The sequence below is a fragment of the Anomalospiza imberbis genome, chromosome 22, assembly GCF_031753505.1.
Source record: "Anomalospiza imberbis isolate Cuckoo-Finch-1a 21T00152 chromosome 22, ASM3175350v1, whole genome shotgun sequence".
NCBI lineage: Eukaryota > Metazoa > Chordata > Aves > Passeriformes > Viduidae > Anomalospiza > Anomalospiza imberbis.
The window spans coordinates 6,458,751-6,589,804 of record NC_089702.1 but is presented as its reverse complement, the minus strand read 5'-3'; the positions used below and the strand labels follow the sequence as shown (position 1 = coordinate 6,589,804).

At 61.9% G+C, this 131,054-nt stretch overlaps 12 protein-coding genes across 29 annotated transcripts; 3 read left to right on the top strand and 9 right to left on the bottom strand.

Moving 5' to 3' along the window:
* Positions 1–40: 40 nt before the first annotated feature.
* PCBP2 (poly(rC) binding protein 2) lies at positions 41–14,326 on the bottom strand. Of its 15 annotated transcripts, none has more exons than XM_068212438.1 (16): positions 14,167–14,325; positions 12,025–12,142; positions 11,653–11,676; positions 11,500–11,532; positions 11,131–11,247; positions 9,800–9,931; positions 9,104–9,232; positions 8,632–8,706; positions 7,159–7,245; positions 6,919–6,984; positions 6,025–6,066; positions 4,973–5,045; positions 4,462–4,500; positions 3,521–3,573; positions 2,870–3,039; positions 41–610 (listed from the first exon to the last, which is right to left on the bottom strand). In XM_068212438.1, exons 2-16 carry the CDS (start codon positions 12,091–12,093, stop codon positions 574–576), a joined length of 1,146 nt encoding a protein of 381 aa, XP_068068539.1. In that variant the 5' UTR covers positions 12,094–12,142; positions 14,167–14,325; the 3' UTR covers positions 41–573. The 15 variants fall into 15 exon arrangements, with proteins under 15 accessions (XP_068068539.1, XP_068068540.1, XP_068068541.1 ...); XM_068212427.1 differs by having other exon boundaries at positions 588–2,047; positions 14,167–14,326; XM_068212439.1 differs by lacking the exon at positions 4,462–4,500 and having other exon boundaries at positions 14,167–14,324.
* A 2,412-nt stretch (positions 14,327–16,738) lies between these two features.
* AMHR2 (anti-Mullerian hormone receptor type 2) lies at positions 16,739–23,450 on the bottom strand. Its single transcript, XM_068212470.1, has 12 exons — positions 23,248–23,450; positions 23,007–23,156; positions 22,035–22,192; positions 21,709–21,808; positions 21,235–21,344; positions 20,468–20,692; positions 19,035–19,149; positions 18,773–18,933; positions 18,265–18,412; positions 18,049–18,185; positions 17,279–17,434; positions 16,739–16,821 (listed from the first exon to the last, which is right to left on the bottom strand). The coding sequence occupies exons 1-12, from the start codon at positions 23,258–23,260 to the stop codon at positions 16,747–16,749; spliced, it is 1,548 nt and encodes a 515-aa protein (XP_068068571.1). The 5' UTR covers positions 23,261–23,450; the 3' UTR covers positions 16,739–16,746.
* A 3,863-nt stretch (positions 23,451–27,313) lies between these two features.
* On the bottom strand, positions 27,314–40,189 carry SP1 (Sp1 transcription factor). The gene is given in 7 exon segments (XM_068212464.1): positions 27,314–27,621; positions 27,623–27,720; positions 28,028–28,227; positions 28,611–28,779; positions 36,101–37,595; positions 38,226–38,320; positions 39,319–40,189. Coding segments are annotated over 7 exon segments (3,132 nt in total). The 5' UTR covers positions 40,175–40,189; the 3' UTR covers positions 27,314–27,402.
* Positions 40,190–48,029: 7,840 nt separating this feature from the next.
* SP7 (Sp7 transcription factor) lies at positions 48,030–49,838 on the top strand. The gene has a single exon (XM_068212116.1). The coding sequence runs from the start codon at positions 48,264–48,266 to the stop codon at positions 49,251–49,253; it is 990 nt and encodes a 329-aa protein (XP_068068217.1). The 5' UTR covers positions 48,030–48,263; the 3' UTR covers positions 49,254–49,838.
* A 1,873-nt stretch (positions 49,839–51,711) lies between these two features.
* Positions 51,712–59,248, top strand: AAAS (aladin WD repeat nucleoporin). 3 transcript variants are annotated; one of them, XM_068212423.1, is made up of 17 exons: positions 51,712–51,832; positions 52,648–52,783; positions 53,684–53,811; positions 53,888–53,943; positions 54,063–54,154; positions 54,445–54,491; positions 54,892–54,990; positions 55,600–55,743; positions 55,864–55,984; positions 56,148–56,272; positions 56,450–56,510; positions 57,109–57,199; positions 57,579–57,672; positions 57,786–57,853; positions 57,953–58,034; positions 58,664–58,748; positions 58,996–59,248. In XM_068212423.1, exons 2-17 carry the CDS (start codon positions 52,661–52,663, stop codon positions 59,128–59,130), a joined length of 1,551 nt encoding a protein of 516 aa, XP_068068524.1. In that variant the 5' UTR covers positions 51,712–51,832; positions 52,648–52,660; the 3' UTR covers positions 59,131–59,248. The 3 variants fall into 3 exon arrangements, with proteins under 3 accessions (XP_068068524.1, XP_068068522.1, XP_068068523.1); XM_068212421.1 differs by lacking the exon at positions 51,712–51,832 and adding an exon at positions 51,949–52,000; XM_068212422.1 differs by lacking the exon at positions 51,712–51,832 and adding an exon at positions 52,337–52,358.
* On the bottom strand, positions 51,853–52,662 carry LOC137487101 (uncharacterized). Its single transcript, XM_068212740.1, has one exon. It carries the CDS (start codon positions 52,660–52,662, stop codon positions 51,853–51,855), a length of 810 nt encoding a protein of 269 aa, XP_068068841.1.
* A 1,296-nt stretch (positions 59,249–60,544) lies between the features above and the next one.
* Positions 60,545–63,293, bottom strand: MYG1 (MYG1 exonuclease). The gene is made up of 7 exons (XM_068212474.1): positions 63,090–63,293; positions 62,529–62,641; positions 62,301–62,460; positions 61,923–62,072; positions 61,433–61,555; positions 61,028–61,209; positions 60,545–60,949 (listed from the first exon to the last, which is right to left on the bottom strand). Exons 1-7 carry the CDS (start codon positions 63,285–63,287, stop codon positions 60,769–60,771), a joined length of 1,107 nt encoding a protein of 368 aa, XP_068068575.1. The 5' UTR covers positions 63,288–63,293; the 3' UTR covers positions 60,545–60,768.
* A 1,014-nt stretch (positions 63,294–64,307) lies between these two features.
* Positions 64,308–78,966, bottom strand: VDR (vitamin D receptor). The gene is made up of 9 exons (XM_068212081.1): positions 78,909–78,966; positions 74,007–74,157; positions 71,726–71,856; positions 68,674–68,858; positions 68,443–68,566; positions 67,618–67,780; positions 67,079–67,230; positions 66,479–66,595; positions 64,308–65,341 (listed from the first exon to the last, which is right to left on the bottom strand). The coding sequence occupies exons 2-9, from the start codon at positions 74,153–74,155 to the stop codon at positions 65,082–65,084; spliced, it is 1,281 nt and encodes a 426-aa protein (XP_068068182.1). The 5' UTR covers positions 74,156–74,157; positions 78,909–78,966; the 3' UTR covers positions 64,308–65,081.
* A 6,114-nt stretch (positions 78,967–85,080) lies between these two features.
* TMEM106C (transmembrane protein 106C) lies at positions 85,081–87,167 on the top strand. The gene is made up of 7 exons (XM_068212739.1): positions 85,081–85,280; positions 85,399–85,462; positions 85,826–85,985; positions 86,066–86,206; positions 86,351–86,400; positions 86,650–86,703; positions 87,044–87,167. The coding sequence occupies exons 1-7, from the start codon at positions 85,088–85,090 to the stop codon at positions 87,165–87,167; spliced, it is 786 nt and encodes a 261-aa protein (XP_068068840.1). The 5' UTR covers positions 85,081–85,087.
* A 2,499-nt stretch (positions 87,168–89,666) lies between these two features.
* COL2A1 (collagen type II alpha 1 chain) lies at positions 89,667–109,577 on the bottom strand. The gene is made up of 52 exons (XM_068212738.1): positions 109,557–109,577; positions 108,642–108,674; positions 108,489–108,521; positions 108,304–108,357; positions 107,941–108,042; positions 107,516–107,593; positions 107,181–107,225; positions 107,045–107,098; positions 106,891–106,944; positions 106,720–106,773; positions 106,583–106,636; positions 105,841–105,894; positions 105,650–105,694; positions 105,516–105,569; positions 105,365–105,409; positions 105,193–105,246; positions 105,014–105,112; positions 104,820–104,864; positions 104,356–104,454; positions 103,927–103,980; positions 102,728–102,835; positions 102,189–102,242; positions 102,000–102,098; positions 101,327–101,380; positions 100,480–100,578; positions 100,344–100,397; positions 100,142–100,195; positions 99,880–99,933; positions 99,720–99,773; positions 99,586–99,630; positions 99,188–99,286; positions 98,999–99,106; positions 98,857–98,910; positions 98,523–98,576; positions 98,005–98,058; positions 97,869–97,922; positions 97,691–97,798; positions 97,519–97,572; positions 97,377–97,430; positions 96,747–96,908; positions 96,560–96,667; positions 95,513–95,620; positions 95,280–95,333; positions 95,062–95,169; positions 94,702–94,755; positions 94,488–94,595; positions 93,966–94,019; positions 93,739–93,846; positions 92,895–93,183; positions 92,183–92,370; positions 91,352–91,594; positions 89,667–90,422 (listed from the first exon to the last, which is right to left on the bottom strand). Exons 1-52 carry the CDS (start codon positions 109,575–109,577, stop codon positions 90,276–90,278), a joined length of 4,176 nt encoding a protein of 1,391 aa, XP_068068839.1. The 3' UTR covers positions 89,667–90,275.
* LOC137487098 (collagen alpha-1(II) chain-like) lies at positions 109,553–111,884 on the bottom strand. The gene is made up of 2 exons (XM_068212737.1): positions 111,716–111,884; positions 109,553–109,849 (listed from the first exon to the last, which is right to left on the bottom strand). Exons 1-2 carry the CDS (start codon positions 111,882–111,884, stop codon positions 109,620–109,622), a joined length of 399 nt encoding a protein of 132 aa, XP_068068838.1. The 3' UTR covers positions 109,553–109,619.
* An 8,668-nt stretch (positions 111,885–120,552) lies between these two features.
* On the bottom strand, positions 120,553–130,639 carry SENP1 (SUMO specific peptidase 1). 2 transcript variants are annotated; one of them, XM_068212476.1, is made up of 16 exons: positions 130,371–130,639; positions 129,602–129,674; positions 129,395–129,491; positions 128,767–128,902; positions 128,431–128,534; positions 127,952–128,187; positions 127,579–127,633; positions 127,385–127,423; positions 127,188–127,272; positions 126,658–126,810; positions 125,444–125,575; positions 123,890–124,093; positions 123,051–123,130; positions 122,469–122,553; positions 122,078–122,170; positions 120,553–121,381 (listed from the first exon to the last, which is right to left on the bottom strand). In XM_068212476.1, the coding sequence occupies exons 1-16, from the start codon at positions 130,443–130,445 to the stop codon at positions 121,319–121,321; spliced, it is 1,710 nt and encodes a 569-aa protein (XP_068068577.1). In that variant the 5' UTR covers positions 130,446–130,639; the 3' UTR covers positions 120,553–121,318. The 2 variants fall into 2 exon arrangements, with proteins under 2 accessions (XP_068068577.1, XP_068068576.1); XM_068212475.1 differs by having other exon boundaries at positions 122,078–122,173; positions 130,371–130,621.
* Between the last annotated feature and the right edge of the window lie 415 nt (positions 130,640–131,054).

Genomic DNA, 131,054 nt, shown 5'->3' with positions numbered 1-131,054 from the left:
AGAGCCAGGGGGGTTTCAAATAAAGACTGAGACAGGCAGATCCATTAACCAAAATATCCTGCAGGTTCTATTCACAAGGAAAAGCTCCAGTCCATCTTTTTATTCAGTTTTTTTTTTTGAAAAATTTCCTGACGTTACAGAACTAAACTGAAATGTTTTTTTTTTGTTTTTTTTTGCTTTTTTTTCGTTTTTCTTCCACTCTTACATTTCATGACAAAAACAGAACTTCATGAGCCGAAAAAATGGGGAAAGGAGGGGAGAAGGTGCCGGGGGGGGCGGGGAGAGGAGAGAGAGAAGCTTTATAAAACTAAGATTTGGGGTCCAGCAATTTTAAGAGCTGAACGAAGGAATTAAAATGCTTTTTAATTTTAGAGGGAAAAAAAAAAAAAATATAACCCCGAAAAACAGAACAAAAACGAAAAACAAAAAAAAAAAAAAAAAAAATTGAAACAAACTGAACCTTGGTGAGTGGCGCGAGGCTGGAGGAACCGAAAATGTACAAACTAGTTTAAAACCTGGGTCGGTGCTAAGGGGCCGCAGATGGATGGCGAGGCGGGGGGGTCCGGGGCCCCCCTAACTGCTGCCCATGCCCCCGGTCTCCGAGGAGAGCCTGCAACGAGAAAAGGGCGTCAGAGGGACCCCCCAGCACCGAGAGGGGTGGGAGGGACGCCCTCGGTCGGGGAGGGCAGGGGAGCCCCTCCAGGGGGGCAGGAAGGGGACCCCCCCTCAGCAGGGGTTTGGGGGGTTTTGCACAAGCAGCCAGGGGAAGGGAGGTGCCATCCCCGCCCCGGAACAGCGCTGCGGGGGTCCTGGGGGGGTCCTGGGGGGTCTGGGCTGAGCGTGGCGGGCTCTGCTCCGAGAGTTTTGGGAGGGGGAGATCCACGGGACCCCCAGGTGGGGCGGGGAGGAGGCAGCGGAGGAGGGGGAGTGCAGGGAAAGGGGGGGGCACCTCCAGCAGGGACCCCCGGGGCGGCAGGGGACACACAGACACTGCACAGGGTCCCTGGGCCAGCAGGGACCCCCCCCAAGGGCAGCCCACCCCCCAGGCACGCCGGCCACGCCGCGGCGGCTCCGGGCTCGGCCCTCGCTGCGGTTTGGGGGTGTTGGGTGGGGGGATGGGGGGGTGGAGACCCCCCCCCAGGCAGAGGGGACCCCCGGGCCGGGCCCCGCTGCGGCACAGATCTACCAGAGCAGATTCTCACCGTGGCAACTTTATTACAGGTACAGACAGTTAAGAGAGGACAGGTGAGGCCCCCAGGGCACCGGGGATGCAGTTCCCCCTCCCCCAGAAAAAAAAAAAAAATAAAAATCACAAAGTCCCTTCCCTCCCCTCACCCCCCTATCCCACCCCAAACCCCAAAACTGCACCCAAACTACTCAAGAAAAAAAAAAAAAAAACAAAAAAGGGAAAAGGAGGAGAAGTGGAAAAATAAAAAATAAAAAAAGTAACGAGCAACAACTACAGGCAGGCAGAGAAGGAGTTGTGACCGCTCACAGGACAAAGGGACACAGTCTCTCGGCCGGCAAGAAAAGCTCTGCTGCTGCAGCGGCAGCGCGAGCTCGGTACGAAGGAAAAATTTCAAAGACCGAAAATGATAAAAAAAAAAAAGAGGAAAAAAATATAGAGGGAAAACCAAAAAAACCCAAAAAACAAAAACAACTGCTGTTCCAAGTCTCCTCTCCGGGGTCCTGGTGCTGCCACCCCCTGGAGCAGCCTCAGTACGGGGAAAACCTTTGCTTCTCCGCTTTGAGTTTGTTAGTGACACAGGGCACGGCGGGCGCCGCGGCGCCTTTGGCCGCAGACACGACATTTAGCGCCAGGAGAGGGACAGGTTTCATGCCAAGCAGACTGGAGACACAAGGGGCGGTCGGAAGAGGGTTGGGGAGGCTGGAGGGTGCGTCGGAGGCCCCCGCGGTGGCGAGCGAGGGGGTGGTGGTGGTGGAGGAGGAAGAAGAAGAAGGGGTGGAGGGTTGAGAGAGGTTGATGCTGAGGTGGTCAGGGATCGTGACGGAGGCTGCCTGGGAGGAGGGTTTAGCGCTTTCTAAACTGTAACAGAGGAGAAAAGGAAAACAACAAAAAAAAAAAAAAAAAAAAAAAAAAAAAAAAAAAGAAAAAAAAGAAAAAAAAGAAAAAAAAAAAGAAAAAAAATACACGGGTGTGGGTGGGAGGGAAGGAACAGCACAAAATGCGAAAAAAAAGCACAGGACAAACAGCGAAAACGGCGCAGGAGCCGAGCTGGGCGAGGAGGAGGAGGGAGGGAAGGAGGGAGGGAGGGAGGGAAGGGATGGTGCTGCCAGGCCTGGCCCGGCTGCACACGGGACCCCCACACCCCCCAGAGGAGCCCGGCCTGGCCCCAAGGGTCCCCCCGTGCGCCAGGAAGGAGCCGAAATCCAGAGAAAGCCACCAGCAGCTGCTGCTCGCGGCAGCAGGGACACAGCCCGGGGACCCCCCAGCCCCTCTCAGCCAGGAGAGGCCACTCCCAGCTCCAGGCAGGGAACGGGGGACACGGGGACACCAACGGGGGTGGCCCAGCCACGCCGGGCCCCCCACGGCCCCAGAGCAGAGGCAGGTGCTGCCAGCAGCACCAGCAGCTCTCTGGGATGGCAGCGTCCCACCGGGATGCTCGGGATCCCCGGGACAGGGCTGGGCAGCCCCTCCTGTCACCCCCGCAGCGGGGGCACAGCAGAGCCCCCCGGAGTGCCAGGCTCCCCCCCGCCCAAGCCCCATCCTGACCCTGGCAGCATTCCTGGAGGCAAAGGCAGCGGGGACAGGGACAGCAGGCACGGGAGGGGACAGGGAGAGAGGAGAGCCCTTCCCCTCATGCGGGGCACGGGGAGGGAGGGCGCGCGCCAGGCCAGCGGGACTCACCTGACATTGATTAGATACTGGGCCAGGCTGATGCTCGCTGCAGATCCAGTTATGGTCACCTGCCTGTCAGTAGAGCCTTCCACGGGGTTGGCAATCTTGATCTGAGCCCCGGACATCTGGCGGATCTCGTTGATCTTGGCGCCCTGACGCCCGATGATGCAGCCAATCAGCTGGGAAGGGAGAGGAAACGGGGTTAACTCGGCCTCATCCTGCCCTGCCGCCTCCTCCGGGGGGAAATTCCTGCAGGGAAAGGGCTGTCCCAGCCCCACAGGCTGCCCAGGGCATGAGGGGAGGACACCGTCCTTGGAGGTGTCCAAAATAAATGGTGAGGATGCGGCCCTTGGGGACACAGCTCAGTGGTGGGGGACAGCTGGACTCAGTGGCCTTAAAGGCCTCCTCCAGCCTTAACAGTCCCACGATTATGGGATCGCTGGGAGTGGGGTGTTCGTTGGAAAAGGGGGGGTTAAGGGATTGAAAAAGGGCTTTTTTGCCTTGAAGATCACTGGTACGGGGACAAGGGACGTGGTGGCAGCCAGAGTGGCCTGGTTTGGGATGCAGCCATGAGCCCACCACAACCTCAAAGGCAAGCACAGTCACCCCCCAGCCCCGGTGAGAGGGGCAGCCACCCCCCAGCCCCCCAGGGATACTCACATCGTTTGGAATGGTGAGTTCATGGGAGGTGGTTTGGGCAGAGGCATCCAAACCTGCTCGGAGACAGAGAGAGGGGGCCCAGGTGAGGACGGGGGCAGCCGGGGGGTGCAGCACCCCAAGTGCTGCCAGGTTCAGGCTGCCTGGGAGGGCTCCGAGCAGGCGGGGAGGGCACAGCAGGCTGGGAGGTTACACCAGAGCCCGCTGCTCCCCACCCCTGCCTCCCTGCTCCCCCTCTCCTCGCTCAGCCCTGCAGCTCTCCCCTCTGTGTCCCCTCCCGGCCTGGATGCTCCATCAAGGTGGGACAATCCCGGAGCAAGGGGCTGGCACTGGGGGGCTCCAGCCGGGCACTCGCCTCCACTCCCGCTCCGGCTTTCAAAGGCCACGGCTCCCCTCCTCCTCCTCCTCCTCCCTGCCGCCCCTGCGTGCTAGGCAGGCGCTGGGAGGCTGCTCACACCCCACACAGGGCCGAGCTCGTGTGCCTGGGGCGTTGTGAACACACTTTTCCACTTTTCCCCCCTTCCCCAGCTCGCTCCCTGCGACAGGGAAGCCTCGAGCCCTCGCAGCGGGGCTGCGGCAGGGGGACACGGCAGGGGACACTCGGTGCTGTCCCCCGACTCCCGGAGCAGCTCCAGCTCCTGACAGCTCCAGCACCTCCTCGGCCAGGGGCTGCTCCCCTCTGTGTGTTTTTTGGGGTGGGGGGTTAAAGCTCAGGGCCCACAGCTCGCTGGGACAGCTGAGCCTGCACCCAGTCCTGCTGCTCTCCGCTATCCAGCTGTGCTCCAGGGCCCAGCCAGCCAAGCCAGGCTGCACCTCCAGCCCTTCTGGGGCTCCCCTCAACCCCCTTTCCCTCCCATCCAGGCAGCATCTATCAGGGAGAATGAGACCCCGGGCAGCATCAATACACAACAGAGCAACTACAGATCGTGTGTTTGGATCATTACCCCAATAGCCTTTCACCTCTGGAGAGCTGGAGTCAACGCCTGTTAAGATACAAGTCACAATGAGTTTGGCTGTCTCAAGTTTAGAGCCCCAAATGGGCAATTTTGATTTTTTTTTCTTTTTTTTTTTTTTTTTGTTATTTTTAAGGTGGCTTAGTCTTTTCCCCAGCCATCTTAGCAAATCTACAGCGAATTTGGTACAACTCAGCAGTCTCCTGCCTTAGGCCTGGAGCAGCCGGAGGGGAGAGAGCGGGTGCTGCGGGCCGGGGGTCTCCCAGTGCGCTGGCAGAGCTGCGAGGACGGCGGGCACGAGGGAGGGAGGGAGGGAAGCAGCGTGGATGGGTGGGTGGAGGCCCTGTCCCTGCGGCCCCCAGACACGTCACAAGAGCAGCGGTTACCTGGCCGGGCCCGGGCAGAGTTTGGGGTTAGGTTTGGGGGAGCACGGCCCCCGCGAGCGGCCCGGGCTGGGCTCCGGCCGCGCACGAACGCACACAGAGAGAAGGAGTTTCCATACCACTGAATCCAGTGTTGCCATGAGACATTGGAAAGTGTGACTGTTGCATTGCCAACTGGTGCAGCTTGGTCAGCTAAAGGAGGGAGAAGGGAAGACAGGGAGAGGGAGAAAGAGAGAGAGAGAGAGAGAGAGGCTGGCGTTAGCCATTTCCCGAGGCCAGGGGCCAGAAGTCGCCGCGCGCACCCGCACGGACACGGCCCCGCCGCCCGCCCCCTCCGCGCTGCCCCGGCCCGGCCACTGCGGGCCGGGGGGCTGTGCCCACCCTCCCCTCGGTGCAGCAAGGGCTGGAGGAGCGCAGGAACAGAAGCAGAGAGGAGCGGGAGGAGGGAGCAGGTGCCCGTGGCACGGCGGGAAGCGGGCACGGAGCGCGCTCGGCTCTGCCGTGCCGGCCCGGCTTCCTCAGAGCCCCCGTCCCCCCGGCCTGGCGCGCCAGACCCCCCTCGCTGCCCTACAGGTGCCAGGAGCAGAGAGCAGCCCCTACGGGATGAGGATGGGTGCCAGAGGATGGAGGTGTCCGACAGCGCCGGCCGCTGCCGGGATGGTCCCTCCGCTCCCGGCCGGGCTGGGCCGGGTCCAACCCCCCTCCCCGACTGCCACCTGCGCCCGCTCGCTGGGCCAGCTGTCCCCTGCCCCGGGAGAGCCACCGTGACACAGCCACCGTGTGCTGGCTGGGGGGGGGCGGTTCTCGTGCCAAATTGAGGGGGGGGGGGCGGGGGGGCAAAGGAAAAGCCAGAGCTGGTGTGAAATGCCAAGCCAGGGAGAGGTGGGTTTGGAAAAAAAATATAATAAGGAGGAGGGGAGTGTCAGAGAGGAGGTGGGGAAGGCATCCAAGGAGAGATCTGAGGCCGGCTGAAGCTGGCTGCACGAGGGCCAGCTGAGGGGGGGGTGAGTGTTTTTTTGGGGGGGGGGAGGATCTGGGGAGCTCAGATCAGATCGAGCGTTCAGCACCAAGCTGAACCAGCTCGAGTGGAGAAAGCACGGAGAAAATTTTTGGAAGGTGGGGGAGGAAAAGGGTGGATTTTCAAGACAAGAAGTTGTAAATAAAAACTTACATCTGGCTGTGGAATGGCATACTGTCCTTGAATGGTATAGGCCTACAAAAGGAGGAAAACAGTCCTATTAACAACCATCGGACAGCCACCCAGGGACAGACAGATTTCAACTAGCCAGGAAGTCAGAGAGCCAAGGTGGAGAGTTCTCCGGGGCGAGGGAAGTGGGGCAGGAGAGGCGGGGACGGATAAATGCTGTCACAAGCAGTTTCTAGGCTGGCGGTTACTCGAATTGGCCTGACGTGGCGGGTACGGGGAGGGGGTGGGCAGAATCGGTGCCGTCCCCCCCCCAAAAAAAAGGTGGCAGACAAAAAAATAAGGAGGAAAAAAAAAAAAAAAAGGAAAAAAAGGAAAAAAAAAAAAAAAAACCAAAACCAACAAGAGAACGGCTGGGATCTTGATGAAGATGTTATGGTGTGGTGAGTCCGACAATGCTGCTATCCCTGCGCCCCCGCGCAGGCAGGGAGGATCCAACGCCCCCGCCGGCCCTGCTGCTGCTCCTGGCCCCTCTCTGCCCCGGCCCGGCAGCTCCCCCGCCTCCCCTCCCACCCCCAAAAAAAAAGTTTGCCCCGTTCCGAGTCCTCTCGTCACTCCACACGCCTAGGACAACGTCGCCGGGCAAGCTACAGGTCAGTGCTGGCGCTGGCTACCACTGCTCACACGGCCCAGTGCTCGGAGGGGAACGAGGCGAGGGCCTGACCTGCCACAACTCCGTGTCCCCGAGGTTACAAGGGACAGCCACAGACTTCAGATTCCTCCTGAAGCTACCCAGAAAGGGCGAGGCACTGGCTGGGGCCTGGCTGGCTAAGGTTTGGGGAGGTCTGGGGGGGCCGGGCAGGTGGGGGCGGGTGGGAGAGGAGGGGGAGAGGGGGGTACACAGCCTCACTTCCAGGTCACCGGAAGAACTGCAGCCCAGGCTGGAATTGGCCCAAGTTCGTTGCCATGCAGTGGCTGCCGGGTGGCCTGCGTGAGGAGAGGTTGGTGGGCTCAGAGTCCAGTTCCCAGTGGACAGGAGTCCACAGCACAAAAAGCCACCGTTGTCGGTTTTGGGGGACGGGGACAGGGATGCCACCCTTGTTGGCAGTCTCAGAGAGGCCAAGGATTGAACGGGCCGTGGAGACTGAACTCCCCTCTCACCTCCTGAGGTGGTCCCTCCAAGTCAGAGTTGAGGCACATGGATGGGGCGGTGTGGGGGTAGCTCGCACTGCCGCTGCTGTACCTGTCCTGTGGATAAATTAGAGGACTTCAGTCTCCAGGGCTGTCAATCCGAAACCTTTCGCTAACACCAAACTCAACATCCGCATTAGCTCAGTGCTGATCGAGGGCTCGCCCTGCTCTACGCGCGACTCTGAGCTGCGAAGACAGAGAGCGCAAGGCCCACCGGGAGCGGGGCCCGGGGGCTGCTGCGGGCCTGGGCCGGGGACGGGGGCGGAAAGAAGGAAGGGGGAGAAGAGGGGCAAGGGGAGGGAAGAGATGCGTGGCTGTGGGAAGCCTGCTCCTCACTGCTCTAATGGGGAAGGCGGCCGGCTCCCGCCCCGGGGGTCCGCACGCTGCGGCCCCGCCGCTGGCCGGGGCGCGGGGGCTTCCCCCGGGGTGCAGAGCGGCGGGAGAAGCTGTCGGGGAGGCGGGAGGGGGGGGCTGACCGGGTTCAGGTGGGGAGGAAGAGGCAAGGAGAGGGGCAGGGGTGGGGAGGAAGGGGACGGCGGCAGGTCCGTCCCCAAAACAAGCGTGGCGGGGCTGGGAGGGAGGAGAGCAGAGTCAGGCCCGGCTCTCGGGGAGGCCGGCGGCAGCTACAGCCCTTCCCTGACCCCTTCCCTGCCTACTGAGGCCCCCACTGACAAAGCCAGGCCCTGCCCACCCCGAGGGTGTCCCTGGCAGCAGGAAGGCAGCGGATGCGTTGTCGCCGTGGTTTCTCCGAGCGCCGGGGCAGCCCCGGGGGCGCAGGGTGGGAGCAGCTGACCCACACCCGGGCCCCGCCAGCCCGGCTGGGGTTCGGGCGTTACAGCGGACAGGACCCCAAGGGACACCTGTCCCCTGTAAGGTGGCTCAGGGCAGGGCTGGGCCACTCCCCAGCTCAGCGCAGGAGGGACTACAGCCCAGTCACCTGGCACTACTCCTCTCTGACGCCCTCCCCTCCTGAGAGACGAAGCCTTTGCTGCGCACCCCAGCCCTACCCACGGCACAGGCTGAGCCTTTGCACCCCGAGAACCGGTGGCAGAGAGCAGAGAACCCCCAACCTCCAGGCCAGTCACCCACAGGAGGTCACAGCGAGTCCTTGGAGCCAGCCCGAGGCAGGGGGCAGAGCCTGGGTTAGGCAGCTCGGCCCCATTCAAACCCCCACTGCCGCCACCACACTGGCAAACGGTTTTTGGTTTTTTTTTTGGCCGGGTAATTCCAGGAGCGTTTTCCAGCACCCTCTCCTCCCAAATCGGCCCTTTTCCCTGCTGCCCTCCCTCAACAAGGGGAGGGGGCCGAGGCCCAGCAGAGCCACCTGGGGCCGAGGGCACGGCGTGGGTGACGGGCACGCGGAGCGGCCGGGGCGCGCTGGCGGCTCGGTACGACCCCCGCCCCTCCCCACCCCGCACCCCAGGAGCAGAGGAGAGGCCTTACCTGGCCGCCTGCAAAGATGACGGGAGAGCTGGATGGCTTGGGTCGGTACGGGATGGTGACACCCTTCGGGGGAGACTGCGTGACGGGCAGAGAGGACAGGTCAGACACCGAGCGCCGCCGGCACCGACAGCCCCCTCCCCGCACGCCCAGGGCTCTGCTCTGCACTTCCAGCTGGCCCTTTGGCCACCCAGGGCACTGTGACTTTGTCCTCATCCTGGGCACAGGGCCGAGGGAGGACACCCAGGAGCACAGCAGGGCCGTGGGTGACACCATGAGCTGCTCCGAAGGCCCTGCTCGACCCCGGGTCTAAGCAGCTCCGAGCCTCACCTGGATGAGGCTGTAATCCCCAGCTATCCCTTTATCCCCCAGGAGCTGTTTTCTTCTCCCTCCTCAGCACTTCCACCCCTCCAAGGGCAGCGGGATGCCCCGCAGCACCAGCCTCCCCGGGGACAGGCCCGAGGAGGGGCCCTACCTCAAGCATGACGACGCAGATCTGTTTGACGCACTCGATGATGGACTGTGGGATCCCAGCGATGGTGATGGCTCGCTCAGTCGAGTTGGGCAGCATGTCCCCTGCCACCTGGACCTGTGCCCCCGTGCTCTGCCAAGTCGAGGGTTAAAAATAGCCTGTCAGACCCCGGGCAGGGCTGAGACCTCAGCGACCAACCCCGTGCATGGTTATACATAGCCAAAACTGCCCCCCCCAGCTCCTCCTTTCCCCCAAAATAAAGTCCTTTAATCCCAGCTGGATACAATTCGGTCAGCAGGAGCCTGAGGCAGCAGAGGGGGACCTGGCCTCAGCCTGTCCCTGTAACCCAAGCCAAGCCAGTCTCCACTCCAGCAGAGTTAACCCAACAGCACCCAGTGCTAAATGGCACGGCCAAGGGCAGTGCTGGCCTGGAGCCCATCTCCCTCTCCAAAATCTGGGGAAAGGCTGGGGAGAGGGCAATCAGGAGCCACGGGAAAGGGGCAGCAGGAAGCCAGGCTGTGAGAGACAGAACCGGGCAGACAAGGGTCTGCCCCGAGTCTCAGTTTGCCAAGCACTAAAATACAGGGAGCGCCAAAAAACCCCAGTGATGCCACATCCCTTGGGCAGGGACAGCACAGGGATTTGCCCTTGGGGACACTTGAACCCCCCGTAGGCCCCCCCGGGCCGGGCACCACGCACCTCTCGGATCTCCTTGATCTTGCAGCCTCCTTTGCCAATGAGGGACCCGCACTGGCTGGCGGGGACCACAAGCCGGAGGGTGACCGGGGGCCGGCTGGCAGCTGTGCTGTTGGTCATGGAGCTGCTGATGTCCTGCGAGGAAGAGGAGGTGTTGAGGGCTCAGCCCTGCTGGAACGGCACGCGCTGGGGACGTGCCCGGCACAGGGACAGGGAGGTGACGCTGGCACCAGCGGCCGAGGCCAAGGTGACCTCGGGGCTTTCCCAGGACTTCCTCAGCAGCCCAGAAAAAAAACACAGACGTATTTTGGGGAAGCAGCAGCCAAACTCTGCTGCCTCAATGGAAATGGGTTTAGGCACTGGCCCAGGCTGGGTCTCACCTCAGCCAAGCAGGAACCGGTGCTGGAGGGGGACAAGGGACTGGGGAGGGGCTCGGGGACTGCACAGCTCCAGGGTCAGCACGGAGCCTCCCGCTGCACCAGGGATCAAGGCAGCAGCTCCGGGAAAAACAATCCCGGCGCCGATTACAGCGGTCATGTGCTGGCAGGGGGAGGGGAGGCACAAGGCCAGGGCTCAACTGACCTACTAAAAGCAAAGCTTCAGCTCCAAGGCCGGTGCCCAGAGCGCTGCAGAGCCGTGCAGCCCGTGGAGGACTCTGGCTCCCTGCGTTCGGCACAAACAGCTCCAAGCCCTGCAGCCTTTAACGCTGCAGTGAGAGCAGGGGGGTTTGGGGACAGGGCTGCCAGCACGGCGTTGTTTCTGCCTGGGTAGTGTCCCAAATCTAAAGGGCAGTAGAATTTGTACCCCCACAGGCAAGGTGAGGGCCACAGAGCTCTGCCCCACACCAGGTGGAGAGCACTCCCAACTCCTGCTCCCTGCAACGTGGAAATCTCGACATCACAGCCCTGAGCAGGCTCTAACACCTGCAAGATCCAGGTTATCTGGCAGCAAAATCCCCCCTGGAAGTCAGTGATTTAACAGGACCAGGGACACGATGCAGCTCCTCCAGCCCCGCACAGCTGCAGCCCCAGCTGCTCCTTGGCAGGGCTGGGGAGAGAGCTCAGCCCTGGGGTGTGCTGGGGGGAAGTGGCAGCAGCACGAGCAGAGCCAGGGGGATTCCAAAGCTGTGGGCAGAAAGTCCCTGCGGGGCTCTGGCTCCAGCACTGCTGGACCTTGCCCCAGCGCGGCGCCGGACAAAGATCGGGGCCAGGCAGGGAAGCGCCGGCTGCCCGTGCGGAACGGCAGCCCTGGGCCCCCGGGGGCCCGGCCCGGGGCCAGCTCTTCCGGAGAGAGGGGAGAAACGGGGCGGTGACGGCAGGGGGCTGCAGACACACCTCTTCCAGTTTGTCAATGATCATCGCAAAAGCTTTGAAGATGGCGTTGGTGGGTCCCGCGAGGGTGATGATCCGCTCGGGGCAGTTCCCTTCCGAGATGTTGATGCGAGCTCCGCTCTGCGGGGAGGCAAACGCCACCTCAGTGCTCTGGGCCACACGCGCGGAGCGCCTCGGGATTCCTCCGGATCCCCCGATGGGCGCAGAGCCCTCCCTCCTCCTCCTCCTCCTCCCCTCCCTCGGCTCGGGCAGCCATCTTCTCCTCCTCGGCTTCCTGCCGCGCCTGCCCACACCTCCCGGCATTCCCCGCGCCGCCGCCGCCGCGCTGCCTGCGGAGCCCGGCCGGCCCGCCATCCCATCCCGAGCACTCACCTCCTCACGCATCTTCTTCACGGACTCCCCTTTCTGTGAGGGACGAGAGAAGGGAGAGAGGCGTCAGCGCGGCCGTGGGGAGGGAGGGAGGGGGACAGGGGGACAGGGGAGAAGGGCAAAGGGAGGGCTAGGAGAGTTTGTTCCTCTGCTTACCTTCCCAATGATGCTTCCCACCTCCTGGGATGGAAACAAAAGCACCATTAGTCAGCGTTTTAAAAACTCCTGGAGCCCCAAGCCTAAACTCGGCTCTTTTCACAGCCAAAACAAGCTCCTGAGCACTCGGGATCTGCCCCTCAGATAACTGGGGTTTAGCCCAGCTGTGCTGACCTTGTTCCCACCTCAGCTCCCATCGGGTCGTTCTGCCCACCCCCAAGAGTTATTTTCTTCGCTGGCTGCACCCCAGGATCTGCCCCGGCGCCCGCAGCACATTCCTGGCCCCACCGCAGCTCCAGGAGATCCCACGGAAGCAGCCAGCCCACCCCGTGCCAGGCCAGGGCTCCCCGCAGAGGGGCCGGAGACACGAACCTTTCCGTGCATCAGTAGCCGGATGGTGAGCGTGACATTGAGACCCCCTTCGATGACTCCGGTGTCCATGGTGGGCAGCACGGGGTCGGCTCAGGCTGCGGCAGCGCTTGGGCCTCGGCTGGGGGGAGAGGGGCTGGTTGAGTGAGGGGCTCTGCCAATCCCCCCCAGCCTGTCCAGGCCGGATTCCAGCCTCCCTGTGCTGCTTCTCCCCTCAAATCGCCCCCTGAAGTGTTGGGACGATCCATGGTGCTTTGGCTTCTCCTCCTATGAATTTCCAGAGCTGAACTGGCCCCATCCCACCTGGACCCAGCAACTCTTGGGGTCACGAGGGTCCTGCTGAGCCCCTGCCTCCTCCCAGCCCTGCCCCGTGCAGGGGCTCCTCTGAGGGACAACCGAATACTTCAGGGTGACCCCCGGTAGCACTGGGGACACAAACGGTTCCTGGACACAACCGGGGACGCCGAGGGGGCACGGAGGGCTAATCGTGGCCCCTACAGGTCTGGGGAAGCTGCTGCTCCCTGCGAGCCCCACACTTTTCCCAGCCCAAGTCTTCCTGCAGCTGCCCGACGGGAGCGGACACCCCAGTCCTGGGGGTTTGGCCCGCTGGGCAGCCGGGATTATGGAGACAAGGAGAAAAGAAACCCCACGGGCTTTCCCGAGCCCGCGCGGGGCCCCTCGGAGCAGGTTCCGAGGCGATTCCCTCAGACCCAGATAAGGCCACATGAGCGCACGATCAGGTTTCAAACCACCTGAGTCGGCAGCGGTTGCAAAACAGCCCGGCCGGCCCCAGCCGAGCGTTTCACGGGAATCCGCTAAATAAACTCCCATCTCGGCCTCCGCTTCTGCCCCATCAAAGTTTAACCGCGGCCGAGGCCGGCCCGGGGCCGCGCTGCCTCGCTGGCACCGGAGGGTTTTGCCGCGGCCTCCCCCCCGCATCCGGCCCGGTCCGGGGAGCAGAGCCCGGCATCCAGCCCCGGCAGCGGGGCGAGGGCAGAGCGGGCCCCGAGCCCGTCCCGGGGACAAAAGGGGCCGAGCGGCCCCGGGCCAGGCTCCCGGCGAGGCCTTTCCGCAGGGAAACTTCCCCGAGCAGCCCCGCGCCGGGACCTCCGTCCCAAAGCCGGGGACGCGGCGCCGAAGCGAGCCCGCCCCTGAGGCGGGGACGCGGCCCCGGAGCCAGCTCAGCCCTGCGCGGGGGGGGGAACCGGGCCGGGGGTCCCGGCTCCGAGCCGGACCGGGGGCAGCGGGAGTGGAGCGGCTGTCCCGGAGCGACCCCCGATGGGTCGGATGGGGCCCGAGCACAAGGCGGGCGAGGGGGATCCCGGGCCGGCGGCTCCGAACGGGATCCGGAGCCCGGCGGGGAAATGGGCCTCAACATCCCGGACCGGGCCGGGGCTCCGAACCCACTCAGGACCGGGGGTCGCCGTTCCGCTCCGAGCAGGCCCGGGGGGAAGATCCCGGGGCCCGCGGGGGGGGGCGGCGGCGCCGCGCGGGCCCGTCCGTGCGCCGCCTCCCCGCTCCGGCGGGGGGAAAACAACAGCGCGGGATGGCGGAAAAATCGGGCCCGGGCGGGAAAACGAGAACTCCCAAAAAAAAAAAAAAAAAAAAAAACAAAAAATAAAATCCAAAAAAAAAAAAAGCCCTAAAAAGAAAAAAAAAAAATCAAAAATTCAAACTCCAAGGAAACGGGAGCAGAAAAAAAAGAAAGGAAAAAAAAAAACCTCCCCACGCCCCTCGGGCCCCCCCCGCTCCCGGCCCGGGCGGGGGGCGGCGGCGCCATGTGACGCACGCGGCGCCCCGAACCCCCCCGGCCGGTTCCGGCGGGGGGGGGGAAAGGGGGGGGAGCCGAGGGGGGGGGCAGCGGCGGCCCGCGAGCCCCCCCGGGGCCGTTTGCGGGCCCGGCCGGCGGCGCGGGGCGCGCGGGCCGCGCAGGCCGCACAGGCCGCGCAGGCCGCGGGCGCCGTTGAGGGCGCGGCCGGCGGGGGGGGGGGGGGGGGGGCGGCGGGGGGGCCACGCGAGGGCCCGGCCCGGGGGGGATCGGACCCGGATGGCGGCCGGGGGGGGCGCGGGGGGGGGGGGTCGGGGGGCGGCGGAGGGGGGGGGGTGGGGGGGCGATGGGGGGGGTGGGGGGGTGGTCGGGCCTACCTGTGTCGGCGCCGGTAACGGCGTTGGGCGAAGGGCGCTCCGGGCGGAGCGGGAGGAGGAGGGCGGGAGGGAGGGGGGGGGGAGGCGGGGAGGGAGCGCGGCGGGCGGGCGCGCGGGATGGCGGCGGCGGCGGCGCGGGCGCGGCTGCTCCGGCTGCGGCGGGCCGCGGGTCTGGGAGGGGGCGGCGGCGCGGCCCGATTTACACCCGCCCCGACCCGGAAACGCACGGCGCGCGCGGGGCGGGACAGAGCGGCCGCCGCCGCGCACAGCGCCCCCCGGCGGACGGGAGGGCCGCGCGGGGACCGGGGGGGAATGGGGGAACGGGGGGGAACGGGGGGGAATGGGGGGAACGGGGGGGAATGGGGGAATGGGGGGAACGGGGGGGAATGGGGGGAACGGGGGGGAATGGGGGGAATGGGGGGAACGGGGGGAATGGGGGGGAATGGGGGGGAACGGGGGGGAATGGGGGGAACGGGGGGGAATGGGGGGAATGGGGGGGAACGGGGGGGAATGGGGGGAACGGGGGGGAATGGGGGATAATGGGGGGAATGGGGGGAATGGGGGGGAATGGGGGGAATGGGGGGAATGGGGGATAATGGGGGGAATGGGGGATAATGGGGGGAATGGGGGGAATGGGGGGAATGGGGGGGAATGGGGGGAATGGGGGATAATGGGGGGGAATGGGGGGAATGGGGGGGAATGGGGGGAATGGGGGAATGGGGGGAATGGGGGGAATGGGGGATAATGGGGGGAATGGGGGGAATGGGGGGGAATGGGGGGAATGGGGGGAATGGGGGGGAATGGGGGGAACGGGGGAATGGGGGGGAATGGGGGGGAACGGGGGGAATGGGGGGAATGGGGGGAAGGGGGGGCACTGGGGGGAATGGGGGGAATGGGGGGAATGGGGGGAATGGGGGGGAATGGGGGGAACGGGGGGAATGGGGGGAACGGGGGGGGAAATGGGGGGGGAAGGGGGGGAATGGGGAGAATGGGGGGAATGGGGGAATGGGGGGGAATGGGGGGAATGGGGGGAATGGGGGATAATGGGGGGAATGGGGGGCACTGGGGGGAATGGGGGGCACTGGGGGGGAATGGGGGGAATGGGGGGGATGGGGGGAATGGGGGGAACGGGGGGGAACGGGGGGGATGGGGGGAATGGGGGGGAATGGGGGATAATGGGGGGAATGGGGGGAATGGGGGGCACTGGGGGGAATGGGGGGAATGGGGGGAATGGGGGACACTGGGGGGCACTGGGGGGAATGGGGGAGCACTGGGGGGCATTGGGGGGCACTGGGGGGGGAATGGGGGGCACTGGGGGGGCACTGGGGGGCACTGGAGGTGGAATGGGGGGCACTGGGGGGCACTGGGGGGACACTGGGTGGCACTGGAGGTGGAATGGGGGTGGAATGGAGCGATACTGGGGGGCACTGGGGGAGAATGGGGGGCACTGGGGGAGCACTGGGGGGCACTGGGGGGGCACTGGTGGGCACTGGGGGGGAATGGGGGACAGTGGGGGGCACGGGGGAGCACTGGGGGCATTGGGGGGGCACTGGGGGGGCACTGGGGGGCACTGGGGGACACTGGGGGTGGAAATGGGGGGGCACTGGGGGGACACTGGGGGGACACAGGGGGACACTGGGGGGGCACTGGGGGGCACTGGGGGGCACTGGGTAACACTGGGTAGAGGGGAGCGATTAAAGGTGTGGTAGAATCGTGTACGGGGAGCTGTGGGGTAACTGGGGGGCACTGGGGGGCACTGGGCGGTCCCCCCTCCCCAGGAGCATTGGGGTTTGTGTCCCCCCCCCAAGGCCAGCCCCCATGGGTGCGAAGGAGACGCTGACACGCCGCGGGGTGTCCCAGAGGTTTATTGGGGGACAGCGGGGACACCCCGGGGGCCCGCCGGGAGCAGGGCATGGGGGGGCCGGGTGGGGGCCCGGCTCCTCCCAGGGGGTCCGGGGGGTGTCCCGGGTGGTCACAAGGGTCCCAAGAGGTCCCAGGTGGCTCCTGGTGGTCCCAGGTGATGCTGGGGGGTCCCGCGGGGTCCCAGGAGCCTCAGTCGGAGCTGCTGGAGGAGGAGGAGGAGGAGGACGAAGAGCGCTGGGGGGGACAGCAGAGCCGTGAGCCCCTGAGGGGGGCTGGGGTGGCCCCCTGAGCCCCCCCCCCCCCGGGGTCCCCCCCCACCTTGTGCCTCTTGTGAGCCTTCTTCATCCTCTTCTTCATCTTCTTCGCCGCCTTCTTGTCCAGCGTGGGGGGGAACGAGGGGAGCACCCCCGGGTGGGGGAGCACCCCAGGGTGGGGGAGCATCCCCGGGTGGGGGGGGGCTGCGGCGGGAGGGGGCCCAAGGGGGGGCCCGAGGGGGCCAGGGGGGGCCCCGCGGGGTACGGGGGCTGCCCTGGCCCCCCCAGCGGGTTGGGGGGCGCCGCGGGCGGGGGGTACACGGGGTTGGGGGGTGGGACCTGGGGGGGGTACGTGGGGGTTCGGGGGGTACACGGGGTTGTGGGGGGGCGCCTGTCCTGGGGGGGGGAAGAAAAGAGGAGATTGAGGGGGGGGGGTCTGGCCCCGGGGGGGGGGAGGGGGGGGTCAAGGCGGCCCCCCCAGTTTTGGGTGTCCCCCTGTACCTGCACCAGGGTTCCACATGGTGGGAGACTCCAGGACCTGGGGAGGGGCGCACGGGGGGTGAGCGGGGACCCCCCCAAACCCCCCGCTGCTGAGGGGACCCCGCCGGCACCCAGAGGAAACTGAGTCAGGGGGACTGGATCGCGCCCGGCGGCCGGGGGGCTGTGGGGGAGTCGGAGGGGTTTGGGGTGCAGGGGGGATTTGGGGTTTGGGGTCCTGGGACTTCGCTCCCACCTTCGCTCCGGCCGCGGCCCCTCCCGGCAGGAAGCGGGGGCGGGGCTTAGCTGGGGGCGGGGTCTGGGCCTGGCTCCTCCCACCCGGTTCCTGGTCCCTCCCTTGCCTGTCCCGGGCCTCAGTTTCCCCGCAAGTCCCCGGTGGGTCCCCGGTGGGTTCCCGGTGCGCCCCTGCCTGCTCCGTGCCTCAGTTTCCCCGCAAGTCCGCGGTGGGTTCCCGGTGCCCCCCTGCCTGCCCCGTGCCTCAGTTTCCCCGCACGCACCTGGCGGGGGGCGGCCCCCGGGCCGGGGTCCCCCGGGGCCGGTGCGGGCCCCGCGGCCAAGCGCTGGAGCCGCTGCAGCGCCCGCTCGGCCGAGAGCCGCGCCTCGGGGTCCGGGTCCCAGCAATCCTCCAGCAGCTCCGGCAGGGCCCCCCCGGGCTGCGGGACCCCCTCGGGCTCAGCGGGAACTTCCCCGGGCGGGGGAAACACCCGAGGATGTCAGCCCCGAACGGGGACAGCCCCCGGTGCCCTCAGCACAGCGGGGAGGGGACCCCCGGGCACCGACACCCCCAAACACCCAGGCAGAGACCCCCCCCTCCCCCCCGGGTGTCCTGAGTCACCCCGCACCCCCGGAGACCCTCTGGGGACCCCCGGGGTGACACCCCAAAACACGGGCAGGGGCACCCCGGGTACCCTCAGCATCCTTGGGCAGGTGGGTCGCCGTGGGTGCCCCAAACTCCCCTGGGTGCCCCAAACTCCCCTGGGCACCCCAGACACCCCTGGGCACCCCAAATACCCCTGGGCACCCCAAATACCCCTGGGCACCCCAGACACCCCTGGGCACCCCAAACTCCCCTGGGCACCCCAAATACCTCTGGGCACCCCAAATACCCCTGGGCACCCCAGACACCCCTGGGCACCCCAAATACCCCTGGGCACCCCAGACACCCCTGGGCACCCCAGACACCCCTGCGCACCCAGGCAGGGTCCCCCCCTCGGACCCCCTGCCTCCCCCAGGACCCCCGCGGGTCGCCCCTGCCCGGGGCTCTGACCTGGGGGGCGCAGTGCCAGGCCGGGGGGATCAGCGGCCGCCGCCTCTCGTCCGCGGCCAAGCGCCGGAGCTGATCCCCGGTGGGGCTGGAGCCCAGCTCGGCCTCGTACGCCAGCCGGAACGGCGGCACCGGGGCTCCTGCGGAGCGGCCGGGGCTCAGCGGGGCCGGGGCGCCGCGGGCAGCCCAGCCCAGGCAGGGGGGACCCCGGGGGCTCACCGGGGCTCAGGGCCTGGCAGCGGGACAGGATCTCCCAGAGCAGCAGCGCCAGCGCGTAGACGTCGGCCTGGCGCAGCGCCCGGCCCCAGGCCCGCAGGTCCAGGCTCTCGTCCAGGATCTCGGGTGCTAGGTACCGCTGGGTGCCCGCCTGCGCCCGACCGGGCCCTGAGCTGGGGGCTGTGGGGCCACCGGGGCCACCAGGAGCACCAGGGCAACCGGGGCCACCAGGGCAACCAGGACCACCAGGGCAACCGGGGCCACCGGGGCCACCAGGGCTATCAGGGCCACCGGGGCTATCACAGCCACTGGGACCACCGAGGCAACAAGGTCCACCGGGGCAACAAGGTCCACCGGGGCAACCGGGCCACCGGGGCCACCAGCCCCCCGTGCCAGGCTCGCGCCCCGGGCTCAGCTGGCAGCCACAGCCCACGCTGCCAGTGACATCCGGGGCGCCGTCCCCAACCCGGGGCCGTCCCCTCCCCTTGCCACCCCAGGGCACCCGTGTCACCTTGCGGATGGTCACGGCGTGCCGGCTGCCGGCGCTGTCCTGGGCGCGCGGCGGCAGCGCCAGCGCCAGCCCGAAGTCGCCGATGGCGCAGGTGCCATCCTCCCGCACCAGCACGTTCTGGCTGCTCAGGTCCCGGTGCACCACGCTGGGCTTGTACAGCCCTGCGGGCACCGCGGGGTCACGGCGGGCACCGGGCACGGCGAGCCCGGGGCAGAGCCCGGAGCGGGGGCACAGGGCAGGGGACACCGGGTGCCACCCTCACCGTCACGCCACAGCTCCTGGTGCAGGAAGGCCAGGCCGCGCGCCAGGGACAGCGCCAGGCGCACGCTGCCGGCCCACGTCCCCACGTGCTGCCCCAGGAAGTGGCGCAGGGAGCCCTGGCGACACGCGAGGGACGCGGCTGGGCACGTGCGGTGCCCCCCAGGCGTGTCCCACACGTCTCCCCCCACCAGGCCCCCATCCCCGCCTGTCCCACACACCCCTCGAGCCCCCTCAACCCCTTCCACACCCCCGAGCCCCCCAAAACCCCGTTACCCCAAAGCCCCCCGAGCCCCTGTTACTCCCGTACCCCCCGAGCCCCCCGAACCCCTGTTACACCCACCCTTGGTACCCTCTGAGCCCCCCGAACTCCTGTTACACCCACCCTTGGTACCCTCTGAGCCCCCCAAACTCCTGTCACACCACCCCTGGTACCCCCCGAGCCCCTCAGCCCCCCGAACCCCTGTTACACCCACCCTTGGTACCCTCTGAGCCCCCCGAACTCCTGTTACACCCACCCTTGGTACCCCCCGAGCCCCCAAACTCCTGTCACACCACCCCTGGTACCCCCCTGAGCCCCCCGAGCCCCCAAACTCCTGTTACACCCACCCCCGGTACCCTCTGAGCCCCCCAAACTACTGTTATACCACCCCTGGTACCCCCCATCCCCCCAAACTCCTGTCACACCACCCCTGGTACCCTCCAAGCCACCCAAACTCCTGTTACACCACCCCTGGTACCCCCCATCCCCCCAAACTCCTGTTACACCCACCCCTGGTACCCCCCGAGCCCCCCGAGCCCCCCAAACTCCTGTCACACCACCCCTGGTACCCCCCTGAGCCCCCCGAGCCCCCCGAACTCCTGTCACAGCACCCCTGGTACCCCCCATCCCCCCAAACTCCTGTCACACCACCCCTGGTACCCCCCGAGCCCCCCGAACTCCTGTCACAGCACCCCTGGTACCCCCCGAGACCCTCAGCCCCCAAACTCCTGTCACATCCACCCTTGGTACCCCCCCGAGCCCCTCAGCTCCCCAAACTCCTGTTACACCACCCCTGGTACCCTCCAAGCCACCCAAACTCCTGTTACACCCACCCCTGGTACCCTCTGAGCCCCCCGAACTCCTGTCACAGCACCCCTGGTACCCCCCGAGCCCCCCGAACTCCTGTTACACCACCCCTGGTACCCCCCGAGCCCCTCAGCCCCCCAAACTCCTGTCACACCCAGTCCCTGGTACCCCCTTGGTACCCCCCGAGCCCCCCAAACTCCTGTCACACCACCCCTGGTACCCCCCGAGCCCCTCAGCCCCCCAAACTCCTGTCACACCACCCCTGGTACCCCCCGAGCCCCTCAGCCCCCCAAACTCCTGTCACACCACCCCTGGTACCCCCCATCCCCCGAACTCCTGTCACAGCGAGCCCCCCCGAGGTGACCCACGGCCGGGTAGAGCTGCAGCACCAGGAGCCCCCCGCGGGCGCGGGGCGCGGCCGCCCTGGTGTCCAGCAGCCTGGCCACGTTCTCGTGCTCCATCAGCGGCAGCGCGTGCACGGCGCGTTCGGCCGCGAACCTCCGGCCGGCCCCGGCCGCGAACGCCTTGATGGCCACGGGCCGCTGGCGCAGCGTGCCCCGCCACACGGCCGAGAAGCGCCCCGACTGCAGCACCTGCCCCGCGGCGACACGGCGGGCGACAGGGGACGCAGCTGGCACCGAGCGTCCCCAGCCCCGCGGCACCCCAGCGCAGGGACACCCTCCTGTCCGGCCACCTCTGGGGGTCCCCGGGCACCCTCAGCGCTGTCGTGCCCGCCCGCCGCCCCGGACTGATGTCCCCTCTGCCGTGCGTGTCCCCACGTCCCCTCCCCATATGGGGGCACCCTCCCAGCATCGCCTCTTTCCCTGCACTCCTACTTGGATGCCCCCGTTGGGTGTCCCTCACCCCGTGGGTGTCCCTCACCCCGTGGGTGTCCCCCCGTGGGTGTCCCTTGTCCCATGGGTGTCCCTTGCCCCGCGGGTGTCCCCCCGTGGGTGTCCCTTGCCCCGTGGGTGTCCCTTGCCCCGTGGGTGTCCCTCGCCCCGCGGGTGTCCCTCACCCCATGGGGTCACCCCATGGGTGTCCCTCACCCCATGGGTGTCTCCCCGTGGGTGTCCCTCACCCCGTGGGTCTCTCTCACCCCGTGGGTGCCCCTCGCCCCGCGGGTGCCCCGCACCTGCAGGAAGTGCAGCGCAGGCAGGTCCGGGCTGGGGGGCTCCGGGGGGACCCCGATTCTCCGCCCCCCCCGCGGTGGCTGCCCTGTGCGGGCCCTTGTCCAGCGCAGTCCTGGATGGGGGACACCAGGGACACCCCCATCCGGGGACCCCCCCCCACAGGACCCCCCCAAATCAGGGACACGGGACCTGGGGACACCAGGGACCAACAGCCCCCCCTCGCCAGGCAGGGGAATGTGGCATCCCGGGATGCCCGGGACACTGGGGACACCCCACCCGGGACACCCCACCCCAGGGGGTCACAAGGACACCAGGGACCCCCCCGCCCCAGGGACAGGGTGACACAAAACTTGGGGACCCCCCCACCTCCACCCCGGGAGACCCTCACTCCGGGAGCACCAGAGCCGTGGCATTTGGGGACCCCCAGGGGACATCGGGTAGGGAGAGGCTGTGCGCGGGGGTCCCCCCGTCCCTACCGAGGACGCCCAGGCAGATGAGGAGGATGAGGAGGGGGCTGGCACCCAGCAGCCACAGGGTCCCCGCGGACCCCCCCCGGCCGGGCACTGGGGACAGAGACTGCGGTGACACGGAGCCCCCCTGGCCCCCCGGGTGTCCGGGGGGTGGTGGGGGACACTTTAGGGCATCCTATGGCTCCCCCAGTCCCCCGTGAGTCCCGGGTCCCCCCAGCCCCCCCACCCCGGGTCCCCCGAATGTCTCAGGATCCCCCGTGGGTCCCCTGTGTGTCCTCATGGCCGAGTGCCCCCCAAACGCGCCGGGCCCCGTACCTGGGCCCTGGCGGGGCCCCCCCGGCCGTGCCTGTCGCCGCCGCTGTCCCCGTGGCGTTGCCGTTGCAGAGGTGGCCGTGGCACAGGCACAGCAGCACGGAGCTGCCCGGGTGTCCCGCGGGGCTGGGGGCGCAGGTGGCCGAGGGACAGGCGTCGCCCCGGCCTCCCCAGCAGCCTGGGGACAGCGGCACGGTCACCCCGGGGTGCTGGGTGGCCGGGAGGGGACAAGTGGGACCCCCTGTGCGGGTCCCCCCCGCAGCTGCTCCTCCCCAGCGCCGCTGCAGCCGCTGCTCAAGGCCAAGGCCAAGCGCAGCCGCTGGGGAGGGACCAGAACCTCCCCAAAGGCTCCGGCTAGGATCAGCCCCCGCTCCCTGCCCCCCGGCCTGGATCAGACCCCTTTTGCCTCCCCAAGCCCCCCCAGGGCAGGACCAAAGCCCTCAATCCTGCCCCAGCTCCTTCTGTCCCGCCAAAATCCCCCCGGGGCAGGACCAAACCTCTCCATCCTACCCCAAAATCCTCCCGGGGCAATATCAACCCCTCAATCCTACCCCAAAATCATCCCAGGGCAGGACCAATCTCTCCATCCTACCCCAAAATCCCCCCGGGGCAGGACCAAACCCCTCCATCCTACCCCAAAATCCTCCCGGGGCAATATCAACCCCTCAATCCTACCCCAAAATCCCCCCGGGGCAGGACCAACCTCTCCATCCTACCCCAAAATCCTCCCGGGGCAATATCAACCCCTCAATCCTACCCCAAAATCATCCCAGGGCAGGACCAATCTCTCCATCCTACCCCAAAATCCTCCCGGGGCAGGACCAGTCTCTCCATCCTACCCCAAAACCCCCCCGGAGTAGGACCAAACCCCTCCATCCTACCCCAAAATCCCCCTGGGGCAGGACCAGACCCCTCCATCCTCCCCATCCCCGCCCGGGGCAGGCTCAGACCGCAGCCCCCCTCTCGCCCTGCCCGGACCCCGGGGGTCTCACCCTGCACCAGAGCGTGGCTGCGGTTCCAGATGCCGACGCAGCACTGCCCGGGGGGGCAGCGAACGGCGCCGGCCGCCGCGCCCCCCGCGTCCCCCAGCGCGCCCCGCACGCTCGGGTGCTTGTAGGACACGCAGGTCAGGTTTTGGGGGCCTGGGGGGGGGACACGCTCGCACCAGTGGGGGGCTTTTAACCCCCCCTGAAAGGCCCCCCCCAGCCCCGGCTGCGCCCCCCCAGCACCCACCTGGGCGCCCCATGGGAGCCTCCGCGGGGCCGGTGGGAAGAGGAGCTGAGCAGGAGCAGGAGGAGGAAGAAAAGGAGGAGGAGGAGGAGGAGGAAGGTGCTGCCCCCGCATCAGGGAGGAGAGAGCCGGGGTGTCTGGGGTGGGGGGGGGCAGCCAGGCCTGGCCCCCTGCCCTGCGTCACCCAAACGGAGCTCAGTGTCCCCTATCCCCGCTGGTGCCCCTCTGGCACCGACCGCACCCCTGCCACCCCCCAAAAAGCGGCCGTGCCCCCCAAGGGACCCCCCCCGCAGACTTCCAGACAACGCCAGCGACTCGTGTTTATTACAAAAAGAACTCGTCGTTCCCCATTTACAAAGGAGCCCCCCAAAACTAACAGTTTCATCTAAGTCTTTTTGTACAAAAAAATAGCACTTTGGGACCCAAAAAAAACAAAAAATCATCCACCACCCTCCTCCCCCCCCCCCCAAAAAAAAAATCACCTTTGGGGGGGGAGGTTTATAACATCAGCCACCGGATTTGTAAAAACCAACCCCCCTCCCCTCCCCTTCCCCAAATTAAAACAACAGAGACGGGACGAGATCAAACAGGGAGAGAATTATTGCCAGTTTGGGGGGGCTGGACCCCCCAGGACCCCCCCGCTGCATAGAGAACCGGCCCCGGCCCCCCGGAATGAAGGGGTGACAGTGGATTAAAGCTGGGAGATGGGGGCAGCCTCGGGGACAGCCCCCAGAGCCCCCCCCAGACCCTCTGTGGGGTGTGGGGGGCAGGAGCGGAGCAGGGGGGGCTCATCCCCAGCCTGTCACCCCCCTTGTCAAGGCACGTTTGTGTTTTGTGTCCCGGGAATGGCTGGGGGGGGATTTGGGGGCTGCTGGGGGGGGGGGTGCCAGGAGCAGGGTGGGGACCCCGGTGCCAACAGAGCCAAAGTGGGGGTGGTGGGATCCAGCTGTCCCCCACCCCCGGCACCGGGAGCAGCGCTGGTGGTGTGGACCCCCCCCAAAAAATGCTCTGTTCCCCCCCAGAAAACCGCAGGGGAGCAGCCCAGGCTCTGAGCAGAGACCCCCGCGGGTCCCTGGGGTGCCCCCCTCCCTCGCGGCTGCGTTTCCATAGGAAAGCCAAGCTCCTTCGGGGACGATCCGTGGGGAAGGGACACCGGGGCCATCCCCGGCAGGGGACACGCCGGGGACATCCCAACACCGGGTCCGGGATCGGGTTTGGCACTTGATCCCCTCTGGGGACAGAGCTGGGCTCGGGGCGGGGGTAAAATCACCAAATTGAGCATTAAATTAAGAAACCTCCTGTTTTTTGTCCCAATCCTTTGTGGGTTTTGGGCTGGGGGGGGTTGGGGGCGGGGGGAGCTCATAGTGCTTCACAGGGTTATTAAAATACAAATGCTTAAAGTTTCCTATATAAAAATATACAAATGCAAAAATAGATATCGAGAGAGAGAGCCGGGGGGGCTAGGGGGGCCGGGCCCTACGCCCCCTCCCCGGGGAGCTTCTGCTGCCTTTCCTTTTTTCTTTTGCGGGTTTTTTGCCAAAAAAAAAAGAAAAAGAAAAAGAAAAAAATAAAACCCAAATCAAAACAAGATTCCCGCTGGCGCCCGGAGCTCCCAAGCGGGGCAAAGCCCGGGGATGGAGATGGGGCAGCAGCAGGGTCAGCTCTGCTCCAGAGGCTGTCCCGAGGGACTACGGCAGAGGCTGTCCCGAGGGACTACGGCACCTTCCTGGCGCCTGCCCCGTGGTCTCGGCTCGGCCGGAGCTTCTCCCCGGGAAAGGGGAGCACGAGAAGGGTGGGAAGCACTGGGAGGAACCGCCCAAAGGGCCCGGGGCAGGAGGGATGAATGCCTGGGGCAACTGGGATGAACACCCGGGGCAACTGGGATGAACGCCTGGGGCAGGCGGGATGAATGCCTGGGAGAGGTGGGATGAACGCCTGGGGCAGGAGGGATGAATGCCGGGGGCAGGAGGGATGAATGCCTGGGAGAGGTGGGATGAACGCCCGGGGCAACTGGGATGAACGCCTGGGGCAGGAGGGATGAATGCCTGGGAGAGGTGGGATGAACGCCCGGGGCAGGAGGGATGAACGCCCGGGGCAACTGGGATGAACACTGGGGCAGGAGGGATGAATGCTCGGGGCAGGAGGGATGAATGGCTCGGGGCAGGAGGGATGAACGCCCGGGGCAGGAGGGATGAACACTCGGGGCAGGAGGGATGAATGCCTGGGAGAGGTGGGATGAACGCCCGGGGCAGGAGGGATGAATGGCTCGGGGCAGGAGGGATGAACACCCGGGGCAACTGGGATGAACACCCGGGGCAAGTGGGATGAACACCCCGGGCAGGAGGGGATGAATGGCTCGGGGCAGGAGGGATGAACACCCCGGGCAGGAGGGATGAATGGCTCGGGGCAGGAGGGATGAACGCCCGGGGCAGGAGGGACGAACACTCGGGGCAGGAGGGATGAACACTCGGGGCAGGAGGGATGAACGCTCGGGGCAGGAGGGATGAACGCTCGGGGCAGGAGGGATGAACGCCCGGGGCAGGAGGGATGAACGCCCGGGGCAGGAGGGATGAACACCCCGGGCAGGAGGGATGAACGCCCGGGGCAGGAGGGATGAACGCCCGGGGCAGAGGGATGAATGGCTTGGGGCAGGAGGGATGAACACTCGGGGCAGGAGGGATGAACGCCCGGGGCAGGAGGGATGAATGGCTCGGGGCAGGAGGGATTCATGGATCGGCCTCGATCCCAGGGGGCCTCCCCCTCTGCACCCCCCAGAGAGAGGGGGTCAGGCCCCGACCCCAAAATGGGAGTGGGGAAGCTCTCAGTCAGCTTCATCCCCTCCTCCTCCTCCTCCTCGGCTCCACAGCCCGGGGTCATTCCAGGCCAAAGCTGCTGCTTGGGAACAATCCCAGATTTCCCCTTCTGGGGATCCCCCCCGCCGCAGCCCCGTTTGGGGACGGAACCCAGGAGGTGCCTGGGGCAGGAAGAGGAGGGTGTGGGAGGAAGAACGGAAAGGACCGAGCCCTCCCACAGCGGGAAGAGCAGGATCCTGGAAAACCCTTTTTGGGTTTTTTTTTTTTTCCCAAGCTGTCCCTATTTCCAGCACCCTTTTTTTTTCTTTTTTTTTTTTTGTTGGTGCCACAGCAAAACCCTCGAGTGTCCCTGCGGTGCTTCCCCCTCGCTCCAGACCGGCTGAGCTCTGCAGATTCTCCTTTTTCCCCGATTATTTCTATTATTATTATTATTAATTCCAACGCTGGCTGTAATTAAAAAAAAAATCAACTTTTCCCCCCTCGAGGAGGCTCCAGTTGTCCCCCCAGGGCTGCGTCCCAGCCCCTCTGTCCACGACCTTCCCATGGAGCAGCTCCACTCCCACGGGGCGGGGAGCCTCGCCAAGAAAACGGCTGGAAAAAACCAAGATCCGAGAAAAAAAAATAATAAAAACAACACCTGCCAAGGCAGGGGAGGGCAGTGGGAGTCCAAGGGTGAAAAATCCAGCGGGATCTCCCCGAGAATGCCGAAGGAATGACAGAGTCACCTCGGAGCAAAGCGTCCGACAGCCCGGGGAGGGGATTGGGGAATTCTGGTGGGAAATGGGATCGGGCGGGGAGGGAGAGCTCGGGCATCGTCCCACACGCCCCAGAGGGGCCGACCTGCTCCAGGATAAGGCATCAAAGGGACCACGCCATGGTCACAGCAACATCTCTCCTCTCTCAAACGAACACATTTTATATTTTTATATATATAATAATAATATAGAATCTTTTCTCTTCTTTTTTTTTTTGGACTTTTTTTTTGCTTTTTTGTTTTTTTTTTTGTGTTTGTGGTTTTTTTTTTTGGTGTTGTTTTGTTGGTATTTGTCTTTTTTTTTTGTTTTTTTGTTTTTTTTTTGTTTTTTTTTTGCTAAAAGGACCAAGGCATGATGACGCCAAGGGACCTCGGGTGGGGAGGCAGAGGAGGGGCGGGGGGAGGAAAAACGGACAAAAAAAAAAAAAAGGGGGGGGGGAGGAAAAAAAAAAAAAAGAATCAAGCCAAAATTAAAAAATATATATATATAGCTCTGGCCTTCGAGTGGAGGTGGCAGCGGTGCCGGGCTGGGGTAGTGCTGGAGGTGCCGACGCCGGCGGCTCCGTCGCCGTCCCCGTGCTGGCCGCGGGCTCAGAAGCCGTTGCCGCTGATGTTGATGGACTGCAGGTCGGCCACCTGCATGACGTTGATGCCACTGCTGGCCAGGCGGGCGATGCCCTCGGGGCAGATGGCCTCCATGGCCACCATGTTGGTGGCGATGAGGGCCGAGGGCGTGGCGCCGCCGTTGCCCTCGCCCGAGGCCGCCGTGTCCATGGGGACGGCCGAGACGTTCATGGCCACGTTGGTTGGCGCCTCCCTTCTTGTTCTGGTGGGTCTTGATGTGCTTGGAGAGGTGGTCGCTGCGCATGAAGCGTTTGGGGCACTCCGGGCAGGCGAACTTCTTCTCTCCTGCGGCAACGGGAGAGGGGCGTGAGGGACGCCGGGAACGGGGCGGGATGGGGGAAGAGGTTGGGATCGGGGAAGAGGGTCCCGCCCTTGAGAGGGGGTCAGAGCCTGGAGCGAAGTCCAGCGCTCCAGGGCACTGGAATTTTGGGAAAAGGCTCCTCCCCACGAGAATGCTCAGGCTCTGGAGGGCTCTCAGCCCCAAGAGCTCCAGGCCAACGCTGCAGGACGTTGGAATTTCAGGTGCGGGGATCCCCACGCGCCAGAGCGGCCATCCCAAAGAATTCCCAGCCTCCTGGGAGCCCGGCCCCACCTGTGTGCGTGCGCTTGTGCCGCTGCAGCTCGTCGGAGCGGGTGAAGCGCTTCCCGCACAGCACCCAGGTGCAGATGAAGGGCCTCTCCCCCGTGTGCCACCGCAGGTGCGCCCGCAGGTGCGAGGTCTTCCCGTACACCTTCCCGCAGCCCGGCACGTGGCAGATGTGCTGCTTTTTTTTCCCTGGATCCCCAGAGCTCCTGCAAGAAGGGAAGGGTTAAACCCGAGGGGATTTCGGGTGGTGCAGCCTGGGATCTGCTGGATTAGGGTTGGTGGCCCCATGGGATCGATGGGTTTGGGGTGAGGTTCTGCTGGGCCGAGAGCCAGGTCCTGCCCTCGGGTCACAACAGCCCCGCGGCACACTCCAGGCACGGGGAACTGGGGCTGGAAAGCTGGGAAAGGACCTGGGGGTGCCCAGGTGGCCACGTGGCCACGGCACTCGGGGCGGCATTGCCAGGGCTGGGGGAACAGCTGGACCCGATGATCTGAGGGACCCTTTCCAGCCCAAATAATTCCATAAAACGAGGCCCTCTGCGGGGTGCCGGGGCGCTCCTGGTGCCACACCCGTGGGCAGCAGCCTCACCTGCCCTCTCCTTCCTTGCAGTAGGGACAGGTGCAGGCTTCCCTCCGCGTTTTCCGGCCCTGCTGGGGCTGGGGGTCGGGGCTGGTCTCCCCCTCCTCCACGGCCGCGCTCTCGTCGCCCAGCCCGTCCCCGCTGCCGCCGTGCAGCCCCAGCTGGGCCCCGTGCTCACCTGCAAGGCAAGGAATGCAGGAGGTCACAGCAGGCTCCTCACCTGGGAAGGAGGGTCTCCTCTGTGTGAATCCCACCCTTTTCCCTCGGCTTTCCCGACATTCCCCAGCCTGGGGCTCTCCCTGCCCTCCCCAGCCCCGGACCTCCCACATTTCCCCCATTTTGGTCCAGGTCTTTAATTTATTTCCAGGGGCTGTGATTCCAGCCCCAAATCTGCCTTTTTCACACCAATTTCCTCACAGGAAGGACATGCTGTCGCCTGAACGTGGCAGGTTTGAGACAAATTCACCTTTTCCCCAGCAATTTCCTCACAAGGAATCTGACTTCTGTGCCCCGAGTGTGGCAGGTTTGAGACAAGCACACCTGGGGTTTTATCTCATTCCAGGGATGCTCTCCCAAGGCTGGAAAATGAAGCTCCAGGCAGGAATTATTCCCAAAAAACCGATCTGGGGCTTTTCCTGGTGCTGTTTCCAGCAGCTCCAGCGAGGATGAGGCAACAGGAAGGCCAGTGGGGGTGTCCTGGGGCTGCTGGTCACTCCCTGCGTCCCCCTCTGCACTTTCCAAAGCTGGCATTCCCAAACCCCCGCCCACGATCCTTCTGGGAAGCCCTGCTGAGACCAGCACCTCGGCCAAGCAGGGAAATTTCCTTTACAATCCCGGTTTTCCACGTAGGAGCTCCGAGGCAGGAGCCGGGGGCGGGGGGTTGGAGAAGGACAAATTTCAAATCCCCCGTGAGGCGCAGGCTGGGCACTCCTGGAGGTGCCAGGAGGGAGTTTCACAACTCAGAGGCAGTGCTGGGAATGAGGAAGGATTCCTGGCAGGAACAACCTCCCCAGTCCCTGGTAGTGCCGGTGCCAGCAGGCGTCAGTGGTGCCTGGGCAAAGCTCCACGGAGGGACAGGGAGCCACCAGGAAAGTGAAGAAATCTTCCCTAAAATCCAAGCTGAAGCTTCCTAGCGCAGCCTGAGGCTGATTGCCCGTGCCCTGTCACCTGGGAGAAGAGGCTGGAGCAGACTGGGGCGAGGTTTGCTGCCCACAGGGATCCAGATTCCCTGGGAAAGGCAGCGCTGGCCTGTCGAGGACACCCAGAGCTCCAAGCACCCCCCCGGAGCAGAGCCTGGGCAGGGGCAGCCGGGATGGCACCGGGGCTGTCAGCTGGCACATAACCCCAGGTGTCCCGAGGAATGTCCCTTCATCCAGCCTGGGACCAAGCCCTGGGCTCTGCCCCTCACCCCTGGGAGCAGGGGAATGCCGTCCCAGCCTGGCCTGGAGAAGGAATCTGTCCCCTCCAAAGGTGACGCGATTTGAAGCCCGGCCCTCGGTGCCACATTCCCGAGCTCCCTGCCAAGCTGAGGATTTCAGGAGCTTCCCAGTCCCTCCCTGCAGCTCCCGTGACGTGTCTGCAGTCACAGCCCCGCACGGAGGGAGCCTGGGAGGGGTTTTTAAGCTTCCTAAGCCAGCACCAACAGCTTTGTGCTCCAGCCACGATTAGAGATTTCCCCGGATGGGAAGAGCTGCTGGGGGGGGGAAAAACAATTAAAAAAAAAAAAAAGCCAAGAGAAAACACAACTCTCCCCCAAAAAAGCCCAAACACAAGTTCTTTCCCCAAAAATACACCAGGGAGGGGAGAATCCTGTCAGGATGCCTTGGAATGGCTTCAATCCTCCAAGAGGCAAAAGCCTGCGCGGCGTTTTCTGGCCTTTTGGCGCTGGGGGAACAAAACCAAATCCTGCTGCTGAGATGTGTGGCCGCCTCTCAGCGAGGTATAAATCCAGGGCAGCAGATCCTGGACCTGCAGGGATCATCCCACCCCAAGCAGGAGCTCTGAAATCTCTGGGACAGGACAGGTTCAGGGCAAAAGTGGGCAGAGAGGATAATTCACGTTGATTATCCCTGCTAATACACGTCCCTGCTACGACTAAAGCTTCCCTGGAGGCTCCACACTCGGGTCAGCAGAGCCCTAGAAAAATGTATTATTAATAGAGCAAGAGGAGGTTTAAACCTTGGAAGAAGTCTGGGGAGAAAGAGAGATTTTGGGAAGGCAGGAGAGGGGAGCTGCCCCTGGCCCGGCTCTGCCAGTGACCTCTGAGACCCCCCAGGAACGGGGCAGTTTCTGGTGTCCCACTGAAAAACCCAAAACCCCGGAATCTTGGCTTGGGCATTCTCTGCAGACAAGGTGTTCCTTGTGCAGGAAGAAGCTGGGGTTTGTTAGCTTTATTTAGCAAACTACCAGGAGGTGAGAAATGCCCGGCGGGGAGGAGAGAGCCGCTCTCACACCCACCCTGGCCAACCTCAGGCAGGGGAACAGACCCCGTGTTCATTTTTAGGGGAAGAGCTGGAAATAAAACCCAAAACCAACAAACCAGGGCTGATTGTGCAAACTCTGCACCTCTGGCAGCCGTGCCTGGGCAGAGGGTGAGGGGGGGAGAGCTGGCACCAGGCACGACGCGGCTGCCAGGCACCAGGAAGTTTTCAGGTGAAAGGAAAGAAAAGCAAAACCTGGGGACACGCAGCCCCAGCCTCTCAGGGTGTGTTCCTGAAAAATATCTCCAAAATCCACATTTTCTAGCTCACAACTCAAGCTCTCCCCGTTTCCTGACCGGTTTTTGGGGTCACTCTGCCCTGCCCAGAACAAACCCCAGCTGCTCCAGACACACCAAAGAGCTGCACAAAGGGACAAAGTGGCTTTGGAACGATGTCCCCTTGGTTTTTTCCCCATCTGATTCCCTCCCTGATTTGCAAAACGAGTTAATCTGCACCAGGAGCTCATCCACGTAAATGAGCCAAGCTCTGGCTCAGCAATTCCTTGGAGATCGGGGCCATGGAGAGGGAACCAGGGGATGGGGCAGGCTGGAAGCCTGCAGCCCAGTGAGTAATTGGGCTTTAGTTTGGACTCTGATGACTCCAGAAGCCACTCCTTGGGCAGCTCCTGTAATGGCTGGAGTTTCTGTGCATCAGGATGAGCGACACTTCCTTTGGAGAGGGGATAAACGGGGATGGAGCCGATGGAGTGAGTGAGGTGGGCTGTAAAAGGGGACAGAGCTGAGGCAGGGAATCGCCTCATCATCCACTTTGCCAGATCCCTGGATCCCCCAGGATTTGCCAAATGCCTCTGTCTTGCTGCAGACTGACAGCCAGAGCCCCTTTGCCCTCCAAATTCCCGCCTGAATTGTCACAAAACCGTGAGGAAGCCTCTGGTCCTGCCTTGGCTGGGGTGAAAGCACCCCGAGCAGCACAGGCAGGTCCCACCAAAGCGCCCCTGCCATCCAGGCAGAAATCCCTGTGTGAGGGCTGTGGATGGAGGAAAATGCCTGGCTGAGACAGGGAAGGGCAATTCCCAAGGTGGGGAACCTCAGCAGGCACCTCCCACCTCACCCGAACCTCTCCCTCACAGCAATCAAGAGTGGGATGCTTTCCTGAGCCACAAATCCCAAGTTTTTAATCCCAAGGAGGAACTGATGCCTGTATCACCCCCAGGATCTAACCCAGGCATCCTGGCATGGGGCGGGAGGGGATGAGGAGCCGTCTGGACGCTGCCAGCCGTGCTAAGGTGGGAGCAGACGCTCTGGAAAGGAGCCATGCGGGAACTCCCCCAAAGCCGGGAGCCAGGACGCGTCTCCTGTGTGGGGTGATAAGGACGGGGCTCCAGCAGGGCTGGGGCTGGCCCAGATAAAAGGGAGAGGCAGATCAGGGCCTGGCAGACGGGTCTGGAGCTGGGACCTCTCCCGGGAGGCGTCACGGGGTGGGTGCCGCGCACCCGACCCGTCCGACCGGCACGGCCGCCAGCCCTTCCCAGCCCCGCTGAGCCTGGCCCGGAGCAGCAGCAGGGAGAGGAAAAGGAGGAGGAGGAGGAGCAGGGCTGCCCCATGGAGCCCAGGACACCCACAGGGTGACCCCCACGGGGACTCTGTGTGGGGCACAACCTCACCCGGACAAAGCCGCCACGACACAGGCTCTGCCGGGATCACTGCCCTTCTTCCCGAGAGAACCCTGGGGTCTCGGGGGGTTCGTGTCAGTCCCCAGGGAACGACACGGACGGAGGTCAGCCCAGGAATCCAGAGGGGATGTAAAGTCCAGCCTGGCTGGGATTCAGGGCAGGAAGTTTCACAATACCCTGGTTTGTGCCGTGATGTCACGGCTGCCGTGAGACAAACAAGGGCCGCCCGTCCGGCCGGGGCTCGGCTCCCTTCTCCCCTCCCCGCCACACTCGAGGCCATGTGGATGCCTCATCCAGGCCCTGCTACAAAGCTGCCCTTAAAAACCAGCAAACAGGACACAATCAGGGCTTTGTGCCACCGGCCCGGCTCCGGGAAGGGCCCTGGAAGGATGAAGAGGGAGCGGGGAGGGGTTTGTGGCACACATTGCCAAGGGCTCCTGCACCCACCAGGGACGGTCCCTCTGCTCGATTCCCCCACATCCCCCATCCAAGGAGCTGCAAGGGAGCTCGTGCTGCCCAGGAAATCCCAATGCCACCCAACGGCTCCATCCAGCCCTGGAATCAAACATCCCAAAACGAGGGATAACCCTTGAGTGCCCCCAAAACAAGGGGGTTTAATTCCAGTGCTGACCTCTCTGGTGGTCACCTGTTCACCCAGCACATTCCTCAGCCAGGTAGGGCTGGGACAGGGACGTGGAGACAGCAGGGCTCTGCCAGGGACAAGGACACGGGGACAGAGCCACTCTAAGGACACTGAGCTCAGAACAGCCCCTCTCCTCCTCCCCACGGCAAAAGAGGAAGAGAAACCCCGATGTCACAAAACCCCCACCATCGTCCCGCTCACACAGGATGTCTCCTCCCTGGGCGGGCTGGGGGGACACTGAGGTGGCTCTCAGACCCCACTGAGGTGTCGCAGCGCCCACCTGAGCCCCAGACCCCGTCCCTGCCTCACCTGGTGCCCGCCCACGTGGGCAGTGCTGGCAGCAGCCCCGGGAGGGTTTTGGGGCGCCGCCAGCTGAGGAAATCCCCCCCTCCCTGGCTCTGGGGGTGCCCTCCCCAGGGGCAGAGCCAGTGGAAGGGCCTGTTTGCCCACATGCCACCCCTGGTGGCCACAGACCCGCCCCTGCCTCTGCTCCTTCCCAGCCTGGCCAGGGAGGAGGAAGAAACAGCCTTTGAGCCACCCTATTAACACAGACCCCGAGTCAGACCTGCACAGAGCTGGGCTCTGCATCCTACCCAGGAGCAAAAAAATCCGAGTTTTAAAGACCTTTTCAGGTGTTGTTTTCTCCCTGAGGGATTTTTCCCCTGTCAAGAAACAGGAGAAAACCTCATTGGCGACAGACCCGAGGGGCTGGGAGCCACAGCCCCCCATCCATGGGGGCCAGGAGGGGACACAGGACCCCCCCAGGAGGCCAAGCTGAGCTCTGGAAGGGGCAGGACACGCAGTGCTGCCAGCCCAGGTGGCAGCTGGGGCCACCACACCCCTGGCTGGCCACCTCCTCCTTCCCCAGCAGCCCGGAACACTCAGCAGCATCCAAGGAAAACCAGCCACAGTCTCCTCCCCAGCCAGGGTTCGTTTTCCATCTGCCTCCCCCCGGAAGCAGAGGAGCTTTTCCTGCTCCAAAAATCCTTCCCAACTGCTTGCCTGGAGCAGAAAGTTCCAGCACACGTGGAGGCTTGGAAAATGCTCCGGGATTTGGGAAGCGTTGGGAACATACCCCTCCCTCAAATTCCCATCGGAGAGCTCCGATCCGGAGGGTCGCAGGTCTGGGGGGGCTCAGCACCCCTTGGAGAGGGGCTGGCAGTGGCTGGGGACACAAAGGGACCCATTGCCACGTCTGAGGGACACGGCCAGAGGAAAACTCTTCCGGCCTGGAGTCAAACCCTGCCCCTGGATCGGCGCCAGGAAGCTCTGTGCTGGCCACAGCTTCCCCCATTTCATCCCAGGAGCCTCCCGGACCATCCCACAGAGCTGGGGCTCCCCCAAAAAACGCTCTGAACCCTGCTCTGGCTTTTCTTTTAAAATGTCCCCGTGTCCCAGTGACAGTGCCAGCGTCACATCCTCGGGGCTGGGGACAGAGCCAGGAGTCCCCACTGCTGCTGCTGCTGCTGCTGCTTGTGGGGAATTCTCCACTGCGGATCAAGGGCTGAGAGCTGCTGAGCTAAAAAAAAGGAGAGGAGCAGGAGGAGGAGGAGAAAGAGGAGGAGGAGGAGGCGGTTGCATGGGTGGTCTCTAGAACGTTCCTCCCTGTTCCACCTCCTCCTCCCTGTTCCACCTCCGAGGGCAGAGCCAGGCACGAATACAGGAACTGGGCTCGCCCATGCCTTTCAAAACAAGGAAGGAGCCCGGGAGCACCCAGGGCAGGAGCCCCGGCCTCGGCAGGAGCCGCCCCCGGCGCGGGGATGGCAGCGAGGGGACCCCGCACACCCCGCGGGTCACACAGGCGTGTCCCCCCCGGGTGCCAGCCCCGCTTGTGGGAGCCCCCGCGGGTCCCTGCGCTCGGGGAAATCCAAGGATCAGGCTAATCCCGAGGCCGGAGTGAGCCGTGGCTTGCCTGCGAGCCAAGCTGCTGTAGCAACAGCCCAAAATAATGCTGCAAAACAAGCCCGGGGGAGCAGCCTCTCGCGAGGGCTGGATTGAGCAACATTTTCTGCTGCCTCTCAGCTGTGACTAAATCCAGCAACAGCCCCTTTTAGCCAGAGCCAGAGCACAAAAAAAAAAAAAAAACCCGGAAAAAAAAAATCCCAAGGAAAACAGTGGAAAAGCAAGAGGAGAGCGTTCCCAGAACCGATCCCTTCCGCGGCAGGAGCTGAGCAGGCTCCAGCTCAGTTCCCACATTCTCGTATCCCGCTTTTCCCAGGCTGTGGAGACGCGTGATGGATCCCTGGGCATCTGAGCAGGGTGCCCTGTGCCCACGGGACCGGCTGGGCCACGCTGAGGTCACGCTGTCCCGCGCCAGCACCCAGACACTTAATGAGCCCTTTCTTCCTCCCCTGTGAGGAAATTCCCCGCGGCTCCGTGACTCTGTGTGTTTTCATGGGCTTTTCAGTTAATCCCTGTGTTTTATGGCCGTGACTCCTCACAGGCTCAGCCAAGGAGCCGAGCTGGACTCGGGTCCTCGGCCCAGCCCTGACCCGAGACTCCTCCAGGGCAGGACAGTGGCACAAAACCAGGTGTCCCCTTTCTTCTCCACTTTCCCCCCACAGCCACCTCCTCCCTTTCTTTCCAAGACTTAAAACTCCCCAAAAAAGACCTTTAGCAACACACTCCTTCGCCAGGGCCAGCACAAGCCCCACCCCGGCCACCAACACCATTTGACACCAACCACGCGCAGCCCAGCCGGGCCCAGCGTTTCTCCAAGGGACCCGGGGAGCCGAGCACTCACCGGGGGCGTTGGCGATGGCCAGGGGCAGCCCCTGCAGCTGGTGCACCTGGATCCCGGACGCTCCCAAGGCACTGAGGTTAATAGTCTGGAGGCCCGGCACGGAGGAGAGCTGGGCGGCGTTGACGGTGACGGTGCCGCTGGGCAGGGAGGCGATGGGGGTCAGCGTGGTGCTGGTGCTGCCCGTCTGGCCCAGCGACACTCCCTGCATGGGGGCCAGCGTGATTGTCTGCGCCTGGGGGTTCTGCACCTGCAGGTTCTGCAGCTGGATGGTCTGCCAGCTCACCTGCCCGTTGGGACCCACCGTGGGCGTGCGGATGATGATGGGGCCGGAGTTGGGCACGGCTTGGAGCTGCAGGTTCTGCAAGGTGTCTTGGGAGATGGCTTGAGTGGCAAAGGTCTGGCCAGACAGCGGGGTGGTCTGGAGGGCTTGGATTGTCTGCCCTCCTTGCACCAGCTGTGGCTGGATCAGGATCTGCTGCTGCTGCTGTGACTGCTGACTCTGATCCCCCTCCTTCTGCTGCCCCGGCTGCAGGGCCACCCCGGACACCGGGGTCTGCAGAGAGTCCGAGCTGGGGACACTGCTGGCCCTCTGGGGGGTCTGTGCCTGCACGTTGGTGCCCACCGTGGCGCTGGTGGAGAAATTCATGACGCCCACGTTACTGGTGGTGGTGGTGGTGGAGTAGCTGTTGGCGTTGGTGAAGAAGGCGCCTGAGCCGGCCTGGGACGTGGCCGTGCTGCCCGAGCTGCTGGCAGCCCCCGAGGTGGCCGGCTGGGAGCTGCTGTCCGGCGAGCCCGAGCTGCTGAGGGTGCCCGTCTGGGACGTGGGGGCCAGGCTGGCGGCCACGCTGTTGACCGGCAGCAGGGTGATGTTGCCGTTCAGGGCCACGGGCACGTTGGCCACGTACTGGGTCTGCCCGGAGAGGCTGTTGTTGGCCAGCCCCACGCCCTGGATGGGCACGGCCTGCTGCAGCAGGTTGGGCATGGCGATGAGGTTGCTGCCGCCCGCACGGCTCGTGATGATCTGCTGGTTGGAGCCGGGGATGATCTGCAGCTGCCCCGAGGCATCCTGCTGCACGTTCACCTGCGCTGGGGTGGTGGCGAACTGCAGCTGCTGCCCGTCGATGGTCTGGAACTGGGGGATCACCTGGTACTGGATGTTGGGGATGACGCCCGGCAGGCCCGTGAGCACCTGCTGGTTCTGCAGGCCGGACGCCGAGGTGACCACGTAGGGCCCGGTGCTGACCGGGCGGCTCTTGGAGGCGTCGCCGCCGTTGCTGCCGTTGCTGCCCGGCTCCTTGGAGCCCGTGGGGGTGCTGGAGCCTGCCGAGATGATCTGCCAGCCGTTGGCCGACTGGGTGAGCTGGGCGGCGGCCGCGTTCAGGTCCAGCTCGCCGCTCCCGCCCTGCTGGCCCTGGGAGCTGTTGGAGTTCTCATTGGGAGACTCGATGCGGCTGCAGGTGGCTGCCAGCAGGGCCAGCGGGGACGGCTGTGACTCCTGGGGACGAGAGGAGGAGTTACGGGGGTGGGAGGCGGCGCGAGAGGCAGGCCCGGAGTGGGGGAAAAAAAAAAAAAAAAAAAACAAAAAAACCAACGGGGAAACAAAAAAAAAAAAAAAACCCCAAACTTAAGAAGAGAAAACAGGGAGGAGCATACTCGGAAGAGATAAACACTCCTTCCTGAACAAACCCACCCACAGCCGGAAAAATAAAAAATACAACTGCCAGGCACGAGGCTGTCAGGCCAGGACAGCCTGAACCCACACGGAAAAGCCTTTTGGGAGGGAGCCTGCCTTGGAAAGCCAAGAGAGGAGAGGGCTCCTCCACCCCCAAGCCGGGGAATCCCCCTGAGGCACGACAAACCCCCCAGGAAGGAGAGTGATTCCTGGGCTCCCCGAGCTGGAGAAGGGCCAGCGGGGGCCGTGGTGTCACCGGGAGCAGGGGAACTGCGTGTTTCCGAGGAGAGCCGGGGAGGAGGGGAAGCCACGGGCGATGCTTGGCAGCGCTCGCCCTCCTCTTCCTGCCGGCGCCGAAACGCTTGCCCGGGCCCAGCAAACAGCTCGGCCCGGGCCTGGACTTTGCCACGGGCTCCCCGGGGCCGGGCGGGGGCCGATCCTCCCCCCACTCACCTGCGCCTCCCCACCGCCGGCGCTGCTCGTGCTGCTGGCGTCGCCTTCGCCCTTGTCGGGCTTCACAGCCGACATCTCCTCGGTGCTCTCTTGGTCTGCGCAGGAGGGAAGTGACAGCCCCGGTTAGGGACATTTTGGGGCAGGGCAGCGGCACGAGGCTCGGGAGGGCCAGGCAGGGCCCGGAGGGGACGCGGCGGGCCGGCTCCGGGGGCACCGTGCGCTCCTGGCGCAGCCGGGAAGGGGCTGCGGAGAGCAGGGAGCTGCCAAAGAGGAGCTGGCAGCGGGACAGGGGGGGAGGACCCGGCCGTGCTCCAGGGCCCGGCTCCTCCCCGGCCGCTCGGGACACTCCCTGGCCCCCGCCGAGGTGCTCCCCGGGCCTCCCCCGAGCCTCGCCCGCCGGCCGGGGCACACACCTCCCGCCCCGGGATTCCCCCGCCCGGGTCCGGCCCGCGGGATCCCCGGCCCGGGGCTGCCCCGCCCGCGACCCCCCCAGCGCGGGGCGCCCCGCTCCCACCGAGTCCTTCCTCTGCCAGCGCTCAGCAGCCTCCTCATCCTCCGCCGGCCACCGGGGCTGCGCCCGCCGCTCCTGCCCTCACCCCCAGCGCCGCTCACCGGGGTCTGCGCCGCAGAGGGGACGCCCCCACCGGCCGCTCGGCACCCCCCGCCCTCGGCTCCCGCATCCGCCCCCGCAGGGCGCCGTGCCCGGGAACGGGGGAAAGCCCCCCGGCCGCCGCGCTCGCGGCCGCCCACCCCCACGGCCTCCCCCGCCATCTCCGCGCCCGATCCCCCGGGATCTCGCCGGCCCCCCCCCGCCCCCAGCCCCGGTTCCCGGGGCCTCCCCATCACTCCCCGCCGCCCCCTCCTCCCCTCCAGCCCTGCCCGGCGCGGCCGCCGGTCCCTCCCCCGAGGCCTTCCCCCCTCCCCCGGGTCCCTCCCCCGGCAGGTCCCCCCGGCGCGGCGCGGCGAGGCCCGGCCCGGCGGGGCCCGGCCCGGCGGGGCGGGGCCGCCTCTGGCCCCTCCGAGCGGGCGGGCGCCGCCGCCCCTGCGTGTGCCCGGGGCCCCGCGCGGCGCTCGGCCCCGGCCCCGTCCTTACCGCTCATGGTGCCGGGGCCGGGCCGGGCGCGCGGGGCGGGGCGGGGGCGCGGGCGGGCGAGCGGCCGAACCCGCCGGTGCCGCCGAGGGGCTGCCGAGGGAGGGGCCGCGCGCCGCGGCCGCAGCCCCGCGCCCCGCCCCCGCCGCCCCCGCAGCCAATGGGCGCCGCGCGGGCGGCGGAGCGACGGGCGGCGCGGCCAATGGGAAGAGAGGGCGGTGCGGCGCGGGGGGAGAGGAGGGCGGGCGGGCCCCGCCCCCGGCGCCCCGCCCCGTGGGGGAGGGGGAGCGCGGCGGGGCGGCGGCCAATGGGGGCGCGGGGGGGAGTGGGCGGGCGGCGGCTCAGCCAATCGGCGCCCGCGCGGGCTCGCAGGGAGACCCCGTATGGGCGCGGCCGCGGCGGCGCGGGCCGCGGCGTGATGGACGTGCGCCGCCGCCAATGCGGCGCGGGAGGCGGGGCGTGGCGGTAACGGGCAGCGCGCCGCACCAACCGGCTGCGCGGGCCGCGCCGTGGGGCGGGAGAGGAGCGGAGATTGATGGTAGCGCTGACCAATCCGAGCGCGGAGGCGGCAGCCGCGTCGCGGCTCGGAGCCAATCAGAGCGCCGGTCGGTCTCAAATGGGCCAATGGGCGCCGCGGGGAGGCGGGGCCAGCGGCCGGGCTGCGCCCTTGGGGGGACGGCGCGGCGAATGGCGGAGCCGGCGCCATGTTGGGTTCGGCTCCCTCAGAGCCGGCCGGGCTGCCCCGGGCACTGCTGAGGCTCCCCTCGCCCTCGGTGCCTCGGGCTACGAGCGGCCCTTCCCTCCCTGAGTCCCTGTTCCATGCTGCAAGCCGCCTCGGCCGTGTCGCGACAGCCGCCATGGCGGCGTGACACGTCCTCACGGGCCGGCGGCTCTGTGTGAACCCCCAGAGCCCTGTCGCGACATGGCCCGGCCCTGTCCCGACACAGCGGGCGCCACGGCGGCGAGCCCGGGCCGCCCTTGCCCTGGGATCGCGGCGTGGGGAGTTCGGGGGCGTTGCGGGATCCGGGGGTTTGGGGCCAAAATCCTTCATTTCACGGCAGAGCGGGCGCTTGGGCGGCGGGCGGGAGAGCCAGGGACACGGAATGGCGTCGGTTTCGCTTCCCGTCATCAAAACCGCCCCGCCCGTCCGTGACCTCCCCATTTCCCGGTGTTTTCGGCCCAATTCCCGCCCCGCAGGCCGGGAAGGCCCCGCGGCCTCGGCCCCGCACACGACGGGGCTTGGGGACAACCTGTCCCGGTCCTGTCCCGGTCCTGTCCCCGTCCTGTCCCCGTTCTGTCCCGGTCCTGTCCCTGCCCTGTCCCCCTCCTGTCCCGGTCCTGTCCCGGTCCTGTCCCCGTCCTGTCCCGGTCCTGTCCCCGTCCTGTCCCTGCCCTGTCCCCCTCCTGTCCCCGTCCTGTCCCGGTCCTGTCCCGGTCCTGTCCCTGCCCTGTCCCGGTCCTGTCCCTGCCCTGTCCCCGTCCTGTCCCGGTCCTGTCCCGGTCCTGTCCCCGTCCTGTCCCGGTCCTGTCCCTGCCCTGTCCCTGCCCTGTCCCGGTCCTGTCCCGGTCCTGTCCCCGTCCTGTCCCGGTCCTGTCCCTGCCCTGTCCCCCTCCTGTCCCCGTCCTGTCCCGGTCCTGTCCCGGTCCTGTCCCGGTCCTGTCCCCGTCCTGTCCCCGTCCTGTCCCGGTCCTGTCCCCGTCCTGTCCCCGTCCTGTCCCGGTCCTGTCCCGGTCCTGTCCCCCTCCTGTCCCCCTCACTGCCCCCGGGACCCCTCCCCAGTGTCCCCAGTACCGACATTAACCCCTCACTGCCCCCGGGACCCCTGCCCAGTGTCCCCAGTACCGACATTAACCCCTCACTGCCCCCGGGACCCCTCCCCAGTGTCCCCAGTGTCCCCGCGCGCCCCCCGGTGGTCGCGGCCGGGCGGTGCCGCCCCCGGGCCCGAGGCTTTGCTGCCGCCTGGCGGGGGCGCCACGGGCACCGACTGTCACCGACTGTCACCGACAGTGTCACCGACTGTCACCGACAGTGTCACCGACTGTGTCACCGACAGTGTCACCGACAGTGTCACCGACTGTCACCGACAGTGTCACCGACAGTGTCACCGACTGTCACCGACAGTGTCGCCGACAGTGTCACCGACAGTGTCACCGACTGTGTCACCGACTGTCACCGACAGTGTCACCGACAGTGTCACCGACAGTGTCACCGACTGTGTCACCGACTGTCACCGACAGTGTCACCGACAGTCACCGACAGTGTCACCGACTGTCACCGACAGTGTCACCAACAGTGTCACCGACTGTCACCAACTGTGTCACCGACAGTCACCGACAGTGTCACCAACTGTCACTGTCACCAAGTGTCACCGACAGTGTCACCAAGAGTGTCCTGTCACCCGCCACAGTGGGACCCGGGCACCGAGTGTCACTGGTCCTGCCCTGGCACCAACACTGTCACCGACCCTGTCCTGCCCCCAAGAGTGTCCCTAGCAGTGTCCCCAGCCGTGTCTTGTCCCCAGCAGTGTCCCCAAAGCTGCCCTGTGCTGTCCCCAATAGTGCCCCCATCCCTGCCCTGTTCTGTCCCCAACGCTGTCCTCAACCGTGTCCTGTCCCCGGGGTTCTCACATCAGGGTGCTGTCCTGTCCCGTGTCCCCAAAAGTGTCCCCAACCCTGTCACTGATCCTGTGCTCCCTCTGCTGCTGTCCCCAAGCCTGTCCTGTCCCCATCCGTGTCCCTGTCCCCACCTCCCAGTGGCCGCGTAAGCTCAGGGCACACGGCACGGGGACAGAGGAGCCCTCAGCCTTGGACTGGGGGCAAACTGGGAGCACTGGGACGAGCCGGGGGGGGGGACAGCGGGGCCGGCCTGGGGTGCCCCACCCCCGCTGCCACCCCCCGATTGTCCCTCTGGGTCCCCCCCTCCCCCGGCAGGTCGCGGCCGCGGAGGAATCAGGGCGACGCCGGGCGACTCCCAGCAATTTTGGGTTGGGAACCGCAGAAATGCAGCGCGGCGCGAGCCAGGGCGGACCGGCCCGGGGACAGCGACGGGCGGGGGGACCGGGGGGGACACAAGGCACCGGGGGCCGAGACACCCAGGGCATCCTGGGGGGCTCAGGGCTGGGGAGGGGTCGCTGGCAGCCGAGGGTGTCCCAGGGGCAGGGGGGTCCCTGGCAGCGTGGAGGGGTCCCGGGATATTGGGGGAGGGGGTGTCCCAGGGGCGGGGGGACTCCCTGGCAGCTTGGGGGTGGCCCCAGGACAATTTGCGGTAGTCGCAGGGCTTGGGGGGCAGGTGCGGTACCCCAGATTTGCATCTGGGGGTCTTTGGCAGCTGGGAGGGGACACGGTGGCAACTTGGGGGGGCTCCTCTCGGCGACCTGGGGGGGACCTTCAGCAGCCGGAGGTGGGGGGGGGTCAGGCCCCCGGTGCCGCCCCCGCGGCCGCCGCTGCCACCGCTCTGATGTGGCTTCGGCACCGCAGCGCAATGGGAGCCATATGGCGGGGGGGACACGGGGGGAGCACACGGACCGGGGGGCGGGCTCGGGGTGCCCGCCGTGCTGGGGGCCACCCCTGTCCCCCCGGGACCACCTCTGTCCCCCCGGGGTCACCCCTGTCCCCCCAGGGCCACCTCTGTCCCCCCGGGGCCACCCCTGTCCCCCCGGGGTCACCCCTGTCCCCCCAGGGCCACCTCTGTCCCCCCAGGGCCACCTCTGTCCCCCCAGGGCCACCCCTGTCCCCCCGGGGCACCCCTGTCCCCCCAGGGTCACCGCTGTCCCCCCGGGGCACCCCTGTCCCCCCAGGGTCACCGCTGTCCCCCCGGGGCACCCCTGTCCCCCAGGGTCACCCCTGTCCCCCGGGGTCTGCCCGTCTGTCCCAGGGTCCGTCTGTCCCCGCCGGGGGTCTGTCCGGCTCGGTGTCCCCCCGCCCACCGCGGCCCCCGCAGTTATTTCCAGGGATAATTCCGGGATAATTAAAGGGTGGGAGGAAACACCGGGGCCGTGGGCGCAGCTCAGCCCTGGGGCCACCCTGCCCTGGCTTCCCCGTGGGTGGGAACCCCCCAGCCCCATGGCGGGTGCCCCTCTGTCCCTGCAGGTCCCTGGTCCCCATCCGCCCCCGTGTCCCCGCACGTCCCCTGGCTCCTCCTGCCCCCCGTGTTCCCCCAGCTTTCCTCCCGCCCCGCAGACCCTCCCTGTGCCCCACCTTGGAGGGGGGTGATCTCTGGGATGCCGGGGGGGCTCCGAACACCGGGGTGCCCCCCGTGGGTGGTGTTGTGGGGGGAGCTCAGCCCTGTTCCGAGCCCTCGGAGCCTCCCCCGGCCCCCCCGGTCCCGCGGGGCCCGTGGGCGGCCGTGGCCGGCGCACCCAGCGCGGGGGCTGCGCTATTTCGGGGCCTCCGACCGCAAGGGAAACATCCGGGGGCCGGAGAGGGCGGGCGGGGCAGGGCCGGGCCGGGGGGGACACGGGGGGACACCGCGCCAGGTGAGGAGTGGGGGACGCGGGGGTCACCCCGGGCTGGTTCCGCTTCCATCCCCCGGCCCCGAGGGGCTGCGGTGCCTCCGCCGACACCGCGGGGATCGGGGGGACAAAACTGCTGGGACCCCCGCACTGGGCAGGGGGCGTTTCCTGGCCCTGGGGACCGGGATGGGAACATCTCAGGGGGCTGAGACCCCCCAAACTCGTGTCATGGTGGGGCTGACATCCCCCAAATTTGGGACAGAGGGGCTGAGCCCCCTCAAATTCGTGTCAGTTCCGGAGCCAGGCTGATAAATGGGGGTGAATGAGGCAGAGGAGGGAGGGAGGGTTGGGAAGGAGGGATGGATAGGAGGATGGAGGGAGGGATGGACAGACGGACGGTGGCTGGCCGGCTGCCCGGGGACGGAGCCCCCCCGCTCCGCGTCCCCCCCGCGCCCTGGCGAGGTCCCGGCGTCCGGCCGGGTATAAATACCGGGTAATTGCGGGGGCCCGGCGCGGCCGCGGGGCCGTGGGCGGCCGAGCCCGGCGCCGCCCTGTAATCAGCCCCCGCCGCCGCCCCCCCGCGCGGCCGCCGCGCTTTGAAGGGTCCCGGGGCACACGGGGGGGGTCCCCACCGCCCTCGAGCCGGGGAGAGACCCCCACCCAACTGACACCCCCACCCACCCCAGCCCGGCCGTTCGGGCAGAGCCAGACCCCCCCCTCCGTGAGCCGGACCCTGGTGGGCGATGCTGGTGCGAGTGAAACCCCTCAAAAAATCCATGGGGTGCCCCCCCATCCCACGCCGGGCTGGCTGAGGAGGAGGAGGGCTGGAGTGGCCGTCCCAGTTTGCTCCCAGTTTGTGGGCAGTGGAAGCCCCAGCGAGGGGGGGGGCGGTGGTTGTGGCCTTCGGCGGCGCCGGCGGCTGCGGAGCGGAAAGCCCTGACTCAGGGCTGGGAAAGGGCCCCGCTGGCTCCGGCCGGCCCCGGCGGGGGGAAACAGGGAAGGGGGAACGCGAAAAGAAAATGGGAAGGACGGGGGAGTAATAAAATTAAAAAAAAAAAAAAAAAAAAAAAAAAAAAAAAGGCGGTGGGGGTTAAAAGAGCGGTTGGAACAATTCCTTCATGGGGGGGAAACTGAGGCGCAGGGGGGTCCCCAGCCCCATCGCCAGAGCCATGTGTGTCCCTGTCACCCTGCACATGTCCCCTGTCCCTGTCCCCAACCCTGTTCCTTCAGAACCCAGCTCTGTCCCCACTCCCTGACCCCCATCCCTGCTCCCTCAGCCCCATGCCCGCTCCATTCCCAACTCCTGTCCCTGTCCCCACACGCCTGACCCCACTCCTGGTACCTGAAGCTCCAGCCCACGTCCCTCTCATCCCCATCGGTTGTCCCCTCCCGTCCCCATCCCAGCCCCTTCTGGGGTCAGAGCCTCTGGGTGCCCCAGCTGTCCCGTCCTCCTTTGTCCCCCTTCCCTTCCCCTCCCCATCTATCTATTCCTTCTTCTCTCCTCTCCAGCACTTTTCCTGTTCATCCACTTCCCCTTCCCAGCCCCTTCCTCCTCCTTTTCCCGCTGTCCATCCCTTTCTCCCCCTCTCCTTCATTTCCCTTCCCCTTTTCCTCCTCTTATTTCCTCTCTCCTCTCCTTTCCTTTTCCCTCCTTTCCCTTCCTTCCCTCTCCCCACTCTTCTCCTTTCCTCTCCCCATACTGGTCCCTGTCCCCTATTTCCCCTCCTTCCTCCAGCTCTCAGCCTCCTCATCTTCCTCCCCTCACAACTTTTTCTTTAATTTTTCTTCCATTTCCATATATAATTTTTATTGTCTTTTCCCTCCCTTTTTCATTTCCTTTTAAACTTTCCCCTTCATTTTCCTTTCCCCTTTCCTCTCTTTTCCTTTCTTCCTCATCTCTTTTCTTTCTCTCCTTTTCTCACTTATTTCCCCCTTTCAATTCCTTGTTCTTTTTCCCCTTTCCCTTCTTTCCCCCCCTTTCTGTTCCCTCCCCCTTTTCTCTTTCTTTCCCCCTCTCTCATCTTTTCCTTCCTCCTTTCCTTTTCCTCTTCCCCTTCCCCTGCCCCCCTTCCCGCGGTCCCCCGGCCCCCCCGGCTGGGGGCGGTTCGGGGCCGGGCTCCCGCTCCCGGCCCCGGTCCCGGCCCGGCCCAGCCCCGCCGCAGCGGCACAGCGGGGCGGGCGGCGGCCACGGTGCTCCGTCCCTCCCTCTCCCTCCCTCTCCCTCCGTCCCTCCCTCCGCACCGAGCCCCGGCATCCCGGGACACCGGCATCCCGGGACAGCGGCACACCGCGACAGCGGCACCCCCGCGGGCAGGACCCACCCCCGGCATCCCCGGAGCGCGGTAAGGACCCCCGGCACCGGGACCCTTCGGGATGGGGGACCCTGCCCCGGGACCCCGGGATAGAGGAACACGGGGTGGGGGATCCCCCTCGAGGGACAGGGACCCTTCGGGATGGGGGATCCCCCCTCTGGGGCAGGGACCCTTCGGGATGGGGGATCCCCCTCGAGGGACAGGGACCCTTCGGGATGGGGGATCCCCCTCGAGGGACAGGGACCCTTCGGGATGGGGGATCCCCCTCGAGGGACAGGGACCCTTCGGGATGGGGGATCCCCGCTCTGGGGCAGGGACCCCTCGGGATGGGGGATCCCCTCGAGGGACAGGGACCCTTCGGGATGGGGGATCCCCCTCGAGGGACAGGGACCCTTCGGGATGGGGGATCCCCTCGAGGGACAGGGACCCTTCGGGATGGGGGATCCCCGCTCTGGGGTAGGGACCTGGGGATTTGCGACCCATGGGGTGGCGGACTCGCTGCAGGATGGGGGAGCCCCCCGGGATATGGGACCCCCGCAAGGACAGGGACCTGTGTGGGACCCGAGCATCCCCCTGCAGTCCCTGTGCCGGGGGACACGTGTGTCCCCTGCCCCAGCAGGGGCTGCCCTGCCACCCCGGCGGGGGGACCAGGGACAGGGGGATGGTGCCGAGTGCCACTGTCACCCCGAACTGTCCCTCTGGCTGGGGACAGCACCACTGCACAGGAGCCAGGCCCAGGTGTCCTCGGGTTCAGGGGACAGAGGGTGGCACTGACAGGGCGGGGGAAACTGAGGCAAGGGCTGTGGGGACACTTGGGGCCAGGGACTGGGGACCAGGGATGGGATTTGGGGATTGGGACTGGGGACAAGGACTGGGTTTTGGGACCAAGAAACTGCGGACTTAAGGGACTGGGGACTGGGGGACAAGGGGACAGGGAATGGGGACCTGGAACTGAGGATCAAGAACTGGACACTGGTGGTCGGTGACAAGAGACCGGGAACTGGGGACCCAGAATTTGGGACCGGAGACCCCCAGAGCAGGGGCTGGACCCCTCCCACGCCGGGAGGGGACATGGGAGGGGTCAAGGTCCCTGACCCAGCAGGAGCCACCAAGGGACTGTCACCCCCTCGTGCAGCGAGCCACTCGTGCAGCGAGCTCACGCCGTCCTCAGCCCGCAGCTCCCGGGGCTCCTTCCCTGCTCCTTAATTTCCCGGCGCAAGCGGAGCTGATTTATGGGAGTTTGACACTATTTTAAGCGTGCGCCTCCGTTTGCCGCTCGCCCTGGTTTTAATTACCTCGGCTCTCGCGGCAGGGCAGCGTTCCCGGGGCACAGGCCTGGCCCTTGTTATCCTTGGAAAACCGGGAGCGCGCTTGCGGCCACGGCCGGGGCCGGCGTAAAAATAGGCGCAAAAACCACGGAAAAAAAAAAAAATAAAAGAAAGGGGGCGAGAGGAGGAACACCCTAAAAAAAACACCCAAACAAACAAAAAAGCCGAAGTGGAAATGCCCCAAAGTGGGTGAAGAGATGAATTAAAAAAAAAAAAAAAGAAAATAAAGGGAACGCCGGGGGTGATGGGGGTGAGGGACAGCTCATGACACCCCGGCCCAGCCCGCGCAGCTGAAAGCCATGACGGGTATAAAAGCAGAGGAAGTCACCCGGGGAGGGGGGAGGCCACAGCATAATTCGATTAAAAGGCCATAAAGGCAGAAGGAGCCGAGATTGGGGGTGGGGGGAGGCCCTGCCACCAGCACAACCCCACAGCAGCCCCTGGAGAAGCCCCTTTGGGGGGGATGCTGGGCTGGGGGGTGATGGGGTGGCCTCAACTTTGTGGGGGGGAAACTGAGGCACAGGGGATGGGGAGTGTTGGGGGTGGTGGGTAGAACCCTGGGACTGGGGGGTGCTGCTGGGTGCCCCAGCGGGGCTGACACCCCAATTGGGCTGACACCCCAGTACAGCTGCCCCCAGTGCTGACCCCCAGGACGGGTCACCCCATGGCACACGGTGGCCCTCGGAGCCCTCAAGCCCCGTTCCCCTTTTCCACAGGCTGCCGAGTGCCATGGCTGCGAGCCCCCGCTGACATCGCCCCCCCACGCCTCGGGGAGCCCCCGCTGACATCGCCCCCCACGCCTCGGGGAGCCCCCGCTGACATCGCCCCCCACGCCTCAGGGTGCCGCCGCCGCAGCCATGGGTGACTCCTACGCCGCCGCCTTCCCCAGCGCCCCGGGGCTGCTGTCGCCGTCCGCCAGCCCCCAGGCCTCCCCCGGCCCCTACGGCCCCGACTACGGCCCCTTCGGCCACCCCTTCCCAGCCCCCTCCGGCGCCCAGGAGGTGCTGGGGGCCCCCGTGGTGGTGGCGGCCAAGGGCCACCCCCCGGGCGAGTGCCTGCCGGGCGTGTACCCCTCGCTGGAGATGCCGCACCCCTACGGCTCCTGGTACAAGGGCGGCATCGGCGGGGGGCTGCCGGGGGGCTCCGGGCCCGCGGCCCCGTCCTGGTGGGATGTGCACCCCAACGGGGGCTGGCTGGGGGGGCCGGCGGGCGCCGAGGGGCTGCAGGGCTCGCTGCAGGGCCAGCCCACCCTCAGCCCCCCTCTGCCCACCTACGGCTCCGATTTCGGCGCTCTGAACCCCCCTCCTTACACCAACGCCCCCGCGGCGCCCCCCACCCCTAAACCCACGCCGGGCGAGACCCCGAAGGGTCCCCGCGGCGGCTCCTTGGGGGGACGCCCGGCGTGCGATTGTCCCAACTGCCAGGAGCTGGAGCGGCTCGGGGGCCCGGGCGGGTCGCGGCGGAAGCCGGTGCACAGCTGCCACATCCCGGGCTGCGGGAAGGTGTACGGCAAAGCCTCGCACCTGAAGGCGCACCTGCGCTGGCACACGGGGGAGCGGCCCTTCGTGTGCAACTGGCTCTTCTGCGGCAAGCGCTTCACCCGCTCCGACGAGCTGGAGCGCCACGTCCGGACCCACACGCGCGAGAAGAAGTTTACCTGCCTGCTGTGCAGCAAGCGCTTCACCCGCAGCGACCACCTCAGCAAGCACCAGAAGACCCACGCCGACCCCGGCCCCCCCAAGCCGCCCCCCGGCGCCGAGCAGCCCCCCGCGTCCCCCCGGCCGCCGCCCGCCTCGCCCGCCAAGGACGGCGGCAGTCCCGAGGCCGGGAGTTTGTTGGAGATTTGAGCCTTTCCGCCTTCATCTTCCTCCTCCTCCACGCCGCTGGGGATATTTATTGTGGGGTGCTGCTCCCCCCAAGCCCCCTCCCCCTCAGTTCCCCAGCTCCTCGTTAGCCATTCTAATTTATGTCTTAAATTATGGGGGGGCTCTCCGAGCGCTCTGGGGCTCACGGGGGGGTGTCAAGGTGAGACCCCCCCCCCATTTTCTGTTTTCCCTTCCACCTCCCCCAAACCTTCTTGCCCCCCAGCCCTCGCCTCGCCCCCCGCACTCAGGGACAGGGTTTGCCCCCCTCCCCCGGCCTGGTTCATCAGTGCTAATGTAACGTGTCCTCCCCACTTTTTTTTTAGCTGCCTGCCCCTCCCGCCCCCCGGAAAAAAAGCAATAAAAGGATTGAGAGTGGAGCCAGCCCCCCCTTCTGCGGCTGAGGCCGGGCGTCTTCATCACAGGGATGTGCTCGGCTTCTGCCTCCCTGCAGGGCTCCGAGGGAAACTGAGGCACGGGGGGACACGGGCCTGCTCAGGGTCGCTGCGTCCCCCCTCTCTGGGGGTGGCAGGAGCTGAGCGAGGATGGGGACAAGCTGGGCTGTCCCCTTGTCCTCAGCCCCTGGGGTGCCATATCCTGTGCCTCTCCCCTTTCCCAGGACCCCGTGTCCCCAGGACCCTGTCCCCTGTGGTCCCCACAGTCTCCTTGTCCCCATGGCCCCATGTCCCCAAGACCCTGGCCCCCGTGTCTCCTTGGTCCCTCTGTCCCCATGTCCCTCCTCATGTCCCCAACCTCAGGGACAGCCAAAGCGTGACAGGACTGTCCCCTGCCAGCCCCACCCTGCCCACGCGTGTCCCCAGCAGCCCTGTCCCCACTCCCAGGGACATCGTGTGCTCGGGAACACACGTGTGCACAGCCCCGTGCCTCAGTTTCCCCCGGCCACATCCCGGGGCCCACGTGGCAGCACCGGGCACGCGGCGGGGCCACGTGTCCCCGAGGACACCCCAATTTTGGGCGCTGTGGGCTGGCGGGGACCCCACTGCGCTCCCCCCGAGCTCCCCCTCCCCCTGCCCTGGGCTCCCGCCAACCCTTTGATGCGCTCAGCCCTGGTTTGGGGCTTTTCCTGAAAAAAAAACCCAAAAAGCCACGGAAAAAGGCAACAGGAGGCGGAAACGAGCTCCAATGCCAGCACGAAGCGGAGGGGGGGCAGCTGCCGGCACCCACGGCCCCGCGGGGGGACAGGGACAGGGATGGCAGCAGGTCCCCGAGCCAGCCCCGGCTGAGTCACGGCGGCCACGAGCTGGCCAGGACCCAGCTGTCCCCAGGGAAAGGGGGCACACAGGGTGGGGAAACTGAGGCGCAGAGGCGTCAGTGGAGCGGCCGGAGCTCAGTGCCACCACACAGAGGTCACAGAGCCGTCCCCAGGGTGGCTCCCGGGGCCATCCAGAGTGGCAGTGCCACCTCTCCACGCAGCTCCCCCAAGGCAGCCACACCCTCCCCGACACAAACTTGCCTATTTCGGGGTTTCCCCCCAGAACTCCAGCCCTGCTCGCCGTGGGTGGGCCAGTGCCAAGCAGGGCAACGAGCCACGTCCCCGAGCCAAACCCCGGCCCGGCGGCCACCGAGGGCTCGACCGCCCGGAGCCTCCCAAACCACAGAGCCCAACCCCATCCAGCGACCCCCCCAGCCCCAGCGGGGACCCCCCCTCGGCCCCCAGCGCCTTTTTCCCCGTCTCGCTGCCCCACCAGCCGGGTTTGGGGGGGTCCGAGGGACGCCACGAGGCCACGCCAGCCCTGCGGTGGCTCTGATGTCGGCGCCATCCCAAATCGTCGTCTCCTATCGAACCCCGCTCGCTCCGTAACGGGCGAGGAATGTGGGGCCCCCCGCCGCAGCTCCCCCCGCCGCCTTTATTTAATATCCTGAGAAAATTAAAATAACTCTTGCGGCCGCTAAGGAAAACACGGAGATAAACACGAGAAAAGCGGGAGCCCCGGGAGAGGGGCTGGGGGGCGAGCCAAGGGGGGCGCACGCGGCGGGAGCGGCACCCGGGGGACACGGCGAGAACGGACACAGGCACCCGCGAGAGGGGACGCCGGGGGAGGCGGCGGCACCGGCGACACGGGAGCGCAGGACACCGGGATGCCGCGGCAGCGCAAGAGGGCGTCCGGGACCGGGGGTGCCCGCAGGACAGCGGGGTGCGGGACACGGGGGGCGCCCACAGGACACGAGGGTGGTCGTGGTCCCGGGGGTCCGGGTCCGGGTCCGGGTCCGGGTCCCGGTCCCGGTCCCGGTCCCGGTCCCGGTCCCGGTCCCGGTCCCGGTCCCGGTCCCGGTCCCGGTCCCGGTCCCGGTCCCGGTCCCGGCGCAGCCCTGCTCGGACACCACATGACCGGTCAGCCGCACACGCCCCTCGCCCCGCCCCCTAATGGAGGCTCCGCCTCTCTTAAAGGGGCAACGACAGCAAAAAAGTGGCCCTCATGTTAATCAGTCCTCGTTACAACCGGGGGGCCACTAAGCCACCGGCGGAGCGCGTCCGTGCAGGGGGACGCTGACATTCTCTCTCCGCCGCGGAGGAAAATCGGGGAGCGTGGCGTTGTCCCTCAGTGAGGGCTCCGCGCGTGTCTCACGCGAGCCGCGGCCCTTTTAATTCCCCTCCCACGCGCGGCCGCGGCCGCGAGGGCGGCGCGCGGCCGGCGATCGGCGCGAGCAGGGAGCGGGAAGGGGTGAGGGCGGCCAAGATGGCGGCGCCGGGGGCTGAGGGCGGGGAGCGGGTGAGGGAGAGGCCGGGGGGCACCGGGGGCTGAGGGCGGGTGAGGGAGAGGCCGGGGGGCACCGGGGGCTGAGGGCGGGTGAGGGAGAGGCCGGGGGGCACCGGGGGCTGAGGGCGGGTGAGGGAGAGGCCGGGGGGCACCGGGGGCTGTGGGCGGGTGAGGGAGAGGCCGGGGGGCACCGGGGGCTGAGGGCGGGTGAGGGAGAGGCCGGGGGGCACCGGGGGCTGAGGGCGGGTGAGGGAGAGGCCGGGGGGCACCGGGGGCTGAGGGCGGGTGAGGGAGAGGCCGGGGGGCACCGGGGGCTGAGGGCGGGTGAGGGAGAGGCCGGGGGGCACCGGGGGCTGAGGGCGGGGAGCGGGTGAGGGAGAGGCCGGGGGGCACCGGGGGCTGAGGGCGGGTGAGGGAGAGGCCGGGGGGCACCGGGGGCTGTGAGCGGGTGAGGGAGAGGCCGGGGGGCACCGGGGGCTGAGGGCGGGTGAGGGAGAGGCCGGGGGGCACCGGGGGCTGAGGGCGGGTGACGGAGAGGCCGGGGGGCACCGGGGGCTGTGGGCGGAGGGAGCGGCGGAAGGGTCGCCGGCCTGGAGCCGGCGCATCCCGAGGGCCGCGGAGGTTTCAGCTGTCGCCCCCCGGCCCGGGCTCGCCCCCAGGCTCGGCGCCGCCATGTGCTCCCTGGGGCTGTTCCCGCCGCCGCCTCCCCCTGGGGATGTCACCCTGTACGAGCTCAACAACGCTCTGGTCTGCGGCCGCCTCAGCGAGCAGCTCCCGCTGGCCTTCCAGAACCAGGTGAGCCTTCCTCGCTGCCGGAGCCGTGCCTGCCCCGCTCCAGCCTCGGGGGTGCCGCACTGGTCCCGCTCAGCTGTGGCTGGAGCTCTGTCCCCTCTGCTGGGGTCTCTCCAGGCACCCTCAGGCCGCTCCTCCTCGTGCCCCTTCTTTCCTCCCATCGCCGTTTGCCCGCTGCCCTGGGGGGGCCTTTGTCCCCCGGGCTCAGGGGGGCTCAGGGGAGTTTAGGGGAGTGCAGGGGGGCTCAGGGGAGTTCAGGGGGGGCTCAGGAGGGCTCAGGGGAGTTTACGGGGGGCTCAGGGGAGTTCGGGGAGTTCAAGGGAGCTCAGGGGAGTTTGGGGGCTCAGGGGAGTTTAGGGGGGCTCAGGGGAGTTTGGGGGCTCAGGGGAGTTTAGTGGAGTTCAGGGGGGCTCAGGGGAGTTCAGGGGGCTCAGGGGAGGTCGGGAAGTTCAGGGGAGTTTAGTGGGGGCTCAGGGGGGCTCAGGGGAGTTCAAGGGAGCTCAGGGGAGTTTAGGGGGGCTCAAGGGAGCTCAGGGGAGTTTGGGGGCTCAGGGGAGTTCAAGGGCGCTCAGGGAAGTTTGGGGGCTCAGGGGGGTTGGGGAGTTCAAGGGAGCTCAGGGGAGTTTGGGGGCTCAGGGGGGCTCAGGAGAGTTCAAGGGAGCTCAGGGGAGTTTGGGGGCTCAGGGGAGTTCGGGGAGTTCAAGGGAGCTCAAGGGTCTCAGGGGAGCTCAGGGGGCTCAGGGGAGTTTGGGGGCTCAGGGCAGTTCAAGGGAGCTCAGGGGAGTTTGGGGGCTCAGGGGAGCTCAAGGGAGCTCAAGGGTCTCAGGGGGGTTCAAGGGAGCTCAGGGGAGTTTGGGGGCTCAGGGGAGCTCGGGGGTCTCAGGGGGGCTGTGCGTGCTGCAGGTTCCCGACCTGCCCGTGCTGAGCCTGCCCAAGGAGCCTCTCAAGGCTCACGGCCGCCTGGAGCCCAGCGCCCGCCCGCCCTTCATCCACCACCGCGAGTCCCTCTGGAAGCGCTGCCTCAGCGCCTGGTGAGTGCCCCGCTGGTCCCAAAACCTGTCCCCAGGACGGGCAGGGGGCTGGGCGGTGACCGCGCTCTCGCCGCAGGCGCGACGCCGGGCTCTGCGGGCTGCTCAGGGAGCTGGCCGGCGCCGAGGAGGAGGGTGAGTCCGGGCTGCCTGGAGAGCTCCGGGTCTCGCCGTGATGCTTTGGCTGGGCCCCGCTGTCCCTGCCCGTGTCCCCCGTGGTGCTGGCAGGGACGCTGAGGTCCTCTGCCCGCCAGGGCTGCGGTGGCTGCGGACGGGCTCGAGCCACGCGCTGGCCGTGTGCCGCTGGCTGTCCTCGCTGCACGGATCTCTGTTCCCACACCTGTCCGTGAGTCATTCCGGCCTGATCCCCGCTGCTGCGGGAGCCAGGCGCAAGGGGAGCAGCGATTGGGGCTGGGGGATGGTCCCTTCCCCATTGGAAACCCCCCCGAAGTGCTCCTCCTGGGGATGCCCAGCTCCAGACACTGCTCCTTCCTCCACCGGCGGAAAATGGACACTGGGAAGGTGTTTGGGCAGCGAAGTGCTGCAAGAGGGGCCTGAATCCAGCTGGGGGAGAGGGAGAAGGGGCTGGAAACTGGGGGTCTGTGCTGCCAGCTCAGTGTTCTCCCCTCCCTGCAGCTGACCAGTGAGGACATGATCGCAGCCTTCTCCCAGGCCATGGACTGGTGAGTGCTGGGTGTCCCAAAATCACCGTGCTGGGGTCTGGGACCCCCCCGGGTGGGCCTACAGGGACAGGATGGCCCCGTTTGGGTGGGCTCAGCCATGAAAGGCAAATATTGCCCCACGGACTCTGGCTGCCCTGGTTTGTGTGCCCTGGTAGGAGAGAGATCAGGGTTAAAGGAGATCAGAGCCTGGAAATTTCCTTCCAATTCCAACCCCAGGCTGTAGTCACCAGCCCCTCAGAACAGCTCTGTGAATAATTCCCAGAAACAGGGACTTTCTCAGAGAAAATGGTCCTGTCGAGCAGCAAAAAGGAAGTTTTATTTCTCTGGGGACTCTGAGAGGGGTCTTTGCCCGCCCAAGGGGTGCTGGTGGGGGTCTCACCCTGCCCTGTGCCCCCTCCAGGGCTGGCTGCACCATCCGGGCCTTCGCCTGGCACCCCCACACCAACAAATTCGCTGTGGCTTTTGTGGACGATTCCATCCGCGTCTACAACTCCAACAGGTGGGGCTTTGTCCCGGGATTCGGGCAGCCCGGGGCGGGCACTGCCCTGGGCCTGCTGCCCGTGGCCTCCTCGCCCACCTGGGCCCACCTGGGCTCCCGTTGAGCCCGCCCTGCTCGTTCCCTGCTCTCCCCCGAGCCCCAAGAGCTCTGCCTGTCCTTTCCCTGCTAGCTCTGCACCTCTGGGGACATCCTGGGGGTCACGCAGCCCTGGGGGGTGGTGACAGAGCCGGGGGGACACGGGCTGAGTGTCCTCTGTCCCCCAGGTCTCCCTGCTCCCCCAGGGAATGCCAGTCCCTGCTCAGGAGAAGACTCTGCCGGCTGCTCCTGCAGCCCTCCCGGGTGTCCCCAGGCTGGGACTTCAGGCCAGCCTGGGCCCTGTCCGGACTGGGAACACCTCGGCTCAGTGACACCAGGTGTGCCCCGGCTCGCTCCGGTGTCACCTGGCCGGGAATTCCCGTCCCCTCCCCGGGGAGCACAGGGCAGGGCACACCCCCTCCCCACCCTGCTGTGCCCCCTCTCTGTGGTCAGGGCTGGCAGGGGACGCTGTGGCTGCACCAGGGCTCTCAGCCCCACACCTGCCCCGCGTGTCACCTGTCCCCTCCCCGGCAGTGCCACCGTGCCCTCGCTGAAGCATCGCCTGCAGAGGAACGTGGCCACCATGGCCTGGAAGCCGCTCTGTGCCTCCATCCTGGCCGTGGCCTGCCAGAGCTGCATCCTCGTGTGGCACCTGGACCCCACCTCCCTCTCCACGAGGTGACAGCTCCCACCTTCCCTTCCCGGCTGTTGTCACCCCGTTGGGGTTGGCTTTGGGACAGCACCACCATCCTGCCAGCGAATCCCAAATCCCGGTGGCTTCTCCCTGTCCTTGTGCAGGCCCTCGTCGGGCTGTGCCCAGGTGCTGTCCTACCCCGGGCACAGCCCTGTCACCAGCCTGGCCTGGGCGCCCAGCGGGGAGCGGCTGCTCTCGGCGTCACCGGTGGACACGGCCATGCTGGTGAGGACCCTCCTGGGGACACCCCTGGGGTCACCGAGGGACACTCGGGCTGGGCTCAGGCAGTGTTGCTACAGAGGCAGCTCTGGGATTTCACCTGGACCTGAAATCTTCGCTCTGTGTTCCCTAATCCCGGTGTCACCGTCGTCCTCCTTGTCCCCTCCAGGTGTGGGATGTGTCCACCGAGACCTGTGTCCAGCTGCAGTGGTTTGGGGGTGGCGGTGTCACCTACTTGGCCTGGTCCCCCGATGGCAGCAAGGTGCTGGCAGCCACCCCCTCGGCCGTGTTCCGGTGAGCTGCTCATCCCCATCCTCATCCTCGCTCCAGAAAATCTGCATCTGGATCCCAAATATCCCCCCTGCTCCTGTTCCTCTTGTGGGGGATGGGGTTGGACATAGCGGATTCCCAGAGCAGCAGGACTGGGACAAATTCCCAGGAATTCTGCTCCCTAAACCCCATCTCCTGCAGGGTGTGGGAGGCCCAGATGTGGACCTGTGAGCGCTGGCCCACGATCAGGGGACGCTGCCAGGTAGGATGGGATATTCCCTTCCCAGGGAATCATTTAGGCTGGAAAAGCTTTCTGGGACCGCTCAGGCCAACCCCTGGCACTGCCAAGGCCACCACTGACCCCTGTCCCCAAGTGCCACATCCACTGGGCTTTTAAATCCCTCCAGGAACGGGGACTCCGTCCCTCCCTTGGGCAGCCAGGCCAGGAAATTGTGGGAATTTTCCCAAATTGTGGGAAATCGTCCCAATATCCAACCTGAACCTCTCCTGGCACAGCCTGAGGCCGTGTCCTCTTGTCCCTTGGCTGTCCCCTCTGGTCAGGGACTTGTGGAGTGAAAAGTCCCTCCTGAGCCTCCTTTTCTCCAGTCTGAGACGCTCCAGACAGGGGTGACACTGTCGCACAGGCAGGGTGACACTGTCCCACAGGGTGACACTGTCCCACAGACAGGGTGACACTGTCCCACAGGCAGGGTGACAGGGGTGACACTGTCCCACAGGCAGGGTGACACTGTCCCACAGGGTGACACTGTCCCACAGTTAGGGGTGGTGACACTGTCCCACAGGCAGGGTGACAGGGGTGACACTGTCCCACAGTTATGGGTGGTGACACTGTCCCACAGACAGGCTGCTGGAGCCCCGATGGCAGCCGCCTGCTCTTCAGCGTGCTGGGCGAGTCCGTCATCTACTCCTTGTCCTTCTCCGAGTACCGGGGTGAGTTTGTCCCACAGGGGCTGGGAGAAGGTCCCCAAATGAACCCCCAGCTTTGGGGTGAGGAGCTGGGCCAGTGGCAGGGAGCTGGGACACACAGGGGGTGTTCTGGGCTCCCCAAGCACGGAATCTCTGGAATTCAGGCTTTTCCATCCTGCACGTTGCTCCTCACTCTCAGTCACAGCTGTGGGGTCTTGAAGGGATTTCAGGGAGACTCCAGTGGGTCCAGAGCCAGCCTGGGGGTCCTGGTGTTTGCTTGTCCCTTGTCCTCCATCCTAGCCACTCCTGGGACACCAGCACAGCTGCTGTGAGACAGGAATAAATTAATGATCACCTGGGACATCCAGTGGGATTGCTGGAGTGGGGGTTTCTCCCCTTTCAGGGGACATGCAGGGGCAGGTGGGAGGCTCCAAGACGGCCTCGATCGTGGCAGACCTGTCTGAGACCACCTTTGAGACCCTCTACGGGGAGGAGAGGTGGGTCTGGCGCGGCACAGGGGGGTCCCTGCTCCTCCTGGCAGCCACCCCTCGCTGCTGGGGACACCCAGGGGGTCTCTGCCCCCCAATTTTGGGGACTTGTGCTCTTCCAGGATTGGAGGAGAGGTTCATTCCATGGTGTGGGACCCCACCGGGGAGAGGCTGGCAGTGATCATCAGAGGTCAGTCCTGCCCCAGGTCTGGCCTGGGAATCCTGCTGCCTGCAGGGAAAAGGGACACGGGGGACAAGGGAGAGCCTTCGTGCTGCTGTCCCCCTGCAGGACACCCCGAGGCTGTGGGCAGCCAGCCGGCCGTCGCCGTGTTCCGCACCCGCAACAGCCCCGTCTTCGAGCTCCTGCCCTGGTGCGTGGGGGGCTCGGGGGGGTTGGGGTTCATTGCGAGGGGTTTGGGTTCATTACAGGGAGTTTTGGGTGGGTTTGGGTTGATTGGGATGGGTTTGGGTTCATTACAGGGAGTTTTGGGTGGGTTTGGGTTCATTACAGGGAGTTTTGGGTGGGTTTGGGTTCATTGGGATGGGATTGGGTTCATTGCAGGGAGTTTTGGGTGGGTTTGGGTTCATTGGGATGGATTTGGGTTCATTGCAGGAGGTTTTGGGTGGGTTTGGGTTCATTGGGATGGGATTGGGTTCATTGCAGGAGGTTTTGGGTGGGTTTGGGTTCATTGGGATGGGATTGGGTTCATTGCAGGAGGTTTTGGGTTCACTGCAGCAGGTCTGGGATAGGTTTGGGTCTCTGAGTCCCATGAACTCCCAGGATGTGATGGGGCAGCGCTGCCCCTGGTGCTCCTCCTCCAATCCCTGACACTGCTTCACCCTGAAATGTGCTTTGGCCACACTGTCCCCTCCCCGCCTCACCTGCTTGGCTTTGGGTTGTCCTTTCCCAGTGCATCCCCTCAGACCCCAAACACCCCCAATTCCCTGGGAACGTGCTGTTTTCCCTGGCCATAATCCTGGCTGTTCCCCCACCCCACAGCGGCTTCGTGCGGGGCGAGCGCGGTGCCCAGCCCCAGCTCATCTCCTTCCACCCCTGCTTCCCTCAGGGCGCCCTCCTGACCGTGGTGAGTCCCTCCCCGGGGCGTTCCCAGTCCCAGGGAACACTGGTGGCACTGGGAAGGGGGCTGGGATCGGGGTGAGCCGTGGGGGGGCTCCAAGGAGAGGAGGTTTAACCAGACCAAAGCCTGGACGTGGCGCTTGGCGACGAGGCCAGGGTGATGAGGTGCTGTCAGGTCACGGGCTGGACTCCATCCCAAAGGGTTTTTCTGTGCTCTTTGGACACTCACCCCTGCCCCACCCTGTCCCCTGCAGTGCTGGTCCTCGGGGAGGATCTCCCACATCCCCTTCTTCTTCGTCAGCGCCCTGGAGCCCCGCGGCAGCCCCCGCCGCAGCCCCGTGCCCGTGCTGGGCAGCGTCCGGGAGCAGCCGCTCTTCTCCGAGCTCTGAGCAGCACCCCAGGGCCTCCCCGGGCACCCCAGAGCCTCCTCTCCCTCCAGGAGTCCCCCACACCTGCTCAGGGTCTGGCAGCGCTGATCCTGCCCCCATTAAAGGTGGATTTTCCCTCCCTCTCCTCTTCTTTCCTCAAGCCGATGGGACTGGATGATTTTTGGGGGTGAATTTGGGGAAGTCCTGTGGGTCTGGAGGGGTTCTGGGGGCTCCAGAGTTGGCGTTTGGGCTCAGAAAGAGCTTGGAGTGAACTCTCAGAACCTGGGCCGGGTTGGGCCCATGGGCCAGAGCTGCTCTTTTGGGATCAAAGAGCCCCATTTTGGGGAAAGGTGATGGCTGAAGGGGTTTCGGGGGGGTTTTGGCCACACGCACAACCCCCAAGCTTTGTTTTGAGGGTGAGCAAAAGTGAACCAAAAGCCCCAAAGTGAACCAAACCCTCTGTGGGTCCCCAGACCCCAGCCCTGGGGTGCCCAGGGTGCTCGTGCTACCCCGGGTGACCCCCCCGGCCCCGCAGGATGGGGGCAGCAGCTGGGCCCCCCCAGAGGGGGATTAGCACGGTGAAATCCTGGGATTATACACCCTTAATCCCAGGATTACGCTGCACTGGCAGGGAGGACAGGGAGAGCACAGGGTCCCTTCTTCCCCCACCCCAACAGCCCCAGGACCCCCAAAATCCTCCCCAGAGCACGGGGGAGACTCCCTCTTCCCCCCCACAGCATCCAGCCCGTCCCTGAGGCTGGGCAGGGGGATCTGGGGTGATCCAGGGGTGACCCGGGCTCCAAACCCACCGCAGCTGCTGGGGCAAGCCGGGGGGGGCTTCACCCCTCGGGCCCGCCCGGTTGGCTCCCGGTGCTGAGCTGCTCTTCCTCCTCCTCCTCCTCCTCCTCCTCCTCCTGGTGCCGCCGTCCCCGAGCCCCGCAGGGCAGGGCCCGCAGGTACTGCAGGTGCAGCCGCGTCTCCCGCCGGCTCCGCCGCACGAACCGGCCCACGCAGAGCAGGACGAGCCCCAGCCACCCCCCCACGGCCACCAGCGCGGCCACGTCGGGGGCCCGCGCTGTCCCCTGCGTCTCGTTGCGGCCGCCGGCTGGGACCGGCGCCGGCGGGGCCTCCCCGGGGCACCGGGAACCGGCCCGGGGGTGCAGGGGCAGCCCCAGCAGCAGCAGGAGCAGCCCGGCCGCCTGCATGGCCCCGGGAGCGGGGGGACGCCGGGACCCCCCCGCGGTGCTGGTGACACGCGGGATTGTGGCGGTGACAGCGGCGGGGGGGCACCGGTTGCTGTCCCCGTGCTATGGGGGGGTGGGGGTGGGGGGTCACGGCTGTCCCTGAGTTGCAGCCCCCCCCCCGGACCCCCGAGCACCCTCAACAGCAAATCCACTGGGCACACACTGGTTTTTACTGGTGCTGGCAGCACCTCGGTGCAGGGACATGGCAGGAACGGGGTCAAACTCCCAGGAGATGGAGCCAAAACGTCTCTGGCTGGGCCGGCACCCGTCCAGCACAGGGGGTGAGACCCCCGGGAGGGGCTGCTCCCCCCCCAGCACAGCAGATCCCTCGGAGAATCCAGGATCCAAGCGGGAACGGTCCCTGCGCATCCCTGGGGCCCCACACTGGGCCAGGGGCTCCCGCTGGGGAGGAGGCTCACGTGCTCTCTGTGCCCCCCGCGAGCTCCAGCGCCCTCCGGGCCATCGCCAAGGCCCCCTCCCGGGTCCGGTTCCCCCCGATGAAGCCACTGGCGTGGACGAAGACGCAGCCGGGGATTCCGGCCAGCTGGGACAGCGCCTCGTCCCGGAGTCCCCGCCAGGCCTCGGGCAGGGGGAGCCTGTGGGGGGACACAGGGCTTGAGAGTGACCTCGACCCCACGGGGGGGCAGTGGCACGGCCAGGGGAGGGGGTCTCACCGGCTCTGGAAGCTGTGGGGGGCTGCGGGGACGCTCTGCACCCGCCACTGCCCGCCCCGGTCCGGGAACAGCACGAGCTGCAGCGGCCTGGGCAGGGCCAGCTCCCGCTCCAGCTGGAACACGTGCTCCTTCCAGGGACAGCCACCCTGCGACAGCTCCAGGACCTGCCCGCTGGCGTCCACCTGCGGGGGGGACACGCTGGGGCCACGGGGGTGACTCCCGAAACCACCCCGGGCTCTGTGTCCCCAAGAGCTCAGACTGCCCTCCTGCAGGGATGCAGGGGCCGTGCAGGACATGGGGTGCCAAGGCCCCCCCCGAGGTTTCTACCGAAGGGATTTGACCTCCCCACGCCCCAATTCTCCCCCAGAATTCCAGATTCCACCCCCCGGGCCGGCTCGGCCTTACCTCGAGGCGGTGCCGGATGGCCTCTTCCACCAGCGCCCGCGCGGGCAGCCAGGCCCGGTGGTAGAAGTCCAGCCGCTCCAGGAACTCGCTGCCCACCAGCTCCATGGCCCTCCTGAACCCCGCCTGGGGACACGGGGGTCAGCAGTGTCCCCGAGCAGGGTGTCCCCGAGCAGGGCGTCCCCGAGCAGGGTGTCCCTGAGCAGTGTGTCCCTGAGCAGTGTGTCCCTGAGCAGGGTGTCCCTGAGCACTGTGTTCCCGAGCAGGGTGTCCCCGAGCAGGGTGTCCCTGAGCAGGGCATCCCCGAGCAGGGTGTCCCTGAGCAGTGTGTCCCCGAGCAGGGTGTCCCCGAGCAGGGTGTCCCCGAGCAGGGTGTCCCTGAGCAGGGTGTCCCCAAGCAGGGTGTCCCCGAGCAGGGCATCCCCGAGCAGGGTGTCCCCAAGCACGGTGTCCCTGAGCATGGTGTCCCCAGCCTCACAGGGGCTGTCCCCACCTCGGTGTCCTGGTCGGGGTCATTCCAGCGGGGGTTCAGGTGCCCCACGCGGGCGCTCAGGGTGGTGCTCAGGGCGTAGCGCGGCTCCCCCGCCGCCGGCGCGATCCCGTTGTCCATGGCATCGATCTCCTCCACAAAGTTCTCGTACAGCTGGGGACAGCGTGGGGACAGAGGAGCAGAGAGGGGACAGCAAGAGAGGACGGGGCCAGAACAGTAAGAGGACAGTGGAGGGGGACAGAGAGGACAGTGAGGGGACAGCAGAGCAAAGCCTGGCTGGAAGCACAGCTGCCACAAACTCTCCCCTTTCTCCACCGAGGACAAGCCCTGGTCAGAACTGTCACCCTGGCAGGGTGACACCCGCCCTGTCGCCCCTGTCACCTTGTCATAGAGCGCCGTGACCACGGGCCCGTCCTCGGGCTGCCCCAGGAGCGCCGCGAGGATCTGGGACCCCAAGTGACAATAGACGAGCCCGGCGCTGCTCAGCTTCGTGCTCCAGGGCTTGTCCGGCCGCAGGCTCCGCATGGACTCCGTGAAGGACCTGCGGGGCCACGCGGTCACCGCGGGCACCCCGGGGACGCCGCTGGCCCGAGGGTGGGGGGGTCTCACCTCTGGTGGTGGTCGTAGCGGTGCCGCCCCGGGTCGTACTCGCCCCCCACGTCCACCACCACGTCGCAGCCGGCCAGGAGCTGCGGGTCCCGCGTCCGCACGATCTCCGCGTCCTGCAGGGGACACCGGGGTGAGGGTCCCCAGGGCCACCGGGGACCTCCCGGGAGCGGCTCCGGGTGACGAGGGACACCAGGGAGGGACCCCGAGGAGGGGGTGGGGGAGATAAGGGTGACCCCCAGGCAGCACGGGGGACCCCGAGGAAGGACTGGGGACACAAGGGTGACCCCCAGGCAGCACCGGGGACCCCGAGGAAGGACTGGGGACACAAGGGTGACCCCCAGGCAGCACCGGGGACCCCGAGGAAGGACTGGGGACACAAGGGTGACCCCCAGGCAGCACCGGGGACAGAGGAGCGGCCGCTGGGTGGGCTCAGATGTCCCCATATGGGACCGAGAGAGGAGCAACCCGGAGGAAGACCCCGGGACCCGGCACCGCACGGTGCCCCCGTCCCGTTCGTGCCCCGGGCGGGACCCCGAGGCGGGCGCGCTGCCGGTGCCGTACCCGGTAACGGGGCAGGAGGCGCAGCAGGAAACACGCCAGCGCCTCGTCGCAGTGGAAGGTGCCGTCGTGGGTGCCGATGCGGGCGGCGGGCTCGGGGTGCGGCCGCTTGTGCGCAGTGCCGGTTGCGGCGCCGGTTCCCGTCCCGGCCCCGGTGGCGGCCATGACCACGAGCCGGGCGGCGCGCGCGGCCCCGCGCATGGCGGCGGCGAGGCCACGCCCCCCCCCACTGGGACACGCCCCCTCAAGGCCACGCCCCATCGCCGCAAGCGCTTCCCGCCAAATTTGCCCGGGTTCAGCCCCGCCCCCGCGGGCGCGCACGCGCAGGGGGCGGGAGCGAGGCGCCGGTTCGGTGTGGCGCGCGCCCTCTGGCGGCCGGGAGCGGGGGCGCGCGGCGGGGCGGGACGGGGACAGAGGGACAGGGACACACGGACACCCCCGGGACAGGGACACGCGGACACCCCCGGGACAGGGACACACGGACACCTCCGGGACAGGGACACACGGACACCCCCGGGACAGGGACACGCGGACACCTCGGGACAGGGACACACGGACACCCCCGGGACACGGACACGCGGACACCCCCGGGACACGGACACGCGGACACCCCCGGGACAGGGACACGCGGACACCCCCGGGACACGGACACGCGGACACCCCCGGGACAGGGACACGCGGACACCCCCGGGACAGGGACACGCGGACACCCCCGGGACACGGACACGCGGACACCCCCGGGACAGGGACACGCGGACACCCCCGGGACAGGGACACGCGGACACCCCCGGGACACGGACACGCGGACACCTCCGGGACAGGGACACGCGGACACCCCCGGGACACGGACACGCGGACACCCCCGGGATACGGACACACGGACACCTCCGGGACAGGGACACGCGGACACCCCCGGGACACGGACACGCGGACACCCCCGGGACAGGGACACGCGGACACCTCCGGGACAGGGACACGCGGACACCTCGGGACAGGGACACACGGACACCTCCGGGACAGGGACAGTCGGACACCTCCGGGACAGGGACACGCGGACACCTCCGGGACAGGGACACGCGGACACCTCCGGGACACGGACACGCGGACCCCCCCGGGACACGGACACGCGGACCCCCCCGGGACAGGGACACGCGGCCCCGCACGGGACACAGGGATGGACACACAGGGATGGACGGATGGACGCACGAGCCTGGCGCTGAGTTGATTTGCCCAAGCAGGAGTTTATTGGCCCGAACCGGGGACCCTCCGGACACTGGGGACTCTCTGACCATTGCTCATGGCCGGGGGGGCTGTGGTGGCTCTTCCCAGGGGTCTAGAGCCCCCCAGCTCCCAAATCCCCCTTCCCAGGGTTTGCTCCGGGTGCGAACGAGGGCCTGGAGCCGCCCCCAGAACATGGCAGGGGGAAGAAGCCAAGCTGGAATTGGGGTCCCTGCCAGGGGTCTCAGGAGTCATCAGCCCATCCCGCAGAGGGGGCCAGCTCCAAAGTGGGGGTGTCTCCTGGAGATGCCCCTGCTCCCCCATGCCCAGGGAGTGCAAACAAAGCTCGTCCTGCTCTTCCCTTTGAGGATCGAGGACAACATTTCTTTTCCCCTCTCGGGGCTTTCTTGGCTGCCTCTGGCTCACCCCAGTCCGGCGGCAGCAGCACACGGGATGTGTTGGAGCTGTGGGGACATCACCCGTGGCACCGCCTGGCCGGGATTTGGGGTGTCCCAGCCCACGGGTGCTGTGGGACTCCGGGGGGAGCAGAGCACGGCACCCACAGCGGCGCCCTGACTTCATCTCCTGGCACTTCCCAGCGTCCGGAAAAAGAGGGGACTCGAGGCAGCGCGGCCCCAGAACATCCACGGAGGGATGCACCAGCCGGCGGGAGCGGCGCCGCCGAGCCCCAGCCCCTGCTCGGGCTCAGCGCCCCGCTCCTCCCGGCACAGCCGGCGCCCGCTTCTCGCTCCTCCCGCGGCACTCAGCGCCGGCTCCTCAGGAGATCTCGTTGCCGAACACCTCGAGCAGCAGCGGCGTGAGCTGCATGCTGTGCTCGGGCTGGAAGGACAGGCAGCGGTACTGCCGCGAGTGCTCCTCGTTCAGGCTGCGCAGGTCCGCCAGCTTCTGGATCATCTTGGCGTAGAGCAGGCGGCCGCCGGGCGCGGCGTGCCGGGCGCGGATGTAGCTCTGCAGCACCTCCGAGAGCCGCTCCTGCAGCGCCTCCACCCGCAGCGGCTCCCGCACGCCCGGCCGGTCTGCGGCAGGGCAGGGCTCAGCGGAGACCCTGCTGCTGCTGCTGCTGCGGGCCTTGAGGGGCGAGTCCCTCCCTTTTGTGGCTTTTTGGGGCGAGTCCCTCCCTTTTGTGGCTTTTTGGGGTGATTCCCTCTCTATTGTGGCTTTTTGGGGTTTGGGGTGAGTCCCTCCCTTTTGTGGCTTTTTGGGGTGATTCCCTCCCTTTTGTGGCTTTTTGGGGTGATTCTCTCTCTATTGTGGCTTTTTGGGGTTTGGGGTGAGTCCCTCCCTTTTGTCTCATTCTAGGGTTTGGGGAGATTCCCTCCCTTTCACCCCTTTTTAGGGTCTGGGGGGCATTCCCTCCCTTTCATCCCTTTTTGGGGTTTGGGGTGATTCCCTCCCTTTTGTGGATTTTGGGGCAATTCCCTCCCTTTCCTCCCTTTTTAGGGTGATTCCCTCCCTTTTGTGGCTTTTTGGGGTTTGGGGTGAGTCCCTCCCTTTTGTCTCTTTTTAGGGTCTGGGGAGATTCCCTCCCTTACACCCCTTTTTAGGGTCTGGGGGGCATTCCCTCCCTTTCGTGGCTTTTTGGGGTGATTCTCTCCCTTTTGTGGCTTTTTGGGGTTTGGGGAGATTCCCTCCCTTTTGTCCCTTTTTAGGGTTTGGGGGGATTCCCTCCCTTTTGTCCCTCGTTAGGGCCAGCCATACTTAGGGGTTTTTCCTGCCTTTTGTGAGTTTTTAGGATTTGGGGTTTTTCCTGCCTTTTGTGAGTTTTTAGGATTTGGGGTTTTTCCTGCCTTTTGTGAGTTTTTAGGATTTGGGGTTTTTCCTGCCTTTTGTGAGTTTTTAGGATTTGGGGTTTTTCCTGCCTTTTGTGAGTTTTTAGGATTTGGGGTTTTTCCTGCCTTTTGTGAGTTTTTAGGATTTGGGGTTTTTCCTGCCTTTTGTGAGTTTTTAGGATTTGGGGTTTTCCCTCCCTTTTGTAGGTTTTTAGGATTTGGGGTTTTCCCTCCCTTTTGTGAGTTTTTAAGATTTGGGGTTTTCCCTCCCTTTTGTGGGTTTTTAGGATTTGGGGTTTTTCCTCCCTTTTGTGGGTCTTTAGGATTTGGGGTTTTCCCCTCCCTTTTGTGGGTTTTTAGGGTTTGGGGTGGGTTTGTCCCTACCTGGGGACAGGATGCAGATGGCCATGAGCAGCACGTGCTCCTCCTCGTGCAGGTTCAGCTTCTTCAGCCCCACCTGGAATTTCACCAGCGGCTCCAGCAGGTCCATGCTGTGCCCGGCTGCGGAGAGAAGGGACCCTCAGTAAGGCTCAGGAAAAGGCTTTTTCCCACTGGAAGGGGATTTTTTTTGCTCTGGAAAGGGATTTTTTTTTTTCCTCTGGAAGGGTTTTTTTTTCCCTCTGGAAGGGGTTTCTTTTTCCCTCTGGAAGGGGATTTTTTTGCTTTGGAAGGGGATTTTTTTCCCTTTGGAAAGGGAATTTTTTCCCTCTGGAAAGGGAATTTTTTTTCCCCTCTGGAAGGGGGATTTTTTCAGACATATTGGGGTGGCACTGGGGCCATTGAGGAGATGGCACTGTAGACACTGCAGTGCCACTGCAGACCTTGAAGCACCACTTGTCACCCCCCCAAACCCCCAAAATTTGGGGCAGGACCCCCCCAACATTCGGGGCAGGATCCTCAGCACAAAGCCAGGCACGGAGAGAAGGCCCAGCAGGGGGAAGGAAAGCCAGGGAATTTTGGGATTTGGGGCTGGGACTCCCTTACCCTGGGTGACATCGCTGACCCTGTACTTGAAGTCGCTGCTGCCGCAGGTCCAGGACATGTCCTCGAGGGTGAAGGACTCGTTGGAGCGCAGCATGATCACCTCCATGGCGCTGCACTTGAGCAGCACGATCTGGTCCTCCACAGACAGGTCCCTGCAGGAGGATTTGCCCTCGGGATGGGGTCGGGATGCTCAGGGGACAGAGGGGACACACCGGAGGAGCTGCCACCCCCAGGGCGCTCCCCAGCCCCTCCCCAGGAATTCCCAATTCCAAGATCTGCCCCAAATCTTGGAATGAGCAGAACCCGAGGCCCCTCCCGAGCCCCTCGGGTGCTCTGGGCGTCTCCCTGGTGGAATCCGTGGGTGTTTTCCAGGGAATTGGGAAAAGAGGAGAGCGCCGGGGCCGGGGACAGACAGAAAGCAGAGCTGGGAAGGGACCAGCGCTGAGGAACGGCTGGGAAGGGGAAAGAGGGAAGGGTGTGAAGGGCAGCACGGGATTCCCGGGAGCGGGGAACAGCGGATTCGGGCTCCAAGGCCTCACCTGAACCCCGGGATCATCTTGGCAAAGCCGATCACCTTCTGGATGCTGTAGCTGACCAGGTCAGCCAGGTGTGGGAGCATGGAGAGCTGCGAGAACTCCAGGTTGACGGAGGAGCTCTCGTCCTGCTCCTCCCGCAGCGCCAGGCCGGGAAACTCCGCGGAGTCTGCGCGAGGGAAACGCTCTGAGGGCACGCCGTGGGGCTCGCACCTCAGTGAGCCCCCGCAGGAGCTGGAAAAAGGCTCTGGAAGGCCAAATCCGGGTGGAGGTGCTGCATTTCTGCCCCTGTGACCTCTCAGATTCCTCCAGCTCTGTTTGTTTCAGTGGCACATTTAAAACACCCAATGCAGTCATTAAAGGTGGTTTATGGAAGTATTGCAAATAAGAATATATTTAATATTTTTGCTGTGCAGCTCTGTGATGGAATACTTAATTTTTTTACGTCTTCCCTGGTTGCTTTAATGGCATGTTTTAATTTTTTTTTTTTTTTTGTTACACTAAAATCCAAAATTCTAAAAAGAAATGAGCAGTAACGTAGGATGAGAAATGGAGGGGTGGGAGGAGGGAATCTGGGAGCTTTTGAGGCCAGGTTCTCCACGGGGTTTCGGGATTCAGGGCCGGTTTGGGATCCCAGCCTGGGAGTGTGGGATGAGGATGAAGAGGAGGAGGAAAGACCCTCATGCCAGGGTTCATTTGGGCTCTGGCACAACCCTTCCCCACCCCTGGAATTTGGGGTGGTCTGAGGCGTCACCTCCAGCCCAAACCGAGTCCTGGGGTCCCTCCCTGGCTCCCAATCCCAGTTTGGGGCGAGGAGGAACTGGGGCACACCTGGGAATGTGCCGAAGGCCTCGGAGCTGAAGAGGTCCGAGGAATCCTCCGAGGACAGGTCCTGGGTGAGGAGGGACGAGGATTTTGTGGCCCCTGTGCTGCTGGGGTGGCTCCTCACAGGGGGCTGGGGGAGAAAACAGCGAAAACTGCTTGAGGAGTGGGGCTGGCAGAGGCGCTTGTGGATTTCGCAGGGGGAATTTGAGGGATGAAAGAGGTTTTTGGGGTCAGTACCCGAAATTTGGTGAAGTCGGCGTAGGTGGGGTCGTAGGTTTTGCGATGGGCCTCGAGCAGGATGTCGATGACTTTCTGCTGCTCCTCCGAGAGCTTGGGTTTGAGGCTCTCCCTCAGGGCTTCCTCCTCCTTCCTCTTCAGGATCATCTCCCGCTTCCTCTGCACCTCCTCGTCCGTGAGGATGACTGGGGACGAAAAAGGGCCGGAATTAGGGATTGGAACAGCCCCTGGATGCCGCACCCAGCCCCTGGAAAATCGCTTCTACCACCTGCAAAATCCCTTTTTCCCCCCTGCAGCACCTCGGCCCCGGTTTCCCGCTGTGCCCGGGAGGATTCTGGTGCTTTTAGGCGAGGCTTTGGGGGCACCGAGGCCGTGCCCGCTCTGCTCCCTCCCTGTTTGCTTGGCGCTCTCAAACCCCGAAACCCTTGGGGCCGCTGGGTTCACCCAGCTCCGGCTCCTCTCGGCTCCCAGCTGCCACCAGGGGTGTCCGGCGCTGCTCCAGGGCAGTTTTAATCTGATTTTTAAGGTCAAGGCACAGCCAAAGCTCCCCCGCCCTCAGGGTTGGGGATTTATGGCTTTTATTGGGGTGGCGGCGCCCGGCAGCGGCCAAAGGTTGGGCTCCACGCAAGGCTGGGCCTGTTTGTTTAGGGAAAAGGAGCAGCCGGGGGCAATTTGGGCTCAAATCTTCACTTTTTTATCAACCACTCAAAGCCCTGAGCAGCCTCAGAGGGGCTGGAAGGGGAAAAAAAATCTGCAGAGATCTCTGGGGTCCCAGCTCCCGGGAGCGCCGGGCGGGACGGAGCCCCCTCGGAGCAGGAGCCCCCTTTTCCTCAGCGCTTTCTCCAGGCACCGGACACCCCCGGGGGCTGCTCCGGAATTCCCTGGGTGCAGGGATCCGGCGCTGGGAGAGTCAAGGTGGAATTCAGGGCGGGAGGAGCTCGAGGCAAGGAACCCTGGGCCTCGCCTGCTCCCTGGGCCAAGGGCGATTTTCCGTTCTCCCTTTTCCATTCTCCGGCCTTGCACAACCTCTGAGGGGCCGAGAGGTCGCTCCCACCTCCACCACCGCCTGCTTGGGGAGGGAAAAAAAAAAAAAAAAAAAAAAAAAAAAAAATCAGGATTTTGCCACTTCCCCACCCCAGTTTTTAATGACAAAAAAGCGTCAGGTCCACATGGGTACTGCCCATCCCTGGAGCGGCACGAGGAGCAGGAGCTGTTAAAAAATCCGTGGAGAAGGATTTCTGAGCGTTCTTAGGGGGGGATCCAAGGGAGCCCCGACGTCCCTGAGGGACGGAGGCCCAGGCAGCTGGAAAAAGGCAGGGAAGGGGTAATTCCAGGTTTTTCTGGCCACCCAGCAGGTGGGAAAGGCCGGATTTCCCGGGCAGCGAGGAGGGGACAGCCCTGGCGGAGACCTGCGCTCCCCAGAGCCACAACGGGAGTGACAAGGGCAGAATTCCCAAACCCCAGGGGCTTTTCTGTGCCCTGTTTGTCCCCAGACGGGCAGAAAACCACAAATATTCGCCCGAGCCGGCGGCCGGGGGCTGGAAATGCCACGCAGTGACCTCGGCCGCCGCGGCCTGGGCGAGTCCGGGGGCACAGGAGCCCCGGGCTGGCCAAACCCGGCTCCAAACCGGGACGGACAGCCAGGGAGGGAACCCAAACCCCAAACCCCAAATGTGGGGAAGGGGCCTGTCCGCCCCAAATTAACCCCGGCACGAGGGTCTGCCCTGCTCCTCTTCCTCTTCTTCCTCCCTCTCCCGCATCCCCAGCGCCTGAATCCCAACGCCCTGTGGAAAACACGGCCTCAAAACCTTCCCGATTCCCTCCTTCCGCCTAAAAATAACCCCAACCCTTCGTCCTCCCTCGTTTTTCCAGCGGCAAAGTCCATCTTTAGCTATTTTTAGCCCGTCTGGGTCAGTTTTGGTTAATGCAGGCAGGATTTGCTAACGGGGCTGTTTACACGTTAACTCCTGTGGGGAAAACATGGGGAAAACCTGGAGAAAACCCCCTGGAATTGCTGCCCAGGAACTTGCCAGCCCTTCCCGGGTAATTAACTGGCTGCCGGTACAAATTAAAGCACTTCCCTCATTAGGGGCTCCTCAAAAACCAGGGACAGCTCCCCAAAATCTGGGGACAGCCAGCGTGGGGTGTGGGCTTGTCCTCCCTCAGCCTGCCAATCCCAAAGAATAAAATCCAGGGATTCCCACCAGGATCAGTGAAGATGTCAGCATTTTTTTTTTTTTTTTCCCTCAAACACTCCAAATTCTGATTTTCTGGAGGCCCTGGGGTGACATCCGGCTCTGTTTGTGCCCTGTTTAGCGCATCATGGAAAGGGCCCTGCTTCCATAGCCCGAATTTCCAGCTCCACGGACACCCTGGCCACAATCTCCCAGCAGAAAATGTTTGGTTGGAGCTCTCCAGGAGCACCCAGCTCCTCCCCAGCACCTCAAACACGTTTTATTTTTAAAAGCCACTTATCTCTAAATACACCCGGAGAAAACAAACATTTGGGCCACATTTGTGTGTTTGGACTGGGCTTAAAAACCGCTTTAATTCCCTCTGCTGTTGACTTAAGTCCCTGCTTTATCCCACATGGAAAAAAGGGTCAGGGAAGAAAAAAAAAAAAAAAACACAACCCAGAGGGAGAAGAGGAAAACCAAACCCGGCTCCATGGGGATGGGGAAGCTCATCCAGCTCTCCCCGTGGAGCGTGGAAAATGCTGGAAAAGGGGATTTTCAGAGCCACTGGGAGCCATGGAGCTGATTTTCCTCAAAAAAATTAAAAAAAAAAAAGAAAAAAAAACCCACAAAAAAACCCAAAAAACCCAGGAGAATCCATGAGAACACAACTCCTGGATGAGAACACAACTCCTGGATGAGAAGGAATCATTAAACCAGCTCCTCTCAATCATTACCCGCTGCTTCCCCTGCCCTTTGCATCCCCCGGAGTGGCACCCCTGGCCCCGGGGAGGTGCCAGGGGCACGGACACGGCCCCGGGGAGGTGCCAGGGGCACGGACACGGCCCCGGGAGCATTCCCAGGAGCCGGACACTCACACTCCTTCATCATGCCGATGTCCAGGCAGCGCTTGAGCCGGCAGGCCTGGCAGTGCCGCCGGTTGTCCTTGGTGATGTGGCAGTCCCCGTTGAAGGGACAGGTGAACATGGCCTTCCTCTTCATGCTCCTCCTGGAAAAGGGACAAAACCCCTTTTTTTGGGCTCAATCCCCGCCGTTTTGGCTGATGCTCCAAACATCAGCGGAGTTGGGAGCTTCAGGCGCTGCCGGAAGAGGAAGATTTCCCACAGGGAAACATCCAAAGGGTTCAGCCATGGGTTTATCCCAAAATGGTTTGGGGGAAGTGACCTTAAACCCAGCTTGATCCCCTTCCACTAAACCAGGCTGCTCTAAGCCCAGCCCAGCCTGCTGGGTTTAAGAAGGTTTTTGGGTCTAAACAGGGATTTTTGAGGCCGGGAGGGTGGAAGGATTGCAGGATTGCAGAGAAACCCCCCCCGGCAGCAAAATAAACCCGAGCTGGGGCCGTGTGGTTTAAACCGAGCCGCCCTAAGCCCGGCTTTGCTGGCAGAACTGGCCCGAGCACATTTTGGGTGTGCAGGGAGAGGAATTCTCGCTGCAGGACACAGAGAAAGGAGCCCGAAAATGACAACCCTGAGCTGCAGCGAAACCACAGCGCGGCCCGGGCGGAACGGGAGCGTGGAGCCACCGGGACAAAGGGCCACAGCCAAAACAATCCGGGGGAAAAGGGTCAGAGCCTGCCAGGACAAAGGGTCAGAGCCAGAATCTTCCACGGAATAATGGCCAGAGCCAGAATTTCCAAGGAAAAAGGGTCAGAACCTTCCAGGACAAAAGGGTCAGAGCCAAAAATCTTCCTGGGATAAAGGGTCAGAGCCAAAATCTTCCAAGGACAAAGGGGCAAGGCCAGAAGCTTCCAAAGAAAAATGATCAGAGTCTTCCCAGGACAAAGGGTCAGAGCCAGAATTTCCCAGGAAAAAGGTGGTAGATGGGATATTGGGAAGAAATTCCTCCCTGTGAGGCCCTGGAATAGAATTCCCAGAAAAGCTGTGGCTGCCCCATCCCTGGAAGTGCCCAAGGTAAATAGATAAAAAATGGGTCAAAAAAAAAAAGTTAAATAGGGGCAAAATATGTCAAATATGGGTTAAAATATCAAATATGGGTAGTAAAATAAAATATTTAGTAAAATATAAAGTAAATTATTTAAAAATGGGAAAAAGAAGCAAATCTAGGTAAAAATCTGCAGCCCCAGGAATTGAAAGCTGCTTTTAGAAAGGGAGATGTAAACAAAGTGGCTGCACTCTGCCTTTTCCTGCTGGGAATTTGGGATTTTTGGGAATTCATCCCAGAAAAATGGATGGCAGGGCCCTGTTTTTTTCCCCGTTCCTCCAAAACCTTTGGAATTTTGCTGCTCCCAATGGGGAAACACAATCCCAGCACTTGGACTTCAGCCCTGGACACCCCAAAATTCCCAATTTTGGTGCACAAAAAGCTTCTTTTTTCCACAAAAACCCAAGGAAAAGCCAGGAATGCACAAACAACGAGGCCTTGGAGCAGGGAAAAACATTCCCAGGGCTCGGGACAGGCCAAAATTCCAGGTCTGGAATGAAAATTGCAGCTTGGGTGGCTCCGGAGGCTCCCAGGGTGACACGGGAGCCAGGCTGGGCTGGAATTCCACAGAAACCTTCCTGAGCCACCCATTCCCAGGCGGATTTGGGATCCCAGGGGCTAAAAATAGAGAATTCCAAGCCTCATTCCTGGCCTGGGATGAGGGATTTGTGTGCTGGGAGCTGGAGAGGGCTCCAGGGGGGAGTGGGGATGGGGGCAGAATTCCCAGGGTGACACAGGATTGCCAGGGGAGACAGCAGAATTCCCTGGAAATACTGGATTTTGGGAAGAGCTGCTCCAGGGGATCCCCTGCCCTCCTTCATCCCCCAATCCCAGAGGGGGTTTTTTGAGATTTTAGGGCTTTTTAGCTCAGGGAAAAACCCCAATTTGTGACCCATGGGGAGTTTTCCCACACCCCCCCTTTTTCCTGGAGCGCTGCAAGGCTCCCAGATCCATTAAAAACCCTGGAAAAACAGGGGGGAAAAATCCCACCAAACAACAAACAAACCAAAACAAAACAAAAAAAATATCAACGATTTTTCCCCCCTCCCTTTAAACCACGGGAATGCGGCACCGCCCGGGAATTCCGGAATTCCTGTTTCAGGATCCCATTGGCTTCCCACTGGGACTTCCAGGTTGTTGGGTTTTTTTTGGGGTTTTTTTTTTTGGGATGGGGCATTCCCAGAGGTCCTGGCACACCTGAAGAAGCCCTTGCAGCCCTCGCAGGTCATGGCGTTGAAGTGGAAGCCGGTGGCTCTGTCCCCGCAGACCCCGCAGATCCTGGGCACGTTCCGCTCGGGATCCCCGGCAGGATCGGCCAGCGAGGTGCTGGAAGCGCCCGGGTCCATGGCTGGGAGGGGGGAAAACTGGGATTGGTCACCAAAGTCCGTGAGTTTCCTTTGAATTCCACCAGATATGAGGCAAAATCGGGGACTTTTAGGACTAGGATTTCATTTTAAATTAAAATAACTAAAGTTATCCCTAAAATTCAGGATTTTTTCCCTTGGATTCCCCCCGATTTCAGAGCAAGGAATTTTTATTCCCATTGGCTCTGGGCATTAAAACCACCCAAAAAATCCAACTTTTGGGATTCTGGAATGCTGGGAAAGCTGTGGGATTGGGAGAGGCCCAATTAACACCTCGCTAATGAGGCAAAACAACCCCAAGGCTCCTTAAAAATTCCCGGTGCGGGAGGAAAAAAGTGCTTTTTTCCCATTCCAAACTCACCTATTCCCAAACTCCAGCTGTGCCTTTAAATCAGTTAAATCCCTTTAAACTCCCAATTAAATGGTTCCCTCTGCTTTGGGGCTGTTTTCCAGGGATTCCTGAGGGGGATTTTGGGGCTTTCCCTGGAATTCCCTGAGACAGCATTCCCAGCTCTCCTCTCCCACCATTCCCAACCAAGGCCTGGATTTTCACCTTCATTCCTTTAATTCCTTTGGGATTTTGTTTTCTTCTGGATTTTCCCAGCTGGGCCTTGGGGCTGGAGGATCCCTGGGGATCCCTTCCCATGTTTGACGAAGATCCCACGGAATTGCACCCCCAAACCAAGAATTCCCAAAACCCCACAGGAGCTGCTGCACTGGGACATTCCAGATGAATAAAAATCCATGGAAAACCGGGAGAGGGAAGGGGTGAAAGTTTCCCAACAGAATCAGAGCAAAGAGCAGGGACAGATCCAACGCCCCGGGAATTCCAGCTGGGAAAAACGAGCCTGGCAACTCCAGAGCTCCCGGCCCTGGCACAGGAGGGAACGCTGGGATGAGGAATTTGGGATCCACAGATCCCTGATTTCTCTCTGTGCCGTAAAAAATTGGGAATATTCTGGGTTAAGCCATTGGATTGCCATTCCCTGGGTTCCAAACACATCCCACTGCTCCTTCTAAATGGGAAAATCCAACTGAGCCAAGCTTTTCCTGGGATTTTCCCAAAAAAAAAAAAAAAAATCCCTCCAGCACCACTGTGGTCATTCCATGGAGAAGCTTTCCCACTTTTCCAAGGAAAAACTCAAAAAAATCCAGGAATGGGAATTTTCCCCACAGAATCTTCCCTGGTGTCCCCCGAACCCTTCCTGGATTTCCTCCTCCTACCCCAAATCCTTCCCTTTGCTCCTTTATTTCCTAATCCCTAATTCTATCCCAAACAAAATCCAGGGAAGGCCGACAGGCAGAAGCTGCCCCTGCTTGTGGGAAATTCCAGAACTCCTCCAGAGCTTCTCCCTGGATTTCGTAATATTCCCAAACAGGTTCTTGCTCCGTCACCCTCCGGAGAGAGAAAACCGCGCCAGGAAAACCCAATTCCCAGGAATTTTCAACATGGATTTTTTTTTTTTTTTTTTTACCATCTCCACCCTCCCTTGGGGCTTTTTTTTTTATTCCAGAGGGAGGAAAATTCCAGTAAAACGCTCCTGAAATCTGCCCCAAAAACAGGGACTGGGGAGAGGAGAAGGAATTTTGGGTGGGATGACAGCGCCCTGTGCCGCTCAGAGACCCCACAAAGGGGCTCCAGACACCAAACCAGGTGATGGGGAGGGTGACAAGGGCGAGCTGGATCCCAAATCCTGGCTTTTCCCACCTGTCTGGACAAGCCAGGAGGAAAATTCCAACTGATCCCAGCACGTGACGGGGCCTGGCCCTGCCCTGCTCCTTCCCTGGCAATTCTCCTGCTGCTGGAGCTGCTCAGAAATGGAGGGAAATTCTGCTTCTCCCCTTCCTGACAGGAGCTGCAGCATTCCCAGTCCAGCTGGAGCAGGAATTGCTCTTCCCAGCTGTTCCTGGGCTGCAGAAAGACCCAAAAATGACTTTTTTTTTTTTTTTTTTTTTTTTTCTTTTGTGCTGTAAGCAAAGCCCAGCCCTGGACCTGCCCCCACTCCTTCAAGGATCCCAAATCCCCCTCGGATTCAGGAATGAGATCCCTCTTCACCCTTTTCCATGGACACAACCATTCCCGGACATTTTGTCCCCAGCCTCCCTGGTTGGAAATGTCACCCCTGGGAGCAGCAGGAAGAGAGTTTCTCAGGAATGAAACGGCCCCAAAATCCCGATTTTTGTGCCCTGTGCCTGGCAGTGTCCCCAGGAGGGGCAGGGTAGGACGGGAGCCACCCTGGGCAGCAGCAGGACACAAATCCAGGCTTTTCCCCTGGAATTCTTGGAGCGTCCCAGCCCCTCAGCAAGGGATTGTGGAGGCCAGGACTCCCTCAGGCACAGGAATTGCACCGGGATGCCAGGAGGAAATGGGAGAAGACCACAGAATTCCAGAAAAACTGCACTGGGAAGGGCTCTCCCTATAGCAAAATTCCCAAGCAGAGGTGGAAGGGCAGCACCAGCCCCACGCTGTGGAATAAAATCCCCTTTTTGTGCTGGAAACAGCCCCGGAAGAGCCCTGGGAAGGTGTGGAGCCGCACAAGTGATTCCCAGCTGCGGCAATTCCCAGGAAATCTGGGATTTGCTGTCCCCTCCCGGGGCCATCCAGGTGAGCACAAGGGCAGGGGACACATCCTGGTCTAAAAATAAAGCTGGGCCTTGTCAGGCTCCCGAGCAGGGGATTTATGGAGGTGGGAGGGATATTTGGGAGGAGGAATCGATTTTAGGGAGCTCTCTGGAGCAGCAGGGAGCCAAATCCCGTCCCTTCCCTGGGGTGTGCCTGGAGGAAAAGGGAATTCTCACAGCAGTTTCCCCCTTGGAGGCGGAAAAGGAGCCTCTAGAGGCCCCAAATCCCTGTCCATCCCCTTCCCTGGGATGGCCCCGCTGGAAAAGGGAATTCTCATTCCCCAGAGCCTCGACTCGCCCAAGGAGGGAGGAGGAGGAGTGGGAATGATGCAGCAGCCGGAGCTGTTGCAGCCTGGAATTGGGAAATTGGAGCAGCAGCCACGCCTGGGGCATGGAGAAGGTGGGAAAACCCTCAGGAAGCGGCTCGAACTTTTCCAGAGAAAAATTAGGAAGGCCTCATGTGCCAAAATTCCCCTTTTCCAGCCAGCCTGGCTCTGGGCAGCAGGAACACGCTCAGGAATGGCTCCAGGAAAGGAGAATCCCTCCCCAGGAGAAGCGGGAGCAGCTCCCGGGATTCCTGGCAATCGGGAAACGCCTTTGGGTGCCCGGATGAAAATTCCAGGTGTTGTTTTCCACCCTTTTCCGTTTATTAGCGGCGGGGAGGGGGAAAGGGCGAGGGTTGAGCTGATAAGGGCCGAGATAAGAGAAATGGGCCCGAGGAGGAGCTGAGTCAGCAGAGGCTGCAGGTGAAGTGGCAGCGCCGGGGGTGGCACCGGCGACATCCTGGCAGTGCCACCCTCGGCAGGTTTTTGTTCCATTCACCCCTCACTTCCACCTTAACCTCCCTGGATTTTTGCTCCCCTTGCCTTCCTCATGTTTTCCCTGGATTTTCGCTCCTCTCACCCCTCACTTTCCCCATCATCTCCCTGAATTTATTTATTTTCTTTTTAATTCCCAGAACTGTTTCCACTCCCATTCCTCTCCTTTTTGTGCTCCTATTTCCATCCCAGCCCACCTCCAAGCAGGATTTTCTTTCTCCCAGTCCCTGACAATTCCAGATTTTCCCCTCGGGAATCTCGGGCCAGGCTGGCTCTGCTTTGGCTCAGCCACAAGAAGTTAAAAATTATTCTCTGGAGCAGGATTAGCCATTAAACGGGGAAAAAGAAACCCTGGAATTTCCATTTATTCCTCCCTAAACACAGCGGGATTCAGGGAAACAAACCCCAGCCACGACCCCGGGTGTGTTTTTACCTGGGAAAAATTCTGCTTTTTGGGATTTTGGTTGTTGCTAGGACATCTCAGTCCTGATCTGGTCACGCCCTAGAGATCTGGGGCAGACATCTCCCATCATCCTCATCATCATCTGCATCATCATATCCCAGATTTCCCTTGCTCCAGGACTCCAGAGGAAACCCAATCTCACCCTGGCATTTCCCCCCCCCCTTTATTTCACCCCATTTCCATCAGGTCCAGCCCAACACCAGGGCTTTTTAAACTTTATTTAACTTTATTTACACCATTTTTGCTCCCCATGGTTTCCCCATATTTCCCTGGATTTTTCTCCATTCACCCTTGGGTTTAATCTTAATTTCTCTGGATTTTTCCCCCCTTACCGCCCAATTTCCCTGGATTTAATCTTAATGTCCCAGGATTCTTGCAGCCCTTGATTTCCTCATCACCTCCCTGGGTTCTTCCTCCCTTTTCCCTGGATTTAAACCCCAATTTCCCGGATTTTTTCCTCTGCTCACACCTTGCTTTCCCCATCATCTCCCTGGATTTTTGCTCCCCTTGGTTTCCCCGGGTTTCTCCCGCCCTTGCCTGGGTTTAAGCGCAATTTCCCGGGATTTTCGTGTCCCGCCGCGGCCGCGGCTCCTTCCCCGAGCCGGAGGAAGATGAGTCACGGGCGGCTCCGGGGGAGGAGGAGACGCCGCAAAAACGTCGCTTCTCCCGAAAACCTCTTTCCGAGAAAAAAACCACTCAACTTTTCTCAAAGCTCCAGCCTTGAAAAGGAGAGGAAGGAGCGGCTCAGCCGACCCCAAACCGCCCCAAAAACTCTTTTGGGACGCCCAGCGGAGGACCCCTTAATTCCTGGTGGATAAAAATCCCCTCATACCTTGATTTTCCTGGGGCTGGCACGGCTCGGGAACCTCCAAAATATGGGAAGGCACTGGGGAATTAAGAAATAGGGTGATTAATGCCGTGCTGGGGGGCTCAGCTCCCCCCAAAAAATCCCAAAACCCCCGAACTGGGACCTTGAACGTGGGTTTAAACGGGAACTTAATCATGAGAGCAGCCAGAAACCCCAAAATCACCTCACAGGAAACGCTAAAATCACCTCACAGGAAACCCTAAAGTCACATTAACACCCCCACGGCACCCAGGAATTTCCCAGTCTCCAAGGCCCCCCAAAAAGGGGGAGCCCCAGCGGGGGGAGGACAGCGGAGCCTTTCCGGCATGCGGGGACGGCCCGGAACACCCCAAAACTCCCGGATTTCTGGGGGTGGTCGCGGCTGGGACTGGACAGTCCCAGAGCCCCCCAAAAACCAGGAGCCACCCCCGGAGCGGCACGGGGGCACCCCCAGCCCTAAGGGGGATCCTAATTTCGGCAGGGAAAGCCCCGAGAGCCCCCAGCCGAAGGAGGCCACGGGGAGTCAGGGGGTCTCACGGGGGACCCCCGACCCCTCCCGGGGCACCGGGGGGGGGGGGGGGGGGGTCAGACACGCACCGGACCGCCGAACCGGCACGGAGCACCCGAGCGCAAACCAGGAAGCACCGGGGAGCCTCAACGCCCGCCCCGTGTCGCTCCTGCCCGCGGGGACACCCCGGGAGTAGCCCGTGCTGGGAAGTGGCCCCTCACCGCCAGGGCCCCCCCGAGCCCCCGCACCCCGGATCCTCCGCCAACAGCCGCCCCCGGTTCGCCCGCAGCGGCCACCCCCGTGTCCCGGGGAGCGCCGGAGTCACGGCAGGCAGGAGTGGCGGGCGCTGAGAAGGGCTGGGCTTGACCGGCCCCGGTGTGCCCTGCCCGGTACCTGAGCCCGAGCCCCAGTGTCCCCTGCCCGGTACCCGAGCCCCGGCCGCGGTGTCCCCGGTACCCACTGTCCCCTACCCGGTACCTGAGCCCCGGTCCCGGTGTCCCCTTCCCGATACCTGAGCCCTGGCATTCCCGGCCCCGGTATCTGAACCCTGATCCCGGTGTCCTGGCCCCGGTGCCCCCTGCCCGCTACTTGAGCCCCGGTCCCGGTGTCCCCTGCCCGGTACCCGAGCCCGAGCCCGAGCCCGAGCCCCAGCCCCAGCCCCAGCCCCAGCCCCGGCCCCAGCCCCGGCCCCAGCCCCAGCCCCGGCCCCGGTGTCCCCTGCCCGGTCCCCGGGCCCCGGTGTCCCCTGCCCGGTACCCGAGCCGTGGCCCCGGTGTCCCCTGCCCGGTACCTGGGCCCCGGCCCCGCTGCCGCCCCCGCCCCGCCCGCTGCCGCCTTTTGACGGGAACCGGCGCCCCCGGCCCCGCCCCCTCCGCGCCCCGCCCCGCCAATGCCTGCGCGGCACCGCTTGGCCCCGCCCCCACACACCAAATTAGGTCAGAGACGGGCGGGGTCACGACGAAGGGGGCGTGGCCAGGATTTGCACGTGGCCCCCGGTAGCGCGGGGCTTTCCCGGAGGGGCCGCTCGGGGTCCCGGGGCCGCTGCCCGCCCGCTGCCCCCCGGACCCTGCTGACCACCCGGTGCCCACCCGGTTTTCTGCTGACCACCCGCTGCCCCCGGGACCCTGCTGACCACCCGGTGCCCACCCGGTTTTCTGCTGACCACCCGCTGCCCCCCGGACCCTGCTGACCACCCGGTGCCCACCCGGTTTTCTGCTGACCACCCGCTGCCCCCCGGACCCTGCTGACCACCCGGTGCCCACCCGGTTTTCTGCTGACCACCCGCTGCCCCCCGGACCCTGCTGACCACCCGGTGCCCACCCGGTTTTCTGCTGACCACCCGCTGACCCCCGGACCCTGCTGACCACCCGGTGCCCACCCGGTTTTCTGCTGACCACCCGCTGCCCCCCGGACCCTGCTGACCACCCGGTGCCCACCCAGCTTCCCGCTGACCATCCGGCTTCCCGCTGACAACCCGGTTTTCTGCTGACCACCCGCTGCCCCCCGGACCCCGCTACCCCCCCGGTGCCCACCCGGTTTTCTGCTGACCACCCGGCTGCCCCCCGGACCCCGCTGACCAGCCGGTGCCCACCCCGTTTTCCGCTGACCACCCGGATTCCCGCTGACCACCCGCTGCCTCCCGGACCCCGCTGACCATCCGGTGCCCACCCGGATTCCCGCTGCCCACCGGGCTCCTGCCGCCCGCCCGGGCTCTGCTGCCCACCCCGTTCCCGCTGCCCACCCTGTCCTTGCTGCCCACTCGATCCCGCTGCCCACACGACCCCTCTCCCACACCCAGGAGCGCCCAGCTGGGCAGGGGACCCTTGGGGTGCCAGCGCCCGGCGCCTGGGGGCTGCCCGCCCTCCCAGAGGTCCGGTGAGCTCGGGCAGCTCCCAGTGAGTGCCCAGTACTGTACTGGGACAGAATAAACGCCACCAGCACCAGAGTGCCACCCCCAGCACTGCTGGCTCTTTGCAGGCTGCAGCTGCTCCCGTGGTCCCCGCAGAGCCCCGAGGGTGATCCGAGCCTGGGGATCCGCAGGACACCTGGATTTGTCTGCTCCTGAAGGATCTGAGGGTATTTGGGACAGGGCAAGAAACGACCTTGACCATACAAAATCCCAATTTGGTGACTTGGAATGTGGGATGTGGGGCAGAGCCAGCTCAGCCCAACCCAACCCAAAGATGCCCCGTTGCCTGGGCGCGCTGCACGCCCGGTCTAAAAAATGGGGATATTCGGCAATTTCCCCCTTTCCATCCTCAAATCCCCAGCCGGGATGCAGCCACCCGCAGCACCGAATAAAGCAGCGAGAGGCGCTCCCAGAAAACCCCTGCAGCTGCTCCCAGGGTTTATCGGGTGTCCCCTAAACCCAAAATCCCGGGAGCAAACGAGCCCCCGGCGCGGCAGAGCCCCCGCAGCCGCGGGCACCGGGTTCAGCCGCCGCGGTTTGCGTGGGGAAAACGCTTCGAAATCGCCTTTAAATTGATTTAATGAGGACGAGGAGGGGAAAACAACGTCTGGGAAGAAATGGGAGCTCATCAGAGGCAATTTCGTGGCGCGGAGGGATTTCGGGAGGGTGGGGAGTGGTGGAAGCTGCTCATCCCCATCCCGGTGCTTTTGGGATCGCAGCCCTTCCCATGCCAAAAAAAGTCCCAAAATCTCCCAGGGCTTTTCCCCACTGACACGGCCGTGCACCAGACCAGCGTGACGCATTTTCCATACGAGTTTTTACCTTATTCCCACCGGGAATTTGTGCCCCCCGGGCTCTGGGGAAAGTCTGTGGCCGAGGAGGGTTTGTTTGAGGGTTTTGTCTCCTGATTTCCTGCTGCTTTTCTGCCCTCGATCCACCCGGCACCAGGGCTCCGGGGCCAGATCCCGGCTCTGCTCCGCATCCCCGGGACAGCCGGCATGTGCAGGATTCGCGAGGATTTAATTCCTGCACGGAATTTCATCCCTGCCTGGGAATTCCAAGAGCTGTGAGCGGGAGCCGTGCTTTTTGTGCTGCTCCAGCCTGGAAAAAGGGATCGGCGGGGCTGGGAGAGGAGGAGGATGGCCCGGGGATGTGGAGTGGCAGGAATTGGGATCCCCAGATCTTCATGGAATGGTTTGGGCTTGGAAGGGACCTTAAGGATCGTCACTGCCACCCCCGGGATTGTCCCTGCACGGGGCTTGGAGCCACCTGGGAGGGCGGCACGTGTGGGATAAGCGGGGCTGGATGAGCTCGAAGGTCCCTCCCAAAAAATCCTGCGATTCCAAGATCCCGTTCCAGGGCTCAGAAATCCCTGAGGGACACACGGAAAAGAGGGGGAAAGCCCCAGCCGGATATTTCCCCGTCCTTGGAGCAGCGCTCCCTCATCCCGGAGCTCCTCCGGGCATGGGTCCGGACTCGCCCCATCCCGGGAGAACGGAGATTTCCCGGGAAGCGCTTCCACAATCCCGCCTGGTGGCTGGAAAAGGGGCTTTCCCCCCTTCCCCCCATTCCCGCTGGGTTTGGGGGCAGAAAAAACTTGCTAAAAAAACCGGGGTCCAACCCTGGACGCGACAGGAGCCGAGGGGAGGCTGCGGGGGGGGTTCTGGGTTCTTTCCCTGCTCTGGGAATTCTCTGCGGAGTCGAGCTGATCCCGCAGCGCTTCCCAAGGGACTGGCAGGGATTTCTTCTTTCCCGATCTCTCTCCCTTCTCCTTTTCCAGCCCTTCATGCCACAGACCCCGGGAAGGCGCAGGAAGGAGACGGGGTAGGGAAGGAGAGCCGGGAATTCTCCCCCCGCCTGAAATTTCGCTCCTGGGAAGGACAGAAGAAATGATCCATAAAATTTCCATGGGAGACGTCTCCCGCGGCCGGGCAGGCGGTGCCTCTGGAGCTCACAAAATATTTTAATTTCGCCGTGAATTTTATTTTGATAGTCTGGGTGATTTGGAGAGGGAGGGATTTCGTTTTCCACCGGTTTTCTCTCGGGTGTGGTGGGAAAAAGTCCCACGGGAGGGAATTTATTGAAGGAACACGGACCCGGGAGCTGTCGGGGCTGGGGGGGAGGTGGGAGGGAATGGCCGGGGGGCATTTTCCCCCAGAAGCTGAGAGGTGCTGCAGGTGATGCTGGGCTGGGCTGGGACAGGTGGGCTCCGGCTGCTCGGGACCGGGACAGGTGGGCTCAGACTGAACCGGGACAGGTGGGCTCAGACTGTTCCGTACCGGGACAGGTGGGCTCAGACTGAACCGGGACAGGTGGGCTCAGACTGAACCGGGACAGGTGGGCTCAGACTGCTCGGGACCGGGACAGGTGGGCTCAGACTGTTCCGTACCGGGACAGGTGGGCTCAGACTGCTCGGGACCGGGACAGGTGGGCTCCGGCTGTTCCCGGGACCGGGACAGGTGGGCTCCGGCTGTTCCCGGGACCGGGACAGGTGGGCTCCGGCTGTTCCCGGGACCGGGACAGGTGGGCTCAGGCTGTTCCCGGGACCGGGACAGGTGGGCTCAGGCTGTTCCCGGGACCGGGACAGGTGGGCTCAGGCTGTTCCCGGGACCGGGACAGGTGGGCTCCGGCTGCTCGGGACCGCTCCGTACCGGTGTGGGCCCGCTCCGGGCTCTCCCACTGGTGTGGCACGAGTCTGCACGGGTGTGATGGGGCTCATACTGGGACAGGCGTCCCCGAACTGGGGCCTGTGAGCTCCATACTGGTTACAGCCCCGCCCCCTCCCGCGCGTGCGCGCTCCAGACGGGACGCCCCCGCAGCGCGCACGCGCGCGATTTACACCACGCCCCCGCCCTGCCACGCCCTGCCACGCCCAACCGGAACCACGCGTTGCTTCTGCGCGTGCGCCACGCTGACCACGCCCGCCACATGCAAATGAAGGGTGTGGTCGCCGCACCCACCCCTGACGATCGGCGCATGCGCTGGGGGGGTGAAACGACGGGGCGTGGCTAGCTAAACCCCGCCCCTCCTTGTGACGCGGCGCCCCATGGGTGCGAGTAACCCCGCCCACCCCACGTGATGGATGGGGGGAGGAAAAACGGGCGGGGTCACGGCGAGCCCCCGCCCACCGCCGGCCCGCGCGGTTGCCATTAGCGACGGCGGCTGCGCGCGGGGGCGGGGCGGGGCCGCGGGCGCGGCGGGAGCGGGAGCGGGAGCGGGAGCGGGGCGCCCCCTGGCGGAGAGCGCTGAGGGAACGAAGGGGTGTGTGAGGGGCCGCGTCCGGGCAGGGGCGGCTCCGCGGGAGCGGCTCCTGAGGGTGGGGCCCTGTGAGCGGGAGCTTCCTGAGGGAGGGGGGCCTCGAGGATGGCGGTGTCTCTGAGGTGGGGGTCCAGAGCGGGGCCTGTGCCTCTCGAGGGGTCTCAGGGGCTGCGCCGTGTTCCTGAGGGGCCGCGGACCAGCGCCGGGCCTGTTTCTTGGGCCGGGGGCTGCCCGAGGGGAGGGGATGCTGTCTCAGGGGAGGAGGGGGTGCCCTGGGGTGCGCTGGGTTTCGGGCGGCTGGAAGTGGAGCCCATCCAGGTGTCCCCTTCTCCAGGGAAGGCCCTTGTGGACGGGGGCACTTCGTGGTGGCTTTGGGACCCCTGAGAGGGGCCACCGCAGCTTAGAAATGGCTTTCAGACCCCTTCAACAGCCCCGAGCTGCTGCTGCGGCCTCTCGCAGGCGACACCGCCGTCCCCGTCGGCCGCCACCATGGGCTCTGTGCGTTCCCTGTCCGCCGCCAGCGCTGCCCCGAGCCCGAGGAAGGCCGAGGATGAGGAGGATGGGCATTTCTTGGCCAGCCAGGAGCCCCTGGAGGACGCGGCCAAGATTCCCTACATGGAATTCACGGGCCAGGACAGCGTCACCTGTCCCACCTGCCAGGGCACCGGCTGCATCCCCACAGGTGGCTGCTCCTCTGGGGGGTAAACATCCGGGAACCCAGCTCTGAAGAGCAAAAAAAAAAAAAAAAAAGAAAAAAACAAAAACACTTTTCAACGTGTTATTCCCATTTTGCTTCCCAGAGCAGGTGAATGAGTTGGTGGCTCTGATCCCCTACAGCGACCAAAGGCTTCGTCCTCAGAGAACGTAAGGGAGGAGTTCTTTTATCACTTCAGGGGTTGCTTTCACCTGTTTTCACCCCCAAAAAAAAAGGATTTAAAGTGTGATTTTAAATATTTCTACCACCATCCCACTCCCACCTTCCATCCCCTCGCTGGAGTTCTGGGAGCAATTGCAAAAAGACCCCAAAATGCTGCTTTGGTTGCTCAGTGCCCAGCCCCAAATGTGGAAAGGGAGGATTTTGAGCCATTTTGATATTAAAAATGGGACAGCAGCTCTTGGGTGCCTCTTCCAAGGAAACCAAACAGGGGGTGGGTTTTTTTAGGATCTGAATCTAGCAAAGGAGGTGAAGAATTTAATTTTTTTGGGTTTTTTTTTTTCTTTTCCCAGGAAACTCTATGTGCTGCTCTCAGTGCTGCTCTGCCTGCTGCTGTCCGGCCTGGGGGTTTTCTTCCTGTTCCCCCACTCCGTGCTGGTGGACGATGACGGCATCAAAGTGGTCCAGGTGTGGTTTGACAGGAAAAACTCCGCTGTCCTCCTGGCCATCACGGTAAAATTTCAGTGGATTTGGGAAAATAAATCACCAGGGGAACGAGCCAGCGAGGTCAGGGTTGTTTTTGTCCCCTCCAGGCCACCCTGAGGATCAGGAATTCCAACTTCTACTCGGTGGCAGTGAGCAGCCTGAGCAGCCAGGTGCAGTACATGAACACCGTGGTGGGCAGCCAGCAGCTCACCAACGTCTCCAGCATCCAGCCCCTGAGGGACAAACTGGTACTGACGGGGAGTTCTGCGAGCTGCACCTCGCCGCTGCAGTGTCCAGGGGCCACAGCTGCTTTTGCTCTGCCCACTCTCTCAGGAATGGGGTTGAAGGGTGGTGAAGCTGCACTGAAATCTGATTTTTCCGCTCTGTTGCAGGTGAATTTCACCGTGAAGGCAGAGCTGGGTGGATCCCTGTCCTATGTGTAGTAAGGATTTTACTGCTCCTTGGAGATACCTGGGGAGGGAGAGGGTTGGAGCTGCTTTGATTAAAATTTGGGAAGTTAATCTAGAAATCGCTCACTTTTCCTGCTCAGTTCCTTGGCCAGGAATTTTCTCAAGGTGTTGTGAGATGGTTTTGTTAACACCAAAGTGAAAAATACCAGCAGGAGCTGCCAAAAAAGCCTGAAATTCCTCAAGTTTCTCACTTGCTGACCAATTTCCTTGATCTTTTCCAGTTTTTTCTGCACTTTGCCCAAGGTGAAGGTCCACAACATCGTGATCCTCATGAGGTGGGTGCCGCTCCTGCTTTGGGTTCTTGGAGCTCTTTTCCCACCTTAAAGATTCTGTTCTGTGGTTCCTGAATCCCAAGGGGCTTCCAGCCACGGATTTGGGCTCCAGGGAGAAAATCCTGCTTGGATTTTTAGATTCCCCCCAAGTCCACCTCAGGGCCAGGTTTTAATCCAGCCCAGGGGGGTAAATATGGGGTGGAGCACACAGCTCCCTGCAGAGGCTGCAATTCCCACCTTTTCACCAAAACCCGCAGGAAATGGTGGTTTTTTTTTTTTTTTTGAGGAAAAGAGGAGTGTGTGACGAATACAAACCTGCTGCCTTGTCCCTTTGCCCTGCCAGGACCTCGGTGAAGCTGTCCTACATCGGCCACAGCGCCCAGAGCACCCTGGAGACCTTCCACTACCTGGACTGCAGCTCCAACTCCACGGCCCCGCTGCCCGCCCCGGCCCGGGCGGCGCCCTGAGGCCACCGAGGCGCCCGAACCCCCCGGACCGGCGGCACGGGCGTGAGTGGCTCTGCGGGGACAAACCCGGCAGCTCCGGGGCCCTTTGGGGTGCTCCTTCCCTTCCTTTTTTTGTGGAGGAATCTGGAACTTTCCCTCCTGAATTAAGGGCTGAAATCCCGGAGATTTTCGGTGGTTTGCACCTGTTCTGGAAGCTTGGAGCCGTCAGGGTGCTGCGGGGTAAATGGATTTAATTTTTGAGAGTAAATGTAATTATTTTTTTCACGGGAAATGAGTTTATTTTCCTGCTCAGTGGTGGCAGCACCTCAGGACCCCGAAAGAGGGACAGTTCCCACCTCGAGTGAGCCTCTGTAACGTCCTGGAAGGAGGCAAAGGAGCCCAAATCTTTGGAATGAACTTCTTCCTCATTTTCCCCCTGTGGCTCCGACCCCTTTGGCATCAAGAGGCTCTTCCCTGGGGTTTGAAATCCGGGAATTTGCTGCTTTTTGTGCTCCACTTCCCAAAGCAGCAGGGATTGGAGGGGGTTCTGTGGGAGGCTGGGATTCCAAGGCCTCCCTGCCGGGAGCTGGACATTCCTGCCAGCCGCTATCCCGAGCAAAATCCAGCTGCCAGCTCGGCCCCCGCAGCCCTTTGGCATTTTGCCCCTTTTTGGGAGTTTTTTTCCTGGAACTTCAGCCCTCGTTTCCCGTGGGATTCGGGAGCCAGACACAGCTGCGTGTGAGAGGATCCTTCCTCAGTGGAAAAATTACTGGATTTTTGGGTGACAGTGGCACAAAATCCACACTTTGCTCCCTTTTCCAGCAGGAGATTCCTGCCCCTGCAGCGTGTGTAGGGCTGAATTCTTCATTAAACCTGATTTGGATCTTTCCATGCACTGTCCTTTATTTTTTTTTTTAAAGAAAAGCTCTGGATTTGTCCTAAATCCAGTGCTCTGCTGGGATTGCTCCTGTGGTGCTTTTTGACCCAAAATTCCTGTTTTGCTGATGGATTTCCGTAGAATCCCAGAATGGGTTGGGGGGGATGCTAAAACTCATCCCCAGGGATGGGGAATCCTCTGGGAATTCCATCCTGGGGCCTCCCTGCCCTCACAGGGAGGAATTCCTTCCCAAAATCCCACCCAAACCTCCTGATCCCAGTGGGAAGCCACTCCCCATGTCCTCTCCCGCCGTCCTTTATCCCAAATCTGTCCCCAGCTCTCCTGAAAGGTCACCCTGGAGCCTTCCCTTCTCCAGGCTGGAAAATCCCATTTTCCCCAGCCCTTCCCAGGATTTTCTGGGGGAAAATGAGGGGAAAAAAACTCGACCAGTTGCCCATTCCCAGCTGGGACCAGTGCCCAGAATCCCCATCCCAACCTCCTTCCCTGGTGACCAATTCCCTCTGAGTTTTCCTTCTTTACTTTAAGGAAAAGGAAGAAATCCCAAACTCTGCTTTTTCTCCATTTTCTTCCTCTCCTGGCTGGGTTTAATCCTGATTTTCTGGGGGAGTCTCCCCGCATTCCCTTTACTCCCGGCCCCATTCCCACTTTTCCAAGGATCCTGGAGGGTTTGGGTGGGGGCTGCCCCCAGGAGGGACCCCCGAATTTGCTGCTTGGCTGCGCCAGGAGGGGAAAGATTTGACCCCAAACCCTTGGTGCAGAGCCCCCCTCATTAGGAGAGCGTCTTAAAGGGCACTTTTGGGTGGAAAATCCTCTTTAATCCCCCAATCCCTCTTAATGAATTTCCCCTGCCAATGTTTTGGTGCTTGGCCACACCTGGCAGCTGCTGTACTTGAAGCTGGGAGGGTTTGAAACTCAAATTCTGCCCCAAGATGGCTTTTTTTAAAGCTGTTTAAAAAATCTTTTAAAGCCATGATTTCTCCAAGCGAAGCTTTGCCATCCACAGAGGCAAAAAGAGGAGTTTTGACCCAAAAGAATTGGGATGAAGTTCTGGAATTCCTCACCCAGGAGCTGCCTGGGGCCTCTTGCAGGAGAGATCTGAGCAGGTTTGGGGCTCTTCGGGGTCACTGGGCTGATTTTTGTCAAGATCATTTTAAAAAATCCCATTTCTGCCCTTTTTTTTTTTGCCTGTAATGGACAGCCGGGTGAGGAGAGGAATTTCCATGTGGGGTTTTTTGTGGCACAGCAAGAGGGGAGTCTCCTACTTCCAATGCTGCAAAACAGCCCGAAATGGAGTTTTTTTGCAGGTAAAAATCAGGATAAAATTTGTGGGGAGGAGGGGACAGACCTGGTGACACCGGGATTGTCCCAAATTGTCCAGAATTTTTCACTTTCAAATTTTTTCCTTTTTTTTTTTTTTTTTTGGCTTTTTTTGGGGAATTTTGCCCCCCTCTTCCCCCGTAGTTTGAAACACCCCAACCCAAAAAATGTGCAGTTTTAACCCAAAATGAGGATTTCAATGGGATTTTTTTCCCAACCTAGAGAACTTTATAGTGGTTGAAATGGAGAGGAAATATTTGAATTACTGCAAACACACCCCCCAAAAAAAAGAGACTCAACTCAGCTTTTACTTTTGATCAAAAGTTTTTTTTTTTTAGATTTTTTTTCATTTTATACCAACAGATGTTAAAAAATACAGACTTGTTTTACAAGAATAGCACCATTTTTAAATTTTTTTGTGTGTTTTAAAACTCATATTATACATGAACACTCCTGCTGGGGGGGGGAAAGGGGAAAATTAGGGGTGAGGAGGGGATTTTTGATACCTGGATTGGTGAAATCCCATTTTTTTTTCAGGGAAAAAGGGATCACTGACATTCCCACCTCCACCTGACCTCAAAAACAGGTCTTCCAGGAAGAGAATAAATAAATATTAACGGGTTTTTCCTTTGATTCTGGTGTTGGGATGAGGTGGTTGCTCCCTGATCCGGGGTGAGCCCTTTCAGTGCAGAACTTCTCAGCTCCTTTTTGGGGTGGATCCTGTTTTTTGTGGTTTTTTTTTTTTTTCTTTTCTTTTTTTAAGGAATCAGGCCGGGCTTAAAAAAAAAAAAAAAAACCAACAAAAAAAAAAAAAAAGAAACAAAAACCAAACCAACAAACAAAAACCACGACAACCAAAAACAAACAACCACACCAAAAAAATCCTGTTTTTTTTTTTTTTTTTGTTTTCTTTTTTACAAGAAGCAGACGGGGCCGAGGTCGACCCCAAACTCCTGCTCGGGTCCCCCAATGTCCATAGGTGCAATGTCCACGATGGGCAGGCGCGAGGTCTTCTGCGAGCGGTACTCGATGACAGTCCTGCCCCACTTCCCGGTGTGTTTCTGAGGGAAAAACGGGCAAAAATGGGGGTATTTAATCTATTGCGTCCTCGCCAAACCTTTCAAATCCCAGTTGGAACCCAAATTTATCATCAGGCCCCACTTCTTGGTGGGCTTCTAAGGGAAAAAAAAAAACAGGTAAAAATGGGGTTATTTAATCCTCCAGAACCTTCCCAATCTCAGTTGGAACCCAGATTTACCATTAGCATCGGAAAACTGGGGTTATTTAACCTTCTAGAACCTTCCCAATCTCAGTTTGAGCCCAGATTTATCATTAGCATTGCAAAACTGGGGTTATTTAACCTTCTAGAACCTTCCCAATCTCAGTTTGAGCCCAGATTTATCATTAGCATCGGAATAATGGGGTTATTTAATCCTCCAGAACCTTCCCAATCTCAGTTTGAACCCAAATTTACCATTAGCATCGGAAAATGGGGTTATTTAACCTTCTAGAACCTTCCCAATCTCAGTTTGAGCCCAGATTTATCATTAGCATTGGAAAATTTGGGTTATTTAACCTTCTAGAACCTTCCCAATCTCAGTTTGAGCCCAGATTTATCATTAGCATTGGAAAATTTGGGTTATTTAACCTTCTAGAACCTTCCCAATCTCAGTTTGAGCGCAGATTTATCGTTAGCATCGGAATAATGGGGTTATTTAGTCCTCCAGAACGTTCGCAATCTCAGTTTGAGCCCAGATTTCACTGTTCAACCCAGAGGTGCCACGTTTCTCAGCGTGTTTCTGGGTGGAAAGTGGGGTTTGGAGCCCCCATCCCTGGAGCACCACGGCCAGCCGGCGGCGTCACGCGGAGCCTGGACGCGGCGGCGCTTGGTGACAAGACGCTGTCACCTCCCAGGTTGCGCTCCCAGCTTTCTCCCAACCTCGCTGACCCCTCGATTCCCCCGATTTCCCCCTCCCTCCCCAGCACCCACCGTGCAGCCGTCCTCCAGCACGCTGTAGGTGAACCTGCTGTTGCCCTCGGCGCGGATCTCGACGTCGTTGGAGCCCTGGATGAGCAGCGCCTTCCTCAGGCTGCCCGACTCCTCGTCCAGGTAGGCCACGCTGTTGCGGCAGTGGTAGGTGACGTTCTGGGAGCCCTCGGTGGACAGCAGCCTCAGGAAGGTCATCTGGATGTTGGCCGTGTTGGGCGCCAGGTCCTCAGCGCCGTAGCTGAACTGCGGGGAGGAGGGAGGCGTTCAGCCGGCTTTTTTTTTTGGGGGGGGATTTCGGGGGGATCTCCGGGCTCTGCCTTCCCAGAGGAGTGTAGGTGTGACGGCCTGATGCCAAGATTTCCGTGGAAGTCTCTAAATCAACCAGTTCTGGTACAAAACCCATCAATTTCACCTCAAGGAAGGACATCGCTCCAAGTTTTCCATAAAATCCTAAAATCCACCAATATCTGATCCAAACCCCATCAATTTCACCCCAAAGAAGGACACCGCTCCAGGATTTCCATGAAGTCCTCTGGATCAACCAGTTCTGATCCAAACACCACCTATTTCACCCCGAGGAGGGACATCAACTCCAAACTTTCAATAAAATCCCCTAAATTAACCATTTCTGATCCAACCACCACCAATTCCACCCCCAGGATGGACATCAACTCCAAGATTTCTCTATAATCCTCAAATCACCCAATATCTGATGGAACCCCCAAAAAATTTCACCCCCAGGAAGGACATCAGCTCCAACTTTTCTGTGAAACTCCACCCCCACCCCTTTTCCCTGTTTGTTCTCCGCGCCCATCCCGGCCGGACACCCACGTGGAAGCCGCCGTTGATGGTCTCGGCGAACCAGACGTGCTTCTTCTCCTTGGCTTTGCTGCTCCACCAGTTCTTCCTGGGGATGCTGCCGGGGCTGGGGTACACGCACGTCTCCCCCGTGGCCATGTTGCAGAAGACCTTGATGGCATCCAGCGTGCAGCCCTGGTTGGGGTCGATCCAGTAATCGCCTGCGGACGAGGGCGTGGGATGAGTGACCGGCCGGTGGTGGGGTCAGCGAGGAGGTCAGCGTGGTCCTTGGTGGCCGGGTGGGTGGTGGAGGGGACAAGGAGGAAGAGGGGGACACGGGGATGGACACAGGGATAGACAGGGATGGACACACGGATGGACACACAGATGGACACAGATGGACACAGGCGGACACAGGAATGGACACAGATGGACACGGGGATGGACACAGGGATGGACACAGGCGGACACAGGAATGGACACAGATGGACACAGCTGGACACAGGGATGGACACAGGAATGGACACAGGGATGGACACAGGCATGGACACAGATGGACACAGGTGGACACAGGGATGGACACAGCTGGACACAGATGGACACAGGGATGGATACAGGGATGGACACAGATGGACACAGGGATGGACACAGATGGACACAGATGGACACAGGGATGGACACAGGGATGGACACAGATGGACACAGCTGGACACAGATGGACACAGGGCCGGAGCCTCTCTCTCACCGCTCTTCCAGTCGGGGTGGCAGAGTTTGATGTCTCGGCAGGTCCTGGCCGGGTTCTTGCGGGAGCCCTCGGGGCTGCGGATGCTCTCGATCTGGTTGTTGAGGGCCTTGAGGGTGGCGTCCACCTCGGCGTCGTGCGGCCGCAGCCCCGGCGCCGCCTCGTCTGCCCGCATGTAGCGCCCGGGGTCGGGGCCCTTCTCGGGCTGCCCCAGCCCCGCGAACGCAGACATGTCGATGCCGGTGCCGGGGGGCCCGGGGGGCCCGGGCGGGCCGGGGTTCCCGGGGGGGCCCTGCGGGAGGGAGGAGCGGTCATGGGGTGATCGGCCGGGGGTTGGATCCTGCTGCCCCACTGAATCCCTGTGTCCCCCGCAGGATCCCTCCCTCGCAGGATCCCTCCCCTCCTGATCCCCTCTGCCCCGCAGGATCCCTCCCCTCCTGGATCCCTTCTCCCCCGCAGGATCCCTCCCCTCCTGGATCCCTTCTCCCCCGCAGGATCCCTCCCCTCCTGATCCCCTCTGCCCCGCAGGATCCCTCCCCTCCTGATCCCCTCTGCCCCGCAGGATCCCTCCCCTCCTGATCCCCTCTGTCCCGCAGGATCCCTCCCCTCCTGATCCCCTCTCCCCCGCAGGATCCCTCCCCTCCTGGATCCCTTCTCCCCCGCAGGATCCCTCCCCTCCTGGATCCCTTCTCCCCCGCAGGATCCCTCCCCTCCTGATCCCCTCTGCCCCGCAGGATCCCTCCCCTCCTGGATCCCTTCTCCCCCGCAGGATCCCTCCCCTCCTGATCCCTTCTCCCCCGCAGGATCCCTCCCCTCCTGATCCCTCTGCCCCGCTGTCCCCGCTCACCGCCGGGCCGGGCTCGCCGCTCCTCCCGCGGGGCCCAGGGGGGCCGATGGGCCCGGGCATCCCATTGGAGCCGTCCTTGCCCGAGGGGCCCACGGGGCCGGGCGGACCCTGAAAAACCCCAAAGCGGGCTCAGGACACAGCAGCGATGGGGCTGCCACCTCCAGGCGTGGCACCAGTCCAGGGGCGCCTCCTTTCCACCTTTTGCCCCCCAGAATTCCCGGACTTACCCTTGGCCCGGAGGGACCCGCGGGACCGGCAGCGCCCTGGTCTCCAGAAGGACCCTGGCAAGGACGGCAGGATGGAGGATTTGGGATCCCATGGGAGATACCGGATTTGGGGTCCGGGATTTGGAGTGTGGGATTTGGGGTGTGGGATTTGGGGTGTGGGATTTGGGGTGTGGGATTTGGGATTTGGGATATGGGATGTGGGATATGGGGTGTGGGATGTGGGATTTGGGATATGGGGTGTGGGATGTAGGATTTGGGATATGGGATGTTGGATTTGGGATGTGGGATGTGGGATTTGGGGTGTGGGATGTGGGATTTGGGATGTGGGATTTGGAATGTGGGTTGTGGGATTTGGGGTGTGGGATGTCGGATTTAGAATGTGGGATTTGGGGTGTGGGATGTGGGATTTGGGATATGGGATTTGGGGGGTGGGATTTGGGATTCGGGATATGGGATTTGAGATGTGGGATGTGGGATTTGGGACCTATGGGGGGGGCTGTGGTCCCAAATCCCAGCACTTACGGGGGGCCCGGGCAGCCCCTGGAGCCCGGTGAAGCCCCGGTGCCCCTTGAGGCCGCGCTCGCCGGCCTCGCCCGCCTCGCCTTTGTCACCGCGCGGCCCCTGGGGACCCTGCAAGGGGGACACAGCGCGTCAGGAGTGGGGGTGATCCCAAACCGGGATGCCAAACTGCGATCCCAAACTGCAATCCTAGGAATTCCGGGTGGGACTCACTCACCGGCATCCCCCGGGCGCCAGCGGGGCCGGAGGGACCCATGGGACCCTGAGCACCCTGCGGGAGAAAGGAGGGCAGTCAAAAACAGCGGGAATGGGATTTGAGGTGTGGGATTTAGTGTTCCCAGCTGCCCAGGGCACTGCAGATATTCCCAGTTTTATCTCCTGGGGTCCCCAGCTCATTCCCAGTTCCAGCTCCTGGAGCTCCCAGGCAGATCCCAAAACAGGTTCCCAGGAATCCTCAGGAAGATGCTCGGAGCTGCTCCCGGTGCCATTCTCAGAAGATCCCAAACAGCTCCATGCCTCGGATTTGGGGTGATTCCAGTAATTCCCGACTCCCCCCATCCTGGCTTGTCCCGCTCACCATCTCTCCTCTGTCTCCCTGTTTTCCAGTGGGTCCCACAGGGCCAGGAGCACCGGGAGCGCCGGGAGCGCCAGGAGCACCCACGGGGCCGGTCTCGCCACGATCGCCCTGGGAACAGGGAATGGGGTCAGGAATTCCAGCTCTGGGATGGGGGCAAGCACAGGCATAACGGGAATTCCCGGGAATTCCGGCGCTTGAGAAATCCGGGATGAGCTCACCTTCACTCCAGCTGCCCCATCCCTGCCCGGGGGTCCATCAGAGCCGGGATTTCCCTGGGAAAAGAGGAGGAATTCAGCTTTTGCCTTTGGGATGGGGAGAAAACTCCTTTTTCCAGGCAAAATCCTACAGCGAAAATGTGTCGGGATTTTCCGGGATCAACCTTAAGGCTGTCTCCACCCAGGATCAGCCAGGGATCCATCCTGGATATTCCTGACATTCTTCAGTTTCCTACCTCCCTGCCGGGCTCTCCGGCTGGCCCCGTCAGCCCGGGGGGTCCCACGGGCCCGGGGGGTCCCCGGTCACCGGCAGATCCAGGTGCTCCCTGTTTTCCAGGCTCTCCCTAAAAAAAAATGGGAAAACCCCCCTGTGAGTGAGTCTGGAATGAGGGAGCGCTGCTCCAAGGACTGGGAAATATCCGGCTGGGGCTTTCCCCCTCTTTTCCGTGTGTCCCTCAGGGATTTCTGAGCCCTGGAATGGGATCTTGGAATCGCAGGATTTTTTGGGAGGGACCTTCGAGCTCATCCAGCCCCGCTTATCCCACACGTGCCGCCCTCCCAGGTGGCTCCAAGCCCCGTGCAGGGACAATCCCGGGGGTGGCAGTGACGATCCTTAAGGTCCCTTCCAAGCCCAAACCATTCCATGAAGATCTGGGGATCCCAATTCCTGCCACTCCACATCCCCGGGCCATCCTCCTCCTCTCCCAGCCCCGCCGATCCCTTTTTCCAGGCTGGAGCAGCACAAGAAGCGCGGCTCCCGCTCACAGCTCTTGGAATTCCCAGGCAGGGATGAAATTCCGTGCAGGAATTAAATCCTCGCGAATCCTGCACATGCCGGCTGTCCCGGGGATGCGGAGCAGAGCCGGGATCTGGCCCCGGAGCCCTGGTGCCGGGTGGATCGAGGGCAGAAAAGCAGCAGGAAATCAGGAGACAAAACCCTCAAACCCTCCTCGGCCACAGACTTTCCCCAGAGCCCGGGGGGCACAAATTCCCGGTGGGAAAAAGGTAAAACCTCGTATGGAAAATGCGTCACGCTGGTCTGGTGCACGGCCGTGTCAGTGGGGAAAAGCCCTGGGAGATTTTGGGACTTTTTTTGGCATGGGAAGGGCTGCGATCCCAAAAGCACCGGGATGGGGATGAGCAGCTTCCACCACTCCCCACCCTCCCGAAATCCCTCCGCGCCACGAAATTGCCTCTGATGAGCTCCCACTTCTTCCCAGACATCGGGATTTTTTTGGTTTTTTGGGGTTTTTTTTGTGGGATTTGTTTAGGGTTTCGCTCACCGAAGGTCCGGGCAGCCCCGGGAATCCGCGCTCTCCGCGCTGCCCCGGCAGCCCCACGATGCCGCGCTGTCCTGCCAGCCCCTGGGGACCGGGGGGACCGTCCGGACCCTGCGGGGACACGAAGGGGGTCAGCGCCACTCGGGGGCTGGCAGAGGGTCCGGGGGTGGTGTCCCCAAATCCCAAATACCGCGGGGCCGTCCTCGCCGGGATCGCCCTTCTCGCCGGGGGGGCCGGCGGGGCCCTGCAGCCCCGGGTCCCCCGCTCGGCCCGGGGGTCCCGCGTCGCCCCGGGCGCCCTTGGGGCCGTCCTTGCCCGCGGAGCCGGGGGGTCCGGGCGGGCCGGGGTTACCCTGCAGGAGAGATCGGGGTTAGAGGGAACTCAGCAGGGGTTTCCGTATTCCTGATCCGTCCCTGATCCGTGCCTGATCCCATTCCCGATCCATTCCTGATCCCAGTCCTGGCACTGCTCGGGGATGGGGAGCACTGGGAATGTCCCTTTGGAAGGGGTGGGTGGTGGCACCCGGGGGTGGCTTTGGCCACCCGGGGGTGGCTTTGGCTCGGGGACATCGATGGGAGCGGCTGCCCCGCCCCCGAAGCTGGGGGTCAGAGATCCTGGCTGATCCCGACTGTCCTGAGCGATCCCAGATCTTCCCAAGCGATCCTGGCTGCTCCGAGTGACCCCAGCTTGCCTCAGTCACCCCAGTTCGCCCCCAGTGACCCCAGTTCGCCCCCAGTGACCCCAGTGCGCCCTCAGTGACCCCAGTTCGCCCCCAGTGACCCCAGTTCGCCCTCAGTGACCCCAGGTGCCCCCAACTCACGTTGGGGCCAGGGGGTCCGACGCGTCCGGCGGCTCCGGGGAATCCGGTGGCTCCCTGGGGATGGAGGCGAGAGGGGCTCAGAGCCCGCCCCTCCTCCCCTCCCCTCCTCCCTCCCCCACCCCCTCCCCCACCCCCCACTCACCGGGGGTCCCTGAGCGCCCCGGGCTCCTTTGGGGCCGGTGACACCTGTGGGACCCTGGGAAGAGGCAGAAAACCGATCAGGACAGTCAGGACCTGGAGATTCCCGGAATTCCCGGGATGAGGGACCCCCGCAAGGGCTCAGCCCCAATTCTGGGGGTCTTGGCTGGACCCACCTGCGGTCCAGGAGCCCCGGAGGGACCCTGAGGCCCGGGGGCTCCGGCGTCTCCCTTCTGGCCGGGCTCCCCCTGCTCGCCCTTGGCTCCGGGCTGGCCATCGGCGCCCTGGGAAAGAGCCGCGGTCAGTGGTCAGCGGCCACTGGGGACCCTGGCAGGGGCTGGGGACAGAACTCACCGGGGGTCCGGCGAATCCGGCAGGGCCGGGGGCTCCGGGCTCTCCGCGCTCTCCCTGTGGGGGAAACGGGGCGAAAATCAAGGGAATGGGGCAAACGCGGCGCTGCCAGCACCAGCGGGGGACAGATGGCACTTACCGGGGCACCGCGGGCACCGGCGGCTCCGGACGGGCCGGGGGGGCCAGACTCGCCCTGGAAAAGAAGGGGGAGTTGTGGGGGATGGAAGGGGTCTGTCCGGAGCCAGCGTGGGGCTGCCCCGGGGATCGGGTGGGGTCTGTCCCGGGGATCGGGTGGGGTCTGCCCGGGGATGGGGTGGGGTCTGCCCTGGGGATGGGGTGGGCTCTGCCCTGGGGATGGGGTGGGCTCTGTCCCGGGGATCGGGTGGGGTCTGCCCCGGGGATCGGGTGGGGTCTGTCCCGGGGATGGGGTGGGGTCTGCCCGGGGATGGGGTGGGGTCTGCCCTGGGGATGGGGTGGGGTCTGTCCCGGGGATCGGGTGGGCTCTGCCCCGGGGATCGGGTGGGGTCTGTCCCGGGAATCGGGCGAAATCTGTCCCGGGAATCAGGTGAAATCTGCCCCGGGATCGAGTGGGATCTGTCCCCGGGGATTGAGTGGGATCTGTCCCGGGGAGCACTGGCGGGGCCACCCCGGTCTCACCTTCTCGCCGTTGGGACCAGCGGGGCCAGGGGGGCCGATGGGACCGGTCAGACCCTGTGGGGACAGAGGGGATAGTGAGGCCACCGAGGGGGCCACGGGTAGCCACCATGGACACCCCTCACCGACCACCATGAGGAGGAGGCCGCCAGAAGTGTCCCTGGCTGGCCACCGTGGGCACCTCTGGCTGGTCACGATGAATGTCCCAGGCTAGCCACAATGGGCACCCTTGGCTGCCCTCCATGAGTGTCCCTGGCCGGCCACCGAGGGCATCCCTGGCTGGCCACCATGAGCGTCCTCGACTGGCCCCCTCCCGCCCCGTCCCCGTCCCACTCACGCGAGCTCCGTCCTTTCCGGGGGCTCCCTCGGGTCCCTTCTCTCCAACGTCTCCCTGTGGGGTGGGACAGGGCCAGCGTGAGCCCAGCTGAGCCCTGGTGGCACTGGTGGCACCCCGTGACCCCAGTGTCACCATCACTCACCCTGTCCCCCTTGGGACCGGCGATGCCAGCGGCTCCTCTCTCCCCGGGCATCCCCTGCAGTCCCGGGGGTCCCTGGGCGCCGTTGGGGCCGGCGGGGCCGGTGGCACCCTAAAACAGCAAAGGGACATTATTGGGGAGTCACCCCCCGTGGTGGCACCGCCATCGGCGCTGTCCCCGTGTGTCACCCACCTTGGGTCCGTCGGTGCCGGGGGTGCCGGGGAGGCCGCGGGGCCCCTGCAGGCCCTGGGCGCCGGGAGAGCCGCGCTCGCCGGGGAAGCCGCGCTCGCCCTGCGGACAGCGGGGACAGCTCAGCAGGGACACGGGGACACCCGCGTGGGTGGCACCGGGGGGGTGGCAGGGCATCGTCCCACACTGCCCTGGAGGGACTGGGATGGACTGGGATAGGGATGGAACCAGCACGGATCTGGTGGCCCTGGGTGGGGACAACCAGGCCCTGGGATCCCCCGAAGTCCCCACGGGAAGAACACGTACGTCCCCAGGCTGGGAGGACAGGTGACACTGGGACCCCGCAAAGCCCCCCACAGGGGACACTCTGTGACCCCCCCCAGGTGACAGGTGACACTTACCCTGGGACCCACAAGCCCGGGGGCTCCGGCTTCTCCAGGAACGCCCTGTGGGAAGGGGACAAACAGGTTTGGGGTCAGACCTGAGGGATTTGGGGCATCCCGATCCCAGCTGGGGGGGACTGGGGGGGTCTCACCTGATCTCCGGGCTTGCCGCTCTCGCCGGGGGGACCTGGTGGCCCTGGCAGCCCCTGGGAGGGGGCAGGAGCCATGTGAGAACAGTGACAGCGAGACCCTGGGGGTTGGGGCAGCATCACCCCAAACCCCAAACCCCAAACCCCAAATCCATGCGCTCACCTGGAAGCCGGAGGGGCCGGGGGCTCCTTGCTCTCCCCTCTCCCCTGCCGGGCCCTGTGGGATGGATGCTGCTCAAGGACCCCAAAACACCTTCGGGATTTCAGACTTCCCCCACCCCAAGATTTTGGGGATCCCACAAGCCCCAGCACCACAAGGGCTGGGGATTTGTGGGTTTTGGGATCCCCCCCAGCAGATCCAGGGGGGGTTTAGCCCAAATTTGGGGTTTTTAGCCCCAGTTCTGAGCTCGCCCCGTTGCACTCACAGCAGGTCCTGGGGGTCCAGCAGCTCCGGTCTCTCCGTCCTTGCCAGGAAGTCCCTGCAGGGATGGGAAACCCTACTGAGCCTTAAATCCCATAAATCCTATTTTCCCCCTTCCCATGCCTCAGTTTCCCCCTTTGGGGGCTTTTCGGGTGGAGTGGCACCAAAAGGTGAATTTTTGGGGTTTGTGTGACAGAAAACCTCACCCTCAGCCCCGGTGCTCCAGGAAGTCCTTTTTCACCGGCTTTTCCAGGCTCGCCCTAAAAAAGGATGGAGGATTTGGGGTTCCAGCCCCAGGGAGAATTCCCAGGTATTTTTAGAGGAAAAAGGGTCCTTACTCACATTGGCACCTTTGGGACCAGGGAACCCCATAACGCCAGGTTGGCCCCGAGCCCCCTGGGGGCCGGGGGGTCCGGGGCGTCCGTCCTCGCCGGGGGCACCCTGCGGGGACAGTGGGGTCAGAGGGGACAGGAGCCCACCCCAAACCCAAACCCCAAACCTCCCCAACCCCAAACCACCCCAACCCCAAACAACACCAAACCCCAAACAACACCAAACCCCAAACAACACCAAACCCCAAACCTCCCCAACCCCAAACAACACCAAACCCCAAACCACACCAAACCCCAAACAACACCAAACCCCAAACCTCCCCAACCCCAAACACCAAACCCCAAACAACATCAAACCCCAAACACCAAACCCCAAACAACACCAAACCCCAAACCACCCCAACCCCAAACAACACCAAACCCCAAACCTCCCCAACCCCAAACAACACCAAACCCCAAACAACATCAAACCCCAAACAACATCAAACCCCAAACCACCCCAACCCCAAACAACACCAAACCCCAAACCTCCCCAACCCCAAACAACATCAAACCCCAAACCTCCCCAACCCCAAACAACATCAAACCCCAAACCTCCCCAACCCCAAACCTCCCCAACCCCAAACAACACCCAACCCCAAACAACATCAAACCCCAAACCTCCCCAACCCCAAACAACACCAAACCCCAAACCTCCCCAACCCCAAACCCCCCCAACCCCAAACAACACCCAACCCCAAACAACATCAAACCCCAAACCTCCCCAACCCCAAACCTCCCCAACCCCAAACCACCCCCAAACCACCCCAAACCCCAAACCGCCCCCAACCCCAAGCCCCTAATGGGGTGTCACTCACTGTGGGGCCGACTTTGCCTTGGGGCCCAGCGTCCCCGGGACGACCCGTGAGACCCTGTGGGGACAAAAAGGGTTTGTGGTGTGGGGGGCATGACCCCATGGCCATGGGGTGACCCCAAAGGGCACCACAAAGAGCAAGGGACCCCAAGGAGGATTTTTGGGAACCCCAAATGTATCTTGGGAATCCCAAAGAGCATCTGAATTAGCAGAGAGCATCTTAATTAACCTCAAAGTTTCTTAATTAGCACCCAAGAGTGCCAAGAAACCATAAAAAGGTCTTGATGCCAAAGGGCATCTTGGCTAATCCCAAAAGGACCTTAGTGACCCCAAAAGCTCCTTAAACAACCCCAAAAGTGCTTTGAATAACCCTGAGCACCTTATCAACCCCCAAAAGCACCTTACCGACCCCAAAAGCACCTTAGCCAGCCCCAAAACCTCCTTAAACCAACCCCAAAATCACCTCATTGACCCCAAAAACACCTTGGCCACCCCCAAAACCACCCTTACCAATCCTAAAAGCGCGTTAGTGACCCCAAAACCACCTTAACCACCCCCAAAATCAGCTAATTGACCCTAAAAGTGCTTTAACCAACCCCAGCCCCCCCTCACCCATCCCCCCCAGACGACACAGGTGCCGCCCTGTCCCCGTTTTTGGGGTCACCGCTGTCCCTCACCCTGGCTCCGGGCAGGCCGGGCTCTCCGGGGCGTCCGGGGTCGCCGGTGGCTCCTTTGGGGCCGGCCAGGCCAGCAGGGCCGCGCTCGCCCGGGGCCCCCTGTGGGGGGATTTGGGGTCAGTTTGGGGGATTTGGGCTCAGTTTGGGGTTGTCACCCCCGGGACACCCCCGGTGTCCCCAGAGTCCCACCTTGGGGCCGGCCAGCCCGTCCTGCCCGGGGAAGCCGCGGTTGCCAGGAGCTCCCTGTGGGGGAAGACGAGGATTTGTGGGGTCAGGGGAGGGTTTTAGGGTCGAGGGAAGGATTTTTGGGGTTGTGGTCAGTTCTTCGGGATCAGGGTGGGTTTTTTGGGGTCGGGGTCAGTTTTTTGGGATCAGGGTGGGTTTTTTTGGGGTCGGGGTCAGTTTTTTGGGATCAGGGTGGTTTTTTTTGGTCGGGGTCAGTTTTTTGGGATCAGGGTGGGGTTTTTTTTGGTTGAGGTCAGTTCTTCGGGATCAGGGTGGGTTTTTTTGGGTCAGGGTCAGTTCTTCGGGATCAGGGTGGTTTTTTTTCGGTTGGGGTCAGTTTTTCGGGGATCAGGGTGGGTTTTTTTGGGTCGGGGTCAGTTTTTTGGGATCAGGGTGGTTTTTTTTGGTTGAGGTCAGTTCTTCGGGATCAGGGTGGTTTTTTTTCGGTTGGGGTCAGTTTTTTGGGATCAGGGTCAGTTTTTGGGGTCGAGGGCACCACAGACCCTCTCTCCAGGTGGCCCCAAAGGTCCGGCAGCTCCGGGTTCTCCGCGGGCTCCTCTCTTCCCTTCCTCCCCGGCCGGTCCGGGGGCACCCTGGGGTCCTGCGGGGCCCTGAGGGCGAGGAGGAAAAGGGGTCACAAGGAGCCTTCATCCCCTCCCCGACCCCCCCGGGGACAAAACCCACAAATCCGAGTCCCGCTGGTGCCCCCCTGGTGTCCCGCTGGCGCCGGCTCGGCGGGGCCCCATTGATGGTGGTTAATGAGGCGAGGGGGGAATGTCCCCAAGGGGGGGGACGGCCCCACGGGGGACACGCGAACACTGCGCCATTGTCCCGCTGTCCCCCGGCCACTGCCCCCGGCGGGAGGGGGACGCTGCCCTTCGAGGGGCCTCGTCAGGGGAACGGCTCGGTAGGGCCGAGGAGGCGCCGGAGGGGAGAGGGGGCCCAGGGATGGACACTGGGTGGGGTGGGATGGACACTGGGATGGACACTGGGTGGGGTGGGATGGACACTGGGTGGACACTGGGGTGGGATGGACACTGGGGGTGGACACTGGGGTGGACACTGGGGTGGGATGGACACTGGGGTGGGATGGACACTGGGATGGACAATGGGGTGGACACTGGGGTCGAGATGGACACTGGGATGGACAGTGGGACTGGGGTGGGATGGACACTGGGATGGACACTGGGTGGGGTGGGATGGACACTGGGTGGACACTGGATGGACACTGGGGTGGACACTGGGGTGGGATGGACACTGGGATGGACAATGGGGTGGACACTGGGGTGAGATGGACACTGGATGGACACTGGGGTGGACACTGGATGGACATTGGGGTGGGAAGGACAGTGGGATGGACAATGGGGTGGGATGGACACTGGGACGGACACTGGGGTGGGATGGACACTGGGTGCACACTGGCTTGGACACCGGGATGGACACTGGGGGGGACACTGAGGTGGGATGGACACTCGGATGGACACTGGGATGAACACTGGGGTGGGAATGGACACTGGGGTGGACACTGGATGGACACTGGGGTGGGATGGACACTGGGACAGACAGTGGGACTGGGGTGGAATGGACACTGGGATGGACACTAGGATGAGCAATGAGGGGCCGGGGCTGGACACTCCATGGCCAGAGGGGGCCGGGGCTGGACCCCCGGCCGGGGGCTCTGGTGTCCCCCAGCCCAACTCACCGTCTCTCCCTTGGGTCCCTGCTCGCCTTTGAATCCCGCGATGCCGGGCTCGCCCTGAGGAGGAGGGACAATGCTACAGCGGTCCCCACCGCTGTCCCCTGCCCATCCCTGGCCTGGCCTCCAGGTCCTTGTCCCCACCCCATCCCATCCCATCCCATCCCATCCCATCCCATCCCATCCCATCCCATCCCCAGTGTTCCCTCAGGGGTCAGGGCCGGGTGACCCTGGAGTGACCCGGGGGGTGACTCTGGGGAGGGGACACCCAAAAGGGGGAAGGTGTGCAGGGGGCGTGGCCTGGGTCTGAAGGGGCGTGGTCCGTCGCCGTTAGACGGGCGTGGCAAACGAGCGTGGCAAACGGGCGTGGTCAGTGTCCGGGGCGCGGTCGCTGGGCGTGGCCGGGTCCCCGCGGGGACATCGGGGGTCTCTCACCGTCTGTCCCTTGGGGCCCAGCGGGCCGGTGGCTCCCTGGGGTCCGGGTGGGCCGCGGGGGCCGGGGAATCCTGGAGCGCCGGCGATGCCTGGAGCGCCCTGCGGACAGCGGGGGACGTCAGGGGCCCCGCAACGGCCCTCAGTGTCCCCCGTGTCCCCCCTTCTGCCGCCAGTTCCTGGCCCCTAGCAGCTCAAATCCCACCCTGTCCCTGCAGCCCCAGTGTCCCCCAGTACCCCCCCAGCATCCCCCCAGTGTCCCCACACGTGTCTGTCCCCCAGTGTCCCCCAGTGTGCCCCATCCCTGAGTGCTCCACGACCCTCAGGGGACACAAATGTCCCAAAATCCCAGCGCAGCCCTCGGCACCTGCTCCTCAGCCCGGGCCATCCCTGTCCCCATCCCCAGGGGCTCACTGGGACAGCCCACCCCTGGCTCTGTCCCCGTCCCCGTCCCCGTCCTCACTCACCGCCGATCCCTTCGCTCCGGGGATGCCATCGGTCCCTGGGTTCCCCTACAAGCAGACCTCGCTCAGCTCCGTGCCTCAGTTTCCCCGGATCCAGCCCCGTCCCAGCCGCTCCCAGCTCAGGGGACAACGCGGGGGGGACAAAGCCACCAGGGCGAGGGGACAAATCCACCAGGGCGAGGGGACACAGGACTTACGGGGGCGCCGGCGGGACCGGGCGATCCGGGGGTCCCAGATTCCCCGCGGGGCCCCTGGGCACCCTCGGGTCCTCGTGCTCCGGTGGGACCCGCTTCACCCTGGGGGGGAGGTGACAAAGAGAGTCAGGCGTGACATCAGGACCCTCCTGTCCCCGCCGGGACCATCCCTGTCCCCTCACCTTGGAGCCAGGGGCGCCGGGGAAGCCGGGGGCTCCTGCGGGGCCGACGGGACCCTGGGGGCGAGAGGAGCGTGAGGGTCCCCCCGGGCCCTGGGGGGCCCTGAGGGACCCCGCTGTCCCCTCGGAGGGGTGACACAGGGGCCAGGAACGCGCCAACCCCCCCTGGACTTACGGGGGGTCCGGCCGGGCCCGGGAGGCCGTCGTTGCCACGAGCGCCCTGTGGGGAGACGGTGCCGGGGGTCACGGGGGGTCCCCGGGGCGGGGGACAGGTCCCCCCCGCCACCCCCAGGTGCCACCGGCTCCGCAGGTGACACCGCACTCACCGCAGCGCCCGAGGGGCCCGGGCGTCCTCGCTCTCCGGGCAGCCCGCGGGGACCCTGTGGGGACAGACGGTGGCAGGTGAGGCCCGGGGCGTGCTGGCCCTTGCCTCAGTTTCCCTCTCGCAGCGCGCACTCACCATGGGGCCGGGGGAGCCGTTCTCGCCGGGGGAGCCGGACTCGCCCTGCGGGGAGGGACAGAGGTGAGCGCGGGGCGGGGACGGTGCCCCGGTGTCACAGGGACAGAGCCAGGGGACAGTCACCCCAGCACGGGGACGGCCACGGCAGCCGGGAATTGTCCCCAGCCCCAGGGACTGCCACCCCCTCTCACCTTGGCTCCAGGTGCTCCCGCCTCTCCCTTGGCGCCGTCCAGGCCGGGGTAGCCCTGGGGACAGGGACAGGGATGGCGTGTGACAATGACAGAGCCGCTCCGGGCACACGGGGGACACGGGGACACGGGGGACACGGGGACACGGGGACAGGGAGGGCGTGTGACAATGACAGAGCCGCTCCGGGCACACGGGGGACACGGGGGACACGGGGGACACGGGGACACGGGGACAGGGAGGGCGTGTGACAATGACAGAGCTGCTCCGGGGACACGGGGGACACGGGGACACGGGGACACGGGGACACGGGGACAGGGGGACACGGGGGACACGGGGACACGGGGACACGGCAGGCATGTGACAATGACAGAGCCGCTCCGGGCACACGGGGGACACGGGGGACACGGGGGACACGGGGGACACGGAGGACACAGGGACAGGGAGGGCGTGTGACAATGACAGAGCCGCTCCGGGCACACGGGGGACACGGGGACACGGGGGACACGGGGACACGGGGACACGGGGAACACGGGGACAGGGGGACAGGGAGGGCGTGTGACAATGACAGAGCCGCTCCGGGCACACGGGGGACACGGGGGACACGGGGGACACGGGGGACAGGGGGACAGGGAGGGCGTGTGACAATGACAGAGCCGCTCCGGGGACACGGGGACACGGGGACACGGGGGACACGGGCACACGGGGACACGGGGACACGGGGACAGGGAGGGGACGCGCACTCACCCGGTGGCCTTTGACTCCAGGCAGGCCGGGGGTCCCGGGGAAGCCACGAGCGCCCTGCGGGCAGCGGAGAAGGGACAGTTGGGGACAGGGAGGGGACAGCGGTGGCTTTGTCGCGGGGCCACCGGTGCCACGCTCACCTGGGGGCCGGGGGGGCCGCGCTCGCCGGATTTCCCGGGTTTGCCGGTCTCGCCCTGCGGGGAAAATGGGATTTTTGTGGGGTTGGGGGACACAAAAATGTCACTTTTTGTCCCTTCTCAGCCCGGCTTCGGCAGCTGGCGCTGCGGCTGAATGTCACGAATGTCACTCACGTCGTCACCGGGTTTGCCAGGAGGCCCCGGAGGTCCCCGGGGACCCATCGGACCCTGAAGAGGACAAAGAGGCAGCGATGAGTGGCACTGGGGGCTGGCAGTGCCCCGCTTCGGGGGGGTCTGGGGGGGTTTGGGGACCTTTGGGGACACTCACAGCAGCGCCTGGCTCGCCGGGTTCACCGGGGTTGCCTTGGAATCCTTGGGGACCCTGCAGGGACAAGGTGACATCAGCGGGGGTGGCACCAGCCGGCCCGGACACCCCGAAATTTCAGGAGGGGGACGATACTTACAGGAGAGCCGGAGGGGCCGGGGGGGCCGCGGGGTCCCATGGGGCCCTGGGGGGGACACAGCGATGTCACATGGGGGGGGGGACACCGGCTGGGGACATCCCCGAGGACACCAAAGACCACCCAAAACTGGGGGTCCTGGAGTGGGGTCCCAAAAGGGATCAGTCTGCACAGGGGTGTGGAGGGGTTTGGGGGTGTGGGGAGGGGGGTGAGGCACATTTGGGGGGAGTTGAGGAAATTCAGGGCGGGTTGATGGGATTTGGGGGGAATTGAGGGGATCTCGGGGGGGGTTCATGGAAATCTGGAGGGAAGTGAGGGGGATTTTGGGGTGACACTACCATGGGCCCCTGCATGACGCCCATCTGAGCCCCTCCGGCTTTCTCGTCGAAGCCCCCAGCCATCTGAGCCGCGAAGTTCTGCCAGGGAAAGGGGGCTCAGCACCCCGGAGACCCCCAAAAAAACCCCGAATTCCCCTCAGAAAAACCCAGTTCCCATCAAAACCCCCCAGTTCCCACCAAAATCCCTGCTACTGCACTCAAAACCCACCCAAATTCCCTCAAATCCCCAAACCCCCCTCAAAACCTCCCCGAATCTCCTCAATCCCCCCAATCACCTCAAACTCCCCCAAGAGCCCCGCCAAATCCCCCTCAATTCCCACCAGAGTTCCATGAAACCCACCCAAATTGCCCTCAACCCCCCCAAATCTCCTCCACTTCTCCCCAAACCCCTCCAAATTCCATCTACCCTCCCCCCAGATACTCACCCCCCCCAGGCCGGGGGGTCCCGGAGGTCCGGGGGGTCCGGGGGGGCCGGGATTTCCTGGAGTTCCGGGCTCCCCATCCCTGCCCCGGGGGCCGGGTGCGCCCTGGGATGGGGAGGGACAAAGAAAAAAGGGATTTTGGGGGGGGTTCACAGCTGATTTTTGGGTTTTTTTGGGGAGGTCGAAGGGGATTTTAGGTTTTCACAGAGGATTTTGGGGGAGGTTCACAGTTGATTTTTGGGGTTCTTTGGGGAGGTCGAAGGGGATTTTAGGTTTTCACAGAGGATTTTGGGAGGGTCACAGTGGGTTTGGGGTATTTGAGGGGGTTCCCAGTGGACTTCCAGGGATTCTGGGGGTGCCTCTCACCTTCTCGCCCTTCTCGCCACGGTCCCCTCGCTGTCCCTGCTCACCTGCGGGGCCCTGCGGGGGGAGGAACAGGATGGGGGAGGGGGGGTCAGGAGTCCCCTCCCCCCCTCCCGCCCCTCCCCCGCTCCCCCAAACCCCCCTCCCCCAAAAATTCCAGAGGCTTCCCGGCCTGGAGCTGCTCCCACCTGTGGGCCCGGGGGTCCTCGGGGTCCTACGACCTGCGGGGACACAAAATGGGGGGGACATCAGTGCTGGGGGGGGGTCCCAGCCCCTTTTTGGGATCTCCAAACCCCGTCCCTCCCACCTCAGCCCCTTTTTGGGGTCTCCCCCCAACTCACATCTTTGATGTCACCGGGTTCACCTTTTTGTCCCTGCAAAGAGAAGCGAAGGGTGAGACCCCAAAACTGCCCCAAAATTCCTCTCTCTGCCCCCTCAAAAGGCCCAAAACTGCCCCAAAATTCCTCTCTCTGCCCCCCCAAAGGGCCCAAAACTGCCCCAAAATTCCTCTCTCTGCCCCCCCAAAGATGAGCACAAAATCGCCCCAAAAGCCCCCCAAGGATGAACACAGAGACCCCAAAACCGCCCCAAAATTCCCACCAAAGGCCCCCCAAAGCCCCCAAACCACCCCCAAACTCGGGACAATTGCCCCCCAGATTCTCTCACCTTGGGGCCAGGCTGCCCTGTAGGAAAACCCAAAATAAAGAAAAATAAAGAGAAATTAGTGGGGGGGGACACACGAATTTGGGGTGAGGGCAACACGCGGTGGCTCTGTCCTGCTTGGGCTGTTGGGCCAAACTGGGGGGCACTGGGGGCTCCCCCAAAGCGGGGCCAGCAGCAAGGAGGTCGAGGAGGCTTTTCATGGGGGTTTGGAGGCTTTTTGGGGGTGCTCAACCCTTTAATCCCCCCCCAGCTGGGGCAGGGAAGGGTTAAAAAAAGGCAACTTTGGGGGTTTTGGAGGTTTGGGGGAAGCGAGTTTGGGGTTTTCCTTCTTTTTGGGGTGAAATTCCACAACTGGGAGCCCTGATTGGGGCTTCCTGTGCGGTTTCCATTCATTTTGGGGTGCATTCCCACAATTTCGGGGGATTTCCACCAAAGGCCTTCTGCTCGAGTGCGGAATCCCCTCCCACCACCCTTTCCCCCACTTTTTCGGCCTAAAACTCCCCAAAACCTCCAAATTTTCAACCAGGGCTAAAAACCTCCTTGATTTTTTCCCCTGGGGCCGATTTTCCCCCGTTGTTTTGGGGTGAAGTTGCCTTTTCCCCGCGCTGCCGCATGGATGGCGCCATCCATGGCCGGGTAATTTATTTATTAATTCGCTAATGAAGGGAAATAAATAAATTACAACCGCTGGGCTGCTCGGTGGGGCAAATGGGGCAGCACTCTCCGAAGGGGATCTCGGGGCTGGGGCAGTCCCGCAGCTCCTCGCACATGATCTCGTCGCACAGCACCGTCCCCGTGTCGCACACGCAGATCCGGCACGGCTCCGGCTTCCACACGTCCTTGTCGCTGTAGCGGTGCCCGTCCTGCAGGCAGCTGCCAGCCTCGGCTGCGGGGACAGCGCGGGGACAGCGTGGGGACAGCGCGGGGACACTGGTGGGGGGAGGTGGTGGCACTGCCAGCCTCGCTCTGAGCACGGCGGGGAGGAGGAGGAGGAGGAGGAGGGGGACGCCAAAGGGGCCCCGCAGCCCCCAGTGAGGGGGGACAGCGCGGGGACAGCGCGGGGACAGCGCGGGGACAGCCAGCAGGGAGGTGGCGGCACCGCCAGCCCCGTCCTGCAGGCAGCTGCCAGCCTCGGCTGCGGGGACAGCGCGGGGACACGCGGGGACACGCGGGGAAGGGGATGGCACTGCCAGCCTCGCTCTGAGCACGAGGAGGAGGAGGAGGAGGAGGAGGAAGGGGACGCCAAAGGGGCCCGGCAGCCCTCAGTGAGGGGGGAGCGATGGGACAGCGCGGGGACAGCCAGCAGGGGGGTGGTGGCGCTGCCAGCGCCCCTCTGAGCCCCCGAAGGGGACACAGCCCCGAGTGGCGACATCCCCCCGGTCCCCCCGAGTGTCCCTGCAGCTCTGGTGGCACCAGTGTCCCCACGGGGCGATTGATGTCCCCAGGGAAGGGGGACAGGGGAGAAGGGGCGCTGGTGTCCCCAGGCTGAACTCGCGGGTGACCCAGAGGTACCCGGGTGCTCCTGGAGGGTCCCGGGGTCCCCCAGGGTCCCCAGAAGGTGCTCGGGGTCCCCAGGAGGAGCCTCGGGGTCCCCCAGGCTGCACAGCGGGGCTCCCAGGTGTCCCCAGGGTCCCTGGAATGTCCCCAGGGTCCCCAGGGATGTCCCCAGGACACAGCCCAGGGCTGGCCCTCGGGGGACCCCTGTCCCCAAGCGGACCCTGTGACCCCAGCCGGACCTCGCTGTCCCCAGCCTGTCCCCAGCGCGCCCCTGCTCCAGCTCACCGCCTACACCCCCGGCTGTCCCTCTGCCCCCTCACTGTCACCTGCTGCCCCCATGTCCCACCTGTGCCTCCTCCGGCCATCTCAAACTGTCCCCTTCCTGTCCCAGGCTGTCCCTGTCCGTCCCTACTGTCCCTAAACTCCGTCCACGCCACACACCTGGATCCCAGACTGTCCCCCAGTGTCCCCACCGTGTCCTCCACACACCTTGTGCCATTCTCCAGTTTCCCACGCTGGCGCTCCCTGCCCATCCTTGTCCCCTCACTGTCCCCCAGGCTGCCCCGGGTGTCCCCCACGCTGTCCCTCCCTGTTCCACCTCCTTTGCCACTGTCCCCCGATGTCCCCAAGTCCCCTGGTGCGGTCCCCCCGCCTCCCTCCCTGTCCCCCACTGCCCACCCGCGCCACCAAGGCTGTGCCACATTTCCATGACACTTTCCCCGCTGTCCCCCGCTGTCCCCGCCTCTCGTCGCGCTGCTGTCCCCGGGACTGCCTCGAACTCTCCCCCTTTGTCCCGTGCCCTGTGCCTCCACGGCAGTGTCCCCACGCAGTCCCGGTGTCCCCACACTCCGCTCTGCCCCCTCCTCGCCACACTGAAACTTTCCCCGTCCGTGTCACGCTGTCCCCCGATGTCCCCGTGCTGTCCCCGGTGTCCGAGCCGTCCCCCCCCCGCCACTCTGAGACTTTCCCTGTCCATCCCAAAACGTCCCCTAGCGTCCCCCGATGTCCCCTGGCCGTCCCTCGCTCTCGCGCCGTCCCCTGCTGTCCCCCATCCTCCTCGGCTCCGTGTCCCCTCTGTCCCCATTGTTCCCCGCTGTCCCCGCGCTGTCCCCCCCCTCCCCTTCTCCAACTTTCCCTCAACGTGTCCCCCTCACCCCCCCCGGGCGATGCCCCAAACCCTTCCCGTCCCTCGCCCCCGTGTGTCCCCGCGCTGTCCCCGCGCTGTCCCCTCTCCGTCCCCATCCCCGCCACTCACGGAGGTCTCGGTCCTGCGCGGCGGCGGCGGCGGCGAGGCAGAGGAGGAGGAGGAGCAGGAGCCCGGGCCGGGGGGCGGCTGCGGGGCCCGCGCCGGTGGCGGCGGGCTCCGTGCGGTGGCCGCTGCGGGCCGAGCGGTGGCCGCCGGGGGCCGGGCGGTGTCCGGGCATGGCGAGGCGGCTGCGCCCGATCCGCGCCCGGGGCCGGCAGTGCCCGCTCGGCCCCGCGGCCCCGTTTAAGTCCCGGCCCCGCCGCCCCCCGGAGCTGTAACCCGAGCCGGGACGGCCCCGCCGGGCCCCCCGGACCTTCCCCCGGTGGCCCCGGACCCTCCCCCGGTGGCCCCGGACCCTCCCCCGGCCCTTGAGCAGGGCCGGCCCTCCCGAGCCCTCCTCGGGCCCCCCGGGCCCTCCCCCGGCCACCACCGGGGCCAGAGCGGGCGGAGGGACCCGGGCTGAGGGGGGATGTGGGGTTTGGGGGACGGGGGGTTTGGGGGATGTGGGGTTTGGGGGATGTGGGGTTTGGGGGATGTGGGGTTTGGGGTCGGGGGCTTTGGGGGGATGCGGGAGGTGAGGCGGCGCATCCCATCCCATCCCATCCCATCCCATCCCATCCCATCCCATCCCATCCCATCCCATCCCATCCCATCCCAATTCTCCCATCCCAATTCTCCCATCCCATTTTACTCCATCCCCATCCCCGTGTCCTGGGAAAATCGGGATACCCCCGACCCCGCCCCGGGATGGGACCCCCCCCCAACCCCGTCCTCCCCCCCTCCCTGGATACCCCCGAATCCCCGCCCCCCTCTGGGCCCCGCTCGGGCCCGACCCCTCCCCCTTGCCCTTGTCCCCGTTCCCGGCGGAATTCCCGGCAGCAATTGTGGGATCAACGCGGGGGACACGGGGAAAACCCCCCCGACCCCAAACCCAGCGCAGTCCTCCCCCAAATTGCCCGGCCTGGATCGGGGCCCGGGACCATCCCCTCCCCCAAAACCCCTCCAAAATTCTCCCCAAATGCCCCAAAAACTCCCCCAGATTTTTGGGAGTTAGGGCTGGATTTGAGGGGGATTTGAGTGGGTTCTGGGGAGGATTTGAGGGGAATTTAAGGGGGTTTTGGGGGAGATTCTGGGGCAGGTTGGGGGGATTTGTTTGGTGGGATTTTGAGGGGTTTGGGAGGAGTTTGGGGGGGTTGGTGGCGATTTGGGGGATTTCAGAGATCCCAGCCCCAGCAGGTGGAAGAGCGCTCGGCGTGGCCGGATCTGGCCGGGACCGGGGCCAGGCCTTGGCCGCGGCCGCCGCTTTCCGATGGAACAGAAAATTTGGGAATAAATCAAACGGGCAGGGCGGTGCTGCCCGACCCCTGCCCAGCTTCGGGGACGGTGACAATTTCCCCAATTTCCCCAGGGTGACAGAGCCGGGACGGGGCCGGGGGCGGCTCAAATCCCCCCTGCCCCCCCACATACCCCCAAAAACCCCCTCCAAAGCGGGGTGGGGACCGCGGTGGGCACAGCCCCGCGTGGGGGGGACATCGCTTCCCCTTCTCGGAGTGCGGACATGCAGGTGGCACCGGTGACAGAGGTGACACACACCGGTGACACTGCTGGCACCGCTGGCACCAGTGAGAGAGGTGACAGACACCAGTGGCACCGGTGACACTGCTGGCACCGCTGGCACCGGTGACAAAGGTGACAGACACCAATGACACCGGTGACAAAGGTGACAGACACCAGTGGCACCGGTGACACTGCTGGCACCGGTGACACTGCTGGCACCGGTGACAGAGGTGATAGACACCAATGGCACCGCTGGCACTGCTGGCACCGCTGGCACCGGTGACAAAGGTGACAGACACCAGTGGTACCGGTGACACTGCTGGCACCGGTGATAAAGGTGACAGACACCAATGGCACCGGTGGCACTGCTGGCACCGCTTGCACCGGTGACAGAGGTGACAGACACCAGTGGCACCGGTGACACTGCTGGCACCGGTGACAGAGGTGACAGACACCAGTGGCACCGCTGGCACTGCTGGCACCGCTGGCACCGGTGACAGAGGTGACAGACACCAGTGGCACCGGTGACACTGCTGGCACCGGTGACAAAGGTGACAGACACCAATGGCACCGCTGGCACTGCTGGCACCGCTGGCACCGGTGACAAAGGTGACAGACACCAATGGCACCGCTGGCACTGCTGGCACCGGTGACAGAGGTGACAGACACCAGTGGCACCGCTGGCACTGCTGGCACCGCTGGAACCGGTGACAAAGGTGACAGACACCAATGGCACCGCTGGCACTGCTGGCACCGCTGGCACCGGTGACAAAGGTGACAGACACCAATGGCACCGGTGGCACTGCTGGCACCGCTGGCACCGGTGACAGAGGTGACAGACACCAGTGTCACTGTTGGCACCGGTGACAGAGGTGACAGACACCAGTGTCACTGGTGACAGAGGTGACAGACACCGGTGACACTGCTGGCACCGGTGACAGAGGTGACAGACACCGCTGGCACCGGTGACAGAGGTGACAGACACCAGTGTCACCGGTGGCACTGCTGGCCCCGCTGGCACCGGTGACAGAGGTGACAGACACCGCTGGCACCGGTGACAGAGGTGACAGACACCAGTGTCACTGGTGACAGAGGTGACAGACACCGGTGACACTGCTGGCACCGGTGACAGAGGTGACAGACACCGCTGGCACCGGTGACAGTGGCGGTGCCACAGGTCAGGCCGTGCCCCCCCGGTTTTTCCGCCCCCGGCTTTGTCGCCTGGCCCCGGTCCCTGGTGGCCTCTCCCGAGCCCGGGGACAGCAGGGGACACGAGGGGACACCGGCAGGGGGGTGGGGGCAGCCGAGCGCGGGGCGCGGTCGGGGCTCGGGCCGGCCCGGGGGTGGCACCGCCCCGGTGTCCCCAGGGCGTCTTGGCTGTCCCCGGCCCGGTGCCACCACCCGGCCCCGTCCCGATGGGTTTGGGACTAAATCTGCCCACCCCAAATGCCCCAAATGCCCCAAATGCCCCAAATGCCCCAAATGCCCCAGGCTGGGCTCAGCCGGGCTCGGGGAGCGGAGGGGAATTCAGTTTTTGCCATTTTCCCCCATTCCCCCCCATTTTTATCCCATTTCTCCCCATTTTTACCCCTATTCCCCCCATTTTTTGCTCTCTTTTTTCTCATTTTGGCTCAAATTTTCCTCAATTTCTGCCCCATTTTCCTCCATTTTGCTCCCATTTTAACCCAAATTTCTCCCCGTTTTCACCTCGTTTCAATCTCATTTCTGCCCCATTTTTACCCCATTTTGCCCTCTTTTAATCCCATTTCCCCCCATTTCCCCTCATTTCTGCTCATTTTCCGTCCCATTTTTACCCAAATTTCCCCCCATTTCTGCCTCATTATTCCCCCATTTTCACCCCGTTTCTCCCCAATTTCTGCGCCGTTTTCCCCCAGATTTTCCCCCACTTTTCTCCCCATTTCCCTCCCATTTCCTCCCTTCCCTCCCGATTTTTCCCACGTTCCCAAACCTCCCAGTCCCACGAAAACCCCAAACCCAGAGAGGGATTTCTTCCACGGGGTGGGTGTGAGCCAGGAATTTATTTTTCCCTTCTAAAAGGACTTTTTTTTTCAACACAAAAACTCCCCAAATTCCCTTTTTTCCCCTCTGGCACCTCGCAATAACCTCAGATCTGGCCCCAAATATTTCCTCGGATCCTTTTGGGATTGAGGAGCGGAAAAGCGATCTTTGTGCCCCCTAAACCCCTCCGTTTTTACTTTTTCCTCCTAATTTCGCAGCCATTTCACTCCATATCTTTAATTGTCCCACAACATTTCCTATTAAAAAATTAATATCTAATAATATAAAAATGATAGAAACTTTTGAGCCTCTAATTGGTTTTTTAGGGGATGCGAAACCCCCAAAAATCCCCAATTTTGCGGCGGATTTGGGCGGAAAAAGCAATTTTGAAGGCCCCAAGCCTCACAGAAAACGCGATTTTTGGGGCGGATTTACCCCCTAAAAAACGAATTGTAGGGGACACCAAATTTGCTTTTAAACCCTTTAAAAAAACCCCAAAAATCCCAAATGAATTTTTCCATTTAGGCTCTTCCCTCCCCCTCCTTTCCCCGGTGGGAAAATCCCCAAAATTTCCTTTTTCATCCCATTTTTGGGGGTTTTGTCACACAGAGCCCCTTTGTCCCTTTTCCCCCTGGAAAGGTGGGAAGGGGCCCGAAATGGGGGAAAAATCCGGGAATTTTTGTGGGATGAGGTCAAAGCCTTCCCCCCCTCACGCGGCCTCTTCCTCCTCCTCCTCCTCCTTCTCCTCTCCCTCCTCCCCCTTTTTTGGGATGAAAAGGCGATTTTTTGGGAAAGGTACAAAGGGATCCTTTCAGGGAGCAGGGGGGGAGGGCTCAGAGCTCCACCGGGGATTTTTTGGGGGCTATTTTGATTTATTTTGGTTTATTTTGCTTTATTTTTTATTTTTTAATGTTTTTCTTGGGGATTTTTTGGCAGGTTTTTTTGTGTTTTGTAGATTTTGGGGGTTATATTCTGTACATTTTTAGGGTATTTTTGTGTATTATTTTTGTTTTTTCTTGGGGCTTATGTATTTATTGAATATTTTTTATATTGTTTGCCTATTTTTCAAATATTGCTTGGAATATTTTGGATATTTTTGTGAATATTTGTATATTTTTGGGGTACTTTTTGTGTATTTTTTAATATTTTTGGGGTTTTAAAATTTTTCAAAATTTTTGGTGCATTTTAAAATATTTTTGTGTATTTAAAAAGAATATTTTAAAAATATTTTGGGGGTATTTTGTGTGCGGTTGTTATTTTTGGGGCATTTTGGGGTGAAATGCTGGGAATTTGTGGCGAAATGCTGGGATGAATGGGTCTGGGGGATCCTTTGGGATTTTTCCCTGTCTCTTAAGGGATTTTTCCCGTTCCCAAAGCTGATTTTCCCCCTGGAATTCCCCTCGGGGTCACTCCGCATTATGGGGCAGTCACTTCACCCTTTAATTTTTTATGACCCCCCCAAAAAACTTGGGTTTTTTTTGCCCCATAAATGCTTGAAATTCAGGATTTTCATCCAACTCCAAACCCTAAAAATTTCCTTTTTTTTTTTTTTTTTTTTTTTTTTTTCCCGTCTGGAGCGAGGAAGAGGCGAAAAAACCCCGGGATTTTGGATCCTTTGATGGTGAATTCTCCCATCCCCCCATCCCCAAAAAAAAACCCTATTTGGGGTGGCACAGAGCCAGGGCCCCAAAAGCCACGGGGACAAAGCCGCCCCTGTGTCCCAGAACCGGAAAAATCCCAAAAAATAAATAAATCCGGGAAAAAAAAATTTAAAAAAACCACCAAAAACACCCAAAATCCCAAAAAAACCCCGACCCTAAAAGAGATTTTTTGATGGGGGCTGGGCTGAGGGTCCCAAGGTTTGAAGGGAGATCGGGTTCGGGGATTTTTTTGGGGATTTTTGGGGTTTTTTTTGGGGATTTTTTTTTTGCTTTAGGGCGAAACTAGAAAAAAAGCCCAGCGGGGCTGTGGGTTAATTAATTAATTAATGAGGGCTCAGGCCTGTGGGGGATTAATGGGGTCGGGGTCGTTAGGAGGAATTAGGATCAGGAGGCTCCTGGAGTGTGAGGACCCTGCTCCTGTTCCAGGTTAAAAATGGCCCCAAACTCCCCCAAATCATCCCAAAATTGGGGTTTTGGGGGAGCAGCCCTGACCTGGAGGGTTGGGGGTGAAAAATCACCCCAAAGTCACCTCCAAAATTACTCCAAAGTGACCCCAAAATTGGGGGGTTAAATTGAGGGTTAAAATGCCCTGCTTGGGATTTGGGGTTAAAAATGGCCCAAAATGACCCAAAAATGTCCCAGAATGGCCCAAAAATGCCCCATAATGACCCAAAAATGCCCCAAAAATGCCCCAAAATGACCCAAAAATGCCCCAAAATTGCCCCAAAATGCCCCAAAATGACCGGGAAATGACCCAAAAATGCCCCAAAATGCCCCAAAATGACCCAAAATGACCCCAAAATGACCCAAAATCCCCTAAAATGACCCAAAATGTCCCAAAAATGCCCCAAATGACCCCAAAATGACCCCAAAATGTCCCAAAATGTCCCAAAAATGCCCCAAAATGGCCCCAAAATGACCCAAAAATGACCCAAAAATGACCCAAAAATGCCCCAAAATGACCCCAAAATGACCCAAAAATGACCCAAAAATGCCCCAAAATGACCCCAAAATGCCCCAAAATGACCCAAAAATGCCCCAAAATGACCCCAAAATGCCCCAAAATGACCCATATTGTCGTTTTGGGGGGGGGGGGGGGTAGCTCAGACCTGGCTGGATTTGGGGTTAAAAATGCCCCAAAATGCCCCAAAATGTCCCAAAAATGCCCCAAAATGCCCCAAAATTACCCAAGATGACGCAAAAAGGACCCCCAAATGACCCCAAAATGCTCCAAAATTACCCAAAATTCCCCAAAATGCCCCAAAAATGCCCCAAAATGCCCCAAAATGCCCCAACCCGGGGCTCGGAGGGGCAGCGCTGAGCTCTGGGCTGTCCCGGCGCAGAATTTGGGGTCCCGGCCCGGAATTGTGGGGAACCTTTCCCGGATTTGGGGCATTTGCGTCTGATTTTGGGACCGGGGGGCACCTTTTGCGGTTTGGGGCATTCTTCTGAGATTTTGGGGCATTTTTCCGAGATTTTGGGGCATTTTCTGGGATTTTGGGCCATTTTCTAGGGGTTTGGGTCATTTTCTCAGGATTTTGGGCCATTTTAAAGAATTTTGGGGCATTTTCCCGGGATTTTGGGTCATTTTCTCAGGATTTGGGGCGTTTTCTCAGGATTTTGGGTTGTTTTCTCAGGATTTTGGGGCGTTTTCTCAGGATTTTGGGTCATTTTCTCAGGATTTGGGTCATTTTCTCAGGATTTGGGGCATTTTCTCGGGATTTTGGGGCATTTTCTCAGGATTTTGGGGTGTTTTCTCAGGATTTGGGGTGTTTTCTCAGGATTTGGGGTGTTTTCTCAGGATTTGGGGCGTTTTCTCAGGATTTGGGTCATTTTCTCAGGATTTTGGGTCATTTTCTCAGGATTTGGGGCGTTTTCTCGGGATTTTGGGTCATTTTCTCGGGATTTTGGGTAATTTTCTCAGGATTTGGGGTGTTTTCTCAGGATTTGGGGCGTTTTCTCGGGATTTTGGGGCGTTTTCTCGGGATTTTGGGTCATTTTCTCAGGATTTGGGGTGTTTTCTCAGGATTTGGGGTGTTTTCTCAGGATTTGGGGCGTTTTCTCGGGATTTTGGGGCGTTTTCCCGGTTCTCGGGGCGCCGCCGCCTCCCCCGGGCAGCACAGGGGCTCCGTGTCCCGGAATTTTGGGGTTTTTGGGATCCCGGGATTCCCGGGAGAGCCGAGCTCTGCCCGGCCCCACAAAGCGCGCGTTCATCCCAAATCCCGCTTTTTGGGGGAATTTTTGGAAAAATAGCGACGGACCCAGCGGGGGGGAGGGGCGCGAAGGGACCTTTGCCACCGGGGGGGGAAATTCCTGGTGGGATCTGGGGGGGTCCCGGGGAATTTGGGGGCATTTTCTGATGGATTTTGGGGCATCCCCCCTGGATCTCTGGGCACCTACCTCAGATTTGGGGCATCCTCCCGGATTTTGAGGCATCTTCGCTGGATTTTGGAGCTTTCCTCCGGATTTGGGGTCATTTTCCCTGGGTTTTGAATAATTTTCCCTGGATTTTGGGGCATTTTCCCTGGGTTCTGAATAATTTTCCCTGGATCTGAGGTAATTTTCCCTGGGTTTTGAATAATTTCCCTTGGATTTTGGGGCATTTTCCCTGGGTTTTGAATAATTTTCCCTAGGTTTTGAATAATTTTTCTTGGATTTTGGGGCATTTCCCCTGGGTTTTGGATAATTTTCCCTGGGTTTTGAATAATTTTCCCTGGGTTTTGGGGCATTTTCCCTGAGTTTTGAATAATTTTCCCTGGATCTGGGGGCATTTTCCCTGGGTTTTGAATCATTTTCCTTGGATTTTGGGGCATTTTCCCTGGGTTTTGAATCATTTTCCTTGGATTTTGGGGCATTTTCCCTGGGTTTTGAATCATTTTCCTTGGATTTTGGGGCGTTTTCCCTGGATTTTTGGGGCACTTTCCCTGATTTCTTCAGCTGAGGATGAACAACCCCAAACCCTTTTCCCGGGATTCCCACAGGACCTGAACAATGCTCCACGGCACAAAATAAAATAAAATAAAATAAAATAAAATAAAATAACATAACATAACATAACATAACATAACATAACATAACATAACATAACATAAAATAAAATAAAATAAAAAATAAAATAAAACCTATTGCACATTTATAACCTGTTCGTAATTAAAACTCTTTCTTATCTAGCACAAAAAGCAGGAAAACTCCACAATTCCAGGTTTGGGTTTTTTTGTTTTTTTTTTTTTTTTTTTCAGATCTTTTATTTCAATAAAAGATAAAAAAAGTAGGAAACGAATCTGGTATAAAACAGGGGAGGGAATCTGGGATCCAAAGGGGCACAAAGGGCTGGGGAAAAACGGGAAAAAGGGCTCCAAAAATTCGGGAATTTGGTACAAAACTTCAGCTCCCAGCTCGGGAAAAAATAGAAAAAATTCCCAGCTCCTGCAGGAGAGGGAAAATACAAAAAGTTGGGATTTCCCCCCACTTTTCTTCTTTAAAAATCTTCCTTTCCACCAGGAAGAGCAAATCCAGAGGCTTGGGAAGCTCCAAAAAAATTCGGGAATAAATTAACCCAGGGAAAGGGGTGGGCAAAGCTCCCCAGATAAATCCTGGCTTTTTTTGGGGGGAAAAATTGAAGGAATTCCAGGATTTTGGGGCTTTTCCCACGGTTCTGCAGTTCCTGGGATTTGGGAGGATTTTTTTCCTGGAAAAAGTGGGAAAAGCAACCGGAAAAAGCAACAGGAGCTGCTGGCATGAAGCAGCCTGAACGGGAGGGGAAAATTCCTAAAAATTCTCCAAAAATCTCAGATTTTGCTCAGCTTTTGGGATTTATCCCTCAGAAAAGCAAAGTTTGGGTATAAATCCAGAGGAATTCTGGCATTCCAGAGCTTCATCCTGGGAAATACGCCCAAAGGCAGGAACTGGGGAAGAAGAAATGGGATTTAAGTAGGAATTATTCCCAGGGATCCCAATCCAGGTTTTCCCACAGATAAAATCCCTAAATTTCAGGAATGAGGTGAAAAAAGTGGGAATGATCCCCAAAAATTCCCTCCAGAAGCAAACCCTTCCCCTGCTTTTCCCAAATCTGGATTTCTCCAACCCAAATCCATGGAGGCGCCTCCCTTTTCCCGAAAATCCAGCTCCAAAAAGCCCAAAATTCCCAAATTTCCCCATCCCAGCAGATGGGAAAGCAGGAAGATCCACCCTGGAATCTCAAAAAAGAGGGAAAGAAACTCCAAAAAATCCCAACTGTGCTTCCAAACTTTTCTATTCCCCCCAAATCCAGGGGGGGTTTGGGAAGAGCAGGACCCGGAGTTCCTTGGCTGCGTCCCCAGGAGAATCCTGGGATTCTTCTGATCCAAATCCGTGGAATTTCAGGATTTTTCTGGCATCAGAGGAGCTTCCTGTGCAGGATTTCCCAGGCCATCCTCTTCCGGAAGTAGGGCATGTGTTGCTTTGGGAATTTTGGGGGGGAGAAATGGGGAAAAAATGGGAATTTTGGTCAGGGTTTGCTTGTCCGGGGGCAGATTCACAAATTTTTCCCCATGGCAAATAATGGAAAAGGGAGAAATTTGGGGCTGTGGGAATGGGGGAAAAAAATGGGAATTTCTTGGGATTCAGGCAAAAAATGGTGGAATTTACCCCAGACCTGGCTGGGATTTTGGGGAATTTGGGGTTTTCCTGGCACTGGGGGCCTGGGACCTGAGGGAATCCAGGAGTGTTGGGATCTGGAAATGCTGGAGGAGGGAAGTGGGATATCCCTGGGATTGTGGGAATGGGGAATCACCCAGGAATTCCCCGGGATTTTGGGAATGGGGAATCACCCAGGAATTCCCCGGGATTTTGGGGATGGGGAATCACCCAGGAATTCCCCGGGATTGTGGGGATGGGGAATCACCCAGGAATTCCCCGGGATTGTGGGGATGGGGAATGGTGGATTTGCCCCACATTTTGGGGGGAATATTTGGGATTTTCTCCGGCACTGGGGCTTGGGAGCTTTTCCCAGGGATTTGGGGACAATTCCCCGTGGGGCGGGGCTGGGAATGGCAAACAAGGTGGGAATTCCTGGGGATTGGGTGAGAAACACCCGGAGTTCCCCCCAGGTTCCACTGGGATTTCGGGGCTTTTCCTGGCCCCTGGGATGGGGTACCTGGGTGAAGTTGATGGGTTTGTCCTTGGAGATGCACTCGGCGTAGCGGCAGGCGAACATCCCGCAGTCGCTGCCGTTCATCTGCTGCGGGATCTCCTGGGGAAAACGGGAATCAGCATTCCCAAACCCCCCGAAATCCCCAGGGGCCAGGAAAACCCCCCAAATCCCGCTGAAATTTTCCTGCTGGAAAAGCCAGGCGGGCCCCAGAATTTCTGGCATTCCCACCTAAACCCTTCCCCTCGGCCCCGTCCCTGCGGAAAATTTCCCCTGCCAAGATTTGGGATTTGTTCCCTCCTTTTCTTCCCAGGAATCCCTGAGGGGGAAAAGGCCCCAAAAGGGCCGGGAATCCAAGGAAATCCTGAATTCTTTGGGAATTCTGGGCTGCCCAAACCTGGCTCTTCTTGCTCAGCAGGGCCCATCCGTTGGTGTCGAATTCCTTCCTTTTCTTATCCAAACTTTCCTGTTTCAGGTACTGCCTGTGGGAAAGGGAGTGGGGAAAGCTGGAATTCATGGAAAAACGGCAATTCTGAGGTTTTTTCTCTGTCTGGATGTTCCCAAAGGGATCCAGGGTTGGGAATTACAAATCAATCCCCCCAAAAAAATCTAAAATTGGATTAGGAGAGGCCTCATGGGGAAAAAAACAAGGAGAGAAGTCCTGGGATTTGTGGGAGGGAATTCCAGGGAAGACAAGGAATTTTTCACATCCTGGAAGGGGAGAATGAGCCTGGGAAAGGGAGCAAAAATGACCCTAAAGGAGCCCAAAAAATGACCCCAAAAGAGCCCAAAAATGACCCTAAAGGAGCCCAAAAAATGACCCTAAAGGGAGCAAAAATGACCCCAAAAGAGCCCAAAAATGACCCCAAAAGGGACCAAAAATGACCCCAAAAGGGACCAAAAATGACCCAAAAGAGCCCAAAAATGGGCAAAGTTGGTGTTTCCAAGGCTGGGGAAGCAGGAGTGGGATTTTACTCACAGCAGGATCCTGCAGGCCTCACTGTTGATCCCCCCCATGGAATCGTAGTAGGTGATGGTTTTTTTCCTGAAATCCACAACCTGCACAGAGAAAAATTCCTTCAACTGGGCAAAAAAATCGTGAAACCTCCTCTTGCAAAAAAAAAAAAAATGCAGGATATTTCACACCAGAGAAGGATTTCCCCCCAAGAATCCCCGTTTCCTGCTGTGTTTTTAATCCCTGAATGTCTAAACTAGCCTCTATTATTATTGCAATTATCATTATTGCAATTATTATTATTGTTATTATTATTATTGTTATTATTACTATTGTTCCTCCCATGGATTTACAAGAATTTTGCCCCACCTCTCAAGGCCCTGATCTGGGTGGTTCTCAGTGTTTTCCCTCCCCGTTCCCATGCCATTTGTGCTGGAAATTACCTCTTTTCCACGGAATTAATTAAGAATTCAAGCAGGAATTAACAAATGGAGGAGGTTTTTGCTAAAGGAGCTGAAAACCCCTGCAGGATCCCAGGAGCCAGGGGAGGGGATGGGACAAAGGAAGGGGAAAAGTGAAATATCTGTGGCCTAAATCTCTTTGACAAGAACCTGTGGCACCAGGAGCTGGTGGGAACGGGGAAATCAGATCTTCCCAAGGGAGTAAATTCCCTGAAATCACCTCCAGGCTGAACTTAAGGACTAAAAACCCCCCAAAAAGCCGCTCCTACCTTCGTGTTTCCCTTTAAACTCAGATTCGAGTCCCAAACACAGATTTTTCCCCTGTCAGCACCCCCCAAAACCAAGGAAATCTGAGCCCTAAATCCCAAAATGAAGCTTTTTCGGGGCGATTCAGGCACTCACAGCCAGGCACCAGTGCACTCCCAGGTGGATGGGCACCAGGAGCAGATCCACGGAGAAAATATCCACTTTTTTTGTCCATCTTTTCACAGCTTGGTAGCCCGCAGTCTTTAACTTGGTGAAGAAAAAGGTGTTGAAGGCGTGGACGGCGGGCAAATCCTTGTCCTTGCTCCTCTCCATCAGCAAATTCATGTAGAAATTGATGATCTGGGAAAAGAGACAGGATTTTTGATTTTTTAATAGATTTTTATTTACTTTACCAGGGCGTTTGGATGTGTGGCCCCGTGTGAATTTAGGGAATAAACCCCCCAAAAAGAGGATTTGCATCAAAACCTTCAAAAAAACCCAGGGGGATTTGCAGTAGCTCCACAGCAGTAAAACATTCCAGGAAAAAGCCAAGGATGCTTTAGGGATTCGCCTTTATTTAAATCTGTATTTAGGATTTACTTGTCGTTTCCCCTGTTCACATCACTCCCATCCTCCGACTGCCATGCCCCACACAGATTAAATTATTTTTATTTTATTTATTGTTTATTATTTGTGTAGTATTTATTTTCATTAATTATTCAGTATTTTATTTATTATTCATTATTATTAACCACTGAGTACTTTATTTATTATTTGTATTCATCATTAGCAAATCTCTTATTTATATTTATTATTATTTACAATTAGCAATGACTTTATTTATTATTTAATATTATTCAATATTTAGTATTGTATTAATTATTTTAATTTATCACTATTTATTATTTTAATTATTACTTATTCGTTTGTTTATTTAATATTTTGTTTATTTTTTATTATTATTATTTTGGTTATTATAATTTTGACGATGATTCTAATAATAATATATAATATTACTGTATTATTTATTATTTATTGGTTTATATAATAATAATAATAATAATAATAATAATAATATAATATAATATAATACAATATAATATTAATAATAATAATTTTTATTTATTTGTTTTTTTATTTATTGGTTGATTTTTATTGAATTTATTTATTTCTCATTTAAATGATTTCCTTTACGCGGGGGAGGTCCCGCACAATCCACAGATTGGTTGATTTTTATTGTATTGATTTATTTCTCATTTAAATGATTTCCTTTACGTGGGGGAAGTCCCGCGTGGATTTCCTCCTGCAGGGTGGAACCCCAAGCCACAGATTGGTTGATTTTTATTGTATTGATTTATTTCTCATTTAAATAATTTCCTTTACGCGGGGGAGGTCCCGCGTGGATTTCCTCCTGCAGGGTGGAACCCCAAGCCACAGATTGCTTGATTTTTATTGTATTGATTTATTTCTCATTTAAATGATTTCCTTCACGCGGGGGAACCTCCTGCACGGATTTCCTCCTGCAGGGTGGAACCCCAAGCCACAGATTGGTTGATTTTTATTTATTTATTTCTCATTTAAATGATTTCCTTTACACGGGGGAACCTCCTGCACGGATTTCCTCCTGCAGGGTGGAACCCCAAGCCACAGATCCCCTCCCAGCAGCCGCCCGCCTGTTTTCCCCGGGGGAACGGAACCCTGGGTTCGCACCTCGTCGTTGAGCCAGTTGAGGTTGTTGAGGGTCTGGATGTCCTTCCTGGTGATGGTCAGGCGGAACGCCTCGCTCAGCACCTCGTCCTGGTTCCCTCCGCGGAACAGGCTCTTGATTTCCTTCTCCATTTCCTGCGGGAAGGGGAGGCACAGCTCCTGCTTTTCCCGGCCCCAAATCCCCCGAGGGTTTTGAGACACGGTGGAAATTTAACAGGGTAGAAATCCAGTCAGACGGAAGGAAAATGCGGCTCTTTGAGCTGATTAGCATACGTAAAATCTGCTGTTTAGTCTGGTAACCGCAGCACCGACAAAACCGCCCCAGCTAGAGAAAAAGAACGCAAATTTCCAAGGCAAAGAAGTAAGAGATTAAAAACTCCTCAGAGCTTGAAACAGACAGCGCAGAGTGACCCAAGAGCTCTCTCTGTACTTTCTGACAAAAATAAGTACAAGTGTAACACACGTGAAATCAGAAAAGTGAATATGCACGAACCTATTGTGAAAATCATGAATATGTAAATTAGCTAGAGTAATAAAAAAGGATCGGGAGCCTTCGGGAGTTTTGAGGAGCACGTGTGTCCTCTAAAGGGAAAAGCCTGGCAAGGGAAAAGCCTGGCAAGGGAAAAGCCTGGCGCGTGCCCAGCGCTGGAAGTGCATACCAAATCCTACAACTCTACCAGAACTGTAAGGCTCTGATTTCTCACCCAGCACTGATTCTTGTCCCTCACGCCACAACCCCAGCGGGAGCAGGGTCCCCGTGCCCGAATCCCGGGAATCCCGCTGTGGCAAGCGCATTTCTCTCTCTCTCTCTCTCAGGATTTTTACGAAGGCGCACAGAGAGAAGCGAAAGAGAAAACAATTTCTATTTCTACTCCGTGTTTTTCCCTTGTAGAATGTGTTTAAAAAATTGCTTACCTAAAACAAACACCTAGTTAAATCACAGTAAATTGTGCAGGCCTGATGGCCAACCAAATCCACCCAAGTCTAAACTCCCAAGAACAGGGTCACAAGTTAAAAGTTAGTTAAATATAACAGTTAGAGAGAGTAGCACGCGGTTTTTAGTATCCTCTCTTATACAGCATGTTAATATATCATAACATAATTATAATAAATCATTCACCCTTCTAAAATAAGTCAAACATCATCATTCTTCCCATTAAGCTCACCAACACCTACGACATCCCGCCAGCTCCCTCCCCCCCGGCTCCCAGCCCCACCTCGGTGATCTCCGGGAATTCCTCGTCGCCCTGGCCCGGCCGGGCGCGCTCCGGCCCCTCCGGCCCCACGGCCACCGGGATCTCCTTCTCCAGGGGCACGCGCAGGTGCAGATCCACCAGGTCCTGCACGGAGCGCTCCCGCTCCTGGAGGCGCTGCGGGGTCGGACATTTGGGAGTGACACGTTTGGGATGGGGGGAAAGGAGGATTCGGGACCAGGAGAATCGGGGAAAACCTCTGGGGTCGTGGAATTAACCCTCCCAGAGCCGCCCAGCCCTGTCCCCAAGTGCCACATCTGTGTTTTTTCCCCATTTTCATGGATTCTGACTGCTTTTCCAAGCCCTGACCAGCCTCCCACAGTGCCAAAACTGCCTGTAATTTCCAATCTGGGACAACATTCCTTCTTTTCCTTGCTGTTAATCCCGGGACTGGGAAGAACAAAGGCCTAAAAAAAGTTGATTTCTCCTGTTTTTCAACGTTTTTTTCCCCCCACACTGTCCCAGTCCAGGGCGTTTTTCCATGTAATTCTCACCTGGCTCTGGAGCTGCAGGGCCAGAGCTTTCTGCTCCTCTATTTGCCTCCACCTCTCTCTGGCTCGGGAATCATAGACACTGGTCCTAGAAAAAACAGAATTTTAATGGACAAATGGATTAAAAAAAGAAAAATCAGGATTTTTCCATTTTCCACCCCAAAAATCCCAGGAAAAGCCAGCAGGGAATGTTAACTCACAGCTCTTTGATCCATAGCTCGGCCTGGAAAAAGGGGAGGCTGGAAAGAGGGAGAAAGGAGGGTTGGAGGTGACCAAAAATCCCAGAATTTCCCCAGAATTCCCTCATTTCCCAAATTCTCACCCTGTCCCTCTTCACTGCCACCTCCCCGTTTCCCTAAAAATCCCCAAAACTCCCTCATTTCCCAGCCCTCACCTTGGAGCTGGAGTCCTGGAATCCTTGACCTTGAGCAAAATGACGGAATCTGACCCTAAAAATGGGGAAAATTCCTGGATTTCTGTTCCCCTCGACTCCTACCCCAAATACTTCCCAATCCCGAATAAAAACCCCAGACTGGCCAAGGAATTTAAATCCCTTTCCCAGGGTTTGGGGTTATTTGGGATTTGGGGGATTTTTGCGATTTGGGATTTTTTGGGGTATTTCCTTTGGGAATCTTTTGGGATTTTTTTCTTTTTAAATTGATTTCAGATTTTTTGGCGGGGGGTTTATTTGAAATGTTGGTATTTTCGGGGGGGGGGCTTTTTGCCATTTTGGGGGTTATTTTCCTGGAATTCTCAGGAATCTTTACCTTCGCTCTGCGCCTCGGCCCCCGGCTCCTCCTCCCGCTGCTGCGGGGCCACGGAATTCCGGGGCTGGAACCCCCCAGGAAACCCCGGAGAGGGGCCCAGGGGGGGATTTTGGGAATTCTGGGACGGCTCCGGGGAATGTGGAACAGGACCCGGAATTTTGTGAATTTCCAGCGCCTCGGGATCATCCCTGGGAGCCTCCTGGGGCACGGAGGGGCCGGAACGGGGACAGCGGGAGCTGCAAAAAAAAAAAAAAAAACCCAGTTAGGGAAACTCCTGGGAAAAGACTGGAGATCTGGGATCTGGGGAGAGGTTTTGGGATTTTTTGGGGGATCAGGAAAGAGTTTTTAGCGAGGTTTGGGATTTGGGCAGGGTCTTTGGTGATTTTCAGGGATTTGGAGAGGGGTTTTGGGGGTTCTTTGGGATTCGAGCTGGGATTTTGGGGTCCTTGGGGATTTGGGGTGGGTTTTTTGGGACTCACTGGTGGAAGGGGAGCAGCGGGGAGGGTTTGCAGCTGGAGAATCTCTTCCCGGTCACCATCTGCAGCAGCTGCCGGTAAATCTCCCGCTCCTCCTCCCGCACCGTCTGCGGGGAGAGAGCGCGGAAGAAAACTCCGGTCAAAACCCCGGAATCCGCTGATCCCGAGGGATTCCCCCCAGACCCAGGCCTCTGCTGCAATCCCACCAAGGCAACGCTGACAAAAAACCCCAAGAGGTTGGGATTTAGGGCTGGAAAACGCCAGCAGCTCTGCCCGAACGCCCCGATCCCACAAAAGCCCCGGGATTCCCTGGGATTGCCCCATTCCCGGCCCCGTCACCTCCTCGGCCGCGCTCAGGAAGCGCCGCGGGGCCTTCTTGGGGCTGCGGCGGCTCCAGGAGGGGCTCGGGGCTGGCTTCAGGGGGAAAGAGGCTCCGTGGAGGGCGGATTTTCCCCCAAAAGTGCTGGAATTGCCGCTGCAAGGAGGGAAAAAACACCGCAGGTTTGCGGTGAGTCCTGCAAGTTGGTTCAAGACCCCAGATAAAATCACAAAAGGAGAGATGAAACGCCCCGAACTCCAAACAAAACCCCCCCCAAAAAAAACCCACCACCCCCAAAAACAGTAATCCCCAAACGCCCCAATTAAATCCCCCCCGCTTTCAAAAAGCCCAAATGAAATTAAAAAACCCCACCGAGAATCCCAAACCCCAGTGGAAAAAATCTCAAAAAGCCGCCCCCCCACGTAACCAAAATCCCAAATTAAAGCCACCAAAAAAATCCTCCCCCCCGCCCCCAAAAAAAAAGAAATTAAAACCCCCTCCCACAAAATCCCAAGATTTTGGGATCTCTCCAAAAAAATCCTAAAAATAAAAACCTCCCAGAAAAAAAAAAAGGTCAAATCACAGAACTCCAAAATCCCGAATGAAACCCCAACTAAACCCTGGGAATCCAGGATCTGCTGCACCCACCTGGAATTTTTCCGGGTCTCCAGGAAGGAGCCTCGGCTCCCCCGGGGCTTGGAGCTCCTCCACTGCCCGTTGGCTCCCGGGAATCTTTCCGGAATTTCTAAGGGGAAAAACACTGGGAATTCCCAGAAAAACCCGAACTTCCCCTTCTCCAGGGGTTGTTTTTAGGGAAAACCCCCCCAAATTCCAAATTCCAGAGGGAAAACTCACCTGGGGCATAGCTGAGGGAGCAGGAGGAGTTCCCAGCAGGGCAGGAGAAGCTGCTGAGTTTGGGGAGGAAAAACTTGGAGGGAAAAAAAAAAAAAAAAAAAAAAAAAAAAAAAAAAAAAAGGAAAAATTCCAGTATTTTGCCTGGGAATGGGAAAATGTCAGGGAGGAGTCCAGGAAAATTTTAGGGAAAAGGGAAGGGTGTTCCCAGGGCTGGCTGGGAATGGTGGCAGGACTTGGCAGCTCCTAAAGTCCACGATTCCCAAAAGTGACAATTCCTAAAATCAGTAATTCCCCGAATCCACGATTCCTAGAGCTCCCAGTTCCTCACGGCCGCAGCTCCCACAACTCCCGGTTTCTAAAGGTCGCAACTCCCAGACTTTGTGGAGGGAATTTACAGAGCAGAAAGAACCCAAGAGCTGCCGGGAAAATCCTGAATTCCGCAGCTCTGGACCCGGGCTGGGCCGCACCCTTGGGCTCCCCATTCCCGGCAGATTCCGGGCGGAATTCCCACGTCGGGAACCGGGAAAACCCAAAAAAAAAACCCAACAAAAACGGGCTTGGGATTGGACTTTTGGGGTTTTCAGGCTGAGTCTTCCCAGAGAAACCGCGGCTGGAAGTGTCCCAGGAGCCCCCTGGGACGGGGGGATTGTCCCAGGTATTCCCGAAATCCCCGAAATCCCCGAACCCGCTCAAATTCCACGAGGGAAGGAGCCGGGGCGGCTCCGGCCCGCTGGAAAAGGGCCCGGGAGAAGCGGCCCCCGCTCCTCACCTTGCTCTCGGGACCGAAGCCCTTGAAGGCCGGGCCGGGCCGGGCCCGCGCCGCCTCCCGGGCCTCCATCCTCATGGGGGGCAGCGCCGCCGCCTCGGCCCCGGGCAGCGGCAGAACCGGGCGCGGGAAAAGGCCCGACGGCGGCGGAGGAATCCGGTGTGAGCGCAGCGGCAGAGGAGCGGAGCAGGGTCCGGAGCCGCCGCCGCCGCCGCTTCGCTCCCCTCAGCCGGCCCGGCCGCCGGAGCGGAAGCGGAAATGGAACCGGAAGCGGCCCGAGCGCGCGCGGCTCTCCCGGGCTCCGCGGCGGCAGCGAGGAGGAGGCGGCGGAAGCGGAAGCGAGCGCAGGGGTGAGACGCCGCCGGAAGTGGCGCAAGGGCAGGGGGAGAGCGGCGCGTTGCGGGGAGCAGAGAGCGCCCCCGGGCGGCCAGGAGGTGCAGGGCGGCAGCGCAGGGAGGACGGGTCCCCCGGGACGGCGGGGGGACGCTATGGGGCCACTCTGGGGGGGTTTGACCCTATGGGGCCACTCTGGGGGGCTGTGACCCTATGGGGTCACTCTGTGGGGCTGTGACCCTATGGGGCCACTCTGGGGGGCTGTGACCCTATGGGGCCACTCTGGGGGGGTTTGACCCTATGGGGTCACTCTGGGGGGGTTTGACCCTATGGGGTCACTCTGGGGGGCTGTGA

Excerpts from the sequence above, each read along its gene's own strand:
- AAAS (XM_068212423.1), top strand. The coding sequence starts at position 52,661 with ATGTGCTCCCTGGGGCTGTTCCCGCCGCCGCCTCCCCCTGGGGATGTC. Across the intron at positions 54,991-55,599 it reads CGCGTCTACAACTCCAACAG|TGCCACCGTGCCCTCGCTGA; the intron begins GTGGGGCTTTGT and ends CCTCCCCGGCAG. Across the intron at positions 58,035-58,663 it reads GTCTTCGAGCTCCTGCCCTG|CGGCTTCGTGCGGGGCGAGC; the intron begins GTGCGTGGGGGG and ends CCCACCCCACAG.
- MYG1 (XM_068212474.1), bottom strand. The coding sequence starts at position 63,287 with ATGCGCGGGGCCGCGCGCGCCGCCCGGCTCGTGGTCATGGCCGCCACC. Across the intron at positions 62,642-63,089 it reads GCCTCCTGCCCCGTTACCGG|GACGCGGAGATCGTGCGGAC; the intron begins GTACGGCACCGG and ends TGTCCCCTGCAG. Across the intron at positions 62,073-62,300 it reads TCACGGCGCTCTATGACAAG|CTGTACGAGAACTTTGTGGA; the intron begins GTGACAGGGGCG and ends CGCTGTCCCCAG.
- COL2A1 (XM_068212738.1), bottom strand. The coding sequence starts at position 109,577 with ATGCGGCAGCGCGGGGAAAAG. Across the intron at positions 108,043-108,303 it reads GTGGCGAGAAGGGCGAGAAG|GGCGCACCCGGCCCCCGGGG; the intron begins GTGAGAGGCACC and ends TCCCCATCCCAG. Across the intron at positions 99,774-99,879 it reads CCGGCCCCTCCGGCTTCCAG|GGGCTGCCAGGGCCACCAGG; the intron begins GTGAGCGCATGG and ends GCCCCCTCCCAG.
- VDR (XM_068212081.1), bottom strand. The coding sequence starts at position 74,155 with ATGGACCCGGGCGCTTCCAGCACCTCGCTGGCCGATCCTGCCGGGGAT. Across the intron at positions 68,567-68,673 it reads CCGACTTCACCAAATTTCGG|CCCCCTGTGAGGAGCCACCC; the intron begins GTACTGACCCCA and ends TTTCTCCCCCAG. Across the intron at positions 67,781-68,442 it reads GGCCTTCGGCACATTCCCAG|ACTCCGCGGAGTTTCCCGGC; the intron begins GTGTGCCCCAGT and ends TCCCTCGCGCAG.
- AMHR2 (XM_068212470.1), bottom strand. Across the intron at positions 21,809-22,034 it reads CGACAGGCACGGCCGGGGGG|TCTCTGTCCCCAGTGCCCGG; the intron begins GCCCCGCCAGGG and ends GTGTCACCGCAG. Across the intron at positions 18,934-19,034 it reads CCAGGAGCTGTGGCGTGACG|GGCTGTACAAGCCCAGCGTG; the intron begins GTGAGGGTGGCA and ends CGGTGCCCGCAG.
- LOC137487101 (XM_068212740.1), bottom strand. The coding sequence starts at position 52,662 with ATGGCGGCGCCGAGCCTGGGGGCGAGCCCGGGCCGGGGGGCGACAGCT.
- LOC137487098 (XM_068212737.1), bottom strand. The coding sequence starts at position 111,884 with ATGCCCGGACACCGCCCGGCCCCCGGCGGCCACCGCTCGGCCCGCAGC. Across the intron at positions 109,850-111,715 it reads CGCGCAGGACCGAGACCTCC|CCGAGGCTGGCAGCTGCCTG; the intron begins GTGAGTGGCGGG and ends CTGTCCCCGCAG.
- PCBP2 (XM_068212427.1), bottom strand. The coding sequence starts at position 12,093 with ATGGACACCGGAGTCATCGAAGGGGGTCTCAATGTCACGCTCACCATC. Across the intron at positions 9,932-11,130 it reads TCATTGACAAACTGGAAGAG|GACATCAGCAGCTCCATGAC; the intron begins GTGTGTCTGCAG and ends TCTTCCTCGCAG. Across the intron at positions 3,574-4,461 it reads AGAGGTGAAAGGCTATTGGG|GTTTGGATGCCTCTGCCCAA; the intron begins GTAATGATCCAA and ends GTCTCCGAGCAG.
- SENP1 (XM_068212475.1), bottom strand. The coding sequence starts at position 130,445 with ATGAGGATGGAGGCCCGGGAGGCGGCGCGGGCCCGGCCCGGCCCGGCC. Across the intron at positions 129,492-129,601 it reads CTCCCTCAGCTATGCCCCAG|AAATTCCGGAAAGATTCCCG; the intron begins GTGAGTTTTCCC and ends TTTTCCCCTTAG. Across the intron at positions 127,273-127,384 it reads GAGCTATGGATCAAAGAGCT|GACCAGTGTCTATGATTCCC; the intron begins GTGAGTTAACAT and ends TGTTTTTTCTAG.
- TMEM106C (XM_068212739.1), top strand. The coding sequence starts at position 85,088 with ATGGGCTCTGTGCGTTCCCTGTCCGCCGCCAGCGCTGCCCCGAGCCCG. Across the intron at positions 85,986-86,065 it reads CTGTCCTCCTGGCCATCACG|GCCACCCTGAGGATCAGGAA; the intron begins GTAAAATTTCAG and ends TGTCCCCTCCAG. Across the intron at positions 86,207-86,350 it reads AGCCCCTGAGGGACAAACTG|GTGAATTTCACCGTGAAGGC; the intron begins GTACTGACGGGG and ends GCTCTGTTGCAG.
- SP7 (XM_068212116.1), top strand. The coding sequence starts at position 48,264 with ATGGGTGACTCCTACGCCGCCGCCTTCCCCAGCGCCCCGGGGCTGCTG.